Here is a 136,943-nt window from a genome sequence, read left to right on the forward strand (position 1 = left end):
AACTATCACATGCATGTTCCACAAAGTTAGTTCCTATAACATAACAACCATCTTGTTATCTTTTATGGTGCTTTTTTGTTATCTATAATGGTGGAAGGTCACATTACAAAAGCTTAAATCCTAGATCCTAGATTTGTTTTGTACTTACACACATATTAAACACCCCATCCTTATTGCTGAAAAACTGTCAGCTGAGTGACCTTGTTTTGTCAAGTTGAAAAAGAGTCATTGTGTAAAAGGCACACAAGCAGGCAATGTTTACCACTGTGGAAGATTGTGCTTAAATACAAGTCATTTTAACTGATCTTTTGAAAATGTGTGAGATAATTCCAACATCAACTTGAAAATATATTTTGCCCTACAGATATTGTCTTTTTTAAGTAATGTAATACCTCTGATCCACAACTCAGTTAAATATAGTTTATTAGCAGGGTAGTTTGCCATCTGGTAATTATCTGAATCTAGATTATATAAGGTAGTTGTGTCTGACTTGTTGCCAAAACATTTTTTGAGAGTTTACCCAGCTTTTTTTCCCCATTTGGGTGATTCTGTTCAACTGGGTGAAGTTATGTGAGCAAAGGCTCTGTTTACATGTACCAACCTAGTTCTCTGTGTGTTACACTTCAGTGGATAAGAGGCACAAATACAGCCATTTTATGCAGGCTGATATTGACTTCAGTGTGCCATTATATAACTGAGGTTACATGGAAGTGAAATGAGAGTCATTCATCTTGCAACAGAAGTAATCTAAGGAAATTGGACTGATTCAATACTTCAACTAAGAAAAGACCTGCAAGACGCCCTAAAATTATTACGATATAAACCGCTTTGTCAAACTGTCTTGCTTGTGCAACAGGTCAGGTCATTCACTCAAGGTTCTTTGAAGGTTATGAGACATTTGCTGAATTTTCGTTATCATTTCATGGACAATAATACAGCATTTGACCATACGGTTGTTATTAGTATTTAGAGATATCTGTATCCTTATTGTTATAGTTATTATCGTCATCTGTGTGAACAGGCCTTTAGTCTGCTAAAGCTCTACGATGGACTCAACTTGACTTGTATCTATCTCGATAACATTGAATCAGTGAGTTGAACATTAGAACTGATTCAATTAAATTTGTGAACAAATCATTCAGATCAGCTTTGTAAACTGGATCAAATGATTAATTGAAAACATCCAAAACAATGATTTGTTCATAAATTGGATTTCGCTATTTTCTGTCAATAACAACTTAATGTTTGGTTTGTTCAATGTTATCATAAGACTTCAGAAGACTTAATAATATAGTGACACGTTGTAACAGCTACATTTAATTATGTTTTTAGGGCTTTTTTTTGTCATTTGTACCTCGACGGCCCTCATTAATTTTTGATGTATTGAAAAGAATGATCAGGATATTCCTTGTAGTTTTGAACAACATGAAGGTGAATAAATTCATCTTTCATTTTTGTATGAGCAATGCTTTTAATCTACATCTTATCTGTGTGCTTTGTTTTGGCCATAGTTCCCCCTGACTTATAACATCCTCTTTACAACAATAGGAGCTATTTAAAACATCACTACAATTAAATCAGTCAAATGCAAACACAATGCAAATGTTTAGTGAAGGCTAGCACAAATATGTGTTTTGAGTAATGGTGTGCATAGCATGGGAATTATGGGAGGAATGTGAAGGGCATGACCAACAACATATCACAGGAAACTCACAGAGCGCATCCGGCGAGAGGGGTAACAAAACATCAGCTTTAAGAGTATCTGAAAGATGGTAATAACATCTGTGCTCTGTAGAAAAATTATATGATCAATAAGCTATGACAACATATGTTTTTACATTGCTTTTACTCATCAAAATAAGTTAAAGGAGTAGTTCACTTTTTAAAAAACTTTTGCTGATAACTTACTCACCCCCATGTCATCCAAGATGTCCATGTCTTTCTTTCTTCAGTCGGAAAGAAATTAAGGTTTTTGATGAAAACATTCTAGGATTTTTCACATGCATCGTCTGGTGTCGTTTAAAGCCATTTGAAGCTGCACTGAAACTGTCATTTGAACCTTGAACCGTTTGGTACCCAATGAAATCCATTAAATGGAGAAAAATCCTAGAATGTTTTCATCAAAAACGTTAATTTCTTTTCGACTGAAGAAAGAAAGACATGGACATCTTGGATGACATGGGGGTGAGTAAATTATCAGCAAAAGTTTTTTAAAAAGTGAACTACTCCTTTAAGCAATTTTCATATTTTAAAGTTATACAAATTCAACTCAATTTTTAAGTCAATTCAATGTAATGTGAGTTGAAATGACTTAAACATCCAAGTTGATACTTAAAAATGTAGTCAAATTATTCTGTTGAATTAAAGAAACAAAAACATGCCAAGACACTGACATATAAAAACCGCTGAAAAGTCCAATCTATTAGAAGTGTTATATGGCTGCAGTTATATACAGATTAAAGAGTACTAACTCAGAACTTATCTTAAACTAACACAGGTATGTGGAGAAATGACAAACATGTGGTTCCTGATAATATACTGTTTGTTTTTGCATAATTGCGGTACCATTCATTGGAAGTTATGCAGAATACGTGCCTCTTAACCTTTTATAGATCTATTCACATTCCTCTGTGCTGGCTTGCACAAGATTTGTTAGAGATGAGATAGAAGGCAGCTCTTACTGGGATTATTGTTATGCATTGCAACTAATCTTCACTTTCTCATTCCAACAGACAGTTTGGTCATGGGGCTTCAAGCTAATTTAAAACAGGTGAACTACTTGACATTATTTAGGGAGTCATTCCAGTAAATGGAGGTCCAGGAACAGAAGTTCAATGCTTTTTTGGGGGTAACTTGGGTTTTCCATGCTGCTATGCCTTAAATCTGCCAATAATTAACTTTCCAGCTGGAATAGATGTGCAGAACTGTGCAATATGCTGTATTGCAGTAATTATGAATGGAAAGAGACCTTGATACAAAAAGCTTGAGCAATCTGTGAGAATGCTTGAAATGGTTACATATCTCTTTTTGAGGTCTGAGGTCATGCCCTCTTTTCAAATAGAAAAAGAAAAAAGAAAAATTCTGAAAGGACCGGTCTTGAAATTTACACATGCATCAAGGAAGCTGTTTCAGCACGGAAAAAAACTTTAAGCTGAATTTATGGTGGCAGCGATGAGGTAAAATAAGTATCAGGTGCATCCCATCACTGTTGCCAGCAGTGATCCATTCTCACACCCAAATGCTCCTGTTGTGAATCTGGAAGGGGTTGCCGATAAGACTGACTGTGACTGAATGGTAATTGGAATTTGTAGTTCAGGAAAATGAACAATGTGGATTTGAAAAAGTGAGACAAAATGGCCTAGCACAGCTGTGTCCAATCCTGCTCCGGGACCACCTGCATAGTTCAGCTCCAACCCCAATTAAACACACCTAAACAGCTAATCAAGGTCATACTAGGCATACTAGAAACTTCCAGACAGGTGTGTTGAGGCAAGTTGGAGCTGAACTCTGCAGGACAGTGGCCCTCCAGGACCGAGTTTGGACATCCCTGGCGAAGTGCGATTTATCCCTATGGGCAATATCAATAAAGTGTCATAATGCTGTGGACTGTAACAAGGTTTAAATCCCAGACAAGCACTTGTAAACACGTCATCAGAGAAGAGATGGGATGTGCTTGCGAGAGGGAGGGGAAGTTATTTTGATTAAAGGGCACATAAATAAAATATAAAAAAATATTTCCACAGATAAATGATTGAATGTTCCATAAAAATAAGAATTGTCAGTTTTTATTTCATGGTGATTTTAAGGTTAGGATAGGTGAAAGTATTCTAACAAACAAAAAATACATACTTTGAATTTAAATTACACTAAACGTTTCACAAATGTAGGCTATTTCAGAAATATTTTACTATTTTCAATTTAAATGATATTGTGTTTCCATTGGGAGGGAAGCTAAGAGAGACCATAGTGTAGGTTCATTTTCAACTTATTGTGCCCTTCTTTATTTCCTTAATACATCCACTGTATTGCTTTTAGGCAGAACTTTGGCACCAGTTTCAGACTTTAAAAATCAATGATATAGGACATGAAGGCTATAGAATGTGTTTGATATATATATATATATAAAGCAAGACTGAATGCTTAGACTAACACATCATAAACATGAAGTATCTTGGCACAGCAGGAGATAAAACTGAACCAGCTTTCAGTGTATGCTGCAGTCTGTCTCATTGATGCATGCCGTCTGCGTTGCCAAATGTCTTCTCATATAAAAACATTTTCTTTCATGCTCTACTGAGATTTAGGGTCCACTGTAATACATTCCCCAATCCTTATTTGTTGGGCCTTAAAGAACAGGTATCCATAGCAACCTTGCAACATTCCAACAACGTCTGGCCCCTGGCCTGTCACAACACCATCTGTTCGAGAGCGAGCATTCACACACTTTAAAGATTGAGTTAGAAGAAAACATCGATAAACTAAGACTTCTGATAAATTCCCACTGCACGGATCACTTCACTGTTTTTGTACGAAGCATTATGAAAGCAAACGAGAAGCTTTGCTCTGTGTTGACATACATTATGCTCTGACATTAACAACAGCAAATTTCCAGGAGTCCCACATGGTTCTCATTAACATTCCAGCGCTCTTTTTCTTTCTCCTTCTCTTCCTCTCTCACTTTCCCACTCTCTTTTGTCCTCCGAGGAGGCCAAAAAGGAAAACTGACAGTGCTGGCTCTGGACCATGCATTCCATGGGATGTGTCAAAACCATTCTCTGAAGAGCACAGAAGGCCCACATAGGGGCTCTTAGACACGCACACACACACACACACACACACACACACACACACACACACACACACACACACACACACACACACACACACACACACACACACACACACACACACACACACACACACACACACACACACTCACACACACACACATTCTAGTACATCTATCTTTGTGAGGACATTCACTGACACAATGCAATCTCTCCTTACACTAACCCCATCATAACTAACTGCCTAACCCGAACTCTTGCCCTAAACCTAATTATAACCTTATCCTTAAAACCAAGACTTGTCTTCACATGCAAGCATTCTTGTACATCTATCTTTGTGAGACATTTATTGACACTGTGTAATCTCTAGCGCCTTACCCACCACAACTAAGTGCCTAACCTGAACCTTTAACCCTAAAACCTAAAACTACCCTTAACCTAATTATAACCTTGTCCATAAAACAAAGTCTTGACCCTTAAACAGGCCTTTTAAAAGGGCCGGCTAAAATGTCCTCACTATACTCTCTTTTTGTCCTCACTTCGATGGTCTAAAACACACACACACACACATACACACACACACACACACACACACACACACACACACACACACACACACACACACACACACACACACACACACACACACACACACACACACACACACACACACACACACATATATAAATGACCGTGATGCAGAGATGGGAACATGTTTTCCATGTTTGCTAGGTGGAAATCCATTTATTTACGCTTGAGCCATTGTCTCATATCTTGAGGTTGTCACATGAATTTTAACATTACAGAACAATACATATTTCATCAAAATCCGGGTTTCATAATTATCTACACCAGGGGGTCTTCAACCTTTTTCAGGCCAAGGACCTACTTATTCAGGGTAGTGAAATTATTATTTTTTGAGGAGTGAAAAAAGACAGTGAGAGACAGAAGTATGATGTGTGTTTAGTGTATTGTGCTGTTGTTTAACAATACAGCAACTGTTTAGCTGATGAAACATCTTTCTAAAAGTCTCTCTTTTGACAAAATTTACTTGAAACAGAACTCTTGTTTTTTTTTTAAACATGACATATTTATATTTGTACTGCACATGCAATTGTAACATGCCATTGTAAGTACCAAAGCCTGATTTTCATCTGCAAAAAAAATAAATATGCTGTCTACCATGACTAACATCCATGTAGTACCATAGTCATGTATTTACATACTTCATGACGCTTACAATACACTGCCTTTATTATTGATGTACAGTACTTGAAATTAAAATTTCACATCAAGTTTCATTTTAATGTAGGAAGTTTAAAATGATCTTCTTAATTTTAGCTTTGGTTTAAGTACAATTTTGTATTGTATATATGTTGTATTTGTTTTCACAAAAAAATGTTTGAGATCAAACAATAATTGGCAGACACTCTGTGGTAGCAACTAACTTTTGAGATCTAGACCCAAAACATTATTGAAACTATGTGTTCTATTATTCATGTCAGTCCGTCTAACACCGAGGAGGAATGCTGAGATTTGGGCACAGCAGAGATGAATTCGACTCGCTGCATCACTGGAAATAGCCTTGAGACTCAGAAAGAGGACGTGAAATGTTGTGGAAAGCCCACTGCAGGATCCCATCTATAGGGCTCTGAATTCATCAAGACAAATATCCTGTTAGGCATCTCATATGAGGCTTCAGGGATATACAGTTTCCATTGCTCACTTGCATGTGTTAATTTATTTGTATACTGTTAAGAAGCATGACTTCACCTCCGCCATTATAGAGTCCATTTCATCTCTGTTGAACAGCTGCTCTGATGGTGTTAAGCCCTGATCACTCATGTGCTGACTCACCTGTTGGAATAAAAAGTACTGATAACATCTGTTAGGTTAGGAGACCCAAAAGTGTCACTTTAGTGAATACGAGATACCTGAAGACTCCTTGATGATGTTTCGCTTTCAGGGCCCCAACACCTGGAGCAATTCCTACATCTTGTCTTTCCACTGAAGAGACATTAGGGAAAGAGAGAGAGAGCTTCAAAGCATGATAGAATTCACAGTTATTCAATAATAAATAACAATAGCATTAGATCAGTACTTTGAGAAGTTGCAGAGGGCATGATAACTCTGCAGGCACTGAGGGCAGGTGATCAGCTCTCCCTGGATGAGATGACAAATTCCACAAGCCATCCTGATCCCAACCATTTGACCATCCGAAGACTAACAAAGATTAAATATAAAAATAGCTGAAATTGCCATCATCCTGCCACTCGTCAGAGATATATATGATTATAACGATTGGATTTATATGATTCAAATGACTGGAATCACATGAAGGTGGGTACATTTTGAGCTGAATAACGATAGTAAATATATTATTGTTGTTGTCTGCCACTTTAAATGCTTGAGCTCTTTAAAGTCGGGTGGCTTCTGATTGGCCGGCAATGTTTTTATCGGAAAAAAATCATTCTGAAAGTGATTCCGATGATCATTATTGTTGTAGTTGTGATGTGGACTTCCACAGTCTCATAGAATTAGAATGATTATTAAAACTTGCTTTTCACTTGCTGTGAACAGGCCTTAAATGTCAGTGTATCTCTCATTGAGTCACATGGGAGTGTTACCATGGGTGGAGCTGTGACTGTGGAGAGTGAAGTGGAGGACAGAGAGGAGAAGAAGGAGAAGTCCACAGCAGAGCTGGAGCTTGTCTCTGTCACTGGAGGGTGAATTGTAGACTAAAATAGCAGAAGAGAAGTTACTACTGCCATTAATAATAATCTTCCACCACTGCTCATCATATTGTACTTATATGTGTGACCAACTGTAATTCAAGTTCAATTAGTTATTGCAAATGGGAAATTTTGTTTTCAATCAATTTAATGGGAATCTTGTCATGTTTTACCGGCAAAGGGTTGTACGTCTTGTCCTTCGCTCTGTTGCTTTGGCATAACTGACAGCGCCATGTACCACTGAAAACAAACACATTTCTAAAACTAGTGAGAGATGCACATCTCAGTGGTTTCACACTATAATTATGATAAGGCTGCTTGTTTTAAACTTTTTTAATCAACATAAATTAGATGTGTGTTACATAAATTAGTTATTTAGGGTAAAAAAAAAATTCTTATTTTTATGTTATATTGTAGCATTTTTATTAAGTTTGATCATTGTAATATATTATTAATATGATACTATTAATATTAATTGTTTCAATAATAATATATTTCAATAATAGTACATAACATTTTAAGGATTTATAAATAATATTTCAGATTTTTTCTTAACATTAATTGTATCAATAATAATAATATATTCACTATGTAATCTTAAGTTATTAAGTTTTTTTTGGAAGTTTGCTGTGGCCCAACAGTGGGTTCTGGCCCCCTGGGGGACTGTTTATATTTAAACTGAAAATAAACAGTTTTAAGCATTTTGTGACATTTAAAAATAAGAAACATTATGATGTAAAATAAATAATAAATATTTCAGATTCTACACTATTTTGGGTCAATTATCAGATAAGTAAATTTGTGACACTGAAAATTCATTTAAAATTTGTGACATGAACTTAATTGAAACTCAGATTTTCTTGCTAATACTATCATTTGCAATTATAAAGTTAGACATTTTTCACTAGTGCTTTTAGACTGCTGGATTTTATTTATTGTACACAGTCTCATAATTGAGTTTTTTTTTTATTCATGCAGTTTATCAACACTGTTTTAAGTTTGACAGATAAAGACTAATGATGAGGTCAGCTCTAGGTTTGGTGGGGTCAGTGGCCTGTGTATCACATGACTGCTCTGTACCTGGGTATGGAGGCGAGGGGCGGCACCAGGCAGGTGAGGTGGAAGGCGCGAGGACACCCATCACAACAGATGAGCTCCCCACCATCTTTACACACTGCACACTCATCATCATTATGCTCCACCTGAACATATGCATCATAAACGTGATAAATAGTGAATTACCTACTGTACCCGGTTACACATGATGACAACTTATGCCTAAATAATATTTTTCATGTACGCTTTTTGTATCTGTACTTTTCCATGAATCTTGGTCACCTACATCCATGACTCTGGTGCTTGGCTCTCCCTGCTGGTGACTATAGTTTTGTGCAGGCTGTGCCTTGTGCACCCCAGCTGTCTCATCCAGTTTACCAGAAGAGTAGAATTCTCCTCCAACCTTGATGCATTTTTTGGCACCTCCTGCAGGAAAGTGCAAATGAGACATCTGTGCCGCCAAAGTGGACCGCCAAAGTGTTTACACTGCAAGGTTACACTATCAAAACACACGCTAAGAGCTAGCATTAGCTAAGTAAAGGCTTTAATCACAGTCTGGCAATAATGTATTAGTGTGCTGAGCTCACCAGACTCAATGACTTGCTGGATCAGAATCCCCTCTACTGTCCCGCAGCCAGTGGGATGCTCACTGGCAGATACAGCCACGGCCCTCTGGACTGAGGTAGATACAGCCTGGACCCCTGCGTTTTGAGTCATATTTATTCATGCGCAATCTCATTCATCTACTATAATATTTAGTCATCTAATGATACATTTACTCAAGCATTAGTGCTTACCGTTTCCCACTGAGACCTGAGAAAGTGCCGCACCATCTGTCTTCCTCATTGGCTTGCCTTTGCTTCCTGGAACAGTAGAGATATTAAGTTATCAGGACTGGCGTGCTTGAAACCAGAAGCATCAAATCATGCCCATTCAAACTGGAATGTGTCAAATTTATTGGTTGCGTTAAAGTCATGTTGGAAAGAAAAAATGCAAGGTGGGATTTTGTCCATTGAGAATTGCTTGAATGGTTATGGTTTTGGTTATGGTTTGATATTGCTGTGATCTCATGTGAGTGACAGTTTGTCCCGACCTCGCACCAGTAGACACCTCATCAGAAAAGAGGGGAAGTAATTTTCATTAAGGACTACAAGGGAACATTAATTTAAAAAATAACGAAATAAAAAAAATAATGATGATAAATGATTTATAATAAATACTGCAATATTCCATAAAAAATCAGAATTGTCCATTTTGATAATAATTTGATTTAGAGCACCTTTTTTTAAAGAATTTTTTTCTTCATCGAATGGTATTAAACTTGGTAAAGGTTTTGGCACTTGCTGTGTGAGCACAAAAAAAAAAAAGAAAAAACATGGACATGATTCAAACTGGTTAAATGGTCCTGAAAAAAAGTCACACGTGTACTATTCGTGATCAAAAATGACTGCATAGGAAATGATTGGGAGACGAATTTCACCTAGTGAAAACTTTTGGTACTGCGGCCAAATAAAATGAATTTTGACAACTGGAGACCTCTTTTATGTAACGATTTCAAATTGTTTTCTCATGTTTTTGCAAACAGACTTAAAAAAGGCATTGGTGAAATTATCAGTGAAACACAATCAGCTTTTATCAAAGGGAGAAGTATTCACAGTCATATTAGATTAGTCCTTGATGTGCTTGATCATAACTATCTAATTCCTCAGACAAGCTTACTTCTATTTCTAGACTTTTTCAAAGCGTTTGACACTCTTGAACACCCTTTTTTGTTTAAATCTTTAGAAATCTTGGCTTTGATCCTTTATTTTGTAGAGTAATATCTATGTCTTATAATGATATTTTCAATAGTGTTTCCCTTAATTTAGGTTCATCACCCAGAATCCAAATTATACGAGGAATCTGTCAGGGACTGTTTTAAGATCGTTTCTGATGAAATCGAACGGTTAAGATTGAAATTTGGACAAATGCTGCTGTCCCATGAATTTTCGGATTCTGTGTTAGCAGTGTTTAAACAGAAACAATTTCATTTTGAGGTGGATCCTTGTGGCTTTTGTTCTTCTTCTCCTGAAACACTTGATCACCTATTCTTCTACTGTGAGGTTACTTCTAAATTTTGGTTTGATAGCTGGTTGTTAGTAAAAACGGAAACAATTCCTCATATAACCCAACAATATGTGCTTTTTTTTAAGTGTGATTTAAATTCACCGCTTCTTTGATGTTGTAAATTTTGTTTTATTGATGGGTAAATATCATATTCATACTTGTAAATGGAAAAAAATGTAAACCCTCCTTTAATATATTTCTATGTGATTTTGTTAAAATGTTTCAAATGTTTCAAAAAACATAATAGAAAGTCTGAAACTCTGTTTCTCTCTTTCCAAATATTTACTATTTTAGTATATTTTTCTTTGATGTCTATATCGGCTACCTGTTTGTCTTCATCCTTGCTCCTCTTTCTCTTTCTCTTTTTTTGTCTTTTCATTTCTTCTCAAATTCAAATTGTGTTAGTCTCAATGGAAGTGTCTTACTTTGTTGATTGTTCCCTGTCTTATGTACATTCTGCATAGTTTTGAACGCAAAACCAGAACCGAGGTTTTGCTTGGGCGCGTCTGTCCAAATTTTTTTCTGTTACAAAAGACAGATTCTTCACTCAGTCTAGTTTTAAATGTTAGCCTTACGTTAACATTTACCTTTTGCTCGGCCAAACGGCAAGTTTTTGAGTAGCAGCATGAGAACAGGGAATCTGCATCAAACGCGAACAAATGTTTTTGCTTAAGGACTACAAAGAACAGCCTCTGATTTATAGAACAGAGATCAGGTGCAGTTTACCCTCAGTGAACAAAGCTGCTGATTTAAATCCAAATTATGTGTAACACCAATTGTCTTGACAACATTCATAATTCAATAGTAGGCTACAGTTCATAACATCACCTTAAGTGAGAACCTAAAATTGACTGGTTAATTGATTCGAGCATCATTAAACGCACTTCTCAACATTATTGGGCCTGTAAGTAGTACTAATAACATTGAAAATGGAAGCAGGTTTTATAATAAATAATAATCGGTTGCAATTTTGTTTGGTTAATCCATTAAACTAAATGAAAATTGCATTGACTATCAAATTACACAGTTGTAGGAAGAAGTGCAGGAATGACACCCCTTGTTGCGCCATTTTGGTATGACCTAAACCTGAGTGATAAGTTCCTGTGTGTGACGGTGTCCATTACCTGAGCTGGAGGTGATGGCTTTCTTTGTGTGGTGATGGGACCGGTGGGTCAGGTGTTTTTCGGCCACCCCTCTCTTTCTGCCTGACTGGCTGCGGACCCAGCGTGTCCCAGTGTGACTGCCCACCTGCTTTAACCCTGCCAAATGAGATTAGCATCACTTAAACTGTCATTATCCTCAAACAAAGTTATTGTATGTTTGCCAGGCCTGTGCACTATACCTTTGGGGAGGTTCATAAACAGGGTTTCCAGTTTTGGGTAACAATCCTTATTGTACTCTTTACAGAGATTGCTCCAGAAGGCCTGGAGGACAGTAGCGTCTTGGTCCAGTAGCAAAGTGAGCAGTGAGTAGACAGCTTTGTGGATCCCATCCTTTTTCTTTCGCTCTAAAGTCTCCTTATAAGTCGGTGATAGTATTAGTTTGCTGTTTTAGCATTTCAGGAACTAACTACGACTGTACAAACATCCGATTAAAACATTAAGACATTTTTCACATTACGCATGTTGACTTGAAATAGTGCTTTTGTATGAAAATGGTCACCCTCAGGATCTGTTCAGAGATGATGTCGTGATCCGCCAGCCCATACAGCAGTGGGAAAGGATCGTGGATTGCCATGGCGATCTCAGTCCTACATGCTCGTAGCTGTGAGCGCAGGTCAGACTCTCCGTAACCTTCCACCCTAGACATGCTTGCACATATGGAGTCCTGTAGTATAGACCACAACTAAACTCACACTGAACTTCTGGTCCTAATGTTCTGAGAGCACTAAATATTTGGATATTAATTTGAATCGATTCAATTATGTTTAATCGCATACATAGATAGTTCTTAAACAAATCAGGGAGGACCCCCTTATTGGATAAAGAGATGGAGAAGGGAGCCCTTGTTACATATTATAAATTGAAGTGTTGTATTTAAACTGACCAATAATTAATTTTAATACAGTTGGTTTTCTTATTTTAAAATGTCCTTGTTACAGTGTAAGTATACACTTAAATACTGAGTAATATTAATTAACTACATGTACTACATAATTAGGATTAGGGTTTGGTTTAGGATTACTTGCTTGTAATTATGCATTATTTACTAAAGTAATTACATGTAAGATGTGTAACAGGGACACTTTCAAAATTACATTTTTAATGTGTAGAGAAGATTGAAGTATACTTCAAAGTAATAAATGTTGTATTTTGGTTTAACCTTTCTATTTTTCTCAAAAAAAGAGAGATTAAACAGTACTTGTGAATACTGCGGCAGACCACAGACCCCTATCTTAATTAAATAATTAAAAACTATCAGTCATCATTCAACCTTTAGAAATAATGGTACATATAGAGTTTTTGCCTGACATTAAACACACTAAAAATGAACAAAGTACTTACAACAGATGCTGGTGATGAGGACTAGAGATACCTGTAATCTCCTAGCTGTAATCTCCTTTTATTTGGTGTGATGGGTGTCAGTGATTGACGTTCCTTATTTCTGGTGGATAAATGGCTCTTGTGCTCTTGGCCTCTAGGGGCCATTGATTCATAAGACCTTTAGTCCTGCTGTGATAAGTGGTGACGTTGAATTTCTATTTATAGTTAAAACACTAACTCGCACCTTGTAGGTTGTATAAAAATACCTGCCCCTCATTTGTTCGCATTTATGCTTATTTGTGCGGTATGACTTGGAAAGTCCACAGTTGGGCAAGAAACGATTTCTCAATCATGTGAGCCATCTACTTTTAGTCACCTGTCTCTCCTGAGGACTATAGTTTCCATGCCAAGGGGAATCCCAGTCTCTGTGCATTTCAATAAATGTACTGGATGTGGATTAGCCATTAAAGGGATAGTTCACCTAAAAAAAAAAAAAATTCTGACATTATTTACTCACCCTCTTTCTTCTGCTGAACACAAATTAAGATATTATGAAGAATGATTGTAACCAGACAGTTGACGGTAGCCATTGACTTCTATAGTATTTTTAAGTCAATGCGTGCTGTCAACTGTCTAGTTACAAACATTCTTCATAATATCTTCTTTTGTGTTCAGCAGAAGATAGAAACTCATACAGGTTTTGGAAGAACTTGAGGGTGACTAAATGATGACACAATTGTCACTTTTCGGAGAACTATACCTTTAATGCAGCGTTTGTAATGTTGTGTGGGAATTCTTAATGTCTTTGAGATTTTCCAACAAGGTAATGCTCCAAGTTATAATTGCTTTCAGCTTTTAATGATCCCTAGAACATAGCATTTGTCTTAAATTTTCATAAAATAGTGAGGACGGTGAATTTAGATTTATGAAAACAGAAATGAATTACAACTTTTTTATACAGCTGTTATAAAATCAATATCACACTCAGCATTGTAGCAGTAGACAGTATGGTATTAAGACATGGATTTTATTGATTTCTTTTTTCAGACAGATGTCATGCTCATAAATGTCCTTACAGAGTGAATAAAGAGCCAACTACACTGCTCTACACAACCCTACGGCAACAACTTTGACAGATTCAATCCGCTCACACTATCAGCAGCAACTTCCTGTTCTTACATACGACCTTCCGCTTGCATGGGACTATTCAGCAATTCTTCTCAACCACTGTGAGTTGGCTAGATGGTGTGAATACAACAATTTCATCACAGATCAACATCATAAATCCGTCAGTTTTCTGGTCACGCACAGTGACCTCCCTTCTATAACGTATGTGTTCTCAGGTAGCCATACAATGAAAGCTTTGCATTGTGATGCCACAATAACAGAAGGCACAACTAGTGTACAAAAAGTGAAAGATGACAAAGCAAACAAGAGGAAACGGAGGCTTGAGAAATGTGAATGCGAAAGATGACATACTCTGTGCACTGTTAATGCAAAACTCATTAACATTAGTCTCTCCCCATAGTTAATATCAGCGGCCCCTTTACTTATCCGAGAAGCTTAAGTCAAACCTAGTACCAACAATTCAGTCACAGTAATTCCTCATGTCCATTTTTGTTTGAATTAATAGAAGTATTGGCACCAGAAAGAAACTCGCACTAACATTAAATATATTATAAATACCCAATATATCCTAAATTAATCTCTATACAATCAGTGCATTTATGTAAACAATTCAAAATATAAAACAAAAAACAAATACATTAAATATTAAAGATACTATGTTTCCAGAGTTTTGTAAACAACTCACATTTCTTGAACGTACTGTTGCAATAACCAGAATGTCGTGAGTGGACTACAGGCGGGTTCATTCTCTCTCAGTGCGGTTTTAAAAAGGTCTTCACGATATAGGATTCTCAGAGATGAAAGTGTTTACCTGCAACATTACAACACGACATGTGCGGGAGACTGCAAGACCTTTACTACACAGATATATGAGGGATACGACAATCATTTGTCTGTTTCATCACTTTATGATGTGGTGAACCACACACTTCCTTGTCAGAACCCATAACAAAGTGCATGTATTTAAAATGAAAATCTGTTGTTTCCTAAGGCTCACCTCTCAATCGCCTTTCTCGCCCCAACCGAACAAATGACAATTATCTCATTCTTTTTAGTTCTAGTTGGCTGCAAAATAATAATAAAAAGATTATTAAAAAAAATTAAAAAATCAATGGGTTTAACAGGAATAATTGTATTCTTTCAGAAAAGATCCTCTTAATGAGTGAGTAAAACGGTATAAGGCAACAGCAAAATGCCCAAATTATAATTAATAGTTTACTACCAGTGTATGGCTACAGGTGAGACCGACAAAATAAGAGTGAAGCCCTTGTCATATTAAAAAAAGAAGAAAAAAACATTTGTACAGGTGAACATAAACCACGTTTAAATGATGGATGTTCACAATAATATAAATACTATATACAATACAGTACCGCCTGGTGGATCTGAAGTGTATACATGAAGCTAGCAGAAAAATCCATTGGTTCTTTGCAACAGTGCCACAGCACTTTAAAGGTTAGCCAGGTTAGTACGCACACCTCTCATGGAGGCTGGTACTGGATTAGCATGTAGGATGTATACACAGACCCACACTAAGACTTTGAACAGAACCTCTCTCTTTTGTCTTTTTTTCGTTAAGTTCTTCGTTTCATTACTATTGATGTGAATGGACCAAAGGACATGACAGATTCTAAAAGTTGTCTTACATGCATGCTATGGACGAAAGACAGTTACTCTGCCATCCGTCTTGAATCTTAAACTCGTTTTTTTTTTTGTGAAGGCATCATTTAGTGCTTTTTGTAATGTACAAAAATACAAAACATAACAACCGATAATCCACTCTGAATGTTTTTGTCCAAAGATGGTACACATGCCACTTCCTGTCCTATATGAATCTGTTAGCTAGTCACTTTGAATTACCTATGATATTATTTTGGCAATTGAACAGACAGTGCAGATTTTTTTTTGTTCTTGCAACTGAGGAGTATAATTTTAGACCCATTCAGATAGATGTAAAAAGCCTATATCCGATCATAAAGTTCAACAGGACGTGGACCCATAGGAAGCAACAGAACAAGCGTGTGGTGTTAATGAAGGTCCGAACCGCTTTCTACTAACAGGAGCAACCGCTTTCAGTGGCCGGAGGATCCGGCTGTTTGTCCAGCTTAATGTCGATCACTGGGAGGGGGATGTGTGTCAAGGAAAACAAGGAAATGGTGTTAAGTAGCTTTCCTCTACACACTGTGCAAAAATATTATTAGAGTACGTTTTACAAGAAATTACTATTTTATTCTTTCTACTTAGAAATTGCAAACAACACTATGTATTAAATGTGAAAGTTTTATGTAATCGGTTAAGTGAAATTTACTAACAATTTCTGTGTGAAAATTGTATCAAAGTAAATCCTACACCAAATTTATTTCAGTATAAACTATTATTGTTATCTCTCATTAAATGTGTCTTCTCTATAAATCTATATTTACTTCCATAAATTAAAAATTAAAAGAAAACAATATATAGTGAATATTGATTTTATCATGTCAAGTTGGTGTTATTGGAAAAAGAGCCAGGCAGTATATATATATATAAAGAGGGAGCAAGCTATTTCATTTTAGATTTTAGATTACATAGACAATTTAAAAAAAAAAAATTATATATGTGCGCCTCTACAATAAATAATCCACTAAAAGATGAGGAAATTTCATATTGACTGACTAGAATTGTTACTTGAGTGAATTGTGTCATTTTAGTTTCACTAGCGGAAATGTAATGAATAAATAATGATTTGTTTTCAGTTTTCTGAACACTCAGTCCATCTTCCATTGGTCGAACCAACAGACAGTCCCGCCCCAAACTCACAGTATTGGTTGGGACACTGTTGCAGTGTTTGGATGGACAGGATGCTTAAAGAAACATTTTGATTGCACCACAAAGCCAAGGGTTTATACTTTCCAGGGAAATCAACCTAAAAATGGCATATTCATTTGGTTTACTTGTTTTGTCTCTGGGACACATCCTCAAAAACAACACATATCACCTTTAAATGTCACGCATTAAAGGATACTTCCTTCTTTGTTATTATCATCCAAGCTCTCCATTCCGGGCAAAGCAGCAGCCACTCGCCGAAACAACTGTTAAACCAAACAGAAAGAGAATGAAATCAGACAAAGATTTTTTTCCAGAGCCGATTGGTATAGCTAAAGCCCTTTGGGCAACAAATCAGTGGCTAAATCAAATCTTTTTAGAGCTTTCCATGTGTCATGTTACAGGGCATGAGCTCAATTAAATTACTCGATTGGATCAAGTCCATTTTCCTTTGTAGTGCTCTGAGACTCACCTGTTTAACATTGCTGCCAGTCTTTGCACTAGTCTCGATAAACATCACATTCAGCTCTTTGGCCCGCTGCTCCCCCTCCTCTATAGTTATTTGCCTATCAGAGCAAATGCCATCATAATGCATTACAATTAAAGTAAATTAAACTGATAATTTTGAGTCAATTAATTGAATACATTTAAAAGAAAAAAAAATGAAAATGGATACGGTAGTGACACTTACAAATAAAGAATTCAAGCACACAAAAATGTTTTATTAAATGTTAATATTACAGCTGGGTTAAAAATATTGATTTCACGATTTTAATTGATTCTCATTTTGAAAAACTTAAATTCCATGTATCGATCTTTCAGTCTATGCTGTTTTCAGCTGATGGATGAACAAAGCTTTGCAGCATGCCTCCTATCCAATAAATCAAAATCATATTTTAGCTTTGTTACTTCTGAAGTAAGTCTCAGCTTCAATTATAAAATTCTGTCAATTATGATTCAAACAATAAATACCGTTTTGGCACTTTTAAATGTGGCGTGACAGATCGCTGTAGCGTCTCAGTTCAAGTAAAGCAGCAGCGCGAAGTGCACATTAATGTATTTCCTCTTGTAATGTAACCTCTTTTTTCCCGCTTTACTACTATTTACAGCACAAAATAAACATGAATGAACATCAGAATGTATGTTGAAAAATACAGTACCACTTATCGAAATCCATATCGTCACATATAATCGCTTAATCAGCGTTTCAACCACGCGGAAAGATGTCAATAAAACGGCTTTTAAACAATATGTCACGTAATCTTTCATTTACCTCAGAAAAGCCATTCAAAACTAGTCAGCTAGAAAAATGAATTCTTGCCATGTACTGTACCTGATAGGCCTGAATTCATTGATATCGAAATAATCGAATTGAACTGAATCGAATCGCAAGATTGTGAATTGAAATTGAATCGAATTGAATCGTGAAATTTGTCAATGCCCATCCCTTGTTAATATCATCAATGACTCCACCTCTTTTCCTCTAGGTCTGTTTTGTTGCCGACCAGCATGATAATGACATCACTTCCCCTCTCTGTTCTGACATCATCAATCCATTTGGAGGTTAGCTGGAATGAATTGACATCTGGAGCAAGAGAAGAAAAAATCTCAGTCTAATTGGACTATCAAGTTGTTTTGTTAAATGCCTTTTGCAACATGGCAACATAAAAGCAGTTGCTTTTACATATATCATTTAATTGCTCAAAGTGTGTATGAGTGCGTGCGTGTGTGTGTCTCACTTGTAATATCATACACCACCACAGCCACTGTGGAGTCTCTAATGTAGCTCGGGATAAGACTCCTAAACCGCTCCTGCCCTGCAGTGTCCCATAGCTGTAACCTCACCTGCAAAAAAAGATACAATACATACTTGTAGAAATAATTATATATTTGGATAACTGCACTAATGTATATATTATATATATAAATATATAGTTTCAAAGCTTCTTACAGTTCGGTCCTCCAGATACATGGTTTTTGATAAAAAGTCAATTCCAATAGTTGCCTGTAATGACAATAAGATTCAAAGTAAGATACAAAATAACATAGACATCTGAAAAACTCTTTGTAAACTTCTACATTAATGTATGCACACACACAAAAAAGATAGTTTACCTGATAAGTGTTGTCAAAACTGTCATACATAAACCTTGTTATCAGCGATGTTTTCCCAACTGTAACATAAAACAACAAAACAGGATAATGTTCAGATTTTGATGAATCACACACAAACAGTAATTAATGGCTTGTTTGTCCTGACATAACCCTATTCACTGTGTTTTCACTAATTGAATTACACTGCCATATGCTGAAACAAAGCACTGTCTTAACCTCCGTCCTTCAAATGACAGTGCATTTCTTAAGGATTACACAGACAGCAGTCATTTGGACTTCACTGTTATTTAGAGTTACAACAACGACATGAAAAATAGCTTGAAAAATGCGGCAGAATTCCTGAGTACATATTTCATACACTACAGGACTGCTTTTTTCAGGCCAGACTGGTCAGGCGTGTTAGTCAGGCTGAGCTGAGATCCTAAAATCATCAAACAGCACAATGGCAATAGTTATCCTGGAGCTCATAGAACAAGGCGGAATAATAGTCCTATTCTTCTGTGGCTTTAGAATAAGGGTTGTTCTGCTTATATCTTGAAACAAGATCAATCAAATCTGACCAATAGTTATATTCAGGACCATGGACAGCAGAAGACAAGTGGTCTTCTGAAGTTAAACAGATAATTCGCCAAAACCATGTCATCCTTTTCTCAATCTCATGTTGCTCAAAACCTGTATGACTTCCTTTTCACTTTCGTCACTATTCACTTTCATTATATGGGAAAAAGGTGAGTGGAGACTGAGAGTGTCATTTTTCTTAATATCTCCTTTTGTGTCCCACAGAAAAAAAGGAAAGGTCTAACAACATAAAGGTGAGTAAATTATGAGAGCTTTTTCATTTAGTTGGCATAACATCCTGGGGGAAAAAACATTGTAGCCGGTGTGGTAATATCTATCAACATATCCAGGCTGCAATGTATTGATTCTCATAGATAAGTATACAGACAGTCGTCTCTAAAAATTTTGATTAAAACCAAATCACTTATCGCAAACCTAATGCTCTTTCATACAGTATATAGGGCCCTCTGTCTGACTGGCTGTCCATTTTCTCCATAGAACAGTGAATGACGAAGACATTACCAGGAGCTATAAGCATAACTGGATAATGTATGGCAAATAAATGCATACTCATGACAAAAAAATATCTCAAGAACACATGAACTTTACATGTTCAGTGTTATTATTTGCAATGTTTGGATGTTCAGTCATCAATTGACAGACATGATCTCAAATGCCCGTCTGATCACGTCTTCACAAACACCAACAGTGACACTGAGAAGACCATCATCCAGCCAAAATAATAAACCACGATATCTATTCCTGTTTTATAGGCTGATCGTATGACTGCTCATAAAACGATGCATGAGGTTTTTATCTTTGCTCTGCTGAAGAATCCCACAGACACCGACTGCCAACCTGGGTGTGTCTCCTGTAGACACACGGGAAATCCAAAGCTTCTGCGCCTTTCTGTTTCATGACATTTTCAATCAGTGGATGTTTACAGGGACATCTATACAAATAAGGCGATTTATATTTCTTTCGAATGAAATATTTCATATCATTGTTTTGAGCGATTTAGACTGCGCTTGGATAGCGATCAATAATATAAGCAGAGCTTCTGCCTCCAATGGATAATGCAAGTGACAATCATTAACAGTTGTTCAAATAACGATTATATTACGTTATATTCACAGGTGGACGTTTAGTAGTTTAATGACGCTGCATAGCTATACGTTTTCATGACTAATCAAAAATTAAACATATGCAACCGACTTGTTTGACAGGGAATCGATATATATATATATATATCGTTTGAAATAACACCAAAAACAAGCATATACACAAAAGAATCAACAACACACTAATGCACTTCATGCATGTGCTGAGAGGTTAATGGGTTCGTGTCTAAACCCAGTCGTGGCAAACCCAAAGACTCACCGCTTTGCTCCCCAAGAAAAACAAGTTTGAATTTCCGTAAAGGGTTCCCAAAGTCACTTCCCATGGACATGATTGCTTTAATGGCCCAGTTGTTATGGATTAATATGTACAGGTGATACCAGTCTTGCGAGAATGCAGATGGATAATCTTCGGTCGCGAATCGATGGATATTGCAGTACTGCTCCGCGATGTCAATTCTCCAGCCCTGTGCGCATGCGCAGTGGCGGCGATACGCCCGTCTGATATCACTGTGTGTTTACGGAAACGTCCCCGTAAACTCTCCTCGCACACCAAACCGCAGGGCCGTGCATCCGTTCAGCAATGTTTGCATCCGCATCTCTAAGCGCAACGCATAATTGTATACTTTTTATGCCATTTTTGTTTGTCTTTTGCAGTCACTCGACGAAGACTGCATTAAGAAGCTGTCTCTATGTGTTCAAGTTGAATAATTTGAATGGAAGGAGTCAAACAAACAGTTGTAAGCTTTGTCTGTGTGCACATTACAATGTAAAAGTTGTTGTAACATTATGTGACATCAATAGGAGATATTCAAAATATGAAACATTATACCTGGTAATTTATACAGTAGCTAATAAACTAACTAATAAAGTAACTAATATAGTACAAGCAATTAAATAAAGAGAATATGACTTTTGGATATGATTGTTGAACAAAAACAGGAAAATTAATGGAGAGAGGGACATAGGCTGATTCAAACCAGGATCCCCATAATGAGTATCATGTGTAGGTTTGCCATAGGTCCATAATACATGAGTTAATACATTTTGTTTTGACGTCAAAGACAAAACTGCAAACAGTAAAATATGCAAATTATATCACCAAACATGCTTTTTTTGACCTTTCATAAATCTTTCTTTTCCAGTACATTCTAATCTGAAGAGATGAAAAATTAGGGAGCAAAGTTTTAAAGTAGAGACATATTTGATGATGTGTTTTTTTTTTCAGCAGATAAAAAAACAAAATGGAAACCCTTACAGAAATCTCTTGCAAAAGTGGAGGATGATTTTAAAATGTATCCAAATTAAATTAAAGACTGTGCCTAATATTAGAGCGATATAAGAGATCGTTACTGTGTCTTGGAAACGTCAATGCATGTTATGTATACCCTGACAAGTCTGTTTGTCTGCATTTTTCTTCATTATCTACAGCCCTGGGGCTAAAAAACTAGATTAGAAAACTAGGTTATATTTTTACTGGAGATAACGTTGACAAACATCACTCAGAATGTATAAAATGACTCTTAGTAGTTTTATGTTATACTGAACAATGCACATCCATATCCATAACAACATAAGGTGGGTGTGGAAGTCTGTATATTGTCATTTATGCAAACCAGGTACTGTATAAAATTAGCCTACGTTCTATTAAATAGAAATAGCATGTATATGTAACTCATATGAAATAGAATTGAATTATCAAATCATTAATATTTTGATGAGGAAATGAGTGCTTGAAACATAATGTTGATATATAGCCAATTAAAGCATATTGTGAGAAGACAGTATATGTTCAAATTTGTGATTTTCTATATCGGTGTTGTACTGTTATCAAGGTAAGAGAGCTTGAATTGCCATGAAGTAAATGGTTTCTTCAGTTGAGTAGTTGTTACTTTGATGTCAAGCAGAGGCATGGTGTTTAAGCTAGCAGATTAAAATTAGCATGCCACAGCAAAAATCATTTCCTTAAACTGAGTTAAGGTTTCCTTTCAAATGATGTTATAATACACACAACATTTCTTGCTTTATAAAATGTATTGAGTGATTTGTTGCTTCTATGTACAGTAGATGTGTTATCTTAGGTGTATGCTCAGTGTTCTTCGGGTTAGTGTAGTATACTGTGTAGCACTGCTGTTATATAATGAGTGTTACACTCCATCTTATACATGTTTCACCACTCTCTCAGGGCGGTCTGAACATCCCTGCTGAGCACACACACATTTCACCCATTGCATGTATATTAATGTACTGAAGGTAAAATTGTTTCTTTTGAAAGAAAGTGTAACAGCAAGTTATAAGGGACTCAGAAGTGATTAATCACATGAAATAGCACTTTTCAATCAAAATAAAGGTTTATTTATAAAAGAGATATGTCAAACATCAAAATTTGTAAAATGCACATGGCTGTAAGACTCTTTTGGCCAGATTCTTATCATTATGTAATGGTACATAATGTTTACTGCATTACAAAGTACTAAATAACACACAGTAGTTTATCTGTATTCGAAATGCCTCAAAAAAGTCCAAATAATTATTTAAAGCGATATTCAAAATAATTATCAATTATATTGTGTTCATATACCGTATAAGACATCACCGCATTGAAAAATATCAAAAATCAAACAACTCTGCTTCTTTCTCCTTCCAGAAGGTGAAACTACGATCAATATATTTACAAATTTCATCATTACTAAAAATTGAGAAATCATTGCTTCCATCTCTGCTGAGATGTCCTCCATCAATTGGTATGGTATTCTCAATGATAACTTGCGGCACAACTTTAACCTCGGCACAAGAATCCTTTACAGATACCTTGAAAATCCCATTTTCTCTTTTCCCAAAGTATTGCATTTTGTTGTCCTCGAAACCATCTTTCCACTCGCGTCTCCCAGCTTCAATGTCCCTGAGGACGGCCCGGTGGAAGTCTCGGACTGTCTCCCAGGGAAAGTTCCCTATGTGGTCGAACACCTCAAAGCATAACAGGTGCCTCATCTTGCGCTCCTCAGCTGGGAGGTCCTGCTCGAGAATGTGAAAATAGCCGAGCATAAACAGGTCAAGGGTCAGGCTGTCATAAGCAACAGGAGCGCCGTCCACACGAGGAAGGAATTGCTCGGGCGAGTAGGTCACACGCTTCCTCTGAAGGCTCCGGATCTGTCGTGATGGGACACCTGAGGCGACGCGTTTCCAGTTCCCAATCATCTTGTCTATTGCGGTTCTTTGCCTGTAGAGATGATACAGTGATCTGGTTCCTGGCTTGGATACTGGAGATGTTATTCTTTCTCCTGTAAGAGTGCCAAGCTCTTGTTTTATCTTGGCTCGCATTGATATTGCATACGCAGACCTTTTCCAGTGGCTCAAAAAGAGGACAACGATACGCTCCTTCCGCAAGCAGGTGGTCTCCATCACTTTAGTTGCATCTTTGCCCGATGCCTGTTGGCATTTTATGGCACTGTCATTAACGTGATTTATGTCAGTGCTTTGGATTGTCCCCACAGACTGCATATTTCGATTTGTTGATGTAGACAGTTTTTGCTGCCTTGTGTCAGATGTGTTGTTTAAAAGGCCAGATAATGGGTAGATGTTTCCTATCTGACCTTCAAAGTTGGACCTCAAATTTCTCACAGATACTCCTGACTGCTGGATCTCCAGTTCCACCTTCTGCCTACGTCCTCTGATTGAACTTTGCCTCTCTGGCTGGTATGTGACCGATGCCAGACCCGTGTTACAGATCCCATCCTTGCCGTTCGTTTCTGAGAGGTTTGTCAGGAGCAGTGACATGCTCTTTACTATATTTGAGATCCGATTGTACCACACAGGAAGAGGTAGAGATTCCTCCATGTTTTGGAGCTGCTGGCACTGGGTGATATTAACGATAGGAGCAGGAAGGATGGCCCTAAGTTCCTCCGCCAGCCGGGCAAGCTCTAGTTCATAGGCCTGGCATCGTTTTTGAAGGGAAATTGTTTCAATCTGTCCCTCCAAGTAAACCAGGTCATCTTCAGTAAGCAGTTCTCCAAATGGGCCCAAAATTACATTGTGTACTTGGGAATACCTCCAACAGTCCACCTCAATATTTTTATCACTGTTGTCCTGTATCAGACGAAACAATTGTTATTGTTATATGACATTGTGTGTTATGGAAGTACATTTTGGCCATACAGTTTTATGTTGGAGGGGTTTAAGCAGTTTACTTTTCTGCAGGGGTTGTCTTTGTTCTGCAGTCGAGCCAGAAGCTTGCGCACCATAACCTGCCTCTTCCATTCAGCAATGGGCCTCCCCTTCTCATCATGGGTCGGGATCAGAGAATCAATGTCAGCAAGATTTGCTTCCAACTCTGCAAGTGGAAAAATTCCATTCTCTTCTTTCTGGAAACAGATTTATACAAACTCATATATATTATGATATCACTATACTGCCTCAGTTGCAAATAAATAAATTCAGTCAAAATAAAATGGCATTTGCAAACTATTTTACATTTGTACATTCAGACCTGAATGTAAATTTACCACTCCACTCTTGAAACACTGATCACACCCACTTTTGAGAAAGTTGAGGTCAAGTTCTAATCAAGTGCTAAACTTGTAAATGAAATAACTGATTTATTTCATATGATTTGTACAGTAAAATGTGCATCAGGGCAATAATTATAAGTTCAGGTTTGAAACTTGAAATTATATATTGGCAAGATTTTTAAGAGGTTGCATTTCCCTACATCAACCAATACAGTAAGTCCAAGCCTATACTGTAAATAGCCTACTTCTGCCACAGAATAAATATATATATATATATATATATATATATATATATATATATATATATATATATATATTCTGTGGCAGTTTCTCACACTTATGACTTTATTTTATATTTATATCTCAAAATTGTGAGTTACCATCCCGCAAATCTGACTTTTATCACTGAATTGCAAGTTTGTAACACACATTTATTTCTCGCAATTTCAAGTTTGTATCTCAATCTCTTTCCCCTTAGAATTCTGGCGGAAACAGGCTTTCAAATATATAGGTTACATCAGCTAAGTCAAATTATAAAGAAATTTGTTTTCTTTGGAATAATATGGACTGATGATGTGAGGACAATAAGACCTGAAAGATAAGAAAGTACATAGGGTAAATTGTGATTTCATGTTGACTTTTTCAATGTTAAGGCTAGCACATACATTTATTGTTTGTCCAGTGAAGACTGCTGTGATTCCTGCTTGTTTCAGTGACATCATGGACTTATGAGATAAAACCGCTTCCTCTTCCTCAAGCTGTTTCTTCATGTTAAATGAAGTTACAACTATAAACCAAAGACATAAAAAGAATTAACTTTAGAAATATATTTTCTTATAATGGATGTTGACCTTTTTGTCAATTAGAGGCCTGTAAAGGTCTGTAAAAACAAATGCAGGGTCATGCACTCTCACCTGTAGAGGCCACTTGCACATGTTGAATGGTTCCAGCTCCGGCTTTCTTAGCCTGTGAGGAGGCCGGTATTGCGGTTGAGGAATCCAGACATGCTAGAGAGGGCCGGGGCTGGGGAGGCACTTCATTCACTGGCTGCTAACAGCAAAACAGCCGAAACAATTAAGAACAAGTGTGTCTTGTCATGTTTGTTTATAATTAAAAATCATCACCTTGCTATTTTCCATCCGGCCACTATGTTCACTGGACTGATTCTTAATTTCCTGGTAGGGATTGGTTGTGTTAAACAAGGTCCTTTCCTCCTCTATTAGAACAATGTCTGAAGACTGCTGGAGCCAAGCAATACAAGAACAGTGTTTTTATGAATTAAAACTCAATTTCTTCACAGTATTCTGGTGCAAAATACAGGTCTTGAAGCACAATGTACATCTTGATCTGCCCCCCAGCGAGCGAAACAGGAGCTCAAACTGTTTAGCATAGCAGACCTCCCACTTAGTTAACAAAGGAAAACTGCCTATAGAGTTCAGTCATCTGATCGGATGGTTCAAATGACCCATACCTGCAATTGCAGTGATTGACTTCTCTTATGGCCATTAGCGAACTCTCTTCTTGCTTTTAAAGCTTGCTAAATTATTTTTTAACATTCATAATGTGCCATAGAGTTACATTACAGCAGCAGAAAATGAAGACATAACCCTTTCAATGCACTGTATACATGTATTCATACACCGTACAACATTTTGGCATCAGTAAGATTTTTTAAAAGAAATTAATACTTTTTTTTTTAGCAAAGATGCACTAAATTGATCAAAATTGACAGTAAAGTCATTTCTTAGGTTACAAAAGATTTTTATTCCAAATAAATCGGTTGTTTTGAATATTCTGTTCATCAAAAATAATCCTGAAAAACATGACCATGGTTTCCACAAAAATACACAACTGTTTTCAACAATGAAACTAATAATAAGAACTCTTTCCTGAGCATAAATGTTTTCATTACCTAATTATTTATGTACACCATAATAACAGGATGTTATTAGTCATGCTTTAATATAGTCTTTCTTGATAACATTCATGATATGCACAATATTTTCCCAAAGGCAGTTGTTTTGTAATCTGATATGGATTTTACAGTTTTAGAGAAGCATTACTGAGAACACCCAAGAAAAACTCTTATATGTTTGCTCAAACCAAGAAGCAATACATAGTTATTTTAAAGATATTTCAAAGATTATTTTCTTAACAGTATTATTTTCTATGAATGTGTAAAATCCTACACATTTAATTAATAGGTTTCACATAATAAAATATATAAAAGAGTAAAAGAATGTTTATAAAATCTGAAATAACACACCTTCACCGGTCAAGTCGTCACAAGTATAACAGCGGAGTGTAATGAGAGCATCAGTGCTTCAGCCATCCAGTGGCCAAATGCTTAAGGATCAACACACTATAAACAGTGAGCTCAGACAGGAGGTCTTCATAGTAAAGTATAAATAATTAAAGGGTGGGATTAGGTGAACCGTTGTTCTTTACAAGTTTAAAAGGCTAAAGGCTGCCACACGTTCCTCAGCACACGTTCCTTGCCATGCTTCACCAAAGCACAAGTGTGTGTTTCTCACTATTCTTTTTTTTTTCTTTACAGTCACTAAACACTATTTGCTGTTCTGAATGTCTTGTAATGAGGTAAAAGTATTACTTCAGTTCCACAAAAGGGCAAAGGCCAAAGAACAGGTCTTGATGGTGAATCGATACACAAACATGAACAGACAGTTCTAATCTCTATTGTGGTGTCACATTAGTATCTATCCGTAACTAATTTGCTGTCACAGGCACCTCAACCGACCGCAAGCAAAGAGGTCAACACACATCAGTTACACAGAGGATTAGATATGCAGGAGGAACGGATCAGGCAATTCTATCTAAGCATCAAATCACACCAACTCTATTCATTTGCAAGCAATTCAAGCAGGCTCTATTGTATTATTATATTACATTGCTATACTTACAGATTGTTTATTAAATATGGAAACATTTGTAAACAAATGTAAATTTTACTTTCAAATTTTTACAGTTTTAAATTTAATTCCCTTAATTGTCAGACAACTTATTCCATACTGTATATGTAATTAATAAATAATAATAAATTATTCAGCCCCCATTGCAAATCAGGTTTTTTTGCAAAATTTACAGACTTTCAACTGTTTGCAAAGAACAAATCAAACAAAAGCAATTGAAATAGCTCAACACAACAAATGTTTCAAATGGTTTCCCCAAATTCAACTGAAAATGCAACTTTTAATGACGTATGCAGTCTCAAAATGATTCAACCCCTTTATGGCAAGCATCTTTAGTACTAAGTAGAACACACTTTTGCTGTTATGACCTGCTGCAAACGAGATGTATAACCAGACACCAGCTGCTGGCAGTGTTTCTTAGGTATCTTAGCCCATTCCTCATTAATAGTCTTGGTTTGCATGCTGCAACCGCCACCTTCAAATCCCAGCAGAGATTTTAAAATGGGGTTCAAGTCAGTTGACTGTGATGGCCACTGTAGAATCTAGTTTTCTGCAACAAAGCCTTGGTGGAATTTGAAGTAGGCTTGGGATCATTGTCCTGTTGGAAGGTCAAATGACGCCCAAGTTGACGGCATGACGTTTTCTCCGAGGATTTCCTCACACTACAATGAATCCATCTAGCCTTCCACATGCTGCAGTTTTCCAGTGCCAGAGAATGCAAAGCAGCCGCAGAGCCTCACTGAGCCTCACCATGCTGAACTGAGGGCAGAGTGTTCTTATCAGCATATGCTTCCTTCTTCTTCCTCCAGACATACCGCTGATCCATCGAAAGTTCCAGTTTTGTTTCATCGCTCCACAGATAGAATCCTAAAACCTCTGAGGCTTATTTATGTGATTTTGAGCAAATTGGAGCCAACTTTTCTTGTGCTTTTGGGTCAGTAGTGGTTACGTCTTGGAGTTCTGGCATGCGTTTAGTAAGCGCCTTACTGTGCAGCTGAAACCTCAGTGTCTGTTGCCACCAAGTCTTACTGCAGGTCTTTACAGTCAATCGAGGAGGATTTTTCTGAATCTGCCTTCTCTGAAATCTGGTTGCGGCCGTTGATAGCTTCCTTTTTCTGCCCCATCCAGGTAGTGTAACCACTGTTCCTTTAAAGCAACACTATATAGTTTTTCAACCTTCAAAATATATTTCCAAGACCGTTGAGATGGTACATCGACTTACAATAGGTTGAATGACACGTCTGCCATAGCCTGACAGTGTCAGTATCGCTTTTACTGGCACTATGTAACTTCGGGGTTCGGGTAGTAACCCGAGCACAAAAAGAACTACAAAATTCGACTGCTTTACGGCATACGTCACTTCCCCCACCACCCCCCACTTCCTCAAATTCTGACGTGAGAGCCCAATTAGCGTTTGTTTGCCGTCTGTATGTTGTTGTCATGGCCGAAGCAGCAACTAAAACGAAGAAGGCAAAGGTTTTGTCGGAGGAGACTAGAAAGAGAAAAAGGGAGAGTGACAAAATAAAAGGCCGGACGAGGATCAATATTGGTCCAGCGTTCGCTCGCTGGCGTGAGCTAAAGGAGGAGGAGGGGTGCCCGACCGATGCTGACCTGGCCGTCATGCTGTTAAAGTAAATATATTGCTTGCATACTATCTCTATTTTTTTTTTTATCTCTACTTTGTTGTCTGCCATGTTACGGAATCTATCTGGTCCTCCATTTATCTTGATGATAGTCATGTTTGTTTATTTATTTTTCTGGCGAAAGTGTCTTGCCTCAGGCTATAATGCAAATCGATTTTTCAAATTTGCAGATTCATCTATGGTAGCTTGATATTATAATATTGACGATATATGGCTATTACCTACCACACAGACATTGAATTGAATTAGCATATCCATTATGTAAAACAGTAGTTAATAAGGTACTATAATGAAGCTGGCTTGTAAACATGAATGTTGATATATAGCCAATTAAAGCATATTGTGAAAAGACAGTATATGTTCAAATTTGTGATTTTCTATATCGGTTTTGTACTGTTATCAAGGTTGCTACGCGATCTTTAGGTGTTTATTTGTAAAAAAAATAAAACCCATGAAATTATATTAATATGACATGCTGAAATATATGCCAATGTACGTGGGATGAAGGCATTTCACATGCAACGCTGGCAGTCTGCCGAAGACGCGAGAACCCGCATTTCCCCTGATGTAACCATGACAGATTTTTCGACCGTAGTAGAAGACAATACTGTTTCCCAACTGTAGGGGGACCCCGAGAGCAAAAACTACACAGTGTTACTTTAAATTTGAACTTGCGAACTATGCTTCAAACAGTGTATCTATAGGAACATTTAGTGCCTTCGCTATCTTTTTGTATCCTGTTCCTTGTTTGTGAAGCGCGATGATATCTTCTTTTAACTTTTTTAATTATTCTTTTGACAGCCATATTTGTAACATGCAGCCAAGCATGACACTCAACAAACCTAGCCAGTTCAGATATTTCATGTGTTCTAGCTCAAGCACACCTTGTGCAACTAATGAAACTCTTGATTAGTTGCATCAGGTGTGCTTGAGACAACACCTGTTTTGAAGATTTGTGCTGTTGTGAGGGATTCTATTCAGGGGTTGATTAATTTAGAGACTGCAGAAGTCATTAAAAGTTGCATTTTCAGTTTGTGGAAACCACTTGAAACATTTGTTGTGTTAAGCTATTTCAATTACTTTTGTTTGATTTGTTCATTGCAAACATCTGAAAATCTGTAAATTCTGCCAATAAACCTGATTTGCAATGGGGGCTGAATAATTTTGATTACAACTGTATATATATATTATATTATATACATTTTTCAAATATTTTAATTTCATGCCAAATTAAACAAGGTTTTATTGGAGATTATATGCTGAGAAAAGTGTTTTACAAAGTGCTTTTTATAAATAAAAGATTTTTAGTGCCTTGTGCCAATATTGTGAGTGAATGTTTTGAATTATATTAGAATTAACCCGTCTATTTTGCATTATGTCTGCCCTTTTCTCCATTAGCTTTCTGTTGTAATAATTAAACCGATCTTATGTAATTATTCCTCCTGTAAACAATAATTATTATCAAGAACCCCACTGTGCTTCTCACACTTTCCTTTGGGGACACCCGTACACACTGAAGCCATGCCAGCATAAACAAACAAAACATCAGCACACAAACTGGTGAGAACGGCACTTCTCTCTCTCATTGGCTTTGTGATGGATTGACTGAGCATGAGCGACTCCAAACACACAGGAGTAAAATGCCCTCTGACAAAACCACTGACTGCGTTTATGAGCCTCTGTCTGACACCTGAGACTGAGGATCTTATATCGTCCTCACCCCTGGGGCTCTGGAGCTCATGCTGAGAGGGGCGTGAGTGATAGCTGATAGGTCCTTCATGCGCCAACCAGACAGTACTGAGTGTCTTGCTAATCAGCTTGTATCAGGCCATAACATTTTAATATGCCATCGTAGTTATGCTATCAAAAGAAAGGGTGACACTTGCATAGTTTCCACTTCATTTATGAACAAATGACGTATCTGATGCCCTTTTGCAAAAGAGTGACAAAGGAGGCGGAGCTGAAATATAAGTATTAAGTGAGTTATGTAGAGAGCATTGGTGTTTATGATACTAGCAGAAGTCTTGTTCATCGTTGAGTTCTCTCGGCTGGATTCTGACCTTTTGCCTATCACTCAAGTAATGGATGACATAAAATGTTCAGCTACACTCTAAATAATCAGTCTACAAATGCACAAAAAGGGACTAGGTAATTCAATCATTAGATTTCATGACACAAGAAACATTTTCCTTGAATTTTCCAATGACAACATTCTCCAAGAGAATAAATGCACACTTGTCAACACTTTTACTCTTAGAAGACTTGGATCAAATTATAATCAAATTATTGATGCCTCTGTTATTAAAGGATTAAAGGTATCTGTTTAGCCTTCTGAATAGGATGTTCCTGTGAAGAATATATTACCCCATATCTGATAAATAATGGAGAACTTCAGCAGGAATGAATCAGTTGGTCACAGTGTGGAGTTTAATAAATGCACTTTAATGTGTTCCTTGTCCTCAATTCTGTAGCATGACTCAGCCAATATGAGCTACTATTTCATTAGCTAAAATATATTCATGCTAGAGAAGTGGAGTGTTTGCCTGTAGGTGGCAGTAACAGTTTGCTATTACAAGGTGGAGCATTACCAAAACCCAGACCATCAGCTGTCATTTGCAGTATTAATGGGTGTAAAGCACTTGAGTGAATGTAATTAATATAAGTATAAAAATTAAATGAGGATTTTTTTCCAAGTGTGGAATATGACACAGCATCCATAATTTATCCTTAACTACAGTTCAGGTTTTATTCTGCATTGGTTTGATCAACAGTAATATTGTGAAATATTAATACAATTTGAAAGAACTGTTGTCTATTTTAATATATTTCAAAAAGTTACATTTATTCCTGTGATGGCAAAGCTGAATTTTAAGCATCATTACTCCAGTCTTCAGTGTCGCATGATCCTTCAAAAATCATGATGATTTGCTAATTTGATGCTCAAGAAACATTTCTTATTATTATCAGTGTTGAAAACACTTGTGATGCTTAATAATTTTGTGGAAGTCGTGATACATGTTTCAGGATTGTTTGATTTATAGAGTTCTGAACAGCATTTATTTTAAATAGAAATCTGCTGGAACATTATAAAGGTCTTTACTGTCACTTTTGATCAATTTAATATCTCCTTGCTGAATAAAAGCAATTTGAAAATTATTTTTTCAAATAAAATAAAAATAAAATCTTACTGACCCCCAAATATTTGAACATTAGTGTATACAGAATGAACTGTTTGAAAATGGACACAATTAACTATGTAAAACAACATCTCATCTAAAAATTTGCTTCCAGTTAAAGAAGTTAGAGGAAAGTACTAATTATCTTACATGAGCATCTGCATCACGGAGGAAGTTGGCACAATCATGATAGCCATTATATTCTGCCAGGTCCACTGCAGTAAACCCATCCGAATCTCTCTCCAGTGGACTGATGTGATTGTTCAGCAACACTCGGCAGCACTGAGTGAACGAGAGATTACAGCTGTCATTCAAAACCTTCAAACACTACTTAAACTGTGCAATCCTCAGAGTTGTCATGATAAGGATTTGTGATTGGAACTGAAGGAACTTTAACAGACACCTCCAGTTCTCCATTCTCCGCTGCATCATGCAGGGGGGTCCCACCCCAGAGGTCTTTCAGGACTTTCGCTCCCATCAGTAAGAGACGCTCCACGATGCGATGGTGACCCTCGCTAGCGGCGAAGTGCAGTGCTGTGGCTCCATCCTTGTCCTGACAGGACAGATTTAGATCCGTGAATGAGGCCTAAAGACCCAGACAGAGACAGAGTCAGTGATAACTCTTAGGCTACTCTCAAATATATTCAATAAATCCTGAGGGAAATCATGCCAAAGTGACTGAAGCAGCAGTAACTCACCAGCCAGACCACCAAGGCGTAGCGTCCCATCTGGGCAGCTGCATGCAACACACTCATGCCATCTTTGGCCTGCACAAGGACATTTGCACCACAGTCCTTCACCAGGTATTCAACCACATGCAGATGCCCCTCCTGACAGGCTAGATACAGTGGGGTGGCCCCAGTACCTGTCTGGCAATCCACACACCTGCACAAATACATTTTAGACTTTGCACCTAGACAAACATCATAATATAAATCTTTGATTAACTCTTTCCCCGTAAGCATTTAAAAAAAAAAAGTTGCCAGCAACCACCAGCGTTTTTGATAATTTTAAGAAAAATTGAATGGACCCCAGAATATTTTGTTGTATGCATATTTGAATATGCAATAAATCAGAAGAAAGAACAGAGCCAAGCTGCTTGTAAACAAAAATCTCTTTTTATTCTAGCTTCATGCATTGCATTCCTTTTTTATGTAAATATGTACGTAAATATTTCGTCATTTCTCGCGGGTTTTCAAGTAACCGAAAAACCTAGTTGCATTCTAGACGCTGGGATAAGTCTGTGGCAAACAGACTTATACTGCACGCATTATTATGCAATCATGGAAAAAAAAATTACAGTGTTTTTTTATATATAAAATAGACTCAAATTAACATTTCTTTTTTTTTTTTTTTTTTTTTTTGGGGGGGGGGGGGGGGGGGTACTTTTGGGTGCGTTGCCATATGGCAACATTGTGCGACAATGGAACAGCCTGATGCGTTTTCTCCCAAAATGACATGAAATTCATAGATGATTACAGACCTGTCTTTTAGAAATTAAATTGTTTTTATTATTTAAAATGTTTTCAAGAGCTTTGTGTACAAAATATGAAACTAATTTTCAAAGTATTATTTCAACAACATTTACAAAACATCTGACGCAAACTCATAAGAACTGTTCAAGTGAAACTACTCAATGTGAAACGATTATTTCAACAACATTTACAAAACATCTGACGCAAACTCATAAGAACTGTTCAAGTGAAACTACTCGATGTGAAACGCCTTAAAGCAGTTGTTCTCTCTGTTAAAGGTGGGGTATGTGATTTTCTTTTTTGACCATTTTTTCAAAATCACTTGAAATCCTATTCCTAACCCACTTACAGCCACTGAGTTAGAAGCACTGACATGAAAATTAAAAAAATTTAATCATCTGTGGAACGGGCAGGACTCGAAAAACTCGAAAAAACTCGAAAAACAGCCAATCATTTCCAAGACCACCTAGAATCATTGGACAGTAAGTGCGTCAATCAAACGGTCGTACCATACCCCCCTCCCCCATGCCCCTCTTCGAGTGGGTGGAGTCAGGGCCAGCGTTGGAGGAAAGAAGGTAGGACCTTTTGAGTTGTGTATTTTCAAAATCTGCCGGCCGTTTTGCAAATCACATACCCCACCTTTTAAGCAGAGGTGCACCTTGCACTTAGAGCAAACCCCTCTGACGATGCCCTTGCAGCCAGGATTCTTGCACCTTCCTTTTGGTGCACCCATCTCTGGCCAGTGATCAAAGCGGTCAAGACGGATATATATTTTACTTTTATACTTTACTTTTACTTTACTTTATAAATATATAAAAATATATATAAATATATGAGTAGAATACAACCATCCAACTATATCAGTGCATCCATACATTGTCATTCATACAAAGCTACTCTGCATTAGAATGGGCAAAATATTGTTCCATTACCGCACAATGTTGCCATATGGCAACACACCTATTTTATTAAATAAAAAGGTAATATAAGTATCAAAACAATGTGACAATGATAGAAATAAGATTAGAACTTACCCCAGATGCTTGATGTATTTTTTTATTCCGAAGAAATATGAAAAAAATGAGGAAAATCTTCACATATACACAAGCACTTTTTCAGCAGCTGGAGTCATCAAAAGTGTGTGAAAAGAATGACGTTGCAAGGGTGTGTGTAATGTCGTGATGTCATCAAAGCATATCATTGGTTACCACCAGGTTCTACAATGAATTTAAGATTAATCAGAGCTCATATTTATTTTCAAATTTCAAGAAATGTCCAAAGAAAGGGTATGTTGCCATATGGCAACACCGTGCAGTAGAGGGTTAAGTGTTTTCCACATATAGGCTACCATTAAGAGGTGCGTTTCCCAAAAGCATCTTTAGCCAGCTTTGGTCGCAAGTTCCGTCGTTATCAGCATAGTTCAACGAGTCAGTGTTTCCCGAAAACATTTCTAACGAACATTCGCAAACAACATCGCAAAGTTGTGTGGTTTGAACAACAGCGCTGTGGTTAGAAGCATAGTTTCTTGTTTGCCTGACATGTGGAGTTAAAAAATCCTTGTCTTGAGCAAAATAAGCAAGATGATATTCAGTGCAATCTGTATATTTTATTTAGAATAGGCTACATACAAATGTCATTTACGTCTTTTAGTTTGTCAAGAGATTTAAAGCACCGTTTTTGAATAGTGCGCATGTGGGAACGTGCTCTACCACGTATGAAGCCAATGATTTAATCTGGAAATAGAGCTAAATTACTCAGAAAATTTTTAAATAGCCCTCAGATGCGAAAATTTATTACAAAACATCTAGCATTAATTCGATCTCAACAGTTTCGTTAAAATAAGTTACTCCACCACCTTCGTGACATTAACGTGGTTGAACAACCAATTTGCGACAGTATGGTTTCGGGAAACAGTCGTGACTAGCTAATAGATTTCTTCAACGATGCAATGTAGGCCTACTATGTTAGCCTTAAAACTGCAGTGAACAAAGAGAGTATCAAAAATGCAGTTTGAAATCGCTGGTGTTTCTGACGTCACAAACTACCTTAACCAATCAGGTCAATGTGTGATTGTCAAGGAGTTGACATAAACTGCGTTTACATGGTTCAATCGGAATTGATTTTTTGAAATGCGCACACTGAACGAATATGCCGCTGTTCGCGCATAACTATTCTCCTTTATTGTTTTGTTTTTTTTAACAGCAGACTTAATATTTATCCGTCTCTGGTCATGATTTGGAGACGATGAGCATGAACCGTTTTGCCGTGCTGCTATTGACCACGCAGTAAAACCAAGCGCACAAAACCAGTCGTCCATGGATGATAATCTGAAACAAGCACTGGTGGGACGTTGTCCTGCTCCACTTCACAGACGCTGAGTGAAATGAGAATTTTTTAATGACGGAACACTCATTTATATTCACTTTATTCAACAGGAAGAACAGCTTGTTCCGCGCGTCATACATCATTACGCTATTTCAACGTCATTGCACATACACAGTCCTTTTAGTTTCGGTTTTCAATCCGATGAAGTGTTTACATGTTCTCTCGATCGGATTACAAAAGGAGTAAACCACCCCTTTCAATCGGATCGAGCTCAATCGGATCAATTAAGGCGTTTACATGAAGGTTTTTTAGTCCGATTGAGCCGTCAATCCGATTATAAGTGTCCATGTAAACGCAGCTAGTGACAGTAAAAGAAATGGACACAGCGATCCCATTGATTTCAACGGAGAAGACTGGAGCCCGATTATTGCACTTCCTGCCTGATGGCTGAGCGACTGCGCAGGCTCAAACTGAGCGTGACGACAGTCTGACAGTTGTAAATCTTCTAATAGCTGTGTCAAGACAAATCTGAATCACCTAATTCCTCAGTGGTGGAGACTAAGTAGGCTATACTAAATATTTGCTAAAATGTGAAAAATATATTTTTCAGAAAAACAATTATACTCTTTCTGAACACAGCGACTGGGCACTTTGTTTGGGATAGGCCTACATGCAATACACATAAGCGAATATGTGAATTGTTGAAATATTTTGTCCCGTGGCTTTTATGGACTCTCTATCTATGGGCTTCTCCCTTGACTTCATGCCTCTATGTCCCCCTGATTGCCTCATAGACAATAAAATATTGCCTGCGAGCTTCTCCTCCTGTCTGTACGGTAATGTCTCTATTGCGCGACAGAAAGTCGCGTGGTTATGACGCAGTCGTTAGCTTATTTTTACAAAAACGGCTTCTACGGGGCCATAACGTAAGATACAAAGTAATGGAGCCTTTTATACATTGTTGTGTTTCTTTCGAAATAAATAATGGACAAAAGAAGTCTTTGGACGCCTCAGATGTAAAGTTATTCGCTGTCAAAGTGACGCCAAAATGAATGGGAGTCAATGGAATGCTAACAGCAGGTGAAGTTCTGCTACAATGGCGGCTCCCGCGAGGCTTCAGTTTCCGGCTGATGGATTACACCAGGGAATAGGCTTGTTTGAGATGCGCCTTGCCTCGCCTGAAATGTAGTCGAGAGTAGGTGGCTGCAGTGAGAGGAGAGGAGGAGTGAAAAAAGCGCAGGCAAGCCGGACAGTTCTCACTTCTCACAGTGGATCTGACACCTGCGAGATCAATGATGGATATCGCGGGATTCACGGGATTCACGCTCGTGCACAGTGTTGCTAATAAACTGGATGTAATTTAAGTTCTTTTGCTTTTATATGAAAATAAATATAGGCTAATGAACAATACACCCAAAGTACTTATTATTTAATTCCATTCCAAATAAGTGTTTATCAATCATTTTTTCTTTAATACAGACATAGGCTATGTGTTTTTTTGTTTTTATAATAAAATGACATTGCATAACCCATAGAGATCGCACTGTCCGAGAGTTTGGGAATATTCACACATAACATATACACATAAAACATGATATCCGAGTTTTAAAATCAAACATTTTAAAAGAGAACAATACATCACGGTTGTTTAAACCAATCAACATTAAGCTGTGTCGTCAGAAAGTCGTTTCCCATCATGCCTTTGATCAGCTCAGTCGGTGGAGAGCAACTGCGCGCGACTGCAGAATCCGACACCTGCACCTTGCGCTCGCGAGAGCTTTTTGACACACGTCAGCATGACATCAGAGCAAGGCGGACCGCACTCAGACACATTTCTAACCGGCATGCATTGCGCACTGATCGCTGTTGATCGGTTCTGCGCAGATTGTGCCCATCTCAAACAAGCCTAATGTCTAATATGGGGAGAAGTTTCACTGGCAGTAAACTTCCGGGCAGTGTTGGGCAGTAACCCGTTACTAGTAACGCAGTTACTTTTGACAGTAACTCATACTGTAACGCACTACTTTTTAAATAAATTAACTCCTTTACCGTTACCATATGGTGCGTTGTCCGTTACTTTTTAAAATTAATTAATTTTGGCTGAAGTGTAGCCTACAGTCTAACCTGTTTGCAGCAGCGACGCATTATAGGATTGGTGGTAGGGTTGCTTGCCACCCGTCCCTTAAAATACGGAATTGTCCCGTATTTACAAGTAAAATGATGCGTCCCGTATCAAATCAATAAGGGAAGCGATTTGTCCCGTATTTTACATAAGGCCCACACATAGCCTAGTTGGATAAAAACATAAGGATTTACTATACTAGCAAATAGCCTATAAAGAAATACATTTCACAATAATGTTACATTATGATTAGAATCAAATGAATTTTTTCCATTTTCTAAGCTTAGAAATGGCACATTTATACGGGCTGAATTTATAGGCCTAAAATATTGTTTAGTAATTCTGTGAATTACACTGCGCAAACCAAAGTAATACTACCCACCGGATGAAGAAGGGTTGGCTCTCAGTCTCCACAGAACAAAATATTTATTTTATTTTATTTTATTTTATTTTTAGTGTTCGCATTTACGAGGAAGAAACAATGTTACGGACGTATGTGAGCGCTCTGAAAGCAGCACTAAAATATGCTTTAGAACTTTCACAGAGACATCAAACAGAAAGCACAAAACCTTTCTTTAAAGTGAATTTCGTTTTGTATTAATTGTATCTTAATTTTAATCAATGTTTCATCAACCAATTGCCTGGATTTAATAAATAAGAAGTAAATATAGCAGACGATAGATAATCACGAAATGGAGTCGCCAGCGTGAACTGGAGCTAGTCTCATAAATGAACCGAAACTCGGCGTATAAGGTAACCTACTTGCCTCACAGACATGTCTACTTTTAAACAGAACAATTCAAAACGAAAGAAAACAGACTACAGACTGCTCTCTGCTAATGTAATCCGTATGAAATGTGCATTTCTCTCTTACCCCTTTTCCACCAAAGCATTTTGAGAGCCGGTTCGGAGCCGGTGCCTACTCGCGAACCAGTTCTTTGTGTTTCGACAGCCAAAGAACCGGTTCTCGGCCAGGAAAATTGGTTCCAAAGCGGCACCAACTCTTTGCTGGACTAGAACCGTTCTTTTACCACGTCATGCTTACGTCGGGAGCTGGGGGCAGGGTTTAGATGTGTTCTAAACGTCTTCTGACCCCAATATAGGATCGCAAAGCCAGGAGAAACATTTAAAGAGCTCTTTTCCAAAACGCGATAAACGCCTTAAAAAAAAGTGTACTGAACTTATTCACTGCTCCATGAACGTTTCATGCCAAATCGCTATATTTCCTTGTTTAAAATGTACTGCAAGATGCAGTTTCTTTCCAAACCGCGATAAGCCCCGAACCTATTTTTAGCCTAAACGTGATATATAGGCTATCCTCTTGACTAATCAGAATTCGGTGAACGTTATGCAATCCAGCACGGCGACGAGTTGCCAATTTGTTTTTGTTTTTGTTTTGTTTAAAAGTAGAAATTTCAAGCTTTCTATAATTCTCAGGTGAGGCAAGTATCGCTGTGTTTCGGTTAATTTATTAGACGCGCTCCGGTTCATGCGCCTGCGACTCCGTGTCCTGTCTTGCTTCTTATTTATTAATCCAATCAATTTGTTGATGAAACATTGATTAAAATTAAGATACAATTTATGCAAAACGAAATTCACTTTAAAGAGAGGCTTTCTACTAAACAAAACTTAATAAGTGGTCAAAATCATATCTGACCCATTCCAAATGTTTTCCGATTTTCGAATAATAATAGAATAATACCCAGCGATCTTCGAATATTATTTTTGCTTGAAATGCCCATCCCTACTTTTGAATATCGTTATCATTATTCAATATTTTTAATAATACGTTTTTTCATGCTTATGTAGAGGACAAATTGGTCCTACTGTTACAGGTTTGACACTTTACTAAAAATGACTCTGAATGTATTACTAAATAACTTAATGACCGAATGACTATTAGCCTAAATGTGTTACTAAATTTAATTTATATTAATTTATAGTATGAGCCCCTGATTATATGTTTTAAGACAAACCATACATTTTTGGAAAAAAATGATGGATTTATAGTATTTTGAAAAAAAAGTTATGGATTTATAGCGTTTTGAAAAAAAAAATTAACATTGAATTTATCATAAACAATATTGTTGTTTGATTTAATAATCATTGTTCAACATGTTCAGACTGAGCCAAAAAAAAAAAACATTTTAACAGGATTAATTGAATATTCACAAAATGTGTGGGTCTAGGTAAAAAAATTAATTTTCCTGAACTATTGAAATGGATTTATAGCGTTTTGGAAAAGAGCTCATTTGCAGGAAGACGATGTAGTCCACCATTGTAATTGTTATGCTTGAAGTTGGCGCAACAAGCGTTTCTAGTATGGCGACGTAGGCTACACAGTGACGTAACGACGTCGTTCGCTCATTTCGCTGGCTCTCTAGTCCGTGGAAAAGCAAACAGGTTCTGTGAAGGTTCGCAAGTTGAACCAGTTCTGAACCAACTTTGAACCAGCACCAGTTCCGAACCAGTTCTTTTTTGGTGGAAAAGGGGTTAGTAACTAGCACAACACTGCTTCCGGGTTCTGAAATGGTTGCAGTTCCACCCTGGCTCCATATGAGAGCGCTCACAGGACGAGTGCAGAATGAATGGAGGTCTAATGAGCTATACCACTAAAAATCCACTTTTTTCAGGATATAATTTTTTGTCTAGTAATTTGAATGTTGTTTTCGAAAGGATATGCAACGAAATTACAGATTACTGGGTGTTAGATTTTTTAGAGTCACTTATTTGCTTTAAAAAGTATTTTAAAATGGCAATGACGTCATACACATCGTACGACCAGAGAACTGCTTTACGTCAATCCTTCAGTCACTTTGGTGCTTTCGCGATCTGCACTTTCTTTTCTCTCGAGGCATTGACCACACCGCTGACACAGGTTTATAGTCGAACTCTGGTGGAACTACAACCAAAATTTGGTACAATAGGGCTTAATAGGGAGTGGCCAGGCTTTGCTTTGATTGGGGGAGTCGATCTCTAAGCTGGTGTGAGTGAGTGGAGGCGGGGCTAATTTGCATATTTATAGAACCGTGTACGCCTATACTAAATGAGGCATGGGTGTAGAGTTACATTCAAGCTATTTTTAGGCATGAACAATTTTTTTCAAGGGAATTTTTTTTTAAATATGTAATTTTGGTGATCAAAGGTGAGTTTTAAGGGATAAAATTGACTACAGGGGGACAGGTGTCAGGTAAGCTATCATCACATACACTAATGTTCATCCTTTTAAATAAATCCAGTCCAATTCAGAAAATTCTATCTATACAAACCTTAAACTTTACAATCCAATTCACATATTCGCTTATGTGTATTGCATGTAGGCCTATCCCAAACAAAATGCCCAGTCGCTGTGTTCAGAAAGAGTATAATTGTTTTTCTGAAAAATATATTTTTCAAATTTTAGCAAATATTTAGTCTAGCCTATGAAGGGGGTGACTGAAGGGGGTGGATTGGAATCCACTGCTGCTTCACCTACTTAGTCTCCACCACTGACCATTCACCTTTGTAAGACGTAAAACGTGGGTAAATATCCGCATCACAACACAGCGAATAAAGTATGATAAAGATATTTGTGAACCTGAGAAAATAGTCAGATTCGGGCGTTTATATTCTTAATTGATCTGATTATTTCAGGTCTACACCGCCCCTTGCAATCCGATTGAAATTTCATTCAGAGCTCACATACAGATTATTTGGTTGCCTGTAAACGTATAGCTGTTAAGAGGTATACGCTCTATTGAATCATTAAGTAGAAGTTGGTGGTTGTGCAGATGTACAGTAAACACACAGTTGGCGTCATGTGGCAGGTAAGAGGCTCCTCATGTATTATAGACAGAGCCCAGATGGTGGGTTTGACATGTGTCAGATGACCTTTTCCAAGCCTCCCTGATAAGTAACAGTCCGTGCCAGCTCCGTTACAGCTCCTCTAAACTGCTGCCTTCATGTGTCATTGTTTAAGCATGATGACTCATAGTTTTGCCCATATGCAAAGATACACAAGTTATGTGGAGCATATAAAAGTAGTGATGAACTAAAATATATTTAAATAGTGACTCTATTTCCACTATATAAGAAAAACAATCATGCTTTGGTCAATCATAATTATGAAAGCTTATATGACATAAAAGGTTGAAATTTTGAGAAATTAAGTAATAAATACGAAATAAAAAGTCTAAATTATGAGATACTAAGTCAATTATGAAATAAAAAGTCAACATTAAAATACTAAGTCAATTATGAGATTAACATTAGACATTTTTATGACTGTTTATCTCATAATTTTCACTTTTTGTCATAATTGTTTTTTTGCCATAATTTTGACTCATAATTAACTTAGGCCTGGTTTCACAGACAGGGCTTGGATTAAGCCAGGATTAGGCCTTAATTCCGTTAGGACATTTAAGTAGCTTTTATAAACATTTATTTTAAAACATTACTGGTGTGAATCTTGATTTATATCTTGACAATATTTTAAGATATGTTAAAACAGCTCAAACATGCATTTTAGTCTAAAGCCTTGTCTGTGAAACCGGGGGTTAGTATGTCACAATTTTTACCTCATAAGTATGTCATAATTATGATTTACCAAAGAATGCCATTTTTTCCGAGCAGGCTTTTATATCTTTCTCATATGTGTGGATTTCAAATTTCTGATTCATTCAAATAAATCGGTTCATCCTAAACAGTTCTCTCTCATATACAGCGTTCAAAAGCTTGATTGATTTTAATGAATCAATTCATACTAAATGGTCCTTTCTCTGATACAGCATGTGAAAGTCTGATTCATTCTGGTGAATCAGTTTATTTAGTTAGTGTAAAGAAACCAATTAAATAACAATTAACCATTTGTTCTTTTTTTATTTATATGCTGCTGTTCTTTATCGGTTTCGACTCATTTATATGCATTATTTAATTCATATTCTTTTAATTTGTATTTATGTTTTGTTTGTTTTTTGTTCAATTTTGATGATATTTGTCCAAATTTTACTTGAAGAAAGCTGGTAACCAAACAATTTTGGTTACCATTGACTCCCATGAGGACAAAACAAAAACAACATTTTCAAAATATCTTCTTTTGTGTTCTGCAGACGAAAAGTCTGAAGGACATGAGGATCAGTAAAAGATGACAGAATTGCTTCAATGTAGTTGAAACACCTTTTGTTGGTAATTTATACCCAACTACATATTCAAAAGAGCAGTCTGCCAGTAGTTTAAAGATTTAAAATTACGAGAAGCTTCTGACAAGCTTGAGGTTCAAAGTACTGTACTAAAAGGTGAATTTTTCAGCCAGTCAGGGATGGCGTAACAGTCAGTGAGCCTCACCGTGGGGAGCTGGACATGAGCAGTTTGAGGGAGGTGAGATCTCCACTGGCTGCAGCGTAATGGACAGGTCGAGCTCCACAATCCGTCTGTGCCTCTGTACTGCCTCCCTCAAACAACAGCCACTGTACTGCCTCCGCATGGCCAAACCTCGCAGCCAGGTGCAGGCCCGTCGCTCCCTCGCCATCACGGTCCTTTAGGCCAAAACAAAGACAGGCCTCAGCATCCAATACCCAGTTTGAAGAGTTCTTAATTATGGGCATAGTAAGTAGCACATCACAATGACCTTTCAATACACTCATACGTCATTATACCATCAGTGATGTTAATAAAAGTGGTGCTTCTTTACTTCCATTCTACATCCATCATCAATGACCTGTGTGATTGACAGTAAAAGAAACTGACACAGCAGCCCATCCTCAAGAACGCCATCAATCCCGCTGTCAAATGTAATTTTTCTCTCAATATATCATGGCACTCACCTCAATCCCACACTTCTCCCATCTCAGCAGCCACTGCAGCTCCCGCACGTGCCCGGTGGCAGCAGCATCATGGGCGGCCGTAGCTCCATTTCTCGTACGGGTGTGGCAGGGGAAACAAGCTTCGTTTACCAGAAACTCCAGGCAGCTCAGCTGCCCGCAGCGGGCGGCGTGGTGGACAGGTGAAGCTCCCTGGGTGTCTGTGATGGCTGGACTGAGGCATCCGGACACATGCAGGGCCCTCAGAGCTTCCACATCCCCCTCACGAGCTGCCTGAATGGCCCTGTGGAGCACCATGCTAGACCTCAGCAAGTCGAAAACAAAAGTGGCAGGGGTCCTTGGGCTCTACCCAACTATCTCTCTCGCTCTCTCTAAAATGATACCTGAGCTTGCTGACAGATGTCCATGGGAGAGATGAAGGGGGTGGATAGCGCTGAGCCAGAAATGTAACGAGAGCCCTCATTTGAACATTTATATCTGCTTATATTCTCAGATACAATAACAAAGTAGGATGATGGGAGAAGATGCTCCGCTTAAGAACAATGTGCAATAATAAGTTTAGCATGTGCTTGGTGATGATGCATCATCCAGTGTGTTATTAAGGGAAATCAATAGAAAATGTTCTAATTTAGTTGTCATTGCACAACATGTAAAATTATTCAGAGCCGGGTACTTACCCCGCTATCTAGATGACAAGCAAAAGCAAAGCAGAATCCCAGTAAAAGAGCCTCATCTGAAAATTTGTTATTCAGGACTTAAATTAGCTATAAAACGTTATTCCATGAATTTTATACATATTTAATCACCTATATTTTAACTGGAGATAGGTCATAATAGCAACACTTTGAATTCAAATTGAATGAAATTCGAAGATGCCTGAAATGTATGTCGACTCATAGAATTTTTGAATAATAACCCCATTAATTACAATAAATATTAGATTAAAAAGTAGCGTAGCTATTAATTTTACAGTCCCGTTTCCCATACTAGTACTTATTATAGTAATTACAATAACTGGGTAATAACTAGGGACTAATCCTGAACCTACCCCTAAACATAACCTTTACCCATGTAGTTACCGGATATATTACCAGTATTTTATTAGGTAAGTACACTGTAAGTGCACTTACTGTAAAATAAAGAAGCCTAACCAAAAATAGTAACACTTGTAACAACATGCCACTCTGGGCCTTCTGGCATCAATAAAAGCATCAAGGCACGTCCAAATCTAATATACAGTCACTGTAAAAAGTGATCAGTTGACAACTTTGACAACAGTTGACAAAGTATTTGAAAAAATTAAGTTATTTGACCTTGACAATACCAGATAACTTTTTCAATTATGCATGAAGTTTATTTACTTAATAATTGTAAGGCAACGGGTTTCCTCACTTTTTTAAGTTGTCAACTGATCACTTTTTACAGTGTAGCATCACTTCTTTTTTCCTGATAGCTAGATTGATTTTTGAAGTCAGCATAGATGTATCATTCACTGCCTATGATATCCCACAATCCTGTGAGTTCCGATCTGTGACAGCTGAGCTAAAAAAATAAAGATGCCGTCTGAAAGTTACTGTTGGTGATCAGTTTGAGTGTAAATGTGTTTTTAAACACTTTTGATGTCTTTTATAGCCTGTCCGAAATCAGTTTCGTGAGGTACCTTTGTGCGCAAATGCTCCCAGCAAAGTAATTGTCTGATAAAGCAACAAGCCAACAAGTACTTTCAATCAAGTTTGATGTTTGGCCCTTAATAGTAGCAAAAAGTTTACTCTGCATCTAGACAAAAAAGAAGTCCAAACTCTTGCAACGTTGCGCATATTTCACATTTATTTCACACCAGACAAAGTGTTAAGTGTCCACAGACATTAGAAGACACAGGTCCAACACTCAAAGTTGAGCACTGAGTACACTACAGCCCATTCATTATGGTATAAAGTGGTTATCAGCCGTGTGCTAGACCACAGTTGGGTTTATATACAGAGAAAATCAACAAATATTGAAGCAATTACAGTAGCTACACTTAGTTTATATTGAGTTTCTCTTTTTTAAGTTTGGAATATTTGGATGGATGAAAGATGTTTATTCAAAATGATGCTCAGAAAGATGTGGTTCCATTGAGAGTGAAAGAGACACATTATCAACTACAAACCCTAAAAATCTTGTTTATCTGCAATATATATGTGTGCTGACAAAGTCCTGTTAAATGCTTCGTCATCAGGGCATCATGTAAATGCGAAACACTAAATGTTCATAGTCGACAGTGATCCTTCAAAGCGGTAAAATAATATGACTGAATCTATTATTTTTATGTAAATGCTACTCTTATACTGTATGGAGGTAAATGGAATACATTTGATACATTTCATTTAAAAGCTGAATAAATATGTACAGCATGCTATCATATACATAGCATAATCAAAGACAGGAATGGGTAAAAAAAAAACGTCAGGGCACTGGGAGGTATGACTGTCAACATATTGTCCAAAACGTAATCGTCTGTCTCTCATTTACACTTCAGATCCATAATGTAAGAGTCTATAAAGGCATACTTATACTTAAACTTCTCCTTAAGAAGAAACCGTTTTGAGAGGTGAAGACCAGAACCGCTCAAATCTCTTAGATAGATTCACAGCTGTTACATTTTATGCTCTTTGGGTTGGCTGACCCATTGCACAAAACATCAATCCTCATGAACAACATACTAAATGGCTGACTGACCAATAGCATGTGCCAAAACCAGACAAGAGATTTCTGAGTTCATCAGCAACGGCCTCTGGTAATACCTCTTTAAGATGTAGTTGTCATGACAGGAAACACGGCTTTTCTATACTTAGTATACACACATCTACATCGTACAAGGCAAAGGGTGGAGCAAGAATCAAAATAACACACACATTTCTAAAGCTGAGCTAAATAAAACTTTCTCTATATAGGGGATCACACAACTTTTAGTAAAATCTGAGTTTATAGACTTTCTGTTTTATGTTGTAACACTAAAACTGGATCTTCTCTTACAAGATGTCACCTCCCTAGGAAAACACCATGTAATAGGTTTGAATACAGATATTCTATTATAACATGTAAGACTGGGATGACCTAAACAAAACAGCTACAAATGAGGAACTATCCAATCAAGATTCAGTGTTTCTGAACATAAACCTGCATAATATTATTCGAAATTTGTGTTATAATGTGCACTGATGTATTTGCGTTCAGTGTATGAGAAACAGGAAATTTAGCAACACTGCTGTCTAATTTTGTGCGTAAAAATAAGCTGATGAAAAGCGAACATTAAAGAAGCTGATTCTCTTAGCAGCAGAGCTCTAGTGCAAATGAACCAAAACGAACCTGGTAAATAAAGCTCATTATCAAAAGTGCAAGGTGAAATTTTTTTTGTAGCACACTACAAAGAGTGACCTCATAATAAATTATGTTTATAAAACATACAATGCTTAATAAATAAGTAAACGTAAAGATGTAATGTAAAAAAGACATTACAGATGAAAGTAAAACAAACAAAACTTCTGTATGGTAGACATTTTGTACTTATGCGATGCTGATTTTTATCGAAATAACAGAGAATTGCCTCTTTTAGTCTAAAATCCATCTCAATTCTATCTTCTATCATCCACGACTTCAAAATAAGCACTGCATCTCTTCGAAAAGCACAATGATCACGGCAGAATGATCAAAAGCAAGAGGCAACTACTGAAGCCCAGGTAAAAGCACTTGACATTACTTTGAAGCAGCACATACAGAAACAGAGCATCGAGTCGAATTTACAAATGAACAAATGCAGTTAAGAGTAGGGCAGTGTCTATGATGCCGTTTTGCCATTCTAGCTTTTAGCTACTGTATGGTAGCGGGAAGTGCTAAATATATTTTAATGTTGTAAATGTACACTAAATAGGGCCTGAAACACACACAGAAACACACATTCTGTGAAGCCAAGCCCGCAGTCTATGGTTGGCACGGACAGACTGAGGGGAAATGCTGGGACGGGCAGGCAAGAGGCAGCTGTGATGACATGGGGAGAGGGCACTTATGATCACATGACCTAATTACATCACTAAGGCCTGATAGGCCTTTTTATGGTTTGAGCCAGAAAAAAAGAATTGATTTCACATCCTCATCTGTCCTGATTTTCTTCTGGAAAGCTTAGACCTGTGGGTAGAGAGAGAGAGATTAGGAGAAATTCAGCGATATCACTGACCATGACCACTTTACCCAAAAATGGGTAACAGGTCTGTTTTGACATCAAAGACCTTGTGTCTGTCTAAACTAACTGTTGGATGTCACTGACATTTTAGTGCAAATTCATCCGTCTTGGTAGAATTAGGGAATGCCAACACAGCAGTGTTGATTTAGTATTATTTAAAGTGCCCCTATTACGCTATTTTTGAGGTTCCTAATTTTGTTTCGGAGGTCTCTGACAATAAGTTTACATTCCTCCAAGGAAAACAAGAAAAAAAAAACTTTAATAATATACATTGCACAACACATCACCTTATTTCTCAGAGTCTGAAAACGGTTTGTTCGAAAATACTTAATGTTTAATGTAAAGTCTTGAAAATCCTAAAGCAAAATTAGTTGAGAAGCACTGATTTAAAGTGTTATATAAAATGAAAGAGAGACCATTATTGAAGGAAGACTTTATATGTGCTGTTGTGACTGTGCTAAAGGAAATGAAAATCACTGAATTTATTTTGAATACCTGATAGTTCCTGCCAGCAGTGGGTTGAATGCGTACAACCAGTCATGCATCTCTTTGTCATTGCCTGCTTGGAGGAGAATGCTGCGGTGCTCAGTGCATACTGAAAAAGTGTTAGGAGCCTGGAAACAAAACATCACATGGGTTAACAAAATCAGTTGACAAAAAGCTAGACAGTTTCCTCAGTAATCATGTGTATAATGTAATTGGAGGAGGAATCAATGGCTCTTACCCTCAGCATGGTCTGCTTATCTTCGCTGTACTCCACCTGAGCAGAGGACAGGTTGATGACGGCTCTCTCCACGCAGTCTCTCTCACTGCGGTACAGGTAGACGTAAGGCCGTCGCACCACAATGTACCGCTTCACCCAGCCACTGGTGTGTGGCTCAAGAAAGTGTAGATAGCCTTTCTTTGACACAATTGGGCTGCAATCATAGGAAAAATTATAACAAATTTATAACAAATGATTTGCAGGGCAATCAATAACATGATACATTAGGATGTTAAAAGTTAAGGACAGTGAGTTTTTCTACTTGCTGTAAATATATTTAATTGTCTTAAGTGCAACTTTAAAAGAACAGTTAGCACTAAAGTACGGTACATTTTAGTTACATATATTTCATTGTACAATTCAACAGTGGACTTTATACTATACGTCATACATAAGCAAAAGTTTCTGTTATCAGTAACATTGTAGAAATAATTTGCATGCATATTTTATTCATTTTGCAACTGAATATTACCTTATGTTACCTTGTCATTAAATTACTGAAAAGTAGTAAACACTGCTATACAAGTGTTTATTATACAACAGCAGAGAAAGTGTTGTCAACTTTCTCACTTCTGACAAATGTAATCAATCTCTCAATATTTTTTATAAAGTCATATAAACTTAGAACTATCATGTTTTTATTTTATTTTGTTACTAGAGCAAATGGGAGCACATAAGTTATATTTTTGACAACTTCCGCTTCTAAGCACCCTGGAAATGTGAAAAGGGTCATTTGGGACAATTAAAGAGATAAAATAAACAGCATTTGTCATATGATCTCAACAAGGCAGCCACTATGTAAAAAATGGTTTCCAGGCTACTGATACTGTATGACTCTCATGTGAGTGTACATCATTTTACTCATACGAGTACTACTTCTTATGTTGTTAGGGTTAGGGTTAGGTTAGATGTATTACACAGGCTTTGTTCAAACTTCGTACAAATCTGGTTTGTTTTTCTAATTGATCTTTAGGTCATTTTGCAAGTGATCAATTTGATTAATTTATACAGATAGTTATAAATTATACACCAGATTATTAGAAGGCAGCACATTATTAGCTGTTTGATAACATAGTCAAGCAAAAGGCTAATCATATTAATTACAGTTATGTGTCCGACGTGGTAAAGAGCGATTCTATTGTGCAGCGTTTACTTCCGTTGAGCGAGTGGATCTCTGAGCTGTCGAGGCAGGGCTTTTTTTCCCTTTACCCCCTCAGATACCGCAGTCAGATCCCTCAAAAAGTCAAGTTAAATTTCTCAGACAGACTGTTTGGGTTGCTACCTGACACGAATCTCCTGGATGTTCGGGATGAAGGCGCAGCTCCTGTGTTTTCTCTCTATGGGGCTGAAGGGGTCGAGATCAGGGCTAGAAGCACCCGAGTTAGCCTCAGCTCCTCTGTAAAATCACACAGAACAAGAAAGTTAATGTATTTAAGGTGTTTTGAGAGTGAACAAAAAACACAATAATCGTAGACACAAGAAACATAATCTGATTCTCAGAGAACTCGTATTAGACATACTGTGATCATATTTAGGGCTGGAACAACATGTCGAAGTAATATACGAAGTTTATATACATCCCTAGTCCCCTGTATTGTTTCACCCAAAACAAAACTCTACAGCAGATGCTTATCGCTAGTATGGCAGCGGTGCTTAACACAGTTTTTATTTATTTTATTTTTTTATACAAGTGTGACAACACCATTCTATAATCGAATAACAACCGCATTCTCGACTAATCTGCACTAAATTACCAGAACCGCACTGGACTAGTTGTCTGACACATCATATCGTTTGAGAACTACAGTTAACTGTATAATCATGATGGGTTCAGTTTACTCCCGGAGACAGAAATGATTTGTGTTTATCCGCAGATCCACCGAAGCTGAATTGGGTGTGAGCTGCGAGGCGCTTAAACGTACTCTCTGCTCTCGGTTACTAAGCATTTAAAGTCCTTGTTGGCTGTTTGTATCAGATGGATGAACTCACGCCTCGATTGGACTCGTTTATTTAATAACATGCTGTTAATTGTGATAAAACTTCCCAATGCCATGGACATTGCCATTTTTGATACTGTCGCTGAAAGTGCTTGCGAATCCTGAAAATGTGCAGGCTCGTATAAAGCGGCACAACCATACTTGCCATTAGCATCTGCTGTAGAGTTTTGTTTTGTTATGTGTGAAACATGACAGGGGATTAGGGATGAACATAAACAGTGTATAATCAACGTAATCGATTATGTCGACGCGTCGTTCCAGCCCCTATCACTCTGGGTTTTGTGTAGAAAATACACTGACCTGAGGTCTGGATTGCCATAGTGACTGTCCACCAGTGATGGGCAGGTGGAGGAGGGTGTCAGAGTGCTCAGAGGTGAAGAAGAACCGTCTCTTAAAAAGGATGCGGACATCTCTGACAGCTAAAAAAAAGAAGAGAGAGAGCACCACCAAATGATAAAGTGGGCAACACATTAAAGTGTCTCATACATCATATTCCAGAAAATGCCATGCTTACCCTTAAAGCATCTATTACACTAATCATGCTGCTCTACTCTATATGAGTAAACAAGAGAAGTGAATTGAACACAAATTCTCTATAAATGACAAAAGGACTGCTAAATGAGACAGATATAGGGAGAAAGAGAGAGAGAGATATCTGGTCTGCACGGGCGAGAGAATGAGGCAAGGTCTGTATGAACACTAGGGCAGTAAATGCTCACCTTGCTCTCACTGAGACTGCTGCTCACCTGGCTGTACTGCCTGTTGAAGGTGTGCATGAGCAGTCGCACACACTGAAGAGAGAAAAAAAACAGGAAAAATAGGAATAAAGAACTCATTAATATAACAGTAATAAAAACATATCTATCTATCCATGCAATTTTGCTTCTCAAATAAATGTATCTTGTTTGTGGGATGATATTTTACTGAAAATAAGAGTAATTAAGAAAATGATTTATTTTTGCAGTGTTTGTGGAGTTGTTTTTTGTGCAAAACATTATTGGCAAATAGTTTATACTTTTATTTGTTTTAGTCAAACTGAACTGGTTGGAATAGGCTATTAGTGTGACATTATGTAGATATGTAGCAGCAGACGATCACCTTGGCAGCCAGCTCCCTTTGCCTCTCGTTGGGACTGTCCAGACCCAGACTGACTACCGGGCTGATCAGGGGGCTGGAGGCCTTAGGTGAGTCCATAAGGTCTTTGCCACAGAAAGAGTCCTGTCCCAGCAGCAGAGATGCTTCCAGCTTCTCTCTCAGCAGAAGGTAATGCCTGGTCTTCTCCACCTGTAAACAAACACGCACCTCAAGAGTCATGCACTTGACTGAAAACAAAAGCCCTTAAACATTCAGATGGAGCATATTGTACCTCTTGTAGGAGGCTAAGTTTTTCCAGCTCCCACTGGTGGTCCAGGATGAGGCTATCACTGCGGGGCCTCCAGCCCGCAAGGTTCTCCTCTCCACGCACATACGCCACTGAGGTGTCCAGCACCCGTCTGCGCCTCCTTTGCATACCTGCACCATAATGGTCAAAGTGGAAATACAAAATTAATCAAACAACTGGGTTAAATCTACAAATATATGAGATAAAAATGAGGTTATCTGTCTGAATTTGTACACGATAACTTACCAGGACTTCCAATGTCAGCCAAATGGCAGAGGCTTAATTCGTACACTCCAGTCACACGGTTACTGAGACACAAAAGACCACCGTAGTGTTTAACAAAACATTTGGTTCTGCTTTGCGGTGATAATTCAAGTCAAAAACTGGTTTTCAAATATCAAGCATTAAAGCTTCGAAATGGTGCATTGGTTGATGTAAGATCAATTTACTTGACTGCAGAAAGAGGCAAGCAAACTTTCCTCACCTCTCAGATGGCCTAAAGGCACCAGTGCTGAAGAGGTTTCGAATGGAGCGAGACGCAGGAAGTTTAGCGTCTCTGGAGTAGAACACCATGCAAAAATCCTTAGTGATGACAGTGGGCTGAGTGCAGTTCTCCATCTAAAATTATAGCAAAAACTTAGTGAAACATCTCAAAACCAACTAACAGGCATACATTTGAATTCACTATTAAAATAAAAAAAAGCTATGCTTGTGATTGTGTTGATCTTGCTTTTGATGAGTTCCAAAATATCCCACACTGATTAAATGTCATAATTTGATAACTTTATTGTGGAAAAAGGTGAGTTTTCCTCACCTCAAGATAGGCAGAGAGGGTGATGTAAATTTTCTCTCCATATGGAGTGACACGGTTCAGCAGAAGGGAGTTGTGCATGGAGCTATCCCATGCTGCCTCAAAGCGGTAAAATGTCCTGAAAAGTAGTAAACAGCTAAGTGAATTATATCAGTGCTTAAATTTTCTCTTTATTTGAACATTTTTGAAGGCTTAAGATGGGTTACAATAAAAAAAAAACTGTACTGTATACTGAAGGGTAAAAAAAGCATACCTATGGTCAATTCCCAAAGACACTCTGACGGGAAACATTGAATTACCATGTTAGTGAATTTTGTTATTTATTAACTGATATATATATATATATATATATATATATATATATATATATATATATATATATATATATATATATATATATATATATAATTAAATTAGAATATTAAGAATATAATTAATTTAAATTGTTTCAATTAACATTAAGGTTATGTTTTAGTGTTGTTTAACACTTTAATTAGTAATTTAAAAAAAATTGATTCACACACATTGTTTAAATATTTTGGTATTGCTAACATTGCTAATTAAAAATTTTGAAAACATTTTATTATTTAGAGGTACTGGAGGAAGGATCTCACTTTACATATCAGTGGTGTACCTGTCATCATAAGATGGTCGTATGTAGCTTGAAGACAGGATGTTGAGGGATAGGATGTTGGGGTCAATGATAGTCTCATCTGCCTCGGGTGTGTTACGGATGCGCCCTAAAAAAGAAAAGATGTGATGCAGAGTCATCTGCAACTCTGCCTGAACATTCGCAATAACATCTTCATTTGTCCTCAATGCCAGCTGGCGTTTAATGCGATGGAAGCCAGAAATTCTTACAAATTATTTTTTAAAAGAGAAAAAAAAAGTAGCATTTTCTAACCTATGACGAGCTCTTTAACCTCCTTCCACTCAATATCATTGCCGGTTTCATGGGCTATAGTGACTGTAATTCTCCTTTGGATGCCCTGTGGAAAATGAGTCAAAGGTGAAAATCGCAAATCTCTCATTTCAATTTCAAACTATACTATTGTCCAAACCTTTGGGGTCTGTAAGATTTTTTTCTTTAGACTGAAACTAATACAAGGATTCAGCAAGGATGTACAGTATTAAGAATGTATTTCGATTTCAAATAATTCAAATTAAAATAAATTCAGAATCTTGAAACAAGTGCATCACCGTTTACACAAAAATATTAAGCTGCACTAACATTGATAATATGAAATATTATCCAAATCGGCATATTAGAATGCTTTCTGAAGGATCATGTCATGTGACACTGAAGACTGGAATAATGGCTGGTGAAAATTCAGCTTTGACATCACATGAATAAATAAAATGTTATATGTGTATATATTCAAATATAAAACAGTACAAATTGTAATACTATTACGATATTACTGTTTTTATTCATTTTTGATCAAATAAATGCAGCCTTGGTGAACTTATTTAAAAGAATTAAAAAAAAAATCTTAACAAACTTTTGAACGGTAGTGTAAATAATATATCATCTGTATTACCATTCATTGAGTTGTTAGGCACAGAAAGATGGATTCATGTTTACCTGGTGCAACAGGAATGCACCATGGCAGGGCATTCCACCTCTGTGATCAACAACAGCTGGGATGTAGCTAAGAAAGTACACAAACAGGTACAAGGGTTACATAACATATATAACCTACAATACATACAGACTTCAATGAGTAACTTACTAGGCACTGATATCCTACAAGTCATGAGTTTATCAGATACTCACTCCCCGTTGGCCTCCAGCTCACAGATCTCAAAGAATGCCATAAGGTCATATTTGCAGTGACAGGGGCCAGCGGTGGAGCGTGTGAGTGTGCTCAGTTTTGTGGCAGGCACTGGGGGGGAGACAGAGGCAGAGCTCAGACATGGACAGACCACAAGAAATAGTCTAGAAATTAGTCAAAATATCAACTCACCTGGCTTTGACAAAGGCATAACCCTAGGAAACTGCCTTCTTGCTGGACGCAATGAACTATATGGAGGGAAGGTTTAGTTGACATTTTAGGTGACTAAAAATAAATAAATAAATAAATAAATAATATATTTAAAAAAAGTTGCTCACCTAATCAAGTCCTTACAGAGAGGAGGGAAGGGCTGTTTCTGGAAGTGGCCAAATACCTCAAAAACTATTGGCTGACTCTTGATGTATTCCACAAAAGACTTGGTGACCTCTACGGTTATCTGCAATAGTAGCAAACCGCACATAAAAAATTTATGTTTGATTTATTTCTAAAATCTGAAATATAGTTGAATTACTTGATGGCACAAAGGTTGTGATTACATTTTGTACATGGTAGAATCCCAGAGGAGGCCCTCGGCCGGTATTCTTTAATGGCTCGGTGGAAAATGCCTCGTCATGCCTATGAATAAAGCTGGAAAAAGACAGGGTGGCTGAGAAAAGATTGCATCAGATGTCTTGCAAGTTTCTTGGATCAGTGTTAGCAGAAGCGTCATTCCCATTCAAATTGAGAGGGAACGTTATTTTCGAGTAGCAACTTTCACAAAAACATAGATTTAAAAATTAAGCAGCATGTTAATTTATTTGTTTGTTTTTTAAAAAGCGTTTGTCTAAAACACTGAAACATGCATAATATGCATACGTGTTTGCCTTTCTAACCACAAAATCGGTCAGCTACAACAATGTGCAGCACAGTTTTTATTATGGAAAGCCCTGATGAATCTATGAATGAACACAAATTACTTGGAATACATCTGCTCACTTGAACTGGCAGAAGATATCTGCATACTCAGCAGAGATGCTGGAGGCCTGAAGTACTGTGACCCTAAAGGTGAAGTTGCTGCCGATTTTTAAGTGCTGAAATGATTTTTCCTGAGCCACATCAAGAGGACATTCCAGAAAACCCTTCAGAGGACTGTTAGGAACATCAGGAGAGGCTAGATGGAGCAATGCATGAGAAAAAATATCAGATTAGAATACAAACACTTGCCGACTCTTATTTTGTGTAAGTCACTATTTACACATATACTTTAACAGTGAATTATCACAGCATGATTATTAGGCATTTTTATTTTATGTTGAGGCATGCATAAGTTCATCATAATACATTGTGCAACATTTGTACCAATCTCTAATCAATAAATGAATATGATTTTTTTCACTTATTATATTGTTTTTTTACTTATTACCTGCACAGGTGTTGTTGTTGACCTCATCAGCACTGAGCCCCATCTCTGAGTTTTGTCCTTCTCCTTCTACGATGCGCAGCTCCTCTTGAGATGTGTTTGTCCCAGCGGTACATGTTTCTGTCTGGAACTGAGCAGAGAGAAAAGGTTGATGGTTTTACACTTGATGGTGTCTCACCATCTATGAAAACAATTTAATGACTGAAAGTCCAATGCCCTACTCAAATATTGAGATAATAATTGTGAGAATGAACAGTTACATAAAATGAGTGACACAACCAACCTTCTCAAATTGTTGATCCTCAAATGAAATCTTAGCAGTTCCTGACTGTCTCACACCGGAGCCATAATCAGGAGCTTCTTCGTCAGCTGTGACAAGAAATAAAAGATTATGGCTGAACATTTAATCTGTACAGGGGCCTCGCTAGTAGGGGGCAAAGTGGGACTAAGTACAGGGGGCCCATAGCTTTTGGAGGGCTGTATACAGGGATCAGAAAACCTAGCGATGCCATGCAAGGAGTTTGTACATGATTATATTAGATCAACATTTTAATATTTATTCATATTTAATGTATTTATGTTTTGTATATTATTTTGGTGAGATACAAAATATATATAAACATAAGTAGAATTCACAAATTATGAGAAACAAAACAAAATCCTCTATTCATAAAACACAGGAATTAACAAATGAAATAAGAAAACATAATAGGTCTGAATACTGAGCCTTGAGGTACTACTTTACAAAAAAAACAATATTGATTAATCAATTTTAATTGTAGTCAGTTTAATTTCTGTATGGAATCTGATCAAAATAGATTTGTCAAAGCATCATGAAGATAATCTTACCTGATATGGCTTGTACTGCTACTCGGAGGAACCCCTTGACCTCGCCTTTCTCACTTACAATGGCCACACGGTGCACTAATGGCACAGGGTACAGCAGATTACTCAGATACACAAATGCCCTATGAGAGAAAAAGGAGAGGATGATGGGAAAAAGGAGGAGAGCCGAAGAAAGAAGAGGGTTTTGAGGCAGTTGATGGGGTGAAAAGAAAAAAGAAAAAAAGAGGGTTAAAATTAATGGAAAAGGAAGTTGGGGAAAAAATGTCAGTGAAGATCAACTCAGCCACACTGCCACTAGACAACACAACATCAGACAAAAAAAAAGCAACCAAACAAGAAGCTGCTCCAGCGAAAAAGTGCCCTGTAGGTCTGAGGTTCATCTGTGAATACTTTATTATAGCCCCCATTCTCATAAAATGATACAGAAAGTGGTGATAGCGAGGGTTTTGGTCTCTGTGGGGGTTGGTGAAGTGTTTCAAGAACATGCATATAGAGGAGAACTGCACCACAAGCTACTTTACATTATAACTTTTGAATGATTAATTGTCTAAATCGTCAAGTCATACTCACAGGTGAAGATTTGCATTGTCACACATCTAGATTTTATTGATGTTTCAGTAACTGATTGAAGGATTATCTACAATTCAATGTCACAATTATGTGTCTATGAAATCCCTGACATTGTATGCAGTCAAGTTTGGTGACAGATTGGCCAACAAATTCAATAATTCACTTCAGATCTGCCCTCTTGATCCCAATGTGTTGCTGGACGAAGCTTGACAGGCAGGGGTCAAGAGTGGCAGGAGGCATGGCCAGAGGGGAGGAGCTTACAAAAAGATTGGTGAGGCGCAAATACAGCATGCTCAGATAAACAAAATCTTTAGTGAGAAAATAAACTCCAAATTTGGCTTGTGGGGCCAAACGCAAACTGGAGAGCAAAAAACGGAAATGACATTAACATACATGAATTTGATCGCCATCAACTTAAAAGAGAAATCAAAGTTAACACACGTCACAAATCTTGTATGTTGCATGTGTGCAAGGAAGTGAGAGTGTGAGAGCCAATCCAAAACCCTGATACAAATTTTAGCTCTGGCATGCCTGATTGAAACTGCTGTAGTCGAAACCAGCTCTTTCATCTTGAGCGCTGTAGCTCTTCAGAAAAAACAATCTGCTGATTTATACCGATCACAGAAACAATGAAATTCTGCAGAGAATGCCAATTTCATTTCAGAAAATGTATTATGCTGCCATTCAATGCTGTATCTTTCAAAACAGGGCAGAATTGACGTGATTGGCATTTAAAACGCTTGCATATTAATTTAGTACTGTAGAGCCACTCATGTTCAATTTACTTCAAACGCAAAAAAGTTGCCCCATGTAACGATAAACATCCATTAGGGATCTGTCACCAGTAGTCTACTGTGATTTTCACAGGAAGTATCTTCACTTTGCTATTCCTTTTGTTCGGTTTCCTCTCATTCAGTTACTGAACACTTCAAATAATTCAACACTGTATGCCACAAAATTAGAATATCAATGCATAGAAAAAAGGTAAAAGGGTTGTTGTCAAAACATGTAGAAAGAGGCATTAAAACTTCCTTCAGATCAGGCCAACAGTTTAACACTTTCAAACTCAAATCATGTAATCTAGTGAACTGAGAATTATTATTTTTTACTATTTTTATTAATAAATGGATATGTATATTGTCGACATAATGTCATTGTTATTTATTTATTTAATCCATCTAGGCAACAGATATTGGTACCCTTGCCGGTACTGTTCATGTGTTTGATGCCTGTGTCTCAGTGTGAAAGAGCTAGTTTCCTCTGACAGCATGCTCCTGAAACCTCACCAACCTTCCCACTAAACTGAACAGAGGCCAGCGGTCGTAAAAGGGGTCCTGGCCATCGCTGACACCTGGGCAGTGCTCCCCCACACCATCCTCCTCCTCCTCCTCCTCTCTCCCAAGCTCTGAGCCAGGGTCCTCCAAAAAGATCTCATCGTCCAGGTCCTCCAACTCCTCATCCTCCACCTCGACTTTCCCATAATGCCGCTCATCGGCAAGCTCGGTTATGTCAGAGTCGGGGTCGGAGAGGGTGGGGGAGAGGGTAAGGTCACTCATGCGCTCGCTCATGCACGTGTTGAGAATGGGAGTGCTGGTGCAGCCGGAGACACGGGAACTGGGTTAGTACAACACACGTGCACACACTTGCTCACATGTAAGGCATTGTTGTATGCCAGTATAAACCCAGCCATGAGTCTCCAAATCTGTGTTCGGCTAATGATCTAATGTGTTTGGTAAGGAGTGTTCAAGCTTAGGTTTAACATTTGGATTTTCTGAATATTGAAAAATCAGTGCAAAATTGCTCATTGAACGAAGCCTGTAAATAGCTTGCCATTCCACTCAAAAGTGAAGGAATAATGCAAATCATAGACAGTTTCCAGTCTTGTACAGTGTAAAAATCAGCATCCACTTGACACTTTAGAGTTGCACAGCATACAGATTGTGCTTGACTTATTGATTACTTACCGACCAACCAGTCGGAACCATGGAAAGCGGTCATAGAAGGGGTCACCACCGGACATCATATGATCACAGTCCTCGACTGTCGTGCTGGGTACCTCTGCTGCTCGGTCATACATTTCTCTCATCAAATCCAGTCTTTGTCTGCAGGGACAATAGTAAAGCATCAGCAAAAACAACAAAACATACTCTGTAATATTTATCTGCTATGTTCTCTTTATTTGCTCACTTTTTAAGCGTAAACCAAAAGAAAAAATTAGTTTGAACGTACTTTTAAACCCCATTAGCTTTAGACTATTAGCTTTGAGATCAACATACTAATCTACCCCTAAAAGTTAAATAAACTTTTAGTAGCTATAAGAATATAAAATGTACAATATTTATCTTCTAGGAGAACAGCAAAAATGTTGATGACACATTCTGCACATGGTGTATCTGTAATTATCTCATAATTTTAAGTAGTTCAACGACAGCCAAGCTATTCAATTGAAAACTTTAGTTATAGACTACTAGCTTCTAACTAAAAAATAGCAAACAAAGATTTTTAATAGGACAATATCTTTTTAATGCATACACAGATGATATATAATTTAATCAGATAAGTATTTAGCTAGTGCAAAACAATGAGGGTTGTTAAACTCAAAGATGCACAAGGAATCAGTGAATTGTTTATTTACACAAACAGTCTGAACTACATTCATATGATATCGATGAAGAATTTTTTTCTGAGCTATGTAGTTGGTAGCAGCGTTGCTGCTTTTAATTGGTCATTAATTGGTCAATAACTACAGGGCAAGACTTCACTCTTGTGGCCATATTATGTATATTTAATCTCACTGCACCTGAGTTTGTCCAGGGTCCAGTAGTGTGTGGCACCATTTTTCTGGTCCTGGACCTCTACTGCTACAATGGTGCGAGGGAACAGCCTTTTCTCCCTGTCTTTGGCTATGCTGGGGGGCAGGAGGTCAGAGGGCAGCGGGGAGTACAGTGTGTCTGTTAACAGCACAAACTGAAACTGAACCTGCAGAGAAAAAAAGGAAAAAAATATTATTATTTTTTAAGTTGGACTGTAACTTATCTAAAAAAAAAAGTAAAAAAAAGAAATAAAATGATTTCATACAATGATTATCAGGCTGACCTAAAATGATTTCAATGTACCTTTTTTTTCAGCTCCACACTAATGGCATTAGCCTCCTTGAGGAAAATTGCATTTCCCCAGAGTAGGTCTCTGAGAGAGGTGAACTGATAGAATCGCCATTTCCGGAAAGCCCAGAGAGCCAGTTCTGTCTCCCGCTTTGTCCACGGCACTGCAGGATCAAAATAGGAACCCGTTTCAAATGAGATGTCTCAGAAACATCTAAACTTAAAAAAAACAAAAAATCTGTGATCTAGAAATTTGCAAACTTTTTATCAAATACAAAATTATTGTATTTGATATATATTAATCAGATGATACCTATGTTATTACTGTTTTACCCACCTTCTTCTTCTGGTTCCTCCTCTTCCTCTGTGGTTTCCGGGTAATATCTGGAGTTGACCTGCCTCTGAAGAGCTTCCAGCTTACTCTCATAGTCCTAAACAAAAATGAATGTTACATATGGTTAAATTGCCAGCTTCTTCCGGTTTTAACCACTTATAGCCTAATTAAGTTCTTACTAGTCTAAAATGGCTTACCAGTCTCTGCTGTTCCAGAAGGTTGCTTGCTTCTTCTCTCTCCTTGCGGTACTGGTCCTCCAGCTCCTGTAACCTGTAAATAATGTAAGCATCAGAATAAAGCCACAAAAACTAGATATTGTACCTGGAACTAATCATAGTTTGGTTGGTTTGCTAGTTTTATTTGGTTTATCTGATGTTTTTAAATGGGCTGTTTGTGCCTTTTGATGTAATTGTCATGGATGATAAAAATTCATGCTGTTTTAGAACCAAAAAAGGGCTAGTGACAGAAGTGCTACCTTTGCTCCATCTCTTGTTTCATATCAATGCCTTGTTTATCCAACAGCTCTCTCTGGGCAAAGGCCCAGTCCACCGGCTCCACAGGTGTGTCTGCACACGGGGTCCTCTCCCTCTCTTGCCGTGCTTGCTCTGGGTCATTGAAACGGAACACGTGGCTCTTGCCCATAATGATACGGTTACCTAAGATTACAGACAGAGTCACAATCTGGGTCTTACAGGCAACAAAAAAGTGTTGTTCATCAGACTGAATCTGTTTTGAGTCTGGAAACTGAAGAGCTACCTGATCTGAGAACAGTGGGCTCTGTCACTCTCTTGCCGTTAACGTAAGTCTCTGTTCCTTCACAGGGCTCCAGGACCACCGTACCCTCTCCTGAGGTATTTGTACTACTTGTAAAGATACAGTGTTCATCTTGAATGAAATGGCCACTCAGGACAATGTCCTGCCGACTGCTGGCATCTTCACGGCCAACCCTGCAGAGGAAAATACGGAGGCCATATGTCAAAATAAAGGGGAAAAGATACAGATAGAGAAATGCCATGGAAAAATACAAAATAGATATTGGAAAAATCAGATATTGATTAATACTCTTTAAAATTCTATTAAAATGAAATTTAATATCAATAAATATGATTTTTTTTTATATTAAAAAATATAGGTTACGCCTTATTTTAAGGGTCCATAATCATGTGGTAGTTAAGCATTAACACACCAGTAGTTAATGATTAACTGAACATATAGTACAGGAATATTAGCCATTATGGAGTAGTTAAGCATGAACACACAAGACACAAGAAATATCTTTAGTAGTACTGCATTACTAGCAACTTAGCCATAATTACTGGCTTATTCTGGTGAATAAACTTGAATATCACTCAATGAGTGCCATACAAATCAATAATTAATTTGGATATACTTTTCACTTTAGAACAGTGGGATTCAGATTGTCTTTATTGCACAATTTTAACAATTAATTACTCAAAACTGTAAAACTAACACTAATTAAACATGATCATTAATATCGTTCAGTTTCCTTAATAGATGGTAAATCACAGAAATATAACATTTTGTGAATCACTTACTACACAAAGGGTCGGTTGCACCAAGGATTAAGCTTAAATTCGTTGTTTATCTAATAATTCTGTGCACAAAAGCTATAAGCCTTGTTAAAAAATAAGCAGGTTTACATTTAAACCATCATTTTTATCCTGGATTTAATTTAGGGTACAACGGGGCTAAAGGCACACCTCAACAAAATGGTTGCTGAAAAAAATAGACATGTTTTTATTAAACATTGAGGAGCAACAGATTTTGGGTAAAGATAAATCATAAATGTTGTTTGTTTTGTTTAAAAATCTTATACATATACGAGGTGGCAAGGTGGGCCTTTTTATATATCTGTCCACAGAGACTGTGCAATGTCTTTGAGGCTCCCCAAAGGTCCATGGGTGAAAATCTTTGTTGTAAATAAACATCATTCTTACTTGGTGGTTCCATCTTTAATGTAGTATAGTAAGCACTCAGACATCAGAGGATCTTCATTGAGGTTGACCAGGTGTGGAGTCTGAAACATAAAGAAGTACTCGTTGAAGCATATGACTTGACTAGCTTACTTTTAGAATGCACTAAACAATCCTCTAACCTTCTTTGGTGAAAAGACTCCAACAGTTCCTCCATCTTCCCTCATCGCCACACCCATTTCAGCTAAAAGTGCCTCCCTAATGACAATAGATGTTTTTTACAAATGAAGTAAGAAACTTGAATAATTTCATACACATAATATCAGACACATTTCAAGATAAAAGCCCTTCCGGGGATCTCCAACCTTTCCATTCTAATGCCCTCTGTGCGGCGAAGCTTCTCTTCCCAAGTTTCATTGAGTTCTGCGATTATCTTCTCAGTTTCCTAGTTGGAAAAGAGGTCGACATTAAAAAGATCAGCACTGGCCCCTATTAATTTATCAAACCATCCATCCAGTCATCCCACCATCCTCTTGCTCACCTTCAGCCTCTCAATGGCTTCCTCGCTTCCAGGGCTGAACATGATCCGGTCATGCAGGCTGCTGATGGAGCCAGCTCGGCTGGACAGGGCAGAGAGAGAGGGGGAGGGGCTCATCCCTGTCATGGCATTGGTCACTGTGGAGAAATCACCCCTTTGATTGACAGCCTGGATGCTATTGATATTAGTATTGTAACTGGACAAGTCTGGGCAACAAGTGGGAATGACAGGTTGGAGAGTCAAGGGAGAAAATTGAGGTAAGAGAAAAAGGAAAACCATGGAAACAGAAAAGAAGGGGAAGGAGGAAGAGTAGAAAGTGTCAAACATAAAGCGCAACAACGAATTAAAGAGGTTATAAAGCTGCAGGGCGCAGGGCAGACAGCATCAATTTGAGGACTTCAGATGCTGTTGTGTGTGTGTGTGTGTGTGTGAGTGGGTGTGTGTGTTTTTTTAAAAAGTAAATCAGAAGATCAAAAACATGATTATTAATGGATTCTCCCCTCATGCCTCACATTCATTGGACCATGCTTGAGATAATGAGCATGGAGATGAACTGAACACTCAATGTAATACTGATCTGTGACCGCACAGAACTACATGCCTATGCTTTACATAGAGGCAAATTTCAAGCAAACCTCTAGAGCGCCTCTGGACCATCAGAGCAGCAATTTACAATTATGTCAGAATAATATGTTTTATATTTAAACTGATTTGAAAAAATCAAACAGCATAGACTTTGGTGGTCCAGAGATTCTTGCTTTGGTTATCGCAGGGGTTGGCAACATTACGAATGGTCCATGTTTGCAGACACATGAAAAGGACAGAGGATTTATGATTGTTATATGATTGTAATATTATTTAGTTGTTTATTATAAAATGTTGAAGTCAAAGTCCAAAATTAACATTCGTCAAGCAGCAAATATGGGTAAAAATAGTCTTTGGAGAGTAAATGTTGTATAATCTGAATTGCAAAATTAAATAATATTTAAATATTTAAATAATACACTCACTGACAATTCAGATTAAAGGTATGCTAATTTCCTGTAAACCTCCAGAATTCCATACATTTTATCCATAATTCTCCAAAACTCTAAGTGGCAATATTCCTCATATTAAAGGTTCACTCAAAAATAAAAATTCTGTCATTGTTTACTCATCCTCATGTCGCTCCACACCTGTATGAATTTCTGTCTTCTATGGAGCACAAAGGGAGATATTCTGAAGAACGTTGGTAACCAATCAACATTGGACCCTATTGTCTTCCATTGTGAAAAAATACATTTCTCACAATATCTTCTTTAATGTTCAGCAGAAGAAATTGTACCATACAGGTTTGGAATGACATGAGGGTGATCAAATAATGACAGAATTTAAATTGTTTGGTGAAATCTTAAATAGTGATCTCTGTAAGCCACCAAAGCAAAAATGTAAGAAAAATCATGATGTATCAGACAAATCAAAAACTGACCCGTGCAATCTTAAAAAATGTATATGAGTTGTGCAGTTCAGTTCACAGTGCTGCATGGGTGACAAACTTTGGCACTGCTTTGTTTATTTTTGCACTCAAACAATATGGCTTTATTACAAATGAAAAATAATAATAAAATAAACATAAGGGAAAAAAAGTTGCCGACCCCTGGGTTATTGTAAGCTGTGAAGCATTTAGAGTGCCAAAATACACACATTTGAGAGCAGACATCCCAGGAACTTGTGCCCGATATGCTGAGAGAAACAAAGAGAGAAGACAAATCCTTCAGACACATTCCTAGAGCTGTCTGACCCTCAGGTTTCTGATAATGTAATTGTAGAGAATATTTGCTTTTCTAGGATCATTGTCTTGGCAGCATTTGCATTTTAATGTCAATTTTAAGAGCAGTGATATGTTGTAACTCTTCTGTTTGAAATGCATCACAGGTGACTCACTCTCAATGATGTCTCCAAGACCCTGAGCATAGAGCAGATCCTTCAGACGAGCCACCTCTTCCTTCAACTCACGCACCAGGCGGTTGTTGGGGTCTTCGTTGATGACGGCGTTGCAACGGATCTGCTTGGCTCGGTCAGCATATCTGTGACAGTGATATTGCTATTTACTATCCAAAAACAGCATCAGAATGTCCTAAATAGTCCAGTATTTAGAATCAACATAAACTGGCAGTAATCACAACTCAGACTGAACACCTACATCAGCCCGGAAGAATGGCTTTTTAGCCCGAAAAATAAAATAACTTTAAAAAAATAAGTACATTCAGTCATTTTGTTTAAATTTGTTATTCAAATCCTGTATTATTATTTTTATTCAGTGGAACAGAAAAGAAGAAATGTAGCATGTTCACACATGTTCTCTATACGATGAAAGTGAATGTGAACACCTTTAAAGCAAAATTATCCATATAACCAAGTAACCCATAAGACTTGCACACTGAAGTCGTCTGGAATGATTTGTTTGAAATATGTGTATGGTGCTTTTTAGTCATTTTCAGAGCTTGACAGCTTCTGGTCGCCATTTACTTTCATTAAATATACAAAAGAGCACCATTAACACTCAGCTAAACTTCTCCTCCTTCTCCTTTCACAAACAAAAGTCATATGAGCTTGGAACAACATGAGGGTAATGATCATTGTTTTCCATAAAGTGTATTTCTAGTAACATACCGAAAAAGTGTGTAGTATTTTGTGACCCTATTAGTTTTATATTAAGAAATGCCTTTCTGGCATCATGTTGTTCTTACCTGAGCGTGCTGAGTGTCTCATCATAGTTAATATCAGCAGGGCTTAGAGCTGCTACCATGGCAGTGCGAGAGTTACCTCCTGATAAATGAAAAACATTGTGACCTTCAGGACAGTTTTTATTGTTTTTGGACCATACCACAGTTAAACTGACCATGTTGACTGCAATATGAAATGCTTTAATTGATGGAGAGCAATGATTATTGTTAAGAAGGTGTGTGCAAGGTGCATGAAGCCTCATACCAAGGTTTTCCCTCAGCAGCCATGTCAGAACTGAATCTCTGTATGGAATAAAGCTCTCAACTTTCTTCTTCTTCTTGTTCTGTAGGGAGAACAGAAGCCATGTCAATTGTCAAAGCTACAGCCATAATGCTTGATTATGACAGAAAGATTCAACCGATCCTCACCTTGTTTGGTGCAGAGTCCTACAAAACAAAAGAAAACATTTTTTAAATGTTTACAGATCTTTACTTTTCTTTTAACAACATTCCTATTTAAATTGAAAGAATTCTTACTATCTCAGCCAACGCAGAGATAACTTTGCCCAGTGTTGTTAAAGATTTGTTGATATTGGCTCCTTCCTAGAAAAGGGACAAAGCATGCACATTTAAAGGATGCACTCATCTGAAATGACACATTTCACGAAAAAAATCTGTTGAACTTAAAGTGACTCACCTTAAGTCTAGTGCCTTTAGCTCCAGTAGAATCCGCCCGCTCACTCCCTGCCAAGTCTACCAAGCTAATTTTGCTGACCTGTTTGAGAAAGAAAATGTTGTGTCTCAGAACAGTAAAGTGCTCTAATGCACATACCAGCAAGTTCAGCAACTGTCAAACTGCCAACATCCATCAGTGATGTTCGAACTGCAGGGAGTCCACTCACCTACTTTTGCATTCTAGTCTATTTCTGAACAGGCAGTCACTTATTCTCATATAGAACAATGCTAAACACAGCTATACATGGAGGCCTGGTGGGAAAGGATAAAGGAGAGGATGCGGTACCTTTTCAGACGTGTTTTCTGAATCACTATCATGCCGTTTCTGTGTGAAGATGATGTTGAATACAGCATGGGAGCGGCTGCTGGTCTCATTCATGTTGGTGGCCGCCACAGTCCTGCGAATGAACAGCATGGTAAGCAAAAGCGATCGAGAGGTCAATTAATTTGTTCAATTTCAGTGCATAACATAAATACATTTCTTGCCATTCAAATCAGAATAAGGATTTGTCCTTCTTATTAGATAAGTACAACTTTCAACTTTTTCACATTTAGGCTCTATACCCTCAAAATTATGTGTAGCAATACACTGCAATTCAAAAGTTCGGGGACAATAGTATCATTATTTTTTTTAAAGAAATGAATAGTTTAATTCAAATGTGACAGTTTATAATGTTTATAATGTTACAAAAGATTTCAAATAAATACATGTTGAACTTTTCAAACTATCCTGAAAAAAATAAATGTATCATGGTTTCCACAAAAATATTAATGTTTTCAATATTGATAATAATAAGAAATGTTTTGTGTGCAGCAAATCAAAATATCTGAATGATTTCTGAAGGGTCATGTGGTACTGAAAATATATGAGCAATGATGCTGAAAATGCAGCTTTGTCATAACAGGAATAAATGACATTTTAAATTTATTCAAATAGAAAACAGTTATTATTAAATTGCAATAACATTTCAAAATATTACTGTTGTTTGATCAAATAAATGCAGTCTTGAGACTACATTCAAAAAGATTCAAAACTTTTGAAGTGTAGTGTAATTCAGAGATGTCCTATACTGCACTTAAATTTGTGTCACCTGGCCTTGTTTCCAGAGTCCATCAGGTCCTGAATGTCATTGTAGGAAGTAACAGCCAGTTTTGATAGGTCCTCCACATACGGCCCCATCAGAGGATGCTCTCGCACACGCAGATTCCCTTTGTTCTTTGGGTTCAGAAGGTCCCGCACACGCTCACAGTAGATCTCCATGTAACTGACCTGAAAAAAAAAACAGAACAATTGTCACTTGCTCTCCAGATTCTGTTAAGAATGCAATTTATGATGAAGGTGTTGCTCTTACCTCAACTGAGTATGACATGCTGTTGTCATTATTGTTATTGAACTTGGTAAACAGGTCCTCACATAGCTGTCACAGAGAGATTAAGCATTGAGAAAGTTTTTCCACAAACTTGGAAGCATCTGAGCTATTTGCTACAATATCAAAGACAGCGATAATGTCAATAACACATGGTGTTATAGTATACTACCAATGGGATGATGCCTTCTTGGTCTTTCTCTTGCTTGCCCATCATGGTATATGACTTTCCGGCCCCAGTTTGCCCATAGGCAAAGATACATACGTTATATCCCTCAAAGGCATGCAGAAGCATTTCCTCCCCTATGTCTTTATAAACCTGCTTTTGGCATGCAAAGTTCACATCTTCTGGCTGTTGAAGACAGAAACACACAGAGCCCCAAGGGAAATCATCTTCAATGTCTCAAGAACAGTCATCATGATCATAGTAGAATTAAAAATAGCACCAGTGAGTTGCATAAGAGGCAGATTCACCAGTTAATGTGTCAAAAAACTCACCGTCGTATGCGACCAATAGGAATAGTCAAAGTTGAAGCTCTTGTTCTCCTTTGGCTGTTTTGGATTTATAATTGCTAGAAAGCAAAAAGAACATGTCTATAATAATAAATCTACAATATAATGGACAAAACAACAAACTACCATACATTAAACTATTTCCCCATTTTCATTTCATTCATGATCAGACCTGAAATCTCTTATGCCAAAAGATGGTGCTAAAAACCTCATAATGAAGATAAAAGAACGTCATTATTCTTGTAAATATATTTATACACTACTGTCCAAAAAATTGTTTAAAAAAAAGAAATATTTTTTTAATCCAGCAGGGCCGCATTAAATTGATCAAAAGTGACTGTAAAGACATTTATGTTTCAAAAGATTTATGTTAAATGCTTTTCCTTTAAACGTTCTATTCATAAAAGAATTCTGGGGGAAAAAAGCACTTTCCACAAAAATATTACGCAGGCTGCACAGCTGTTTTCAACATTGAAAATAATAATAAATGTTTCTTGAGCAGCAAATCAGCATATTTCTGAAGGATCATGTGACACTGAATACTGGAATAATAATGCTGAAAATTCAGCTTTGACATCACATGAATACATTTTTTTTTAAATAAAATAGAAAAACTGTTATTTTAAATTGTAATAACATTTCACAATATTACTATTTTTACTGTATTTTTGATCAAATAAATGCAGCCTGGGTGAGTATAACAGACTTGTTTCCTATATATTAAAACTTATATAAAAAGCTTACCAACCCCAAACTTTTGAACAGTAAAGTACACTCCAAATAAACAAATCATTTATATTTAACTATAATTATAAATGATATGCCATTTATATAAATTATTTATCCACAAAAGCCATGTCCAAAAATCATTCAATATCTCAATGTAGTCATCATAACAGCATACAGGTAATATACCCTATAAGGCTATATGCATAATGTAAGCATGTTTCAAGACAGATAAGTCTAAGGAAGTGAGAATCATGCCATCCCTTGGGTTCTGGGAATGAGGTCATGAACCTCCCTGCATCCTCTCACTAGCACAAAGCCATGCAGTGTGTCTGACCTCACACTCTGCATCAGCTGACTCTGTTGTCCCACTCATGCTGCAGGCAGAACAACAGGACGCTTTACAGTTTTTGGAGCTGCTCTAGAAACGCGGGCTGGAAATGCCACAGATTGTGCTGAAATGGGCAATGTTTCTGAACATGTACAGCTAGGATACAAAGCTTTTTGCTCCATGAGTTAAGAAAATGAAACAGAGATGAATATTTCTGGTTTCAGTTTTTTTCACGGTCCCTTTAACACATTCTGTTGACTCTAAGTAACGTTGCACCTACATGTCTACTAACTCTCATTAGAGTGTATTAGTAGACTAGTAGGGTTAGAATAAGTTGACATGTAGTTGCAAAGTTACTTATAGTCAGTAGAATGTCTGTTGGAGGACCATCACCATAAAGAATTAGCCTATTTAATATTAGCAGTCAGTCTAATACTCCTAATACTAATACTATGAGAGTTAGTTGATATGTAGTTGCAAAATTAGTTATAGTCAAGAAGCATTCAATAGGGACCATCAAAATAAAGTGTTTCTACCATATTTCTTACTGTTCATGAAATAGCATTTTCCATAAAAAATATTACACATTTTTTTATCACTATGGCAATATTATCTTGCTGTTTTGTGTTTCTTTAGCATCATAACAAATAATTAGTGTTATTGTGCCACTCACCGCATCAAACTATATGAGATGAACCAGTCTCCATCTCTAAGTGAAAATGTGATTTTGTTCCTCATATTTTTGTTTTCACGGATTAATGCAAATACATTACATATAAATTACTACAATTCGATACTAAATACTAAAAGACGAGTTGCCATCCCTTAATGGCAATTTCAATTTCATTGTGTTACTATGAAACAAATAGTAAGTCAACAAATCTAGTCAGGTGGTGACAGCACACCTAATCAATTAAAGCTAACCTTTACCAAAACCAAAAGCATGACCCCGTTGACATTTTCAAACCCGTAAGCCTAGAGATGCAATGTTTTCTCTCATGGGGGTGCTGATGAGAGACCATCAGAATAAATATTTTATTACGATCATAAATTATTACCACAGCATAGTGAGCACACTGGCATGCATCTCTTACTTAAATTAGTTCAAATTATCATTGACAACAAGTGAAAACAGATGCTTTGAAAGAGCACTCACTGGTGGTGTTGCCTGACATCTGGATGATACACTTGCTATCTTTTCCAATCTCTCGTGAATTGAAGGGTCGGACCCTCACAGCTACTTTCACCGAGGCACATGCCATGGTGTATGTGTGCTGGGGCTTTGCTTCTGCACAGGATCTGATTGGACGAAGCCCTGCCAGGAATCAGAGGCCACCTGCCACCTGTAGAGAGAAACACTAACATGCTATGTGTTGCAATCATACTTTTTTTATATATAAAAAAGGGGTATGAACATTACTATTCTTTCTTTATATGTGAAACTTACTTCACTATAGAATAAAGAGTACTACAGTATAGATGCAAAACGAGGCAAGAAATGTGTAAAGACCTACTCTTTAGATTTAGTACCTCTGCAATTCACTTAGAAATAATAAATAAATAATTAAGGAAAAATCCCATAAATCTGTTCAGGATATTGTACTGGCTAAATTACGCTGTTGATAATCTAATTTAGGTAATGGAGCTCTCTGAGATCCAGACCATGACTCATCAGGACTATCACATTCAGCAGATTACTGTACACTTGATATGGCTATGTGAATTCATAACCTCTAAAACTAGCTGTATAGTAAAAACAGGCTTACAAACAGGTTTAGGATTCATATGGGCACATTTACTTAAATAACTAACAAAATAACTAACAGCCTGTTCACAACATATGTCACACTGCTACATGCTGTAAATCATACTCTGGGTTAGTGACATTTCATTAAAACAACTCTTAAGAGACTATGACATCTTACATAATAACCCATTTGATAACTGCCCAACTGTGGATATCTTAAGGGGGGAAAGGGGGGAAAAGAAAAGGAAGTGGGCCAAAGTTATATAGCTTAAATTATTTTGTACTACAAAATATTTTAGGCTACAGTGATGGATTAGAAAAACTGTCCATGTTTATCATTTACTAATATAAAGAACCAAATTTAGGCTATATTTCAACATTTAATACGGAAAATGATCCTGTTCATTTACAGTTGATTTGTTTTGTTTGTTCTATTGGCAACTTCAAGTGGGATATAGCCTAGCTGTACCTACCCGTTGTCAAAAATACGTGAAATATTGAAAATGAAAAATAAAATGTAGTCTATTAAAAACAAGCTGTGGCTAGTCTAAATTTGAATAAGATTTATCCAGACTGTTCTCATATCCAGAAAAAGACTGTGCTAGGTGCAGTCCTTCGAGTGGAAAATCACAGTTATGTTTGTACACAATACGGCGCATTGAGCAAATGTTATTCGCGCACACACAGTCCTCGTAGAGTCAGCCGACTGAAAATGGCTGCCCTGACCGTCAGATACAGTCATGAATCAGCTGTGATGGACGGGCATTTGCGTCTGCTTCCTTCAGTCCACCCGGCAAAACAATCGCAATGAATTCGTTTCAACGGCCATTAAGCAAATCACGGAGGATAAGCAGATATCCTAAACAAGGTTATAATATATAAATATGCATTCCATCTGTTTAAGCTGCCTCTGCGTAGATGCTGCGATGCGGCAGTAACACCCCACACTGCTAGAGACGCGACAAATAAAAACGCTCCCAATAATTAATGAGACTATCTACACAGTTAAAGTCGACATCACTAGTGTGCATTGTAGGCTACAATAGGAGCGCTCAAGGGTGTCGCGTCGCGGTAGACTTTGGGTGTTGTTAAAGTCTGTTACTATGGCATTTTCTCAGAATCTTGAGTCCAGAGCAGAATAGGCTTCAAGCAATATACAGAATTTCGAATTTCCGATATTAAATACGTAAATCGTTTCCTCCTACACAAATATTAGTGCGTAGGCTACTTTAAATACCCTCACGCACCTCAAAATAATACGAATAAAAAATAATACGGTACGTCGTTTTATATATTCATACCGAAGGCATCTCAGTAATCAGTTCAATCTGACCGGCCTTTGGAATTGAAAACATCTAAATGATGAAAAAGGCCCAGATTTCATGACATGGCCTCACCCTTCCAACATAAACAGCGTCCTTCAGCACTGTGGCCAATCTCAGAGCTGTCAATACATGTAAATAAGACTGACTAAAGCAATTACATTAAATGTTCTTTGATATCCAATAATAATAAAAAATTTATGTGTATATGCTAAAATAGTATCATCATAGCACAAGATCAAATTTGAACAAATCATTCTATCTATTCTGTGAAGACAGTTTTCCTTTAATAAACTCCAGATCTTTTTCCTTTTTTTGCTGACTGTTTTGTATTCCACCAGCCTCTGTGTGGCTTTCCGGACAAAACAAGAGTGGAATAGTGCACCACCCTCCTTATTTTTATTAGAGACATGAAAAACATTGGTTATAAAATAGGCCTTAACAACCAATAATCAAGACCTCACTTAACTGATTCCTTATGGCAATATCCTGTTGAGATTGTGGACAGCAGTGAGTTATTCCATCAAGTCTGCTTCCATCTGCCGTCTTCTTCCTCACCCAGTTGTTTTATTTTGTTCCTATAGGCTCTCAGCCTCTCCCTAGTTCAGCGACATCAATGCAGGTGGAGCACCCCCAGGCAAGACCATCCGACTGAGGGACACTGGTTTTGCAGGGCCTGGTACGCAGTGGTGCATCAAGAAGGGCCAAGCAGAGGGAGGGGTTAATGGATATGAGGATGTGCTGAGAGAGAGTGTTTCTTCAGACTAACACAAAATGGCTCTTATGGTGGAGCCAAGGATGCTGATCAGCCGTGAGTCGCTGATGACATCATCAGTGTGGGAGCCTAGCGGCATTGATGCAGCACAGGGAGTGGGAGGGTGGGTGGGAGGGAGGGAGCGAAAAAGAGAATGGGAGGCTGAGAGCCACAGACAGAAAGGAAGGGTGCGAAAACACCATCACAGGACGCTGTTAAAGAAGACCACCGTCAAGACCAGCTTATGCAAGGAGACAAACAAGTTGGATTCGCTTAAAAAAAGGGATGACTTATTTGAAAAATAATGATAATAATAAAAAATTGGGGTAATCTTTTTTAAAGAAAAAAAATTCAGCAAGGATGCATTAAATTAATCAAAAGTGATAGTAAAGGCATTTATAATTATACAAAATATTGATATTCAAAATAAAGCTTTTGAACTTTCAATCATCAAATAATCCTGAAAAAATATTAAGCAGCACAACTGCTTTCAACATTGATAACATTAAGAAATGATTCTTGAATGTCAAATCAGCATATTAGAATGATTTCTGGAGGATGTGACACTGAAGACTGCAGCAGCACAACTATTTTCAACATAGATAATAATAAGAAATGTTTGAAGTAATAAGAAATAAGAAAAGACTGAAGTAACGCCTGCTGAAAATTTAGCTTTGCCATCACAGGAATAAATTATATTTTAAAATAAGTTAAAATTGAAAAGTTAAAAGTTAAAGTAAACCAAGTTACAGTTAAACCGTAATATCACATAATTTTAATATATTTTTGATCAAATAAATAATGCCTTAATTGGTGAACATACACTTTTTAAAAAGTCGCTTCCTTAAAATTATAGGTACAATCAACTTAGATGTTTAAGTAATTTCAGCTTAAATTACATTAAACTGATTAAAAAAGTTTAATCTTTAACATAAAAAAAGTTGCTTAACTTATTTTGATGAGTTAAAGCAATGTAAAAACATATGTTGTCAAATTATTGATCATTAGGAGACTTCTCTCGAAAACAATAAAAAATCTTACATACAAAAGTTTTGGTTCAGTGTGTACATACATTTTTTGTAAAAAAAAAACAGTTTTTTTTTCTTTGAACCATTGACAAAGGTGTGTGTAGGGTAGAGTGGGCGGGGGGGGGGGGGGGGGCTTAAGCGTGTCATTTCTTTTTCTAACAAAAGTTAAATGTGTCTTGAATAGTTTTCCTAGTTTTCAGTGATAATGACATAAATTATAAACCAAGTGTGAAAAATGTCCAGAGTTTTCATGTCAGATTTTTAACACAAATTAATTATTACCAAGGGGGCATTTTGCCCCACACAGCTGGGGTAAAATGTCCCATTCTGAAAAAAAAGCAATTTGCTTTATACATTTATAGCAAAATCAGAGTACAAGCAGTTTTAGCTTAAAATTAAAAAGGCCAGCCAAAATAACAATAGATAATTATGAATATTTGTCTAAAAACAATGCTGAAAATCAGCCTATTTGAAAAATATTGTTAGCTGATGCTAACTAGCTAGCTGATGCTAACTTAAGGTCATTTTTAAACACAAAGTCCAAATATTTTTATTCAACCACCTAGACAGATTACATTTGATGGAAAAACAAAGGATGTGATGTTCAGCCCATGGTAACTACAGTAATTATGATAGTGGGAAGTGATGCCCCCTGGGGGTGTTTTACCACATAGGGGCGTTTTATCCCACATATTAGGTTGGGAAAAAATTGTCATCCTAAAAATAAAATAATATTTTAATATATCTTAGGAATTTAGTAATTATAGTAATTTTTCTTACTACTGAAAACTATATCACTTAACGTGAAATCTGTTTTCTCTCAGGTACGCTAGTATAAGCTTCACATTGAATACTTCTAAATCACTCTTGTCAACTTAGTCCATAGCAACAACAAAAATATATCTTGACTTTATCTGGTGGTTATTTTGGGAAAAACAGTGTGTGTGTGGGGGGGGGGGGGGCATTGTTAAATATTCAATGTAAAACATAAAAAGTATAATAAAAAAGTAATTTTGAGATGAGATAAAAAGTAACTCTGATGCATAAGCAAGAAAAAAATATTTATCATTAAATAAATCTATTGTAATAAAGTCAAATTAAAAATGTAATAACTTAAATGGACTAAAGTAGTTTTAGCAGAACAGCCCCATCTACTGGGCAGCTGACATCCTTCTGCTCACTACATTACACAAGTGGATGTCAATTTAAATTTATACTCAATTTTTGAATTAGCATTTAAAGGTCAACCACGTCTCCATTTGTCAACATGCATTGCATACATGTCTTGTCTTTCACAAAAGCATGGCAAGAGTTGCATCTCTCTGGTTTGTGAAGTGGGTGTTGAGCCCCACCACAGTGCAAAGGGCAAACAAGGGTAAACATTGCATTTCCACTTATTTACTGTGCAGACTAATTATTTACTGCTGGATAAGTGATGGGGACCAGTGCTCTGGTCAAAGTCCCTGCTCTGACATCAGCATCTGCTTCCTATGACACAAGACTGGTGTGTTTTTGGAGAATCACTGTGTTCTGATCAGTTAGTTTTGTACAGAGTAAGCATTTTAGTACTGAATGGGAACAGCACAATCTATTCATGTTAACACTTTGCTCATTCACTTGTACAAAAAATATCAAATTAAATATAGCTAAATATTAAATATATTTAAACTCACAAAATCATTACATTATTGAAATAAAAATATGATTTTAGATACTAGATACATTATTACATTATAGAAATTGTTAAAAATTCAAATAATATGGAAAAAATAGTTTGTTAATAATGTTCAGCTGAAGTGAACTTTCTAAGTAGCGCACCAGTTGCCCTTCACTGTACTATTACCATAGACATTTGTTGAAGAAATTCTGAATATTTTATAGCTTCTTTTAAACACTGAAATACAACCACATTAAAAATTGAGAATCAAAATTGCTTAAAGTTTGTAAACTGTAAAATCAGAATTATATGTGCACCAGCCAGACATGCTCTGAAGATCTAATGCAATGTGCTGCACAGACCAAGTGAGAGACAAATGAGATGAGTTGTAAGTATCAATGTTGTCCATATGTGTGTGTTTACAACAACCAATGGACTGTACTGAGCTGGTAAACGAGTGGACAATAAATTAATCAAAACAGCACCTTGTAAAGGATGTAAACAAAAACTCACTTTTTTCTGTTTGATAAAGCATTTATGCAAATATGGGCCTTATTACCTTCTACATGTTTCTCTTTACCTGAAGAGGGTATATGGAAGTTTTAAACTAACAATATTAATAAATATAGGCGATATCCATTCAAAATATAAAATACTGCATTTAAATCCATGTCGGCCCATTGACTAATCGACTGCAACATTTTAATCTCTCAGTACAGGGCAGTTTAACTTTGTGAAAAAGTTCAGATAAACACCTGTGCTCTGTTTACGTATTTTTGTGAGGTTTCAGGAAACTAACGGTTAAAATATCGAATCAAGGGACGAAAAAAAAAAAAACCACACACAGCCTTATTTAATAATACAGGACATCTTTTCGATCATTGTGCTACTACCACCCTGTTCTATTTTGTTATGCTGTTCAGAACATCCCTCTTATCTACCTCTGAACCGTTATACCTTGTTTGGAAGATGAAGGGCGGGGGGATTTTGTGGCAAAAACATGACGCATGTTGCTCTGTGTTCCAGGGGTCAGAGACCCGTTTGTTTAAAATAGACGAACGCAAAGTTTTGTCCTTTTAACGAACTGCAGAGAGAAGAAGCATGATGCCAAGGACTGTCCTATCCAGATGCGCGCGTTTGGCGAAGAAGGTGCCTTTGGAATACGCGCGGTCCACCAAACACAGCGTCCACCGCGGGATGTCCTCCGTGACCATTCCTCCACCGGCGTGCATGCTCCGGCCGCTCGAGGCTCCATTCCGGTACCTGTTTGGACCAGGACCCTCCAACGTACCACCTCGTGTTTTAGCGGCAGGGGGGAGACCTATAATAGGTCATATGCACTCGGAAATGTTTGAGGTAGCCTAAATTTTACGGTGTGTTTTCGCACCAACGCAATTTATAACTTTGATATGGGTCGATGGCAAATAAGAAAGTCTAGGTTTTAAAACGCACATTCAAAGTTCTTAGAAATGTAATTTTTGTAAACATGTTGGTTTCATACATTTTAAAAAAATCGTTAATACCATTTAGCCTAAAACGAATAATGTATGTTTAAAATGATTTCATGACTATAAAAACAACTTAAGCATAATTTTCAAAATATTGCTATTTTTAAATAAAAAGTATTTAAAACATATGATTCAAGGTAAAAAAAAATATCTTCAAAAATTCATATTCAAAACGTCCTTTTATAAAACATTGTTTGATGCCTAATAAAGTTGAAATATTAAATTATATTTTATACACAAAATATTTCAAATGCTTTATTATATAAATTATATAATACTTTAAAACAAAAAAGCAATGAAGCATTTAAGAAATAATAAAAAAAAAATAAAAAAACATGCCAAACTACTTGTGCCAACATTTCTTTAAGAGTGTCAGCCTGTAAAAAAAACTTCTGGATTGCTTCACCACCTATATGTTTTACTTTTGTTTGGATTTTTCAAAACAAAACAAAAAAATCTAAATAATCAAGTCATTTTAATATATTTTTAATCATTGATTGATAGATCTGAGCTGCCTTTGTGGAAACTATTGACTATTGAAACTATTGTTTTGAAGATTCTAACAGTCAATGCACACATTTTGTCATAGATTATGAATGATATCAAGAAAGGAATCCAGTATGCTTTTCAGACCAGTAACAACATGACTCTGGCCATGAGTGGCTCTGGCCACACAGCGATGGAATGTGCAGTGTTCAACACTGTGGAGCCTGGAGAAAGTGTTCTCGTTGCCATCAATGGAATCTGGGGAGAACGAGTTGCAGAAATCGCTGAGCGGATGGGTAGGAATCTAATAATAACGTCATCCCATTGTTTGGTTCTTTATCGGTTGATGAGAGCACACTTTAATCTTTCTTTCCATAGGTGCAAAGGTTCACACCTTGGTAAAACCACCTGGAGGACATTTTACAAATTCAGAAATTGAACAGGTTAAAATGTTTACTTCACACATAAATTATGTTAAAGTGCCCCTATTATGGATTTTTGAAAATGACCTTTCATGTAAGTGAATGAAAACATACAAAGTTTTAAATCTGAAAGTGCACGTATATAATATTATTGTCTTTCAGAAGTAAGAGTCGACTCTAAGTCAATGAAATGAAATGTTTTTCAAACGAGTCATGAGGCGTTTATTTGTGACGTCAAGACGAAACATTAGCATGTTGTCCACCAACTTATTGCACGTGCAGACACCAGGGAAAACTTGAACCTCAAACACCGCACCTGTCGTATGGGACTCCAAAACAACATTAGAAAACTTTAAAATAGCTTAATAGGGGCACTTTAAGACAAGTTTCCATTGCATAATGTTTCTATTATGGCCACTGTATGTTATATGACTAGCAAAGCAAATCGACTGCTCAGTAACCAACATTTGTCATTCAACAGGCTCTGGCTAAACATAAGCCTGTTCTCTTCTTTCTCACACATGGAGAGTCATCAGCTGGTCTGGCGCACCCAATGGACGGCGTTGGTGAAATCTGTCACAAGTAAGAATATTCAACAATCATTTAGCTTAATGTCTGACTTCTATTTTACTATTTTTCTAAAAACGTTAATGCTTCTGTTTGAGGTCTGTTCTGAAGATTTTATGATTGGTGTAGGCTACACTGTAGAGATTCACAAATCAACTGTCAGGAGTGTAAAACAACAAACAAACATCTGGCTACTGGGTTTAAATGAGGTCAGAGGAATGTTCAAATAATGTAAAGGGAAAATAAAAGGTTAATTAAAAACAATTAAGTTGTTTTTTTATTTTCTAAGAATTGTAAAGTTAAATATCTGTATCGTCCACTGATGTGCTCTTGCGTGGTTTTGTTTATACAGATACAACTGTTTGCTCTTAGTGGATTCAGTGGCATCATTGGGAGCTACACCACTCTTAATGGACCAACAAAGTGAGTGAAAGACCATTTGATCATGTGCATATTCTAAATCTCTATGTAAAAGCCTGTGGATTAAATTCAACCATTTGTGTCCTACATAATGAATCCTCTTTTTCTTTGTAGATATTGATATTCTGTATACTGGATCCCAAAAAGCCTTGAATGCTCCACCTGGCACAGCACCAATTTCATTTAGCGAAAGAGCATGGTGAGGAGAGACTTGTGAATATATATACACACCCGAGTATGTTTTTGCAAACATAGAATCGTTCTAACAATTAGTGGAATCAACTAATGTTATTTATTTCCCTTCAAATGTGATATAGCCACAAGATGTTCAACAGGAAAACAAAGCCAGTATCCTACCTCCTTGATATGACCTACTTATCCAATTACTGGGGGAATGATGGCAAGGCAGACAGAATGTAAGTATGGTAAACACAAATGTAAATGGTTTCTCTTGCAAGACTCAATAGTGGACCGAGTGAAGGATTGCGTAAAACTAACTGAACTATGTTTCAGATATCATCACACAGGACCTGTGTCTGGGTTCTTTGCCCTGAGGGAAAGTCTAGCCATCCTTGCTGAAACGGTAGGGGCTAGATATATAACACCTAGCTGGACATAATAATTCATTCAAAAATGTTTTCTTAACTATGTGTTTTTGTTTAAACTATAACAGGCTGGGTGCTTAGATTTATGATATTACATGCACTGCCATTCAAATGTTTGGGTCAGTAAGATTTCCTCCTTTTTTTAATGCTCACCAAGGCTACATTTATTTGATCAATTTTACTGTAAAAACAAATACTATTACATATTATTACAAATTAAAATAATTTTCAGCATCATTACTCCAGTCTTTGGTGTCACAAGATCCCGTTGAGAAATCATTCTAATATGCTGATTTTCTGCTCAAGAAACATTTATTATCAGTCCTTATCAGGATTATTTGATAAATAGAAACAGAAATCTTTTGTAATATTATAAATGTCTTTACTGTCACTTTTGATCAGTTTAACATGTCCTTGATCATGAAAAAAAAAATCTTACTGACAGTAAACTTTTGAACAGTAGGGTTTATATATTAATACATTTAAAGGATCTTTAATGAGTAGTATGTAATGTCATGGGGTTAATAATTCTTAAATTCCTGCTCAAGGGTCTTGAGAACTCGTGGAGGCATCATAGTGAAGTTGCAGAGTATCTTTGGAAAGGCTTGGAAGACCTGGGCTTGAAGCTGTTCATAAAGGACAGGGTAACTTTTGTTGTTGAATTCACTTACTAATTCTGAGAATAATAATATACCCTAAAAAAGAAAGCAGTTAAACGATATTCCCATTTCCAAAGGATTTGAGATTACCCTCTGTAACCACCATTGCCATCCCTGAGGGATATAACTGGAAGGAATTGCTGGCTTACATCCTAAAGCATCACCAAATAGAGTTTACAGGAGGTCTAGGGCCCTCTGTTGGCATGGTGAGTAAAAGGTAGTCAACAAGACATAAGTGCACGACAACACATTCAACTACATACTGAATAATTACCCGCTGAACTGATTTCTAGGTAATGCGGATTGGACTCATGGGATACAACTGCAACAAGGCCAATGCTGCGATGGCTCTTGCAGCTCTGGAAGACGCTTTAAAGCAGTGTCGAAAAACCAACGCCTAAAGGCAACCTTTTTACCTGTTAATTTTTGCAATTTCTTATGGTGATGCTTGTAAAAGAAGAGCTATTATATATGATGTTTTTATAACAGCTGGTATAATGGAGAAGAATTTTAGTTGATTCTAAATTGTGCCTCCATATATATATATATATATATATATATATATATAACAAGCTGTTTTTCAATGTCCTTTTAACGTTTCGGAAAGCATCACTCCAGCACTTGAATGACCTTCATAAAAACATTACTGAGAAATAAATCATTCATACAAATTCAACATTTGAGTTTAGTTACACAGTAAACATAATGTTTACACCATTGTGTTATTGATTGTCTTAACTGAATTTACTCTACTTCATGAAACTATGAAAAATTGGATGCCAAAAATGAACAACTTTTAACAAATTTAAACTTCTGCTAAAAATAAAAACAGCGCTCTGGCATTTCCAGACTAAACAACAGTCCCTGAAACTTAACAACAACTAAAAATGTCAGACATACACATTAACAAACTGACAAAGAGGCAACATTTTCATGAACAAGAAACGAGAAATAAGCTTGAGGAAAATAAAAATATTCCAAAATCATCTTTGGATATTTACAACTCAAATCACTGGCAGAATCATTCCAACTTTTCTAAATGGAAACCAACCAGATATTGCAACATTTTTAAGATTCTCCCCCTAGCGCCTTTTCACTTTTGCTGCTGGGAATGCAGTAATTAACTGCACCAAAAAGCACTGCTGAAGATCTTCCATCCACACAAAGGTCATTTTGACCTTTCCCTCCAAATCCTCGTGCACGATGGCGAACTGCTCACCTGCGTATTCCAAGTCCACAGCTTTGAGCTTATTGGACATCTTAACAGGAGAACTCACACACCAGAAGGGACGCTGAGCCTCATCCAGAACCGTCAAAGTCATCATACAGCAACGCTAGACGGGTGGAGCAAGTAACATTAATACTTTTCGATAAACGAGGAATGTTTAAGATATGCATATCTAAACAAAATACATAATAATAAACAGTGCACACTTGTCTATTACAATGCATACAATAAGTCCTTAGCATTTTGCCCCATTCACACACAGCATGATACCAACTCATCTCTTTATAGACAATATCCGAAGAATAGCATGCCAGCACTAACTAGTCAGTTCCAGGGAGAAATACAGTCTTGAGTGGAAGAATTAGGAATCAATCATAGGTACCTCAACATCTCCCTGCAATCCCTCTGCTTGCCATGGGACACTGATCTTTGCCACAGGCTTGTGCTGAGGCACATCAGCCAAATCAACAGCGATCAACTGCACATAGTCCCCTTGAAACGGCACTGTAAAGCACAAGAACAAATGTGCAAACACTCCTATTATTCATATCATCTTATTTAAATATCAAAATCTTGATCATAATTTGTTAAAAATAAATTTGTTTAGTGAAGTTTCGAGTTCTAGCACATCAGACTACTAAAAAATAAAGTAAAAATGGGTTTTCGCCAATATACGCCGTGCTACGGCTAAATGAGACACTCCAAAACAAAAGAAATAAATGAAAGGAAACAATGAAATTAAATGCGTGACCATAAAATGGCGTGAACTTAAAAATATTTCGAAATATCTAAAAATATTATTGAAAATAATATTTAATGATACATTTTATGTTTTAGTGGTGAAACATGATGATTATTTATTTATTATGAATGGTACTAAAACAGTACAATTATATCATTTTATTTAAATATCAAAATGTTGATCAAAATATGTTAGTTTAGTTTTCAGTTTTAGCACACTTTTTGAAATTGTATTAATTTTATTACAAAAACTAATTATATATTTACCTCTGCTGATGTAGAGTGGGGAAAAGCGCTGACACATGATTCGCTGAAGTGGATTGTGAAGCACAATGTGCAGGGTGTATCCATGTCGTCCACGGTCAGAGTCCAGAGCAGTGTCCACCGTGGGGATGTAGGGACTATTGATGTGAACCAAGAAACTTCACATGTTAAAGGACTATACATTATCAACTTCAGCAGCATACTAAATAACCCATTAAAAATTCAGTACCAAAATGTTGACCCAAGGAGACTTCTTTCAATCAGTTTGTGGAAGTGAAGGTTGACCATGACAAAGGCAATTTTCCAACTGCCCTATAAATACCACCAATAAACAAAATAAAAACAACACAGATAACACTTCCATATAGACATGAAGTTAAATAATGTTTGCAATAAAAATATAACGTTTATTTTCTAAAACAAATTGTGTCATTTATATTAGGGATGCACAAATCAGCCAATAGATAATTATTTTCATGTTATGTGTGATAATGGCTGATATTCAAATACACTACACTGTTTTGTCTAAATGACTGATTTTAGTTTTAATGCTGCAAGTAAATATAGGCATCACAACATAAGAAGGTGCAATGTGAATAATGGACATACATTTTTAGATTTGCTATGGATTATATTTAACAGTGTTATTAAATAAGTTAAAGCTGCACAGTTTAAAATAGAGAATCTTAATCTTGCATAATTAATACAATCTTTATTTGAAGCATCAAAGTACTTTCAAAAACTGATTTACTCTATTTTGATCACGACTGTAGACAACAGTGTTTCTATTCGAACTATAAACTTTTGTCCCAGTACTTCAGTGATAATTTGAATTATTGTTACACGCAAATAATGATACTCTGTGGTTGAAAATTTGTTTGTGAAGCCGTTTCATACCTAAACATGACAACTGTTTTCTCTGGGTCAGCGGCAGCACCAAAACACATATTCATGTTCCACTGTGATCGTACTTGTCAACGGTTTAATAGACATAGCTGAATTGTAGTCATTTAGGAATAAGATCGCGTGGGTGTTTGAATCAAGATCACAACTCTTTTAACGATTGATTGTGCAGCTCTATTATCAGTATTTTAATAATTACCCGTTAAGTGAGCTTAGATGATGGCATCTAAATGTAAAATGGGAAATGCACAAATAAATATCCAATTTTAACCAATCAATATATATATATATATATATATATATATATATATATATATGGTACAGAAATACTGTACTGATTGTGCATCCCTAATATATTGAAATTATCGGAACTTTGCTAAATATATCAACATACCCGCCAGACTCCAACAATGATCCCATTATTAAAGCGCAGTAACTTCACAAGCTTGTCAGCACCAAGGAATGACCAGTGTACACTTTTATTTATACTTGTCTTGTGAATCAGAGAGCGCCACCTTGGCCTACATATAAGAGGCATTAGTCAGATGAGGCTATGAATGTATGTTCGTATGCATGCTTCAGATTTGTCAGCTCTGTTCCTTACTTGTCTCCTGAAGCTGGTAGAGCTGGACACATTATTCCATGAAGCTGCAGGCCATTAAGACTGCTCATGGACGGCCAGACACCACGGTTCCAGTACACCGTAACCGATGAATCTTCAAAGAAAGTGTGCGTCTGGTCATAGACACTTTCACGCCCATGCTTATTTATGAGTGTGATCTCCCACTGAATGTGTAATCTCCTGTAAAACAAAGTAACCAAAGATCTAGTTCCTCGTTTTTACTATGGACGTTCCACTTACGTGACAGATGCTCTAAACTTTATAGATAGACTAAAAATCGTTTTAACCAATACTTTTTTATTCACCCTTTTCTACTTCAATAGATTTACTTTATTTAGGTTTAAAAATGCATTTACTTTTATTTGTCTCTCATATCATAGCAAGAGCAATATAGCATAGCTAGACATATATTTTAAAATAATATATGCCTTGCTATGTTATATGAGGCATTCCAAAACAAAGGAAATAAATGAAGAGAAACAATGAAAGTAAATGTCTGACCATTTAGACAAAGGCAAAAAAGCACCAAACTACAGCTACAAGTTTTATTTTACTATACAAAAGTAAAATTAAAAAAGCTGACAGAAAAAAGCATACACTGACTACAACATAATCAGTTCTTAATATTTCATTGGTTCTCTCTTGTTTTTGCATGTGTTCATAATTTCTTTGTATGACAGTCTGGCCAAAAATAATGTCCGCACAATTTGGTATGATTTATTGCATTATCACAAATAAAACAAGTGACTCCAAGACAACTATGCAATATGAATACAAAATCATTTTATTTAAAAAAAAAATGTAAATTAAATAAAGCGTGATTATGTAAATAACTTCACTTTTGGCCACTACAGAATACAAATATTATTTAAAATAATATTTAAAATATTTATTAATACATTTTATGTTTTCATAGTGAAGCAATGCTTATTGATTTATTATTGTAATAAATCATATTAGAACAAATACCAATATTATGCATAATTTTTATATATGTTATTGGACACACAAACATTAAACACATTTTTTTTTAAAACATCAGTACAGATTGGAAAAAATTATATTACTCAATCTCTACTAAATTTTGAATAACAATTTGTCGTTTCATAAATGCTTTGCTTAATGTGTGTTTGTGCTATTTTTTCCCACTTGGTTTGATATTTTGAGGGATTCATACAGTTTAGGTGTGGCTAAAGTGCTCAGTTACTTTTGGGGTCTGCTTTAGTTCTGGGTAATATTAAATACAGGTGCTGGTCATATAATTAGAATATCATCAAAAAGTTGATTTCAGTAACTCCATTCAAAAAGTGAAACTTGGATATTATATTCATTCATTACACACAGACTGATATATTTCAAATGTTCATTTCATTTAATTGTGATGATTAAAACTGACAACTAATGAAAATCCCAAATTCAGTATCTCCAAAAATTCGAATATTACTCAAGACCTTTTATTACTTAAAAAAGTATGAGCATATACAGCACTCAATACTTAGTTGGGGCTCCTTTTGCTGCAGCAATGCGGCGTAGCATGGAGTCGATCAGTCTGTGGCACTGCTCAGGTGTTATGAGAGCCCAGGTTGCTCTGATAGTGGCCTTCAGCTCTTCTGCATTGTTGGGTCTGGCGTATCACATCTTCCTCTTCACAATACCCCATAGATTTTCTATAGGGTTAAGGTCAGGCGAGTTTGCTGGCTAATTAAGAACAGGGATACCATTGTCCTTAAACCAGATACTAGTAGATTTGGCACTGTGTGCAGGTGCCAAGTCCTGTTGGATAATGAAATCTGCATATCCATTAAGTTGGTCAGCAGCAGGAAGCATGACGTGCTCTGAAACTTCCTAGTAGACGGCTGCGTTGACCTAGGACCTCAGAAAACACAGTGGACCGACACCAGCACATCACATGGCACCCCAAACCATCACTGACTGTGGAAACTTTACACTGGACTTCAAGCAATGTGGATTCTGTGCCTCTCCTCATTTCATCCATACTCTGGGTCCTTGATTTCCAAATGAAATGCAAAATTTACTTTCATCAGAGAACATAACTTTGGACCACTCAGCAGCAGTCCAGTCCTTTTGTCTTTAGCACAGGCGAGACGCTTCTGACGCTGTGTCTTGTTCAAGAGTGGCTTGACACAAGGAATGCGACAGCTGAAACCCATGTCTTGCATACGTCTGTGCGTGGTGGTTCTTGAAGCACTGACTCCAGCTGCAGTCCACTCTTTGTGAAAATCTCCCACATTTTGAATGGGTTTTGTTTCACAATCCTCTCCAGGGTGCGGTTATCCCTATTGTTTGTACACTTTTTTCTACCACATCTTTTCCTGTGCTTTGCACCCAGAGCTTGGACACAAGCATCCAATGTGCTTGGACACAGAGCTCTGTGAACAGCCAGCCTGTTTAGCAATGACCTTTTGTGTCTTGCCCTCCTTGTGCATGTTGTCAATGGTCGTCTTTTGGACAGCTGTCAAGTCAGCAGTCTTCCCCATGATTGTGTAGCCTACAGAACTAGACTGAGAGACCATTTAAAGGCCTTTGCAGGTGTTTTGAGTTAATTAGCTGATTAGAGTGTGGCACCAGGTGTCTTCAATATTGAACCTTTTCACAATATTCTAATTTTCTGAGATACTGATTTTGGGATTATCATTAGTTGTCGGCTATAATCATCAAAATGAAAAGGAATGAACACTTGAAATATATCAGTTTGTGTGTAATGAATGAATATAATATCCAAATTTCACTTTTTGAATGGAATTACTGAAATAAATCAACTTTTTGATGATATTCTAATTATATGACCAGCACCTGTATATGTTATTCAGGTAATGAAACATGCATTTGTGGTCCCAAAAGATTTATTTTTCTGCCCTGTTCAAAGAAAAGCAGTGACTACTAATTTCCTACCTGAGAACCTGCTCTGTTAGAGCTGGCATGCCAGTGTGCGGGTTCATGTGTCTTAGCTCTGTTTTCCACATGGTGTCCTTGTAACCAGCCATCTCCTTGAGTAGCAGCTTCTTCCAGTATCCCGCAGGTTTCTCTTCCACACTTGTGCTGCTCACGGCTTCTGTCATCACGCTTCCTCTGGGTCTCCACTTTTTCTTCTTAAACTGAGAAGCATACAACACAGACCACAGAGCACTGGACATCTATGTTAATACATCTTATTCCTTATTCAAATTCTTTATATCATGAACTCACTTGCTGTTAGCCAGATCATGAAACCGCTTGTTGACAAAGCTGAAATTGAACAGAGAGGAGGCATCCAGAAAAGAACAAATCTTCAGGATTATCTCAGAAGGCAACCTGGACAGACAAGGAATAGTGCAGCTTTTTGTATGATGAAAGACTACAATGGAATGCAATAAAATACATCTTAAACTTATAGGCCTGGTTTCACAGACAAGGCTTAGATTAAGCCAGGATTTGGCCTTAGTTTAATTAGGACATTTGAGTAGTTTTTATAAATGTGCACAAGAAACAATGTCAGTGACAAATTTTAAGATATGTCAGTGCAAGTTACTTTCAGTTAAAGGGGACCTATTATGCAAAATTCACTTTTACATGGTGTTTGAACATACACAGATCTAATATAGGCTACACTTGCAATTTCTTTACTTGCTGTTTACATTCACATACATATTTTGTCATCATATGTTTATGTGAACTTTGTGTGTTTTTGACATAACCTTGTGTGTATTTGACAAATTAAGTGCAATAACACGTGAAAGAGAACTAGTTTAATACTCACGGGATGCGCTGCCTGACATCCTTGTGCTTCGTATGTTTGCGCTCAGAAAACCATAAATAAAGAAGTTTAGACTGATATGGCTTTAAAACGCATGCAGATAATTCAATTTCATGATAATGAAAACTGCAATGTCATGTGAACGACCGGGATAGAGATGATAATAAAAACCAAACAGATGTTTTGATAGTTTTTGACAGAGTATCAGAGGCACGAGCTGTATAGGCTCCGCCCTCTTCTGGAAAGAGGTGGGGAGTTGCAACTCATTTGCATTTTAAGATATGAAAACAGCATGTTATTCCTTGCACTCAAAAATGACAGACCAGAGGGTCTGGGGTCACCTGAGACTTATTTACATATTCTTGTTAAAAGGGGCATAAGGGCAAAGGGTCCCCTTTAAAAAAAAAAGAAAAGAAAAAAAAAGCTCAAACACGCATTTTAATCTGGGACTGGGTTGTCTGTGAAACCGGGGGAATTTGTATAAAATATTGATTAACTTGCCTCTCGAAGTAATTTCCACGGCTGCCCATACCGCACTGTTCAAACACAGACAAAGTTTTACACGGCTCAGGGTGCAAATACGTCGAGGATGTGTTACGATCTCTCCGCCTATGCCAAATGGAAAATAAGCATTCAGTTTATGCCATTAGCGAATGAGTAGCCCAAAACATTTTTTTGTAAATAACATAGCTGTCTACCTTATGGCACCTTCAGCACGCACAGGTTCCCTTCCTTGAGCATCTCCGAGTGTAGTTTCTTCATCTTTCACGTGGCCTTGTCTTAAACGTCGGAGAAAATCAGCAATACCAGTAGCCATGATGACTTCGAAGCGTTTGAACTCACTCACATTACTGATAACCGAACTGATAATTTAACACACTAGAGGGCAATATAATATATTGAAGAGATACCGCAGACAATGTTTTATTTTCAGTTAAAATGTAACTGATGATTTTAAATTTAAGTTAAAGTTAAGATATTAAATATAAAATTTAAGATCAAATTAAAATCAGTTTAACCCTTTCGTGCATGATTATGTTAAGCTCGAGATTTTTCCCTGTTTTAATTGCTCTTATGGCATGAAAATGATTTGAAATGTTGTTGTTTTTCACACATTTTTCAAAGAGATTTTCAGATGTCCACTTGAGTGGACAGCATGCGTTTATGGTTTAAACTCAAGATATACTGTATTAAACACAGTAATAACACAGAAATATTGTCTGTATTTAACAAACCAATCAATAAAATTATATATCCTCCTGAGACCCAGAATTTATTAATGTTATGCTATGTCCTCTGTAGTGGACACCAGGACTCAGTTGTTTTCTTTGAACTGAAGAGAAGAAGCGCCAACATGGACCTGATCTGGAGAGATTCTGTATGGAGGAATGGTCTCTGGTCTCTTGCCAGGTGTTCTCCAAACTCATCAGGCATTATAGGAGAAGACTCAGAGCTGTTATCTTGGAGAAAAAAAAAAGGTTGCAATAGTATTTAATAAAAGGGGGCAAATAATTGTTTCCAAGTTGTTTTGGAGAAAAAAAAAATTTTCATAATGTGATTTCCCCCCCACTTTCAATTATTTTACTTCAATGAAAGGTTAGATTTTTGCTAATTTTTTAAATCAAAATTATTTTTTACGGCCATCTTTGATCATATTTACCAAGGGGGGGAAATAATTCTGACCAGCAATGGATGTAATGAAAGATATAACGGAATGAATTGATACACCATTTTACTTTATGCAATATGTGGGTAAAATGGCCATAAAGTAATATTCCCATTCAATGCAATGTATTTATACACTGTTTCTAATTTGCACATTAATGTGTTCTTGGAGCAACATTAAATGAAAAAGAAGTGTAATAATTGGAGTATTAATTGGCTACATTTTAATAATAATATCTAATATTTCATAGGAATATTGATGGATAATTTATTTCCCTATTCACTTGTTGTGTCTTCCAAAATTCCTGATAAACGTGATTTAAGTCCTGATGTCCACAGTGGACATGTATGAAGTCAATGCCCTGTTCTGTAACAGAAAGTCATATTTTGATTTGAAACCCCAAAACGTTTTCCTGAGATGTTGGTTTATGAAATACAATTTTAAAAGTAGTACGATTTAAATTATAATTATAACATATTAACATATTTCCATATGAGTGCTACATGTGATCACTAAATTAATGACAGTAATTTTTAAAGACCAAGGAGAAGTTGTTACAGGACACCCCGATTGTGACATGTGACATGTATGGTGTTAGAGAAATTCAATAAAATAAAATGTCCACAAGATTAGACAAAAGTCTATTCCTGGATCCCAGGAGGAAAAAATAATGTGAAAACAATAAAATATATACAAAAAATATAAATGCGAAATATTGCAAAGACAATTGAACTTCATACAAGTTGAACTTCGCATATATTTTATATCACAACATGAGGACGTGTCGTGATTCCATCAGAAATCTCTACAGCCTGCCAAGGTACAACTGTGGAAACCCAACTCAGATGCTCCCTCCAGTGTACCAGAGCATGTCAATTTACCCTTATTAGCTGATAATTCTGATCATGTTCAAGATAAATACATTTCTAACATCGCTCTCCTCTGAGAAAACCTAGCGATCAGGTGTTTTCAACATCTGAAATGAGCAGTGTTGGGGGTAACGCAAGTAACATCCATTACGCAATCAGAATACTTTTTTTGATATTATGAGTAAAGTAACGCATTATAAGTCACGTGCATTACATAATCAGATTACTTTTTGATCTAACGAGTAAAGTAATGCATTATAAGTAACATGCATTACGTAATCAGATTACTTTTTGATTTAGCAAGTAGCCTAAATTAATGCATTACAAGTAACGTGCATTACGTAATCAGATTACTTTTTGATGTTACGAGTAAAGTAATGCATTAAAAGTAATGTGCATTACGTAATCAGATTACTTGTTTGATGTAATGAGTAAAGTAATGCATTACAAGTCACATACATTATGTAATCACATTACTTTTTTATGTTAATGCAAATTACATTCTAATATAATATTTATTTACAGTCAAAAAATTTACTGCAGATTAAGTATTTTCAAAAATAACAGTCACAGTAATAGTATGCCTTGCAGCTGAAATATAGCCATTATTGCATGAGATCCACTACAGATGATTAATCAGAATATTCTCTCAATCTAAAATCAATACTTGGAAAATGTAACTGTGGTATGATTCATTATAGATATTGCTTGCTACAACATTATTATTATTTTTTTTTACCTGCAAGAGTCTCCTAGGATAGAAAGAATGGGTGGATATTCCGGAGCAACTTGGCATTTCTGACTGGCCATTGGCCATCTTGGTTTGAAGGGGGTTGTCCACACACAACAGCTTGCCACTTGGTGGCAATGTAGGCCCACTGGTCCACTGTAGAGGTAGATGTGCAACTATGCCATCAAAACCCATGCAAATGCAAGAAAAAGATTTTTGAATAGCTGTCCACTGTAGTGACATATGAATGAGAGGGTTAATGGTTTTAAATCTGTTATATTGGATTCTCACAGTTTGGCAAGGCAAGCCAAGTACAAATTTTTGTACTTTAAAAGTACAAATTAAAGTAAATCAAATGTTTTTAATCTCGTTATGTATATTTTTACATTTTATCTTAACAGCTCCATTTACTGGTTTAATAAGTCTTTTCATTCATTAATGAATGAATCATTCATTAAATTCATTAATCTTTTTTTTTCTTTTTTCTTTTTTTACAATTTCAGCTATTTGCAGACGAGCCTGTATCAAATTGTATTACCAATTTAATATGTAAATATACATTCATTTTTATTGTGATAGCTATATGAAATGCGTAGTGGAGGAAATGTTTTCTCCAGTCTTCGTTGCGTCATTATCAGGACGCCTAATAACTACATCTCCCAGAGTTCTTAGTGTCTAATCAGGAAGTAGATACGCACTGTGATGGCAAACAGATAGTAGTTCAGCAGCCGCAGCGAGTAATACATTTAGTGTCAATTATACAGTTAAAGTTATTTGAAATTATTCAAGCGGAATGTCATGCCCATTCAATCACTCTGGTAGGAAAACATGACGATTACATTTAAGTTAGTAGACACCTGATTTTTGTCTTATTTCTAATGGCTTATTATTTCCGAGCTGTCGTCTGTAGATCAAACGTCAAATTTGTTATCATTAAAATGAATCAAGCATTAAATAAACTGCAGGTGCATCAGAATATGACCGTGTCCGTGAACATAATTTTAAATCATGGATAAGCGCTCTTCGATCATATTTAACCCGCATCCTGTGTTTCCGCAGCGGAGCTGAACCCTGCAGTGCTGCCGCTGGACTGGCTCCTAGGAACCTGGCAGTCTGATGAGCCAGGAGAGGGCTCCTTCCCCTCCATCGCACCTTTTCGTTACACAGAGACTCTTCATTTCTCACATGTAGGACAGCCCGTGGTCAATTTCATGTAAGTAACCAAATAAACCAGATTGCAACTCAGAATGCAGTGCAGACAGTCAGAAAGTTGTGAACTTTTTCCTCAGGTTCAATGCATTCCATGCTGAGAGCAAAAGGCCTCTTCACAGGGAGTGTGGATTCATCAGGTTTCAGCCGGGCACCAACAGGGTGGCTTTCATCATTGCTCAGAACTCAGGTGTTTGACTAATAAAAATGTTTATCAGATAGGGTCATTATATTATGGCATATCTTTTTTATTTTTTTATTTTTTATTGTATCTGTTTATACCTATTAAAGGTCTTGTGGAGATTGAGGAGGGGGAACTCACTGGACAGCAGCTGACTCTACGCAGTTCTGCCCTGGCTAGAACATCTTTTGCCAAGCAGCCTCATGTTCAACAGGTCTCATAAATCAAACTGACTTGTGCCTTGTTAGATCAATGAAATGATAAACTCTAATGTAGCAATATTTTTATACAGAAAAGGTGGCATGAATTGTGCTGAACTAGTTTATTTATTAAAACAAATGTTCGACTAAGAATTTTGATTTTGGATCAGATCTCCAGGCACATCCAGTTGAAGCCGGATGGAAGGCTGGAACAGACCGTCTCTATGGCACTGGAAGGACAGCCTCTAACGCAGCATTTGCACATCACTTACCGCAGGACTGATTAACTATCTGTCACATGGGAGGAAGATGTATTTATAAAAAGCACTTGGAAGTAATGTACTCATCCGACCTAAAATATTGATGGTTTATATATAGCAACCTGCAGGTGATGGCAATATATTTGTGACTAAGAATGTTATTTAAAGTAATAGATGTTATCTGACCTGTCTTGTCCACAAAAAAAGCTTTGGAAATATTGTTACAATAAATAAAGGGGTATAATGTAAAGCAACCACAGTAAGAAGATAAAAAATCTCTTTACAAATTTAATTTTTTAGAGGTAGCTCATGGCAAAGTCTGTCTCTGAAGAAAATGTTGTTCGTTTTCACGTCTATTTCCGTAAGATTAAGTGAATAATAATCAAAATATGTCACAACACATACATTTTCTCTCCAGTAAAACTTAACACTAAACGTCTTCTTTCATATATTTAATGGTATTAATTCACTTATAGACTCAATAAAGCTCTTTACCTTTTGATGAATTGTTATGGCATTTCTACTAATCATGAACAAATGAAGAATAATTTAAAGAAATCAGTTCTCAATGAATAGAAATTACACTCAATGTTAAGGTCAATAAAAACATCCACTCTGTAGTATCGTTCAAATGTTTGAAAGAAAGTAATACTATCCTTCAGCAGGGATGCATTTATTTAATTAAAAGTGACAGTAAAGATATTTATAACGTCACAAAATGTCTAACTCAAATAAATACTGTTCCGTTGAACTTTATTTTCACGAAAAGAATCCTGAAGAAAAAAAAAACTATCACAGTTTCAAAAATATTAAAATGCACTACTGTTTTCATCATTGATAATATGAAATGTTTCTTGAGCAGCAAATCAGCATTTTAGAATGATTTCTGAAGGATCATGTGACACTGAAGACTGGAGTAATGATGCTGAAAATACAGCTTTGCCATCACAGGAATAAATTACCTTTTAAATTTTAATAAAATAATAAATTACTTATTTTATATTTGAATAATAATATAACTATTTTTTATCAAATAACTGCAGCCTTTGTGTGCATAAGAGAATTCTTTCAAAAACAAATCATCCAATCCGATTACACCAATCAAATGAAATTAAAATTGTATTTTGTGACTTTATTAGTTCCTGAGCACCAAATAATTTCCAGGTTTTCCATGACTGCTGGAACCAACTCTGTGTAAAAACTTTGAATTTCTCTCTCAGTGCCCACATTAAAATCTTTATTTAAAGATGTATACAGCTGGTGACAACAGTGTTACACACAACACATAAACTGTATAAACTGAAAGTGCAAAGTGTCACTCCAAACATAATCTTAAATAAAAAATATCTGAACTTTGTCAAACATTTAAAATGTTTCACTCATTCCACAGTTATTGAGTATAAAATCTCAGCAGAATGAATCCATGCAATGCATCTTCAGCACGAAAGGAGCTCCTTTACCCACTGACCTTATGTCAGGGTCATTTTAAACTAAGACATACAGACATTATGTAGCTCCACCAATGAATATAGCAGTAACATCCCCTCTACACAATATCAGCTCATAGTATTTCTTTCACTCAATGTTTAGTATTTTAAAGAAATAATAAAAAGTAAAAGATGATTAAGGTGCAGTTAAACCTGGTGCTAAACCTAAAGTGCTATAACCTTTGTGAGGGGCCGTTTGCTCCCCAGGGCTTCACAAACAGTGCAATGGTCCATTCAAATAGTTCTGGGATGGAAAGATTCAGTTCTCAGTCCACAGGATGACTTCCTGCACAAGGCTACTTCGTCAGGTAGATGTACATGGTCTTTATGAATTCCCTCCATGTTAACACAGCTGTTGATAACCAATGGGCATGAGCTCTAGAGTCTATGTTCACCACACATTTTGAAATGTCCCCCTGGAATGAAAGATGAAAAGAAAGCATTGTCATTTGACACGCCATTACATACACTATCAATCAAAAGTTTAGGGTCAGTAAAATCGTTTTAAAGAATTCTCTAATGTTCATCAAGGCTGCATTTATTTGATCAAAAATACAGTAAAACAGTAACATTATTAAAATATAAAATATCTTTTCTATTTCATTACATTTTAAAATGTAATTTATTTCTGTGATGGTAAAGCTGAATTTTCAGCATCATTAATCCAGTCTTCAGTGTCACACAATCCTTCAGAAATCATTCTAATATGCTGATTTACTGCTCAAGAAACATTTTCTTATTATTATCAATGTTGAAAACAGTTGTTGTGCTGTTTAATATTTTTGTGGAAACCATGATACATTTATTTCAGGAAACGTTGATGAATTTAACAGCATTTATTTGAAACAAATCTTTTGTAACATTATTCTTGCTGAATAACTGAATACATTTTTTTAATTAGGGTTACTGACCCCAATATTTTGAACAGTAGAGCGTAGTACGCTAACCTCCGAAATGCAAGTATGAAATCGCAGTAGCACAAAGAAAATAATTAGATGCACTTTTAAGAGAATGGCTACAGGTGGGTAGCAATATTTCCTCATATGGCCTCTAGAGATCAGGATCAATCTTGGTTTATGCAGAAGGCAGTACAGAGAATGAACACTTACCCATCCTCCTCTCTTTTTGAGCCACGGGACCAGGCTCCTACGTGCAAATTCTCCCAGACTGTCCACAATGGTGTGCACCATGACTGGATGGCCCTGTCGCACACAGTCCACCGCCAGCCCAGCAGCTACAGCGTAGATGGCCACCACTTTGCCCCATGTGATCCCTTGAAAGTAAAAGCAATTCTGTGAGCAGAAGTAGAGGGCTATTGAGCACCTCAAACTCTCTCTTGCTTTCGCATTAATCATACTAGCGTTTTAGAAATGAAAATCCTAAATAATATTAAAAACAGTTTATAATGAGAATTCAGTAAAGAATCAGCAAATCCTAGATTTGTCATATCTAAAAATTAAATGTCAATGTATCGAAAAGAAACCATTTTTTTCTCCACAAAATATTAATATTTCTTTATGCTCCTTAAATCAAGTGTCTTCAAATTAATAAATAGTTAAACTACCTTAAAGAATGTTATAGTTATTTTAGAAATGGCAACCTCCCGTTACAGTCTACAACTTACAACAAAGGCTTTCCACCATGAAAAACATTTTAAGTATAAAACCGGGCCAGATCTAAGACAGCATCTAACAGTTTAGATAGTCTCCTTGAAAATCTATTCAACTACATAGAGGCTCTGCTGTGCTGATGATGTAACAGGAAGGTTAAAACCATTAAGTCTCAGCATTAACACACTGTCATGCTTCACTAATGATGAGCCAAGAGTCAGGGACTATGCCAATTGTTTATGTTCCTTCATCTTCAGCATTCATTTAAGATAATTCCTCTCGGATCTATTCCTTACTATAGAAGATAGGTTGTGAGAAGATTGTCAGGCAGAGTAGAATGATGTTGCCATGGTTTTGGGCTCAATCACAACCACCATGTACATCAAGGAGAAGCAGAACCAAGATAAAATATGTGACCAAATATGTACAAAGAGAAGAATGTGGATATGTCCTTTTTAGGGGTTTTTCCATGTTCCCAAAAAACCCCACTAAAGAACTTGTCATTAAACCACAAGAGATGCTGATGATCAAAATGGCCCTCTCAAACACACTACTGAAATCCATTATGTTAAAGTCAATCGCTCTGCAGTAAAGACAATTTTACTGCAATTTAATAAAAACAAACATAATGAAATTGATGTCCTGAATTGTTTTTTTAAAAGCTCAAACTCTGCTCAGGCTAACATCGCTTCATTTACATTTGGAACGAATCCCACAATCTCCAAATTCCATCCATTTATAGTAAAGATGCGCTCATGTGCAGTACTGCAGGGTTTTTTGGGGTCCCAAAACAGCCTCAATTGTCATTTATGTACAGAATATAATAATAGTATTAATAATAATAACAAAATATAATAATGAAATAAATAATAAAATACTTTAAAGTCACCATGAAATCAAAAGAGTTTTTAATGGAACTATTTATTTTTAATAAAATAAATAGTTTATAATGCACTATTTATTATAAATGATTTAGCCTACTCATGACATCTTTCTTTTTTCTTTTCTTTTTTATTCACATGCCCTCGAAAACTTTCATCAAAATAACTTTCCCTTCAACTTTAAACGACATCTCTTCTAATGACATGTTACTAGGTACAATTCTGGATGGACAATATTTCATGCCGACTTTAAAAGCACAAAATATTTGAAAAAACAAAAATACTTTAATGCAGGGCCAGCGAGGTCATGTCCACAAACACTGCCTATGAAACACCTGTTATATTGTCTTCAAGCTCACTTACCCATGGCTAGGATCTCTGTTGCTACAGAGAGAAACGCATCTGAAACCACAGCCTCGACTGCTACACTGATGTTCAGCTGCTTTGCGATATTACGATATACATATGGGCGCATACACTCCAGTTCATCACCTGTAAAACAAAGCAAAACATGTAAAATGTCCTAAATATACACAATGAGAGGGACATGTGTTGTCATAATTTATCGATCATATAATTTTTTCCAAGTGCAGCCTTGATACACTCTTGTTATAAATCACATAAAATTACAACATTAAAGGGTAACTAAACCCCTGGTCAGAGCCTGACTCCACCCACTGGCAATATTTGAAAAATGCTGGAAAATTGGGCAGAGGCCAGCGGAGGGGGGCGAGCACCTGAGATGCATCTCTTTGTATGGAACCTGCCTACGTCACCGGCAACCGCTACGTCACGAACCACCGCAAACTGCAGTAGCCACCGTTCAACCTGAAGAGGGCAGCACTCAGACGTTTTTAAACCATATATTGTAGAATTAAAACACGTTAAACCCAAATGTCAAAAAAATTACTGGAATCAATGAACAGCATATATGAAGCTCCATTCTTACAGATCATTAACTAAAAAAAGTTGTTTTAGTGTTTAGTTACCCTTTAAAGACAAATTAATCCCTACCCCAAATAAAATAGAGATAAACAATAAAGAAAACTAGCCGAAAGAAAGAAAGAAAGAAAGAAAGAAAGAAAGAAAGAAAGAAAGAAAGAAAGAAAGAAAGAAAGAAAGAAAGAAAGAAAGAAAGAAAGAAAGAAAGAAAGAAAGAAAGAAAGAAAGAAAGAAAGAAAGAAAGAAAGAAAGAAAGAAAGAAAGAAAGAAAGAAAGAAAGAAAGAAAGAAAGAAAGAAAGAAAGAAAGAAAGAAAGAAAGAAAGAAAGAAAGAAAGAAAGAAAGAAAGAAAGAAAGAAAGAAAGAAAGAAAGAAAGAAAGAAAGAAAGAAAGAAAGAAAGAAAGAAAGAAAGAAAGAAAGAAAGAAAGAAAGAAAGAAAGAAAGAAAGAAAGAAAGAAAGAAAGAAAGAAAGAAAGAAAGAAAGAAAGAAAGAAAGAAAGAAAGAAAGAAAGACTTTTGATTTTCACATATTGATGTTATGTCAGATAATAAACATCATCACACCTTTAACGAGCATCAATTCACACTCACTCTGGTTCTCTTACCCAGTTTTAGAAGCACCACAGATACATCTATAAGAGCACCGTGTGGCTCGGGCAGATATGGCTCAACTTTTGACCAGCTGAATCCTTCCCTTATGATTCTGGAGTGAATGAAGTCTCTACAAAGTTCCTTGGACTGATAGACGAGCTCTTTTTCCGTGTGAGTCCGATCAAACACCATCTCCGCGGCGAACACGGACACGGTGGATCGCTCGAACACTTTCATGTCCCGCATGTTTGTATGGCACGAGCTGTGTTCACTGGCCAGGTAGCCTACACAAACACCCCACAGACTCCACTAACAATACGAAGCGCATTTCTACGTCGAAAATTTGGACAACTTAAATATGAAACAGGTTCGCCGAAACGTCAAGGGCCAATCAGGAAAAATAAAAGGACAGCCCAAACTAAATTCCCTCGCTAACAAATTGATCAATCGACCAACTTCCGCTCCGCTTACCGATTTTATCATTTCTCATCTTCAATGTATCTTCTATGTTTCGCACGACAACCTACACTGTTGAAATGGACTTTCAGTCATATTTCCATCATTCTGTCCGAGGTTGCTGTTCGCTTGTGCCCTGGATCGGACACTTGGAAGCGATTTTTCTCTCTACCTGGAACGCTTAGGTAACCACTAATCAACCAAGTGAACGGCTTAGTCCAAATATAAATGGCATCCTGGCACGGCTCACAATGCTTTTAGTCCATGGAACTATATCAAATAATATCAACTCTTCAAATCCTAGGTCACTTCTCAAATGAATGCAACAATAGCATGCAACATTAATATTAATTTCGTAAATCACACTCATATTAAAAGAGGAGACGTTTATCAAACAGACCCAGGCGTGAATACCTCCCGTAAAATGTTTATTTCATATAATAATTCTTCCCTAATGATCTGTGGGAAGTTCATTCATGTTTTGCTCTAGTGGTGACCGTGTAAGTTATTATCTGTCTATGTTTAGCTAGCTAATCCTCTCACTACAAACCAACACAACAGTTTAAAGTCCTGTGACTCGTGAATAGACCTCAGTGTGGGTGTTCATATCTTTATCTGATGGTCATATTTCACATAATGGTAACAGTGGTAATCCCAGAAGACAGTTTAAAATGTATGAGAGTTCAATTGCAAGTCAAGTTTACAGAGATGTCACTTTCATTCATCGCATCCATCATGTTTTATTCATAGTTGGCTCATTCAATGCATGCCATACTATAACTAAAATAATGTAATCTGACTGATAAAAGCAACATTACACTCTAGTTAAAAAAGTGAAATCATATTCAACCACCCCTTTAAGCCTTAGGCTATCTATTTAGTGTTGATATAAGTGGTAGGGGTAAAGCTAGTTAAAGTCACCATGAAATCAAAATCATTCACTGCATGCCATACTAAAACTAAAATAATGTAATCTGACTGATAAAAGCAACATTACACTCTAGTTAAAAAAGTGAAATCATATTCAACTGGCTATCATATTCCATATTTGATGGAATATATTCCACTATATATTCATATTAGTGGAATATAATATGCATATTCACTAAATAGGCTATCTATTTAGTGTTGATATAAGTAGTAGGGGTAAAGCTATAAGTCACCATGAAATCAAAATAGGCTACTTAAAAACGACAATAGGCTACTTATTTTCAGAGGTGTACACAAGTAACTTCCTTACTTGAGTGAAAGTACTGATACTACTGGTCAAATATTACTCTGTTACAAGTTAAAGTTGTAAATACGTATTTTTCCTTAAGTAAAAGTACAGAAGACTCGTTTTTAAAAGTACTAAGTATCAAAAGTAAATGTAAATGCTTGTTTTATAATTGTTGCATTGTTGAATGTAATACTTACCTTATGCCTCTGAAGCAACCTAGTGAATACACCTACCAGTTAGTAGTATCTGTGGAATTAAGAGCTTTTAGAATGTTATAAAACCTATAGAAATTAAACAACTGAATTGACAAAAAAGACAGCCACAATCATCTTAATTTTTTAGAATGTTATAAAACCTATAGAAGTTAAACAACTGAATTGACAAAAAAAGACAAAGAATTTAACACTCCTAAAACCCCAACAAAAGAAGTACACATCAATGTGTATCCATTCATGCACATTTGAATCAAGTGGTCTATAAAAATCCAACCTGGTTTAAAACCCAGCTACACAACCGTATAATAACAGCAATACTGTTTTAAAAAACACCTAAACAGAAATACCTATTTGCCATGAATGCACCCACTGCGCTAAGGATCTGTCTTCGTCCATTTTGCCACATGTTGATTTGTATTCAAAGAAAATGATGGAAAATCTTCACGACAAGTGACCCTAAGAGTGATTACTGATAGGCAGTCTGTCACCTGCAAAAATTAAATCACGTTTTAGAGATGAAAAAAAATCATCCTCTGTTACTACTTTCTACTCAATGACCTTGACAAAAATGTAGTGGAGTAAAAAGTATGATATTTGTCTTTCAAATGTAGTGAAGTTAAAGTAAAAAGTTTCCAGAAAAAATAATACTCAAGTATAGATACGCAAAAAGTATACCTAAAGGGGTGGTATGCCCTTTTCACAAGATATAAAGTATTCAAGTAAATGTACTTTGTTACTGCCCACCTCTGCTTATTTTTTATGGAATATTGCAGTATTCTAAATGATTAATCCCTACACATCATAATTGTTTTAAAATTCATGTTTATTGGCTCGAGGGCGGTACAAAGTGTCACTCATATGAGATCACAGCAATAGCAAACCACAACCATCCAACAATCCAATCAATTCCCGATGGACAAAATCAAGTCCCGCCCTACATTTTTTCAAGTTAACAGAGATGTCACTTTCATTCATTGCATCCATCATGTTTTATTCATTGCTGGCTCATTCACTGCATGCTATACGACAACTAAAATAATTTAATCTGACTGATAAAAAAAAGTACTTTTGTGGACTCAGTGGGTAGCAAAACTGCTTGTTTTGACCTATATACATTTGATATTAAATTAATGCAAACTATAATTCATAGACTTGGTTTATCCTGCTCATGTACCAAGTACTATACATAGCCTATTTATACTGTATTTGTCAAACATTACATTTTTATGCAATCGCATTATACTGTTAAAGGGCTCCTATAATACCCTTTTCATAAGATGTAAAGTAAGTCTCTGAAGTCTCCAGAGTGTATATGTGAAGTTTTAGTTAAAATACCCACAGTGATTTTTTTAATAGCATGTTAAAATTTTAACTTTTTGAGAGTGAGCAAAAACGCACCGTTTTTGTGTGTCCCTTAAAGTGACACCAGGTATCTTTTCAACCTTCATAATATATTTCCAAGTCTCTTGTGATGGTACATCGACTTACAATAGGTTGAATGACACGTCTGCCATAGCCTGACGGGGTCTGTAGCGTTTTTAATCGTATTTTTAAACTTCGGGTTTCGGGTAGTAACCGGCGATCAAAGAGAACTACAAAACTCGACTGCTTTACGGCATATACGTCACTTCCACCACCACCGCCACTTCCTTAAAAGCGCAGGGCTGTCAAGTGTCACTCATTTCGGTCTTTTGTCTCAAGACGCTCTCCCGCCACACATTGTATTTCTCACGCTGAAAAACTATTTGTAATATATTTAATATGCCGCAGCGCCCAAAACTCTGGCCGCGCCGCTCTCACTGTGGAAAAGGCATGAATTCAAGCGCGTCTCCTCTGGTGTTGTTCGTCTGGTGTTGTTAGCCAATCAGAAAATAGCACTATTGTATCTGGGTAACATTTAACGCAACAACCAATGACACCCCGTAGTCTGGGGTGTTTTTTTGTCTGCCTGACTATGTTACGGAAGCTATCTTATCCTCCGTTTATCTTCATGAATCAGGTAATGATTATTTGTCTTGCCTCAAGCTACAATGCAAATCGATTTGTAAAATTTGCAGATTTATTTATGGTAGCTTGATATTATAATATTGACGATATGGTTATTATCTACCACTCAAACATTGCATTGAAGTATCATATAGATTCAGTAAAACGGTAACCAATAGACTAGGCTACTATAATGACACTGGCTTGTAAACATGATCATCGCGATCATTTGTCGTTAGAAAAAAAATAAAACCCATGAAATTATATTCATATGACATGCTGAAATATATGCCACTGTACCTGGGATGAAGACATTTCACACGCGACGCAAGCAGAACACCTGCATGTGACCTCCTCCTACAGTGTTCAGGGCTATCATGGTTGTCAACAAATGCACGATGACAGAGTTTACGACAGTAGTAGAGGACAATACTGTTTCCCAACTGTAGGGGGACCCCGAGGGCAAAAGTAGAGGGCGGAGCTTCAAGAGCTCTTGTTAGCAGCTCCGATTACCTCGTACAGACATGCACTAAAAATTTCAAAAAATGTTAGCCTTTTATGTTCAAACCAGAGTTAGACAAAGATGGAGAGACTCAAAGAAGAAGTGACAAAATGTAAAATGCAACAGGACATTTCTGAATGGTTAGTTGATGAATTTATGTAGCTGATCTTCTAGTCATCGATTAGCATATTCTGTCATGATAATCTATAAATCGTGTTCCCGGGGGCGGGGTAAGGTTTATGTAAATTTTAGGAAGCTCATTGTAGTCCTTACCAACCGTTTGTTGTAGTCCTTAAAAAGGATTTCTGTAAAATAAAATCTCCCTTTGCTTTGAACTTGCAGATGTTGTTTATGTTCCTGATGGACAAAATCAAGTCCCGCCCTACATTTTTTTTCTTGTTTAAAAAGCCGTTTCCCTCAGATTTATATCACAACAGGGAAGAAAAGACTATCACAACTTCCATTTCATGCTGACTTTAAAGTCACCATGACATCAAAATGGAAAAATCTTGTTTTTTTAATGGAATATTGCATTTATTTAAAATAAATTATTTGTATGCCCTCCCTCTTGCAGCGACATCTCTTCTCTTCTCTTCTCTGATGATGTGCTTACTGGCGCGAGGGCGGGACAACCTGTCACTCACATCGATCAATACCAAACCACAACCAATCAATTCTAAATGGACCAAATCAAGTCCTGCCTTACATTTTTTCTAGTTTGAGAAGCCATTTCACTCAGACATATGTCACAAGGAAGGAAAGAATAATTCCAACTTTTGTTTCATGCTGACTTTTATAAATGGGATCCTTCTGAAGGATGCAGAGCATGTGAGGGCCACATGCAGCCAGGAACAGCTAAATGTTTGACCATTTCCCCTTATTTTACTCTTATCATTAGTTCTTCTCTTGTTTAGAAATTATAGCATCAATCCTTTCTCCTTACACCGTGATATTTGCAAAATTAGGCATCACTAAATTTCATTCTAAATCATTTTTGCAGCTTGTTGTACAAAAATGCTCTATTGTTTGTTTGTTGTTGTTGTTGTCTTGCTGAGAGGAAGTTTTGAGTTCTGAAATTCACATGATGTTTTCAGTAACTTCAACTCCCACAATTCCCCGTTCTTTGAATCAGATGCTGCGCATGCGCCGTGGCTCCTATTATTTTGTTCTCCCGCAAGCAATAAATGAAGAGTCGCCGGAACGTGCGTTGATCAATACAAAACAATTACAAGCGGAAAGCGTTTTTCTCGTACTTATACTTTCATACATGGAGTCACACGACACCTAACTGTCATTCTCGCCAGGCTGCGGGGTCCGCCATCAGGGGATTCGAGGCCGAAAACACGGCAGACGAACAGGACATGCAGAGGTGTTTTTCTATGTAAAAGCTAGCTAGCTAAGCAGGGGATCGGAGGAGGAACAGCAAAGCCTTGGAAGAGTTTTACAGCACCCCTCCTTTGGCAGAAAGGGCTACATCTGCTCTCATCCACACCGAACTGCTGTTAGGATGGCGCACCTCCGCGACATGCAGAACCAGGTAACGTTAAATCCTTTGCCCAGCCGAGTCTGTTCATCACCAGGACTATTAATTTCATAATCAGTAAAACCACACTGATGTTTAGTGAGCCTGTCATGTCATGACATGTCTCGATTTAGAGTAATTGACTTAATTGAGGGCTGTCTTGACGTTATATTGTGTCTGGGTAACTATTTTAATGAAGATCCTTTGAAAGAAACGTCTGATTTTTGTTTTGTTACATTTCATGTAATATCGGTTTCATTTAATTTAAATTGTAAATATTATTATATATATATGTAAATGGTTTATATGTTGCTCATAGTAGAGCATCCTAAAGGATGTAATGTAGTCTACAACGGTCCATAGTAAATGCTCACTGATTTTCTTCTACACCTTTCATTGAATCTCATATCATAATTCTACTGTCTCTCTCACACAGAATTCCCGGCTTGACCCGGAGGAGTATTTCACAAAGCAAGAGCGCATTGGGAAGGGGTCTTTTGGTGAGGTCTACAAGGGCATCAACAATCGCACTAAAGAGGTGGTGGCCATCAAGATCATCGACCTGGAGGAGGCGGAAGATGAGATTGAGGACATTCAGCAGGAGATCACGGTGCTCAGCCAGTGTGACAGCCCCTATGTCACCAAATACTATGGCTCATATCTGAAGGTACACTCTCCCATTGTTTGGGATCTCAGGCGTGTACAGACAAACAATAGTAAGAGTTTTTTTTGTATGTCATTACAGCATCTTTTAATATCAACATGAAATCACTTTCTTAATGCATGTTGACATGATTTATCAATGCATTATTCTAAAGAAAAAAATTATACCTTTTTACAAAATGTAATGCTTAGTTCTTCTTCTGAAAAAAACTTTCCTCCTTCGTTGTCACAACCTCATGTGAGAGTTATGTTAACCAATGGCCAAATTGCTAGGTTTCTGCAAGGAGATCTGTTTAATACCTGGATAGAGAAATCAGTCATCTCAATTGCGCTTGTCTAGTATGGGCAATTTTTAAATGTGCTATATTTACTTCTGGATACTCTGTTCTGCTGCCAGGTTGTTTTTAGCCATCACCTTAACTGAAATGTCATGTTACTAATGATGTCATGACAATGCTGATTTGCTGTTTGCATCCCACACACACACAATCTGCTAAGATATTATGAAATATTTTGGATTCAGTGTTGCTTAAAAAAAATCTCCATTAACAATTTGAATGGCTGTCAAAAGCTAAAATATGCTCCTTGCTGCTCAATGGTGTAATAACTGCATCTGCAAACATTGAGCCCTTTGTAAATTCACTTTTAGATTGTAATGTCCACTGTCAAATCAATTTCTTATGGATAATATCAACCCCGCCCTATATTTTCTCTCATTATATAACCTGTTTCAATTGGAATTACTTTTTATTGATTTAATGTTTTATAAATCTCCTTTATGTTGACATAGATGCATAATACCAGATCTGTTATGATTTCAGACAAATTCTTCTGCACCTTCTATCTTAAAATGTTTTCACAACAATTCTGGGCACCCCAAAAAACTCTACTCAAGAGTTAAAGGTTAAAGAACCATATTTTCTTACTCTGAATTACATTTTCTGCTGTTGTGCAATGAAAATGGTTCCATGGATGTTAGAGGTTCTTCAAAGAATCATCTATGCCAATAAAGAACCTTTATTTTTAAGCCACATGATAAAATACCTACTGGAGTCATATTGAAATATGAACACTAAATACAACAAATGTCATGTGACACTTGAAGAAATTTTGCTTGTTATTTTTGCCCTCATCTATAGGGAACTAAGCTGTGGATCATCATGGAGTATTTAGGAGGCGGCTCTGCTTTAGATCTTGTAAGTAGAACAACAGTGGCTCTTCAGTTATGGGAACGTTTTCATGGGTCTATTCATGTGATCATAAGAGCCTTTAGAAATATAATTTGTCTTCTACTTTCCTCCACACGTCTCAGTTGAAACCAGGACCGCTAGAGGAGACGTACATCGCCACTATACTGAGAGAGATTTTGAAGGGACTGGAATACTTGCATTCGGAAAGGAAGATTCACCGTGATATAAAAGGTGTGATAACATGCACGTCTGCCTACTCGAATCAGGCCGGATAGGAATGGCTTCGGATTTAATAATTTGCTTTGTGTGAAATCTGAACTCTGTGCTGATGATTCATGTTGTGTCTTGTGGAAGCTGCCAACGTGCTGCTGTCTGAGCAGGGGGATGTGAAGCTGGCAGACTTCGGGGTGGCGGGACAGCTCACAGACACCCAGATCAAGAGAAACACTTTTGTGGGAACTCCTTTCTGGATGGCTCCAGAGGTCATCAAACAGTCTGCATATGATTTTAAGGTGCGGAGATCCAGACAAATGGTCTTTTCCCAGCGTGCAAAAGAACAACATGAATATTAATGTCCGAATGTGTCTGCAGAGCTGTGAAAACACACGTTCAGCACTCTGGCAGAAAGGCTGGAGTGGTAAAACTGTTCCCAAGCATTCAGCTTTCTTTCTTTTTTAAGTGGTAGGCATGGAAACCAGTCACTAACAGAGTTTACATTTTAGCGTAGTAGCAGCTAATCATATACACATTTGTATAATATCTAATTGAGATCAATGAAGACTATTTGGTTTGCTTTTTTTTGTGCAGGCAGATATTTGGTCCTTGGGAATTACTGCTATTGAACTAGCGAAGGGGGAACCCCCAAACTCCGACCTGCATCCGATGCGAGTGCTGTTTCTCATTCCCAAGAACACTCCCCCGACGCTGGAGGGCTCCTACAGCAAACCCTTCAAAGAGTTTGTGGAGGCGTGCCTCAATAAAGACCCTCGCTTTGTGAGTATTTTGGTATTCATTTCTGTAACCCAAACTTTTGAATTGTAGTCTATCACTGTTTCCACAAAAGTGTTAAGCAGCGAAAACTGTTTTCAACAGTGAAGAAATGTCTCTGAAGGATCATGTGACAATGAAGACTGGAGTAATGATGCTGAAAATTCAGCTTTGTCATCACAGGAATAAATTGCATTTTAAAATGTATGAAAATAGAAAACAGCTCTTTCTTTTTTTCAATATATATATTTTTTAACAATATTTCATCAGATAAATATGCAGCATTGGTGAGCATTAGAGACTTTAAAAAAACGTAATTATTACTTTTGATTGGTAATGTAGCTATAATATAGCACACAACTTGTTAAAATAAATGATCAAGCTCTAATTGTAGACAGACATCTCAAGATTTTTGAGATGGGGTGAAAAAATCTAAACTAACTCTGTTAGTTTAACTGCTTCTATTGTTCTCATTTGTAAGTCGCTTTGGATAAAAGCGTCTGCTAAATGAATGAATGTAAATGAGGTGGTAAAAACATTGAGCATCCTGAGCAAGGCATCACTATTCTGGTTATGTGCAGCGGCCCACCGCCAAGGAGTTACTGAAGCACAAATTCATCACACGCTACACCAAGAAAACCTCCTATCTGACGGAGCTGATTGATCGATACCGCCGCTGGAAGTCTGAAGGCCACGGAGACGAGTCGAGCTCTGATGATTCCGACATGTATGTCATCCATCTATCCATCATAATGCACGTCATCCATCTATCCATCATAATGCACATACTCTACAATCAATAACGGCCCTCTAATTCATCATGATGTATTATTCATTTCTTATTACTTGAGCCCTGTCCTTTTAATTAGATCTCTGGTGAATTGATCCTCATGAGTTATAGCCTCTGTTTCTCCTTGTACTTGAACAGGGATGGCGATAGTGATGACAGAGACCAGTGTCCCATGTGGACGTTCCCCACAGTACGACCCAGCTCCATGAACAAGCTCCAGAAGGGGTACACAAACACAGACTCAGAGGTGAGGAATCCAACATTTCATAATTGTTTTAGAAATGCATCAGTTTGGGTTGTCCTGTCATTGTAGACCTTTTTTTTTTTTTTTTTATAGGAAAAAGTTCACAATACCAACATTTAGTTGTGAAATTTCACTATTCATGATACCAATTTTGATATCACAGCAAAAGTAAAAAAAAAGTTATGAAGTTCAAATTAAATATTAATAAATGAAACAAAAACAATGAAATGTTAAATTTCTCAAAGAAGCAACATTGCTTCAAATGTTTCACGTAATTATTCAAATAAATGAAGACTAGGTAGTGTTTTTCTCCAGGTTTTCTGCAAATTTAAGGTCACAAAAAGTTCTTATTCATCATTTTGTGGGGTCTTACATTTGATGACATGTAAACAGTAATCGCAGTATATGGCCTAATATGATTTATTAAACTTCAAAAGGATATGATTTAAATAAATATGAACGTTTCACATTTGCGTCAAAATGCGGCACTGTTGAACATTTTTACAGGGTCACGGTTTCAGAGCAGTTTGCAGACATGCCTTTATTCCACCATGCAATTGCTTATGCCAAGTCGTATTAGGGTACTTTTACACTGTTGCCGCGGGTTGAAGCAAGCCATCCCGGAATTTTACCGGGATGCAATTGGGCTAGTTTTGATTAGCAATTAGGCACACTTGGCGGGTTTTGTTATGCAGACTTGGCAAACCTGCTCATGATCTACTGTTGATGAATTATGATGATCTTTTTGTGACGGTGTTTATATTGCAATGTCTTGTAAATGGCTGTAAGAGTGCATCATTTATTTCTCGCATATGTTTGAATGAGCAGATGGAAAAGGTAAATCGGGCATTTCAAAATAAGAGTCCTGCTGTATTTTGGACTTGTTTATATTAAGTCCCACATTATCTTTTTTTCCCCCCTGGGAATTATTGGTATTTTGGTTACACAATAAACTTTATCTGGCATTTAATTTAAGGTAAAATCCTGTGGCTTCTCTCTGGGCCTTCCCAGGAATTAAGGATTAAGAGCATTATTCATTCAACATAGAGATTTTACTAGTATTGGCAAAGTCATTTTTTTTTTATTGCCTTTTTGTTTAAAGGGTGGTTGATTATGATTTCACATTTATGAAATGTCCTATTGCATTCAGAAATGTCCTATTGCAGTCTACATGTTGTCACTTCTTCTTCAGTCTCTCCATCATTGTCTGACTCCGGTTTGAACATAAAAGGCTAAATGTTTTTGAAATTTTCAGTGCATGTCTATGTGAGGTTGTAGCTCCACCGCCTGTGCTGGGAGCAGCAGCTCATTTGCATTTAAAGGTGCAGTGTGTGATTTTTAGCAGCAGCTAGTGGTGAGGTTACGAATTGCAACCAGCAAAAGTTATGGTGGCCGACTTCGACATGGTCTGAGACAGCAGAGAGTAGCCAGTTCAGCAATGAGGTTTCTTTACAAGGATAAATTAAGAAATTATTATGTTTACTTAATAATTCAGTAAAACTATGTTATTGCGATTATTATTGTTACTTGTTCATCATTGTGTCAGTGTTTTATTCGCTGAACTAAGCTTGCTCCCTAACATAGTAACGAAACGCGTTTGTCCATTTAGGGCTACTGTAGAAACATGTCAGCGCATTTCAATGTAAGGGGACCTGTGATGTATGTAGATAGAAACTGCTTATTCTAAGGTAATAAAAACATAATGGTTCATTATGCAAGGTCTTTATACACCACTGAAAACATAGTTATGGATCTTATATTGCATTTCTGTCAATAGATCCTCAGAAATATTACACAATGCACCTTTAAAGGGACAGACAGAAAACCTGTGCGTTTTTGCTCACCCTCAAAAAGTGACAATATTAACATGCTATATAAAAATATCGTGTTATCGTTAAACTATCATTATCGTTATATTAAACATTTTTGTTACTTGAAATAAAATAAACATTAAAGGGTCAGTTCACCCAAAATTGAAAATTATCCATTAATTTACTCACCCTCAAGCCATCCTAGGTGTATATGACTATAGGACCTATATATAGGTGTATATGTATATTACTTTTATGATGGATGGATGCGCTTTTTTTGGAGCTTCAAAATCTCAGTTACTATTTACTCCCATTATAAAGCTAGGAAGAGCCAGGATATGTTTTAATATAACTCTGATTGTGTTTGGCTGAAGAAGAAAGACATACACCTAGGAGGGCTTGAGGGTGAGAATCTAGACATTTAAAAAAGAATAATAATAATGACAAAAACAACTAAATTACTAAAACGTACACTAAAGTTGAAATGAAAACAAAAAATAAAAATAAAATCGAATAAAAAATATGAACAAAAACTATTATAGTATATCAATAATACTGAAATAAAACTTCGGTGTACCTGTTTTACACCATTTTTTTTAGCATTATCCTTGTACTGAAGTACCAGTAGTTTTGACATCCCTACATGAAAGATAATGTTATGGTTTGAATTTATGGTTTACAGGCAGCTGAGACGGTAAAGAGGCAGCCCAAGTCACAATGTTTGTCGGCGCTGGTCTCTCCCATCTTCAGAGAGGTAAAAATGCACTATATAAAGCTCTCACCTCTTATACATCCTGACTGGAGTTCTATCTGTAAGCTTTATGCTTTTTATCACGGTGGCAGCAGATAATCCAGCAGTAAAGTAATAAACAGTGATAAGCTCTATATGTTATAGAGTTAAATGTAAGTCAATCTGTTCTCCAGTTGAAGGAGAAGAGAAGGGCATGTGGAGGAGGAATGGGTGCCATAGAGGAGCTGGAGAATGCCTTCAACCTGGCAGAAGAGTCCTGCCCTGGCATCTCTGACCTCCTGATCTCACATATGATGGAGAGAGTGTGCAGGTGAGCAGATCTGTACGAAGAAAAAGAACAGTGGTATAGAATAAATGCCACTATTTAAGGCTTTTCTCACTGCGCTTAACCCTGGGTTATCATCGTTCTAAACACTACTTTTAACCTCGCATGAAGGAATGTTTCACACTTGTAATTTAGAAGCGGGTTTAGCACCGCTTTTTACCTGGTGTTATGAAACCCTGCTTTGCAGTGTCAACCTTACATTGTGGTGCTAAAGTTGTACAGTCTGAAACGATGCAGTGTTAAGGCCCGTTCACACCAAGCACGATAACTATAAAGATAACGATAAAGATATAATTCTAAAAATCGTTCTCCATATTAAAGAATAACAGAGTTCACACCACAACTATAACGATAAAGATTGAGGAACGATATCGTTGGGATCACTTTCAGAACGATTTTTTCCCAGCTGTCGAACGATAAAACACTGACAGCCAATCAGAATCCATTCTAATTTAAAGGTCTCGCGCATTTAAAATGGAAGATGACATTGCAGAGAAGTTAATCATCGAGGTTCAAAAAAATCATCCACTGTTTGACAAGTCAAACCCCCTTTTCAAGGATACGTTAAAAAAGATGGATATATGGAAAGCAATCGGTCGTATCCTGGGAATAAATGGTGAGATGTATTAACGATGAGATATTATGCAGTTTAGCATTGTAACAAAATTACCTCAGGTAGGCTATCCAGCGCTAGTTTTAACAACATTGCTGAAGTTGCAGTGAAAAAGGCGTTGTATACATAAAGGTGTTGACTAGTCGATGTTTTTATCCCATCATTGACTTCGTCAGCTAAATTCACTGTTAGATTAGATCGATTACACTAGACTTGCTAGATTCACTGTTTAGATGCGCTCAGAACATAGCATGCTGGCTGAGGACATCTGCTGGCAAAGACATGTAAAGGCAATAAGAACAGCAAAAACATTTTCAATGACATGTTGTAATTATAATAAAATTCGGATTCTCCCAACTCCTCTCGTCTTTTAAGGATATCGTGTACCCAAAAGCGCCTGTTTTTCTTTTGATATTTTTTTGTAACGTAAAGCAGCAGCAGGTCATCCATTTTCGCTACTTTGAAACCGCAGCGCGGGCGCACGCGTGTTTAGAATAAAAAGACCGTTATCGGTCGTTGGTGTGGACGCATATATATAGTTATCTTTATCGTTATCTTTATAGTTATCGTGCTTGGTGTGAACGGGCCTTTAGAATGTTACGACCAGAGATAGAAACTCGAGACTGCGACTTGGGACTTAAAGGGTTAGTTCACCCAGTAATGAGATTTCTGTCATTATTTACTCACCCTCATGACGTTCCAAGCCTGTAAGACCTTTGTTCATCTTCAGAACACAATGTGTGATGTGAACAGATATTTTTGATGAAGTCCGAGAGCTGTCTGACCTCCCTATAGACAACAACGCCACTACCATTTTCAAGGCCCAGAAAGGTAGTAAAGACATCGTTAAAATAGTCTATAGGCACGTTTCCAATGTGGGGCCCAAAGCTGTCGTGCTAGCACGTGCCAGGGCCAGTAGCGTTACCACTGTCACTTCCTGGGCTTGATCGGGGGGCGGGGCCAACAGCAAGGGTTTTTTGGCCCGCCGAATTCCTTTTTCCAAAGCGGGCCAGCTCAGACTTGAGGAGTGGTCATGAACAGAGGCGGAGTTTAGTCATGAGACGGCAGTGTCGGATAATTTGATATACCAGCTATCATGAGCATTAAAGCCAGACTTTTAAAGTGCCTATTTTTTGCTATTTTAAAGTTTCCTAATGTTGTTTTGGAGTCTCCTACAACAGGTTTACATGCATCAAATGTTAAAAAAATGTTTCATTTTCTCATAATATACATTTCCACATCACCACATGTTCAATGATTCTCAAATGACTTGTCACATGAATCAATCTCTCTAAATCCCTCCTTTCCGTGAGCTACTCTGCTCTTATTGGCCAGACGGCTCAGTCTGTTGTGATTGGTTTACCGCGTACAGGGCGCATCGAAAACAAAAACGCCTGTTGCCAAAACAACATCAGCTCTGCTTGTCCTGAGGCTTCCTACACCGTAAACTAAACACAGTAACGAACAATGACGTCGATTTTAAAATATAAATCAGAGCGCGAGTCCGATGATGATGAAACACTGGAAGAACTAGTTATTCAACCCGAACCTCCATCGCAAGGACGACTCGAGCAGGACGTTTTTCAGTGATACGCTACTCAGTTTGAGGTACATTATGAGATGTTGCAACTGTAATTCCTCACCATCAGGATTAACAAAAATATAATTTATTTATTTTAATATCAGTCTAATGCATTAATCCATGTTAGCGTTTCAGAACGTCCCAGAGGACGGTGTCTCGTGACATTATCACGTACAATAGAAGTCCCATTTCATTGGCTAGGCGGCAACCAATAAAACGGCTCCTTTGAAACCCCCGCTAATGCCCCCTTTCTCTCTCACCGCCACTGAGTTGCAAGTGCACAAGTTAGTTTTGCATTTAATATATCGTGAAAAGAGTAGCAAAAGTCAAGGCTCGAAATTTGAAATTGCAGTTACAGGTTTGAGAAGTTGCTAGTGCCTAATTGAGGTTGTAATGTGAATTTAAGAATAAGTGCAACTATGTACTACAATTTTGTGTCTTATTGTATTTTTGTGAATAGCATTTTACACATTTGTGACTACTTGTCTGCAGCTTCAAATTCAGAATACAGGTTTGTGACTATTGTCTGCGCGTGCAAATTTCTACATTCAACTTCAGATTTTTATTTTACAGGTTTTCACATTGGAGCTGTGAGTGTAAATTTTAGCGTAGAAATACGAATATTTACTGTACAAGTTCTCAAATTCACATCTACAAGCTCTCGAGTTTTGCTACTCTTTTTCCTTCATACTGGAGAGAGTGCTAAAGCTCCTCAGGTCGTATTTTTGTTGGAAAATTTGTAGAAATGATCGTTCTTTCTAAATGTGATTATCAATATAGTGTCCTGTGACTACGAATAAACAGAAACAGACACGACTGAATAAGTACGCGTTTCCTCTTTCTTTTGTTTTATTATTTTTAGTTTACTAATTATTATTATTAGTTTACTGGTAAAACTTCCATTTGTTTGTGAAGGATGGGATTGTGTGACGTTGTTCGAGAGAGGCATGTTACGGGCAGGTTTTAGTGAAGTGCTGCGGAGCTTCTGGCTTGATGGTGGAAATGCACCGTGGTTTTGGGCTCTGTGCTACAGGTCCGAGACAATTAGCCCAGCCCAACCCGTTGAAAGCCCTGGCTGCACTGGCCTGACGGTGGAAAAGCGGCTCATGTGACTACAGTAAACACAGCGCAGAGCTTCCGACTGAAAGGGATAGTGACTGAAAGTGATCCGTTTCATTATTACATAGTCTGAAAAGTCCATGAATACCCCGAATTAATTGTTAACCCTGAGTAAATTAGAAGCAATGTGAAGCAAGTTAACCCAGTATTCCTTTTACCCAGGATTTACAAGGACCAAAGGTTAATTTTTTTTCAAATGTTAAAAGCTCTTATGAGTGTAAATGTCATATTCTGTTGTAAAAAAAACTCTTCTTTTCTATCAGGTTTGCTCTGAATGGCAACACCAAACCATCATCACGGTGAAGCCCCGCCTCTCCTGCTGCTGCTCCCTCCTTCCGCCCAAAATCATCAGAGCCCCATCAGGACCACAATACAACTGCCCATCCTCCACCCTCTCTTACTCTCAGAGAACTTTTAATTAGTTATGATTAAATATTTTTACAGTTTTCTTTATAGAATGGAAAGTATTTAAGAGAAAAAGCCATGTCATGGAGCGAACTGTGTTTACCTGTTAGATCAAAATCCTATTATAAAGTGTTTATGGAGACATTGTGTTTGTGTGGTAATTGGTGTGAAATGTCATAATTACACATTTGTCAAGACCTCCTCAAATATTAAATGAAGTTAAAATGATACAATGTGCATCCTAAAGTAAGGTTTTCAGTTGACCAGGGGCATATACAGTTATATTTATAAATACATGTAGGGGAGTCTATGGTCTTATATTTATCTATAACCAAAACCTATACAAAACTATGTATTGTTATGGTAGCCTATATTAATGTTACCATTGTGCAAAAAGCATACATAACATTACTATTAAATAGTTCCTGTTATCAGACTGTTGAGCATGAAAATGCTCAAAGATTTTATTTTAATTATGCTTAGATATCCTTTATTTTTAGGAAATGCTCAAATGTCCTTTGTTTTTATATACGCTCAAATTATATTCCAATGGATCTGGAGCTTGTAGCATCTGTGTTCTGTTTCTCAATCTGTATCACGATACTGTCCTCATCTGAGCTCGTGCCCATTCATCCATGTACTGTCAATAGGTCAGGCCACTCATATTTACACACTTTCAATATTACATAAACTGATTTGATGCGGAAAGAACGATACTACTTCGAAAAACGTCATGGGTACAATGATTTGTTTCACGACCTCTAGTGGCCAACGAGAGTTACTGTTTTATAATTAGCCCACCATTTTGACAAGTCCTTTATGACCTTCCTGCTAAAATCACTAGCAAATTGATATCTGAACAAACAATAAAGATTAAAAAAAAGCACACCCCAAAAACTGTTTAATACAAAATTTTATTACAAGATGAAGGACAATAATGGTTTTATAGAAAGTTTTCTAGTGAAACATTAAACCTGGAATGTGGGCAACTGCCGTTTTAATGGCCAAATTACGGAAAGTAAAGCTCAACTGTAAAGTCAAACTGTATGTTTGCTTTTGTGTAACAGATATGAATCCACATTTCAGATATTATTTCATTGTAACATTTGAATAAGAAATTATTTAAGATATATAAATTTGCTTTAACCACAGGAATAAGATTTAAGCCATAGATCCCAAAAGAAGGTAAAAACTTGGCATGCATATTTCAATGTATCCAAATGTCACTCCACCAAGGAAATTTTACATTGCACTCATACCAGAACAATGTCTTACAGCAAATACATGACAGTATTCACTCAGGTACAAATAGAAATAAGCAAAATGAGCATTAACATCAGAGAAAAACTCTATTCTCCTTCATTAGATGGCATAGGGAATGAATCATGGGTCACAGTATAATGTTTTGCATCTGTTAGAGGACCATTCAACTGAACAGCAAATATATTTCAAGACTTCATGGAGGGAAGAGAGAAAAAAACTCCTGAATAGGAACAGCAATCTCTCTGGCAATACTTCAAACAGTATAAAATGATTTCTCCAAAAACATGGTGCAACAAATGCCACTGTGACACTCAAATTCAACAGCTGCTTGTATTTTCACAGTGTTGTTTAGCTAGGATAAAGTGTTCTGAATCTATACTACTACTAAAGCTGTTCTACAGTAGAATTTGGCTCTTGTAACAGAAGAAAAACACTTTTTTTCTTAATAACTGATGGCTGTTCTTCATTTTTGGTTACTGGAACCGGAAAAAAAAAAGAATGAATATTAGCAACAGTATTTGAATTTAAAAAAAACGTTAACACTGCTTAAAAAATTTGGGGGTAAACCCTCATACAAGATTGAAAGAAACTAAGAAAATGGCAAGCAAGATGAGCTAAAGATCAGTCTCTCCTCTTTCTCCACATTTAGCAACACTTGCTCTTCTCGTTCTGTGTCTGACTGGGTCAAGCTCGAATCACAAGTCGGCATCTATAAGAAATACAAACAAAAACAATCTTCCAAATTGCATATTTAATACCAAAAATAAATTGCCAATTTTCTCTCAAACATAAGTGACTCAATATTAAATTATATTTCAAGTTATGCATAAAAATACATTTACAGAATATTAAATTTTTACAAAGAAAAAGTCTAAAAGGCAATAATGTCAAATATAACATCAAATGTTGAAGAGCAGCGCAGATTGCAATACTGCTTATACATAATGTGTCAGTCCTGTGACCACAGATTTGGTTTCGTTGACGTGTGTTTTTTTTTTTTTTTGGCATGGCTTACTTGCTTGCTTAAAGGTGCCATGTGTAAGAATTGAGGTAAAAATATCCAAAAAAATGAGCTACACATCAAAAGTATGAGAAGAAATAAGGGCGATGATGTCATTAAAAAATGACAAGTTATAGTGCTGCAGAGATATCAACCTGAATTAGCATGCTAAATTACTAGCCATGGCCCGACAGGTGTCATAATACCAGTTTCGGACATGGAAGGCTGTATGCGGGCAACATAACCACCAGCCAAACTGCAATACACGAATAACTCGCACGGCTTGTGGGCGTACTTGAACCTGATGTGTTTGATAGTTAGCTCTACCCACAGATCAAATCCGGTTTTCACCTGTTATCTACCAGAGCCCGTATCTACCAAGCTAATGATAAAATGTAATATTAGCTAATTATATTATGTTTATTAAATTGGTTTCCTGAGGTGAATCTGACATATTTGTTCTCCAGCTATGTTATTGACCTCTGCACGCTGATTAAAAAAAATTATTGGTCGATGTTATGTATGAGGAATACATTTTGGTAAGTTGTAGCCTTCTGTATCTTTCAACAGTGTTCGTGTTTTTTTACTATTAAAAAATTTTAATAGTAAAATAGGCTTCGGCTCTAGGGTAGTTGTGAAGGTAGGGGCGGAGCATAGAGACTATGCCGTTTCTCGTTTGTTACTCTAGAGTAGACCAACTCACTTTCTGGAGGTATACTGCCCCCATCTGGTATGGAATGTGGAGTATGAATTGATTTTTTGGCGGACATTACACAAGGCACCTTTAAATGTCTGTTAAAGTGCTCCTACCGTGTTTCTCACAGGTGTGGGCCGTCTCATTCATCTCCCTGCTTCTGCATCTGCGCCTGCATCTTGGCGATCATCTCCTGCATCCGCCTCAGCTGAGACACACACAAACACAATCACACCCTGACCTTCACACTCAGGCAGTTGTTTATTAGCGTTCAGCTTGTGTTTGGTTTGAGAGACTGTACCTCAGCCTCCTTCTCCTGCAAGATTATATCCTTGTCCATTTCCTCTGGCTCCGGACCCTTCCTGCTAAACACAAAGCAACAAAGTTAAGTTTAATAAATGATCATTTATGACATAGATCTCACAATTAATTTATTCTGTTGGCAAAACAAAATTAATAGGGCTGTCAAATGTTGAAAAATTATAATTGAAATAAATGCCATGTAGCTTAAATCAATTATTCAGAATATTGTTAAATGTAAAATCAATTTAGATAATTATACTTTAAAGATATTAAATTATTGTAGCAGGCATATATATATATATATATATATATATATATATATATATATATATATATATACACATATATACACACACACACACATTTATGTGCACAAATACAAATAATACATAGAAATATAATATACACGTATGTTATATAAACACAAACCTTTATGTTAGACTCGATTAACGGTGTGACTGATTGAGATATATATATATATATATATATATATATATATATATATATATATATATATATATATATATATAACTGCTCTGATGACAGGGAAATGATAGGATAGCAGACATAAAACCAAAAAAAAAATTTTTATACATCACATTATCACTATAGACAAAGAATGTTCACAAAAATATGCATGGAAAAGCCAATGATATGAAAATATGGGCATTTTTGCTAATTTTGCAATTCAAGTAAGAATTAAAAATTATATATAATCTTACAGTGATAATAAAAAAAAACATTTTATATGCCTGACAAAAATGTAATACATCTATCATCTCGCAAAAAAGTCTGGCATTTAAAATTTAAGTGCTCTGATGGTAGGAAAATAAGGGGCAGTAATTGTTTATTTTTGCTAATTTTGTGTGTGTATATATAATCTTATATTATATATACACACTATAAATTAAATTTTACAGTGTGTATATATAATACACACTATAAATGTGTATATATATATATATATATATATATATATATATATATATATATATATCATTTAAATTGACAGCCATTGAAATTATACAGCAGATTTACATTGTGATTGAACAAAAACTGTGAATTAGTAAACCACCGGTAGAGTTTTTTTGCAATGCAGAGTTTAGGTAAGAAGGAAAAGACAAACCCAAGTTAGTAGTGCAAGCGTGTAACAAGCGGAGCAGAAAGTTACTGAAGTTACTTTGTGAGTATTTGTGTGAGCGAGAGTGAAACAGTGTTTTAGCAGTGCTAGAGTCAGGCTGAAGGACAGTTGGAGCTGTGACTGAGCTCCCAGCAGTACCTCCTCCTCCTATCCTCTGATGAACACAGATCCATGAGACTAAATCAACACAGCACACATTAAAACTCAAGCTCTTATCTCTCTAGTCCATGGAAGACAGTTTATTAAGCTTAAAACAAAGCTGCTCTTCTCCTTTTATTTTTGCTAACAAATGACTGCTTATGCGTGTCTTTAGCAAAAATGAGAAGTGGCTATGTAAAGTTGTGCTATTTCAATCCATCTGCTTAGTCCTGGCAGTGTTGTGATATTCAAATAATCTGACTACACTCACAAAGCTCTGCTTTTTTATTGAGGTTGAGGGAGGAGGTGGGGAAAGACAGGCAGAGCAGTACGTACGCAGGCGACAGAGGCAGAATGTAACCATGGGAGGACAACCTGCCGCCTCGTTTGAGGCGTTCCGAGCGGAAGCTCTCATAGTGAAGGTCCTGAGTGACTTCCTGCAGGTCCTGCATGTGGGTGCTGCACAGACGCCAATAACCATCATTAGACAATAATGACAGTGACTGAGGATAAACTACATGATCTTAGAATGAATATGAGGCTGAGAGGGACAGAAGTAAAGTCCATTTAATGTTTTAAACTGTTTAAAGGTACAACTTTTTTTTTCTGTAGCATTAAGAGTTGTCGACTGAGCGATTGACTCCAAGCTTCCTCACAACCTCATTTTCATTTGTGTAAAATCAAGAATTTTAGAACATTAAACAGAAGATAACTTATTCACATTAGCATGGTGCGAAGTTTAAGGAAGTCGTTGTGTTCTGGGTTTTCCACCTCCACCACGCCCCACGGATACAAACGCCCTCTCACTTTCTTCCCTTTAGCCTCAATCTGCTGGTTGGATCCCACCACGGCAAACGGTATACTGGCCTACAACAAAGACCAAAGCAAACTTATGACAGAATGCGGCCTTGCTTGGATGCTTAGTTCGGTTTCATACTCTTCAGGAGAAGAGTAAAAAAGGATGATTAAAAAAAAACATTTTCTCACCCTCATGTTGGGCTAAATTAGCTTGACTTGTGTTCTTCTAGTAATTCTTTTTTTAACATTTAGTCTGTTCCTCACATAAATCTACAACAAGACTTGGAATATAGTAAACAAATCATATGGACCACTTTTATGATATGCTATCATTCATTGTTTTGGGGCTGCATTTATTACAATAATACAATTTAAACAGTAATATTGTGAAATATTATTAAAATTTAAAATAACTTTTCTATTTTTAAAACAAATATTTTCCTGTGATGGTAAAGCTGAATTTTCAGCATCTTGTTCTTGAGTCTTCAGTGTCACATGATCCTTCAGAAATCATTCTAATATACAGATTTGCTGCTCAAGAAACATTTATTACTATTAATGTTGAAAACAGTTGTGCTGCATAATATTTTTGTGAAATCTGTTAAACATTTTTTTTTTATTCTTTGATAAATAGAAAGTTCAGAAGAACAGCATTTTTTTGTAATAGAAATCTTTTGCAACACTTGTCTTTACAGTCCCTTTTGATTGATTTAATGTGTATTTGTTGAATAAAAGTATTAATTCCTTTAAAAAAAATCTTGACCCCAAACCTTTGAATGGTAGTGTGTATTCATGGTGCTTTTTTTTGAAGTTTCAAACCAGTAAAAAAAACCCCGACATTTATGCTTTTTCGTTCTATATGAAAAATACTCAAGTTTGTCATCATATTCTCACCTTCATTTTGTTCCAATTATAAAGTTTGTGTGAACAGTCTCTCAATTAAATGAGAAAAATAAGACACACACACACACCTTGAGAATCTTGGTCTGCTCTTTGAAATCTTCATCCTCATCGGACTCAGCATCAGGGAGGTGATAGATCTTAATGCCGTGCTCATCAATTTCATCCAGAATCTAGAGCACGTAAAGAGATGCATATAAGCCAACAAGCCAAACTTGTGATCAATCCATGTTTGAAAAGAAATCTGAATGCTTACCCTGCGCTTGAGTCTCTCTCTCTCCCTCAGCGTCAGCGTATCTGCTTTAGCAATAACAGGAACAACATTCACTTTGTTGTGAATGGCCTTCATGAATTGGACATCTAGAGGCTTCAGTCTACAAAATTGGAACATGAGACAAGGAAATCGGCCATTTAAATCCAGACAAGAACTATGCCACCACTTAAACCTACGACAGTGGAAGGCGTCATAAAAAGTGTCTCAGCTGAGTTAAATATAAGATCTCACCCGTGACCCAGAGGGGAAATGAAGTAAAAGCAGCAGTGCACACGGTTGTCCACAATGTGCCTGCGGTTGAGTCCGCTCTCGTCATGTAGGTAGCGTTCAAACTGGTCATCGATGTATGCGATAATGGTGTTAAAACTTCCCAGGAAAAGACAGAGCATCTCTTTAAACACTTACAGAGACAGTGGTTTATAAGCAACAGAAACATTTAAGGAGCGTCTAAAATATAGATTTTAAAAAGCTCCAACCAAATAACAAATTTAAAAAAACAGTGCAACAGTCAGGATCCGAAAGTAACCCATCCTTTTCAAAATTCCCAAGAAAAACGACTTAAATATTAGTTCATATTCTATGAACAAAATCAACAATAAATAAATAGTTTTATATATTTTTAAAAGGTATCCATAGTATTTGATTTGATCATGTCATTGCAATGCTTCAAGAGATTGTAGTTCTTTCCCAATGCTCTTTATCAATTCTAAAAACACAAAGAATGGACTTGCTAACTATATAAACAGTCAAATTAATGTAACAATTATGATTTAAACAACAGTTCAAATCAAAGTTTTACAAGTTTGTATAAAGACTTTTGTTTAATCCCTATGGCAAAACTTCCGGAACCAAGACCTCTAAAAAAGTGCTTTGGGCACCGTTGCACTCTATAACATCTATGTAAAAAAAACGAGACATGAAAAATGCCCCAGGCCTTCAAGAAAAAAAGCCTAAAGCGATATTAACATGCATTGTAGAGATATATTCTATGACTCTGGTCTGGTACAAAACCAAGACATTAAAATGTCAATTTTCACTTGTATAACAGTTATGTGAGGGCATACATTTCCTTTTTCAGACATGAGCACTTGAATATCTTCTCTTTGCCGTTTTTGCGCTCAAGTGGGTCAGGGAGCAGTCAGGAAGAGGTCACATATGTTTCCTGTCTCACCACTTCCACACTAGCAGAACAGCATTCCCAGAGCTAAAGAAAAAAAACCCCACCTCCTTCCTCCATTCCTCCCTCTCTTTGTGTCTCCTACCAAATACCGTCTCCCATTACACTATCAAGTGTCTCTTGTCAACCAAAGTTCTCTCAAAGAGAAAGTTCACCCAACATAAATCTCTAATCTATTCAACCTCACACCATTCCAGATGTTTAAAACACAAAAGAGGATTTAAATAAAACAATCTCTTTGAATACACTACAGTTCAAAAGATTTGTTTCAGTAAGATGTTAAAGTCATTTATAATTTTATTCAGCAAGGATGCATTAATTAAAAGTGACAGTGAGGACATTTATAATGTTACAAAAGATTACCATTTCAAATAAATGCTGTTCTTTAACCATTTTTATTTTTTCCTGAAAAAAGTTTTCACAAAAATTAAGCACCACAACCATTTTCAACATTGATAATGATAAATGTTTCTTTAAGCACCAAATCAGCATATTAGAATGATTTCTGAAGGATCATGTGACACTGAATACCGGAGTAATGATGCTGAAAATTCAGCTTTACCATCACAGGAGTATTTTTATGTTATGTATGCAATATTACTGTTTTACTGTATTTTAATCAAATATATGCATCCTTGGTGAGCATCAGAGACTTTGTTAAAAAGCAAAACTTACAGACCCCAAACTTTTGAATGTTAGCGTAACTAATATTAATGCGAGTGAATGGACAGCAAGGGTCCAAAAAGCACATACAGCCATCGTGACTAATCTTTATGAGCTCAATGAATATATCATTGTCTTTTGAAGCAAAAACACTAGGTGCGTGTAAGAAAAATATCAACCATTCCCTTGCAATACATGGACTTTTTCATGTTCATTTTTTGGGTGTTTTGTCACTTTCCAAAAAAAAGAGCATTAAATGGGAAATCAAGCCAAAACCAAGCAACATACACATAATGACTGTATTTGAGCTGAGCGTATTTTTAATGATCATCAAAGCAATTCTCACCAGTCCTGGCTGTTGATGGCATCACCGTATCCAGGCGTGTCGACCACAGTGAGACGAAGCTTCACTCCGCGCTCCTCGATCTCCACCGTCGAGGCCTCGATCTGCACCGTGCGCTCAATTTTCTCTGTACAACAAGAGCACATGTTAAAGATACATAAGACAAGGCTCAAAAAACAAGGCTGAGGTCCAACCTTCTGTGCAAAACTGCCTCATAAATATCAGGCCACCACTTTTACCCTTCCCCATTATGTTTAAAAACCTGAACAATATTCTATAACATCTGATGTAATTTCATCAGTGTTGACACTCTCACCTGCAGCACCAGGAATGACCCTCTCTGGGTAGAGATCAGTGAGGAACAAGCTGTTGATAAGCGTGGACTTCCCCAAACCCGACTCACCTGAAAACAGAAGTATTAATGAAGAAACATTAAATCATCATATCAACTACAAAAACTCTTTGACAGGCCGATTGTGTTTCCCTACACAACTAACAAACAGCATAACATCGAAGTGTTATATGCAGTCATGAGGGGCCTCATTTATAACCGTTGCATCGAACAAAAGAGGCCCTGAAAGAGGTGTACGCCACTTCCGACGCATAAATTATGATTTATAAAAACAAACTTGATGGGAAAATTTGTGCACCTGCACGCAAACTCTGACCCATGCTTACGAACATTTTGGAGACGGAGCAGTTTGGCGACACCAATGGTGAGCTGAGGGACTGACTGCGCAGCAGAAGAAGAAAAACCACTTAAAATCTTCATTATGAGCCCTAATCATAAATACAGCGCATGTTCACAATAACAGTTAAAATCATCTTTTATTATTTAAACTATGTTTTACCTCTGATATACACATTTAGATTAAATAAATATGCCATTCTCATTAATGGAGTTAAGCACTTAAATTACATGAAATCATTACCAAGAAGTTACAACATTTTTAGTATTCTAATAAATAGAAATATTTGTAGTGGATGCAATGGTTTTGAACACTTTTCCTGTGGCATGCTGTTTTTTTATGTTTTAACTACAACGAGGATTGCAATGGTTATTTCGGGGTGGAGACACATGTGCGCACAATCTTCCGCTGACTGTGATTTATAGCCTACGCCATTTTTTTTTTACGTCTCACTCTCAGTCAAGCTGTCTTCCATCGTTTGCTGAAGCTGTGCAGCAGTGAAAGGGCTCGCGGCTGAGGTTCTGCATTCCTCTGATTTATTTTAAGACGATGGGATGACTGTACAATGGGCTCTGCTGAGCGGGCTCCCAGCCACCCTTCCCCCACAGCAGATCTTGTGTGTGTGTCAACATCTGTACACATACACACTCACAGGGCTGATGGGAGAGTCCAATAGCCTTAAAAAAAAAAAACTACGATTCATCAGTGCTGTGCTGCTGCCAAAGTTTTTTTTCCCACAGTCACTTTCACTACACAATAACAATTCAATCATGAAATACACTAAAATATAACACGAATAAGAACTCCATTCACTTAAAAAAAAAAAACACAAACAAATTATTGTCTTTCGTTACGATTCAGCACTGGCCCAATCGGGCAAGTGGCAATTCCGTCGTCTTTCACGGCCATCGGGCAGCTCTTATTGTCGAGCCCTGGTATACAATATGCTTCAAATTTTTATTCAAGTAAATATGCACTACTTTAATAAAAAGACAAGCCGCTGTAGCTGTTGTGGAAAAAACTAATAAAGCATACCAGTCACAGCAGCAATCGTTCTCCCCTCTGCCATCGTTAAAGTTTATTGCCTGCCCAACTCAGAAATCCAGGTATCAAAATTATCTCAGAATTTCCCAGTGTTCATGTCCAATGTCCGAATAGGAATCTCATATTCACGATAATTCCGATAGCATGTGAAAGCAGCATAAGCTGTAGGTTTTACATTATAATTGCCAAGAAAAAAGAAAAAAAAACTTGGTTTCTTATGGTTAGGATATAAATCACATGAAGATAGAAATCCCTTATAGCCTACAGAGTCTTCAAAATACAAATAGCATGAGCAAAATGTATTAGACTAATTATTTTAGAGAGATTCATATTTTTTACACAGTAGAAGATCAGGGGGAAAAAATCTACTTAATTCACAACAAGTGAATTTGTTCTTAACATGAGTCACTGTATTATGGTTAATATCATAAATATAATTCTCAATATTTAGCCTAGAGAAATGATGTAGATGGCTTTTCATATAATTAAATTATTTATGAAACAAAAAGTTGTTCAAAAGTCTCATTGGTGTATATTGGTAATATTTCCAAGTTTATGAGACAAATTCAAAACATCACATCGATGCTACTTACCCACCACCATAAGAGTGAACTCAAAGCCCTTTTTCACTGATTTCCGGTGTACCTGGTTTGGTAAGTTCGCGAACCCCACATACCCAGGAGTCTCTGGGTTTGTAAACTGTCCCTGCTGATCACAAGAGAACAGAACAATCAATGAAGACGCTCATTTAAAACGTTTTACTACACGGCTCTCTAAAATACTCGATTCTCTCAAAACCATTTCTTTGCACAAAAAACCTAAACCCTGTGCAACATCCACCCGTCAGCTCTCATTTCCTTACCTTCAGTTTTTCAGCTTGAGACATTTTGAGCTCGAACCAAACCTGCAAAAATAAAATCTTTTGAAACCAGGCTTATTTACAATATGGATGTAACCACATTATATGAGAGAACAAATTGAAGTGTTAAAAAAATGGACCATTTTTATGTCGCAGAACGAGCTGAACCTACATGTAAGAGAAAGCAGTCGATAAAGTGAAAAGTTTCACAGCTCTACAGGAACAGGAAGTCAGTTCCTCTCTGTGAGCGAGCATCAGTCTCACCACAAACCTGCACCAGCCATTTTACATGAACCAGTAAGAGCACTAAAATCAAGGACTTGTTAGGGCCCGGGCACCGATGGTGAGAAACAGTGGAATTGCTCTGCTTATTATTTACTCATTTTAATTCAAATAAAGAAAGTATATTGTATTTTTGTTGAATGCAGAGAAAGAAAGAAAAAAACTCATGGAGTCTTTGAAAAAGTTATAAGCCTTTGAATATTACCGTGGTGGACTTTGGAGGGTCTTGAGTCAAAAAGGCTGAGCATCACTGATTAAGACATACATATCCTTGTAGAAGTGAAACAATAGGTTTTGAGACACGTTTGGTACTCAAACATGACGAAATGCTCCAGGCATAATGATAAGAACTCGAGGGCAGACAGAGACCATATAAATCAATATAAATCAAATGTACAGACAGAGTAACGTTAGACATTGATGATACGATTTAGAGATAAAATTTGTTCTGTAAGTTACTCTGAACAGTGCAAGTTACTCTTTTTATAATAATCCGCAGACGTACATTATAAAAACATGAAATGGTTAGAACTGATATAATAATTCAATCAATGTGTCTTGTTCGTACAGTAACGTTACATCTTTTTTAAAGTAGCTCACTTACATGTTTAAAGTAGATTTACAAGTAAGTTACCACCAGTAAGCAAACAGAAAATGACTTTGGCAAGAAAAAACATAACGTGTGAATCTATAGTGCATAACAAAGTGCGTTTTGTTGTCGTGGGATGATGTAGGGTTGTGGTATGAACTCTTTCTCGCGCACTAGTGATGATGACACACCTCTGATAACGGAGCTCATTCACAGAGGTTACGAGTGAGTGACACGCTAATCTTCAGAGAAGCAAAAGTCACGCATCGGATAAAACCTGGCATGTGATCTGAGACACAGAAATAAAGTAAATTAGAATAAAATAATTAGATATACCTTTCAGGCGAGGAAAATCTTGAATTTGGCACTGCAATGGGGTTGAGGAGTCGAACAGCCCAAATTCCTGAGATTCCGGAACTCTCACTGACGGCGCCAGCAAAATCACAAGTGTGAAGTAAGAAACTGTAAAAGTCTAATTACTACAAAATAAAAGTCCCATCACAGATGAATGTAAATGTTGCTTACGGTCTCCGAACAAAACCGTCTCATTTAAATTGTTATTAAACTCGGGCTATTACAGTTTCTGGGTATTTGATTTCTTCCTCTTCCAGAGTTCATTATATGGAGGATTTTTTATATGGAGTAAAAAAAAAGAAAAAAGATTTTAGCTAAAAATTTTGTTCTAAGCATATAACAAGTTTTTACAACAACTGATTCTTCAACAAAACATTTATTTCAGTAAATTCTCTGGATGTAAATTCTCTGGATTTCATATTGTAAATTTGAATTTCATAATTCCATATCCAGGGACGGATTATGATTGCAAAGGCAAATGATCTCCAAAGGTTACCCAATTTGATTCTACTGTATTCCTGGTGTCAGAATTATATGAAAAAGTGGGTACATTTGTCTTTGATTGCTGTTTGGTTCAGGAGAGATGAATATCGGCGTTTTTCACCACTATCACTTCAAGATCGCCGCCAAAAAAAAAACCCATGGGACATTTAGTTGACCTTGGCAACATCAAAAATTCTTAACTAGGCGCCATTAGGGTCCCAAAAAACAGGTTACAAAAAAATGCCAAACAGGTAGGCTACATGGGAACCAGTTTCTCCTGCACTATAGTGCTGAGGAATGTGACCCGTCATAGCCCGTCAGAATGGGCATGGCTTATAGCTATATAAGTCCCCATTCTCAGCATAAAACCAGGTAAAATCGACTGAAGCGATCCCCCGACCTAAGCACAGTAGCACGGCGGGTTACGCAAAACTCGTTCCCTTTTCTCAGAGAACCGAGGTTATGTTAGTAACCGAGACGTTCCCTTTCGAGAGGTCTCTCGTATTGCTTAAGTAGCTTACGGGAACCCCTTTCAAAACGCTGTGCGTGCTTAAAACTTCGCTCCTCACTATAGCCCAGGGCAGAAGTCCCGAGGCCCATATAAGAGTAAAGTTATGAGTCATAATAGACGCCAAACCGTGTTGACCCTTCTTTAGGGAACCGAGGAATACGCCTAGAGAGGGCCAGTCCTTATATAATATGTACGAACTAGGACCAGACAAATGCATTGGCCTTATAGTTATGTGCTTAATACTTATTATATTGAAAGAACCTTGGCTTGCAAAGCGGGAACTTCCAGGTTATAATATTTCATAAATGTGGACAGAGAGGCACAGCCGGCCGCCGCACAGATATCTTCATTTGGTATTCCACTCGACCATGCCCAAGATGAGGCCATGCCTCTCGTGGAATGAGCTTAGATGCCTAAGAAAAATGGGGGGAACAGAAACCGATGGTGAACAATCCAGCTATCGAAATCTTTTGGTATCATTTAAAATGTCTCAGTGCGACTGGTACAATAGTCTTGTCTCCACAGAAGTAAACAAAAAGGTAATAAGGGTGAAGAGTTTAAAAATACTTTGATTACTGTGGTCATCCAAACTACCTCCTGTTCCTCACATGCCCCCTCAGTCATTTCATCCTGCAGCCGGGCCTGGAACTCACTTACCAGGACATGTTTTCTTTAAATACAACATTAGCCTACTCTGTCTCTGCTGTCACATGTCAGTTTCTTAATTCTTCACATCAAATGTCAGAATATTAATTATCATGTTCAGGTAAAACTAAGCCTGGTCATATAACACAATAAAGACATTACAGACAATATATTATCACTCTCTTTTCATAAGTCCAACTGCTCAGCATGCTTACTCACTCTGCCTGATCTAGTGATATTATGTGTCCTTGCAATTGTCTCTGCAGATAAATCAGAGTTTCTATGAAGTTGAACTTTCTGTGGTGACTGTTCTGAACTCTCCACTGTCTTTAAAGTAGTTCCAGGAACTCCGTCTCTCCGTCTCTCTCCCGCCTTTTCGTTGAAAACTTCATATGACCTTGGAGTAGTGCTCTCCGCATGTCCTTTCCATTTTGATTCATCACCCAGCTTTAACAAGACTGAATTCCCTGGCCTGACAACAGGTAAGTCCTTCGCACCATGTCGTCTGTTAAAAAAGTATGCCTGCTTTTCTTTTGCTGCTTTGTCTTTCTCTCTCACACTTGATTTGTTTGGCCACTTTGGTCTCATATTTTTTGGTAAGGTGGGTAGAGTAACATGGATTTTTCTTCTGGGCTGACCCCTGTAGAGGAGGTGGGTGTGGCTCGTAAAAAACACATGAGTGCTATCAACGCGTCATCCTGTTTCAGAATGAACTGCCTGTCTGCCTGTCCGTTACCTTGTGGATTGTGTGGACGCGATGTAATGTGCTGAATATCATTCATACCACAAAAGCTTCTCCAGGCTTCACTGGAGAACTGCGATCCATTGTCGCTAACAATTTGTTCTGGCATTGCGATTCCCCCAGCACAATCAGTCCATCACTCACTGACAAAGTGACTTTCCATTTGTAATAACTCTTTACACTATTGGGAACGCTTTTAGTATATTCTGGTCATTCTTCCGTTACAAGTCTCTCTACAGTTTGTAGCTGCTCATCCTTTTGTGTCTCCGTTTTTATTTCTGTCAACTTTCGCTTAGATAGTCCAAGAGCCTTGTTTAAGAGACCTTCTAAGGGACACATATATTACAGCATAAATAAACATTTCTTTTCATTGTTAATAGGTTTTCTGAACCAAAAACTGGATCGCGCGGCCTTAAACCCCAGCACCCCATTATTCTCTCACACATGCACATGCTAAATTGTCTCATGAGACGGAAAATTGCATCAAAAAACTGAATGCACATTTTTTAAACATTTTCTTTTATTAGCAAAACAAGGTCTTGTCAAAGCAAGTAACATTCCATGATACAGCTTCTGTTAAAGCAAAAAAGGAAAAGTCGTGAAAATAAATAAGACCTTCTGGATTGAACATTTAACTGTAATGATATGACGCTGATATGTGACCACCAAAAAACTGCGTCTCTGCATTCTGTACATCCCCCATCAACTCATTCTGAGTAAGTTTTGCAATGCTTACATGGCACCTTTCACTTAAAAGCTCAGTTTAATTTGTTAATCTGTGGCACATTGGAAATCTTTAGCCTGCATTTAGTGCTTTTTGCAGAAATGCCTCATTGCAAATGTCTCTAACTGACTGCTGACTGCTGTGATTTGGGGCTTGCAATAATGTCCTCCCACTTTATCTGCAGTATTAATTTCACAGGCGTGAGAGAGTGGCTTGGGATATATCAGGACACCTCTCAGGATTTGAGCTGTCTCCTTCATTCCCCCAACACATTTTTACCACCAATATTTCCATGAAAGGCTATTAAAGCAAAGCTTGACTTCTCTCAAATATGATTAAAATAAGCACAAGCTTTATCCCCCAGAGCAGAGGAAATCTGTAGGATTGCTCTGGAAGAGGTTTTCAAAATGCACCGCTTGAAGGTGTCACTATAGTTCTTTACCACACCGGAAAAGGTCAGAGGTCTAAATATCTCTGTATTTACAAATGCATGCAACATGCAGAGAAAACAGTGTAGAAATTGCTTGAAATAATTTGGAGTAATCAAAGAATTTTTGGGCATATCAGTACAGTGTTGTTAAGTATTGTTAAACAACTGTTTTTTCTGATGTAAAAAATTGTAGATAAATCATATCAGACGTTTGGCACCTTTTAATGTAGAAAATGTCCACCTTTGCAATGCCACTAAAAACCAAACTGACACATTTGAGAGAGAGATTTAAATAAATAAATACATTGTATAACTATATAATAACTAACTGCATAAGTGTGCACACCCCTGAACTAATGCTTAGTAATACAACTCAGACATACCATAAACTAACTTTTAATTGCTGTGTAGACTTTTTATATCCACTGTATATACATATTCATTTATGCAGTGCATTTAATTTCTAGAAGAGCATTTAACATCTATTTTTCTCATCTTTCCATCTCATTTCTGTAAGCTACATGTCAAATATGTTTTTTTTCTCAAGCGCTGCATTTTCCATCTAATCCTTCTAAATGTCTTCTGACATGATGTATAAAAGAAATGGTATTTTGAGTCCTAGGGTACAGCATTCATGAAGTGATTTTGGTGACTAGTCTCACTAATCACGCATATTGCCACATGCAATTAATTAAACTCCCTGAGAGTATACAAAGCATTTGAATATATTCAGAACACAGCCATTTTTGTATATGATAGTACAATTCAGCCTTGACTTTTTTACCTGCTGCAATGGTCAAATATTTTTAGTTAACATATTACACATTTGATTACTTATTTGAAACCTAAATCAATTACATTGTTTCCATAGATAGTTTATTTTTTGTCCTTATAAAAAGATAGGTGCCTTATATTTAGAGGTGTATGTTTTCATCCTTGTCATTTGAGGCAATGAAATAAAAAAGCAGGATATAGATTTGATAGCTTTTCAATGAGCATATTATCTACCTGTAAAAGGCAAATAAAAAAGCAATCAGCTTCACAGCATGACCAGTGCCTCCCTGTGTCAGAAATCCCTCAGTGCAGAAAATAAAATCTCATGCTGGACACAGCAAATCACTAGCTGTCCTCTCTCTCATTTATCTGAACAATTCACACAAGCAGTGGGCTCGAGACATACATTAGGAAGGCATCTTTTCCTTCATATGTGATTATTCATGACTAACATTATCCATGGCCAGCTAGGCATTAGCAGATGTTCCTCTTTGAACATAACGCGAAAACAATCTTTAGACTTCAGTCATATTTTTGTGTTTTTTCCCCCAGCGCATCAATCTTACATGAGTTTATGATGAAAACAAAACTCTGATTTTAATATGGAAAGTATTGTTATTGTTTTTTGTGAATTAATTAGCTTTATTTCTACATTTCTATTTGTCATACATGCATTTGTAAGATATGCGGACAAAAATAATTCTTGTCTTTTTAAAAACAACCAGTCAGTTCAGCTACAGCAATGCAGGTGGAAATTCATTTAATCAGCTGTGAATTGTGAATGCATGCATGAAGATAAAGTATTATATATAAATTATTAAATGAATGTAAAATTAGTGAAATGTGAAATTTTCTACATGAATTGGTTATGTAAATTAGATTTTTATTCAAGAATATCTAAAAACAGAATAACATTCTGTTTAGATGTGAACAGCAAATGGTTCAAACATGTAAAACAGATTTTAATCATCAAATAATCTAAATTATTGTATCATTGTTATGCACCGCTACGTGAAATGTTTGTACTTTTAGAAATTCATTCAGTCTCCAGAAACATTTGGAGTGAACTGACAAAGGCAAGAATGTGATAAAAAGAAAAAAGGCTATAAATGAAATTGTCACGGCATCTATAAGATTTCCTTATGCATTCATATAGCCTTTAATCGAAATTGCTGATTAAAATAAAAAATCATGGTCATGTTATCCGTATGATAGCTTTTGTGGTAATTAATCCAGCACCAAGGACAGCACTGTATAGTGTCCTCGCAGTGTAAGATCAAGGCTGTGTGTGTGTGTGTGTGCGTGCGTGTGCGTGTGCGCGCGCGCGCGCGCGTGTGTGTCTGTGTGTGTGTGTGTGTGTGTGTGTGTGTGTGGCGGCGGTGGCTTACCTAAACTTTTATAAACATCTCTAACGTCATTTTAATATCATTGAGTCCCCTTTTTGCAGAAATCGTTGGTTTTCTGGTGTCATTGTAACTATGTCGCTCACGCGCTGATTGGGCGCGAGAGGTTATGATGTGTCAGAGCGCGCGCTCCTCGCTGCAAAGCTTTCTTTGAAACTCTCTGCTGTTGACAGAGATTTGAAACAAATATCTCACAAACCGTTCACACACACACTTCACTGTAAGTTGCAAAGAAATAATCCTGCCCTTCAAACAACGCGTTCATTCCGCTGCATCTCCATGAAATAGACTTGCAGACCTGATCTCTCTTCACCAGAGGAGGAACCCTCTCTTTCCACAGATGATTTAAATAGCCTTTACTTTCAGATATTATAGAATTTTTTCTTCCGTGACGCAAAGCAGCAAATGAACTTGAGGAACATGGTGAAGCAGCCCATGGAGCACATCAAGAGACCAATGAACGCTTTCATGGTGTGGTCGCGAGGTCAGAGGAGACAGATGGCACTGGAGAACCCGAAGATGCACAACTCTGAGATCAGCAAGAGACTCGGTACCGAGTGGAAGTTGCTCTCTGAGTCTGAAAAAAGACCTTACATCGACGAGGCCAAAAGACTTCGCGCCCAACACATGAGAGAGCATCCAGATTACAAATACCGACCGAGGCGCAAACCTAAAGGACTGTTGAGGAAGGACACGCTGTTGTCTTTAGCGCTTCACAGCGAAGACTTTCAAAGCATCTCAACTTTGACCAAACCACGACCTCTCCATTCAGCTGCATCCATGCAACATTCTTTCATTGAGCCGATCCGATCCAATACTGCTTTCCAACATGAAAAACTTGCTATAACCCCTGGCTCGATGGCTTTTTCTCCAGCTTTAGGCTATCAGAGTGGACACAGGTGCATCGGGAGTTTGGGATGCCCCGGTCAGTACGCGCACACTCACCTGTCTCCTGCAAACCCCGGATACCTGCTGCCCTGTAACTGTTCGCCCTGGTCTTCTTCCACTCTCACACCTCCACTTGCCTACATAGTGTTTCCAGGTATGAGCCAGACTGGAGTCAACTCTACAGCGCTGTGACTCAGGCATTAAAATGGGATTAATATCGCGGAAAGAGAGAAACCGACTGTTTTTTTTCTTTCTGTTTTTCACTTTAAGTTCAAGTGCATCTTAATAGACTAACATTTCATGAACATTTAGCTTACCAAATGGACAACACTTTGATTATTCATTTTATATTAATAATGATAGCCTACCTACTATTTAATAAGTTAGTTAGATAGTTTTAGTTAATAGGCTAGTTTTGGAATTTCACATTTGTTTTTGCATTGATTAATGAAGCCCATGGGATCATTGTAATAATAATGATAAATTATAGAATTACTTAATGCTCAGAGCCAAAGAATTTTAACACAATCAAATGTCATGATGATTTGAAGTTATTTGTGTATTGACGTTTTTCCTGAAATTTGTTATATGAATGAAAATGCAGTGAAAGACTCTTTCAAAGACATTTACTACATGCTAAAATGGCAAAAACAACAAAAAATATGAATAAAAAATAGTGTTCCTTTCATGCTGATTTTTAAAAGTGCAGTATCTGTAGCAGCAGCATAGACATATTAGATAAAACACTTGTTTTAAAAGCATGCTCAGCTTATAATGTTATACAACTCAACATTCATGTTGACTTTGAATTTAATTTGATCCAATTGAGAAGTCATAGTATTTAACCTGTCAACTAATCAATAAGCCCGGTGAAACCGTGAACAGCTAAGGGGCGTTGTTAGAAACCACCTTAGCTGTTCACTGTAATCCTGGCTTATGGGCTTATTGCTTTTATTAAACGGTTATTCCACATACCTGGCAAGCAGGGCTTGACATTAACTTTTTTGCTCACCAACCACTGTTGCTAGTAGGCTAGTTTTCCAAAGTTACTAGCCACTCAGCATTTTCCCTGGCCACAATTTTGTCATGGATACTAGGGGGGAAACCACCATACAGATATTTGTATTATTATTTGCTGTCACTTTAAGACCTGATGGATGGACTGACTATTGTACATATATGCGTTTTCTTTCTCAACTTTTTACATT

At 36.9% G+C, this 136,943-nt stretch overlaps 11 protein-coding genes across 46 annotated transcripts; 4 read left to right on the forward strand and 7 right to left on the reverse strand.

Moving 5' to 3' along the window:
• Positions 1–5,511: 5,511 nt before the first annotated feature.
• On the reverse strand, positions 5,512–13,357 carry aire (autoimmune regulator). Its single transcript, XM_077227317.1, has 14 exons — positions 13,186–13,357; positions 12,344–12,508; positions 12,024–12,198; positions 11,806–11,940; positions 9,373–9,438; positions 9,163–9,276; positions 8,862–9,001; positions 8,600–8,721; positions 7,693–7,759; positions 7,415–7,525; positions 6,889–7,010; positions 6,722–6,794; positions 6,561–6,644; positions 5,512–6,438 (listed from the first exon to the last, which is right to left on the reverse strand). Exons 2-14 carry the CDS (start codon positions 12,488–12,490, stop codon positions 6,358–6,360), a joined length of 1,437 nt encoding a protein of 478 aa, XP_077083432.1. The 5' UTR covers positions 12,491–12,508; positions 13,186–13,357; the 3' UTR covers positions 5,512–6,357.
• Positions 13,358–14,172: 815 nt separating this feature from the next.
• Positions 14,173–21,394, reverse strand: rab6bb (RAB6B, member RAS oncogene family b). The gene is made up of 8 exons (XM_077226118.1): positions 21,151–21,394; positions 19,213–19,271; positions 19,049–19,102; positions 18,837–18,942; positions 18,571–18,682; positions 17,570–17,663; positions 17,297–17,363; positions 14,173–16,410 (listed from the first exon to the last, which is right to left on the reverse strand). Exons 1-8 carry the CDS (start codon positions 21,218–21,220, stop codon positions 16,346–16,348), a joined length of 627 nt encoding a protein of 208 aa, XP_077082233.1. The 5' UTR covers positions 21,221–21,394; the 3' UTR covers positions 14,173–16,345.
• A 1,826-nt stretch (positions 21,395–23,220) lies between these two features.
• On the reverse strand, positions 23,221–45,162 carry espnlb (espin like b). Its single transcript, XM_077226104.1, has 10 exons — positions 44,869–45,162; positions 44,390–44,580; positions 33,844–34,030; positions 33,549–33,731; positions 33,296–33,427; positions 26,521–26,634; positions 26,311–26,443; positions 26,062–26,183; positions 25,076–25,249; positions 23,221–24,974 (listed from the first exon to the last, which is right to left on the reverse strand). Exons 1-10 carry the CDS (start codon positions 45,160–45,162, stop codon positions 23,499–23,501), a joined length of 3,006 nt encoding a protein of 1,001 aa, XP_077082219.1. The 3' UTR covers positions 23,221–23,498.
• Positions 45,163–46,670: 1,508 nt separating this feature from the next.
• Positions 46,671–74,852, reverse strand: kif1ab (kinesin family member 1Ab). 27 transcript variants are annotated; one of them, XM_077226130.1, is made up of 49 exons: positions 74,470–74,600; positions 72,088–72,274; positions 69,860–69,933; positions 69,534–69,713; positions 69,347–69,412; positions 69,086–69,264; positions 68,281–68,392; positions 67,957–68,034; positions 67,797–67,862; positions 67,689–67,706; positions 67,525–67,603; positions 67,284–67,362; positions 66,478–66,620; positions 66,238–66,276; positions 64,558–64,760; positions 64,382–64,461; positions 64,199–64,274; positions 64,041–64,120; positions 62,839–63,029; positions 62,558–62,738; positions 62,280–62,352; positions 62,086–62,179; positions 61,764–61,912; positions 61,448–61,626; positions 60,612–60,749; positions 59,938–60,237; positions 58,081–58,199; positions 57,515–57,600; positions 57,235–57,361; positions 56,808–56,982; positions 56,369–56,459; positions 56,150–56,268; positions 56,004–56,059; positions 55,814–55,922; positions 55,622–55,688; positions 54,941–55,025; positions 54,671–54,776; positions 54,290–54,313; positions 54,040–54,154; positions 53,710–53,843; positions 53,472–53,533; positions 53,211–53,356; positions 52,943–53,128; positions 52,564–52,635; positions 52,145–52,263; positions 51,130–51,243; positions 49,809–50,001; positions 49,580–49,698; positions 46,671–49,029 (listed from the first exon to the last, which is right to left on the reverse strand). In XM_077226130.1, the coding sequence occupies exons 2-49, from the start codon at positions 72,191–72,193 to the stop codon at positions 48,987–48,989; spliced, it is 5,430 nt and encodes a 1,809-aa protein (XP_077082245.1). In that variant the 5' UTR covers positions 72,194–72,274; positions 74,470–74,600; the 3' UTR covers positions 46,671–48,986. The 27 variants fall into 27 exon arrangements, with proteins under 27 accessions (XP_077082245.1, XP_077082358.1, XP_077082383.1 ...); XM_077226243.1 differs by lacking the exon at positions 59,938–60,237 and having other exon boundaries at positions 64,558–64,691; positions 74,465–74,781; XM_077226268.1 differs by lacking the exon at positions 59,938–60,237 and having other exon boundaries at positions 52,591–52,635; positions 64,558–64,691; positions 74,470–74,660.
• Positions 74,853–78,505: 3,653 nt separating this feature from the next.
• agxtb (alanine--glyoxylate and serine--pyruvate aminotransferase b) lies at positions 78,506–82,578 on the forward strand. Its single transcript, XM_077226516.1, has 11 exons — positions 78,506–78,795; positions 79,537–79,729; positions 79,812–79,876; positions 80,337–80,437; positions 80,775–80,845; positions 80,957–81,041; positions 81,160–81,258; positions 81,356–81,425; positions 81,996–82,091; positions 82,184–82,312; positions 82,400–82,578. The coding sequence occupies exons 1-11, from the start codon at positions 78,541–78,543 to the stop codon at positions 82,505–82,507; spliced, it is 1,272 nt and encodes a 423-aa protein (XP_077082631.1). The 5' UTR covers positions 78,506–78,540; the 3' UTR covers positions 82,508–82,578.
• Positions 82,579–83,054: 476 nt separating this feature from the next.
• Positions 83,055–90,471, reverse strand: LOC143736006 (F-box only protein 15). 2 transcript variants are annotated; one of them, XM_077226481.1, is made up of 10 exons: positions 90,317–90,471; positions 90,120–90,227; positions 89,072–89,176; positions 88,778–89,011; positions 85,847–86,044; positions 85,637–85,763; positions 84,569–84,651; positions 84,343–84,476; positions 83,717–83,838; positions 83,055–83,440 (listed from the first exon to the last, which is right to left on the reverse strand). In XM_077226481.1, the coding sequence occupies exons 1-10, from the start codon at positions 90,433–90,435 to the stop codon at positions 83,189–83,191; spliced, it is 1,482 nt and encodes a 493-aa protein (XP_077082596.1). In that variant the 5' UTR covers positions 90,436–90,471; the 3' UTR covers positions 83,055–83,188. The 2 variants fall into 2 exon arrangements, with proteins under 2 accessions (XP_077082596.1, XP_077082604.1); XM_077226489.1 differs by lacking the exon at positions 90,120–90,227.
• A 3,083-nt stretch (positions 90,472–93,554) lies between these two features.
• thap4 (THAP domain containing 4) lies at positions 93,555–95,233 on the forward strand. The gene is made up of 5 exons (XM_077227401.1): positions 93,555–93,701; positions 93,943–94,096; positions 94,173–94,282; positions 94,384–94,487; positions 94,644–95,233. The coding sequence occupies exons 1-5, from the start codon at positions 93,677–93,679 to the stop codon at positions 94,758–94,760; spliced, it is 510 nt and encodes a 169-aa protein (XP_077083516.1). The 5' UTR covers positions 93,555–93,676; the 3' UTR covers positions 94,761–95,233.
• Positions 95,234–95,956: 723 nt separating this feature from the next.
• Positions 95,957–100,697, reverse strand: bokb (BCL2 family apoptosis regulator BOK b). The gene is made up of 4 exons (XM_077226363.1): positions 100,259–100,697; positions 99,075–99,203; positions 97,330–97,493; positions 95,957–96,636 (listed from the first exon to the last, which is right to left on the reverse strand). Exons 1-4 carry the CDS (start codon positions 100,488–100,490, stop codon positions 96,517–96,519), a joined length of 645 nt encoding a protein of 214 aa, XP_077082478.1. The 5' UTR covers positions 100,491–100,697; the 3' UTR covers positions 95,957–96,516.
• Positions 100,698–105,747: 5,050 nt separating this feature from the next.
• stk25b (serine/threonine kinase 25b) lies at positions 105,748–116,766 on the forward strand. The gene is made up of 11 exons (XM_077226502.1): positions 105,748–106,159; positions 106,581–106,811; positions 107,947–108,003; positions 108,120–108,228; positions 108,352–108,509; positions 108,805–108,990; positions 109,566–109,711; positions 109,913–110,021; positions 112,512–112,583; positions 112,754–112,890; positions 116,483–116,766. The coding sequence occupies exons 1-11, from the start codon at positions 106,130–106,132 to the stop codon at positions 116,520–116,522; spliced, it is 1,275 nt and encodes a 424-aa protein (XP_077082617.1). The 5' UTR covers positions 105,748–106,129; the 3' UTR covers positions 116,523–116,766.
• Positions 116,767–117,519: 753 nt separating this feature from the next.
• On the reverse strand, positions 117,520–129,247 carry septin2 (septin 2). Of its 8 annotated transcripts, none has more exons than XM_077226558.1 (13): positions 129,118–129,247; positions 127,914–127,955; positions 127,645–127,759; positions 125,635–125,721; positions 125,322–125,445; positions 123,367–123,501; positions 123,118–123,235; positions 122,933–123,034; positions 121,885–122,030; positions 121,539–121,622; positions 119,883–119,943; positions 119,698–119,789; positions 117,520–118,596 (listed from the first exon to the last, which is right to left on the reverse strand). In XM_077226558.1, the coding sequence occupies exons 2-12, from the start codon at positions 127,935–127,937 to the stop codon at positions 119,724–119,726; spliced, it is 1,062 nt and encodes a 353-aa protein (XP_077082673.1). In that variant the 5' UTR covers positions 127,938–127,955; positions 129,118–129,247; the 3' UTR covers positions 117,520–118,596; positions 119,698–119,723. The 8 variants fall into 8 exon arrangements, with proteins under 8 accessions (XP_077082673.1, XP_077082653.1, XP_077082644.1 ...); XM_077226538.1 differs by having other exon boundaries at positions 119,883–119,946; XM_077226529.1 differs by having other exon boundaries at positions 121,500–121,622.
• Positions 129,248–135,252: 6,005 nt separating this feature from the next.
• On the forward strand, positions 135,253–136,140 carry LOC143736790 (transcription factor Sox-14). Of its 2 annotated transcripts, XM_077227618.1 has the most exons (2): positions 135,253–135,906; positions 136,123–136,140. In XM_077227618.1, the coding sequence occupies exons 1-2, from the start codon at positions 135,253–135,255 to the stop codon at positions 136,138–136,140; spliced, it is 672 nt and encodes a 223-aa protein (XP_077083733.1). The 2 variants fall into 2 exon arrangements, with proteins under 2 accessions (XP_077083733.1, XP_077083642.1); XM_077227527.1 differs by lacking the exon at positions 136,123–136,140 and having other exon boundaries at positions 135,253–135,954.
• Positions 136,141–136,943: the final 803 nt, after the last annotated feature.

This window comes from Siphateles boraxobius, unplaced genomic scaffold, assembly GCF_051911475.1.
Source record: "Siphateles boraxobius isolate OS27281-9 unplaced genomic scaffold, OSU_SipBor_1 1, whole genome shotgun sequence".
Lineage (NCBI taxonomy): Eukaryota > Metazoa > Chordata > Actinopteri > Cypriniformes > Leuciscidae > Siphateles > Siphateles boraxobius.

Coding starts and splice junctions, on each gene's coding strand:
- aire (XM_077227317.1), bottom strand. CDS start 12,490: ATGTCTAGGGTGGAAGGTTACGGAGAGTCTGACCTGCGCTCACAGCTA. Junction 12,199..12,343: donor TCTCTGAACAGATCCTGAGG/GTGACCATTTTC, acceptor CCGACTTATAAG/GAGACTTTAGAGCGAAAGAA. Junction 7,526..7,692: donor AGACGTACAACCCTTTGCCG/GTAAAACATGAC, acceptor CTGCTATTTTAG/TCTACAATTCACCCTCCAGT.
- rab6bb (XM_077226118.1), bottom strand. CDS start 21,220: ATGTCCATGGGAAGTGACTTTGGGAACCCTTTACGGAAATTCAAACTT. Junction 19,272..21,150: donor TTTTCTTGGGGAGCAAAGCG/GTGAGTCTTTGG, acceptor TTTATGTTACAG/TTGGGAAAACATCGCTGATA. Junction 17,364..17,569: donor CTGGCAGCAATGTTAAACAG/GTGAGTCTCAGA, acceptor TTGGTTTAACAG/TTGTTTCGGCGAGTGGCTGC.
- espnlb (XM_077226104.1), bottom strand. CDS start 45,162: ATGGTGCTCCACAGGGCCATTCAGGCAGCTCGTGAGGGGGATGTGGAA. Junction 33,732..33,843: donor ACGCCTTGGTGGTCTGGCTG/GTGAGTTACTGC, acceptor CTGGGTCTTTAG/GCCTCATTCACGGATCTAAA. Junction 33,428..33,548: donor CGGAGAATGGAGAACTGGAG/GTGTCTGTTAAA, acceptor TCGTTCACTCAG/TGCTGCCGAGTGTTGCTGAA.
- kif1ab (XM_077226130.1), bottom strand. CDS start 72,193: ATGGCATGTGCCTCGGTGAAAGTAGCTGTGAGGGTCCGACCCTTCAAT. Junction 62,739..62,838: donor GCCCACTGTTCTCAGATCAG/GTAGCTCTTCAG, acceptor CTGTAATCTTAG/GTAACCGTATCATTATGGGC. Junction 61,627..61,763: donor GTGTGGAGCTGAAAAAAAAG/GTACATTGAAAT, acceptor TTTTCTCTGCAG/GTTCAGTTTCAGTTTGTGCT.
- agxtb (XM_077226516.1), top strand. CDS start 78,541: ATGATGCCAAGGACTGTCCTATCCAGATGCGCGCGTTTGGCGAAGAAG. Junction 80,846..80,956: donor ACTCTTAATGGACCAACAAA/GTGAGTGAAAGA, acceptor TTTTCTTTGTAG/ATATTGATATTCTGTATACT. Junction 81,259..81,355: donor GATGGCAAGGCAGACAGAAT/GTAAGTATGGTA, acceptor ACTATGTTTCAG/ATATCATCACACAGGACCTG.
- LOC143736006 (XM_077226481.1), bottom strand. CDS start 90,435: ATGGCTACTGGTATTGCTGATTTTCTCCGACGTTTAAGACAAGGCCAC. Junction 85,764..85,846: donor CTACCAGCTTCAGGAGACAA/GTAAGGAACAGA, acceptor TCTTATATGTAG/GCCAAGGTGGCGCTCTCTGA. Junction 83,839..84,342: donor CCCACTCTACATCAGCAGAG/GTAAATATATAA, acceptor TGTGCTTTACAG/TGCCGTTTCAAGGGGACTAT.
- thap4 (XM_077227401.1), top strand. CDS start 93,677: ATGTCATGCCCATTCAATCACTCTG. Junction 93,702..93,942: donor ATGCCCATTCAATCACTCTG/GTAGGAAAACAT, acceptor GTGTTTCCGCAG/CGGAGCTGAACCCTGCAGTG. Junction 94,283..94,383: donor CATCATTGCTCAGAACTCAG/GTGTTTGACTAA, acceptor TACCTATTAAAG/GTCTTGTGGAGATTGAGGAG.
- bokb (XM_077226363.1), bottom strand. CDS start 100,490: ATGCGGGACATGAAAGTGTTCGAGCGATCCACCGTGTCCGTGTTCGCC. Junction 97,494..99,074: donor AACAGAGATCCTAGCCATGG/GTAAGTGAGCTT, acceptor TTTACTTTCAAG/GGATCACATGGGGCAAAGTG. Junction 96,637..97,329: donor TCAAAAAGAGAGGAGGATGG/GTAAGTGTTCAT, acceptor CTTTCATTCCAG/GGGGACATTTCAAAATGTGT.
- stk25b (XM_077226502.1), top strand. CDS start 106,130: ATGGCGCACCTCCGCGACATGCAGAACCAG. Junction 108,991..109,565: donor TCAATAAAGACCCTCGCTTT/GTGAGTATTTTG, acceptor GGTTATGTGCAG/CGGCCCACCGCCAAGGAGTT. Junction 110,022..112,511: donor ACACAAACACAGACTCAGAG/GTGAGGAATCCA, acceptor TATGGTTTACAG/GCAGCTGAGACGGTAAAGAG.
- septin2 (XM_077226529.1), bottom strand. CDS start 127,937: ATGTCTCAAGCTGAAAAACTGAAG. Junction 127,760..127,913: donor CTCAAGCTGAAAAACTGAAG/GTAAGGAAATGA, acceptor TCTTGTGATCAG/CAGGGACAGTTTACAAACCC. Junction 125,446..125,634: donor GGTCATTCCTGGTGCTGCAG/GTGAGAGTGTCA, acceptor CTTGTTGTACAG/AGAAAATTGAGCGCACGGTG.
- LOC143736790 (XM_077227527.1), top strand. CDS start 135,253: ATGAACTTGAGGAACATGGTGAAGCAGCCCATGGAGCACATCAAGAGA.